We start from the raw sequence: 144,179 nt of genomic DNA on the forward strand, positions 1-144,179 counted from the left end.
AGCAACAACAGGGAAAGCCCTTCGCACAGCACTGGCAAATTTCTGCATTGGTATTTCCTAAAATGAATTCTGGAAGGCTGATCATGAGGTGTAACAAATCACTAGCATATAGGTATAGCCGCAAACTGTGAAAAAAAGTGGACAGAAGTTAACACCAAAGGCAATATAAAATAAATAAACAAATAAATAAAAACTCTTAACTATTTCAAAAATGAATATTTCTCGAAACAAAAAAATCAGCTTTTGAACTGAGACTTTTCAAGTGACACTTCCAGCAGTTTAGACATTACCATTTATGTTCAACTTGTCACAGCTTTCCAAAAAGCTCGAAACGAGAGAGTGGAGGAAAAAAAGGAAATGAAAAAGTACTACCAGAGCTTAAAAAGAACAGAGGAAAACAAAAGACAACTCACTCTGAATGCAATCCAAGCTCCATTTTTTGTCATATTTAAAGAATTTTATACAATTTCCCCATTAATCAGTTGATAAAGGGGATCCACTTTCTGACACGAAGCATAAGATAATGTCAGCATTATTTGCAAACTGCTACATTTCAGTGACAGCCTAGCGTTTATTACTGTCGAATTACTGTCATTTTATTAAAAGGACCAAAAGTGTTGGCTTTGCTAAGTACAGCTCTCAGTCTCACCAGGCTCATGAATCTGCTCTCTCTTCCCCCTTGCTATTCCCTGTGACTGGAGCGTGGTTTATCCATTAGCATGTCCCGACAGCTCTGTGAATAGGCAAGCTAATGAACAACACACAGAATTTTAAAAAGGAGAGAACCTTTTTTTTTTTTTTTAGTCTGAATCACCCTGTGTTTTCCCTCTGCCACCTTCATTTGTATTATTGATGCAGTTTGTTCTCCAAATATGTTTGTGCTGTTAGGGCCAGATTCTGCTAGACTTGCTCCATGTGAAGGAAAATTCCCTGTCATGCCAATTCTAGCTTTTGGGGAGAGAAAGGCTGTGACACTTTAGCAAAGCTATCAGGATGTCACCTTCTAGATTTTCATCCACTGGCCCCATGAACTATAACCTTCTCAGCACCTATGACAACCAATCTGGGCTAATTCTCTCCACAAGCTTGCACGTCATCAGCCAAAAATGCTTTGACCTCCTTAGCCTAACATGATTTTGAATACAGATATTGTAAAATTCAGCCTTGAAATCAGTGACAGTTTCAGAATCAGTGGAAATAGGATTGCTAAGCACTGATACAGTGCTTTGGAAAGCACTATTGCACTAGCATTTGTTGAAGGAGGAAGCGCATATGGGTCTCTCTTGATGACTGGTTATGGACACAAGCAGGGATAGGATTTCTTCTGCCACCCTCAATTTATTCATAATACTGTGGTTCAGCTGACAATTATTCATATCTTGCAATAGAACTTAGCATATCAGATTACCACTGGTAAAAGTCAGAAGGACCTTTTTTTTTGTACTGTTTTCTAATCTCAGCTATACGCATTAAAGAAAAATAAGAAAATAAACCATCAGAAATATATGCTCTATTGAGTGCCATGGTCAGTGTCTACAGAACTGAACTTCTTGGTGTGACTCTTGCTTCCAGTGTTTGCAATAAGAGCTGGCACAAATGAGAGTTAGAATGATCTTTAGAACTTTTTAGAACAAAGAAAATAAACTTTAGGTCCACCCCCCTATGCATACATGAATACATCTAAAAATATAAATTAAATAGCAAATCCTTCAGCAAAATACTTTTAATAGAGTAGATGGAAAATAAAATGCACAGAAGTAAGCTGAGTATTAAGAGCAGTTGGCTTTGGCTGTCATTGGCCAATACTGTTAAATATCCCCCAGTCCAGATAAGTGTTCAAATGAGGAACCATTCACTTATTTGAGTTTTACTAGCTGACCTCCAGATCTGAAATTGAATTTGGAGGAATTTAAAAAAGCAGAGCCAAAAAAACTTTGTTAAGCACTTGTACAGGAAAAACTCTTGCCTTCTTCTAGCATTTTGCAATTTAAATTAATTTAAAAATGTAATTAAAAATTAATGTAATTTAATTTAAAAATATAATGTAATTTAAATTCTTAAGAATTCTTAAAAAGCTAAGAATTTAGCTTCTAAAGTTAATTCTAGCATTCACTTGATAAATTTTGAAGCACAATATTTCATATGACATTTTATGTGTCCACATATGAGTGGACTGTGAAGTGGATTGAGGACTGTCTGGATGGCAGAGCCCAGAGGGTGGTGATAAATGGGGCTGAGTCTGGCTGGAGGCCTGTGGCCAGTGGTGTCCCACAAGGGTCAGTACTGGGCCCGGTGCTGTTCAACTTGTTCATCAATGACTTGGACGAGGGCACAGAGTGCATCTTGAGCAAGTTTGCAGATGACACCAAACTGGAGGAGTGGCTGACACTCGAGGGCTGTGCTGCCATTCAGAGAGACCTAGACAGGATGGAGAATTGGCCAGAGAGGAACCTCATGAGGTTCAACAGGACAAGTGCAGGGTCCTGCGCCTGGAGAGGAATAACCCCAGGCACCAATACAGATTAGGAGTTGACCTGCTGGAAAGCAGCTCTGTGGAGATGGATTTGGGAGTCCTGGTTGACACCAAGTTAACCATGAGTCAGCAATATGCACTTGTGGCCAAGAAGGCCAATGGAATCCTGGCCTGCATCAGAAGGCATGTTGCCAGCAGGTTGAGGGATGTGATCCTGCCACTCTACTCAGCTCTGGTGAAGCCGCACCTGGAGTGTTGGGTGCAGTTCTGGGCTCTCCAGTACAAGAAGGACATGGAGCTTCTAGAGAGTGCCCAGTAGAGAGCCACGAAGATGATTAAGGGACTGGAGCATTTGTCATAGGAGGAAAGCCTAAGAGAGCTGGACCTATTTAGTCTAGAGACGAGAAGGCTGAGAGGAGATTTGATTAACATGCTAAAGTACCCAAGGGGTGATTGTAGGGAGGATGGGGCCAGGCTCTTCTGGGTGGTGGCCAGTGATAGGACGAGGGGTAATCGGTGGAAGTTGAAACACAGGAAGTTCCACCTCCATATGACAAAGAACTTCTTTACTGTGAGGGTGACAGAGCCCTGGAACAGGCTGCCCAGAGAGGTTGTGGAGTCTCCTTCTCTGGAGATGTTCAAAACCTGCCTGGATGCCACCCTGTGCCATGTGCTCTGGGTGTCCCTGCTGGAACAGAGGGGTTGGACTAGATGGTCTGTAGAGGTCCCTTCCAACTTCAACCATTCCATGATTCTGTGATTCTGTGATTTTATAGCTCTTAATTAATCCATATCAAATGAATTCTTTTGATTAATTTGAATTCCTTATTTGATGTCCACCATGCAGTGAAGCACCTCATCCTTCAAGCAAGCAGCGATCTCTTACCCTCCTAATTGGGAACCAACCCTTCTCTCACAGGAGGTTTCTGCTTCACATTGTGGAGCTATTTCACGCCCCTGCTTGCAGCATTCCTGCATGCTATGAAAGTAAAACTGACAAGTTGAAGGTGGCCATGGAGATTTCAGAGCACCTGCACAGAAGAAGAGCAGTCCTGAGGGACTGGGAAATTAGCATCCTCTGGAGCTTGAAAGAGACCATTCTGAGTTGACTTTGCTCATACTAAAAAATACAAACGACTCATGACTGGATCTTTCTTAGTGCCAGGAAGGAGTAAACGGAAAATGCTCCTTGCATATCACATATGTCTAATTGGTAATGAGCTTTCTGCATCAAGGCCACATGTTCACTGACCTCATTCTGTGTTGTGTGAAACTGCCAAGATGGTGTTTCTGGTTTCCTGGGCAAGTAGGCACTTTTTCTTTTTTTAATATCTCATTTGCATCATAGATAGTTTGCTTATTATTCAATTACATCAAAACACTTAGGTCAGATCTTCTGCTGGTATAAAGTGTGGGAGTCAGCTTAAGAACTGCAGTAGAAATAAAGAGCAAACTCAATCGTAAATATAAATCATCCCAAGAAAAGACAAGATGAGCGCATCTGGTAAAATCTTAAGGATAATTCTATCAAAAGTTAATTTCAAATACAAACGACCTCCAGCACACTGAAATTTAATTGCAAACATTTAGTCTGATTTAGTAACCCTAAAAGTCTGTCTGTTCCAGGAGAGATCATTAAATTATTTTGGGGGAGCAGAGCGGGAGAGATCTAGTCATCTGTAGGGATATAAGAATTTAAGGACACATTCCTACCAATACCTAAATCATGGCTTTTAAATCTGCAGATAGGTGTGAAAAAAAGATTTTTAAGTCAAATGAGGCAGAAGAGTAAGAGCTCTTCACTCCTAGGGAATTTGCTTGCGTGAAGAGCAGAGATTGCTCTGTCTTCTTGCTGAAATGCTCTCTCTCTGGGGCAGGAATAGCAGCTGTGTAGCACCACGCAGCAGTGGCACACAGGAACTTGACAGGAAGGGAAAAATCACACGCGCCAGCACAGCGGCCTCGGAAACTTTGCTAGACAAAGTGTTCAGTCATTACCCGTTTAGATTACTGATACAGAGATGGGAATTAGTCTTCCTATACCGTGGGGTCTTTAAACATCCCTGCGTGACAAAGCTGGGAGCTTGATGTCTTATTTGAAGGCTGGCAAGAAGCAGCTTGCAGGGCCCTCTGCTCCTGTCCTGCTGCTGCAAGAGCCGTTCTCTTGTTCTCACTGTGGATACATTTTCATTGAGCAGCAGCATTTGCTTACAGAGTTTGCCCATGCTAATAACTTGGGCTGCTTCCAAAACATGGAGGAAAAAAAAATAAGTAAAGAAGAAAAAAAACAGGAAAGGCAACAATCCAAATATGAATTAAATGCTGTACAAACCATTGAGACAACAGGGACCTTGAACTGAGATAATAAACACCTGGCTCTGGATGAACATGAGAAGCCCTAGCAGTATGGTTCATGTGCTTCCTAAATGGAAAGTGTAAGGTAAGTGTAAGTGAAAAATGAATGTGGTTACCAAAAACCTAAAAGAGAAATAACTAGCTTTGCACAGGCTCAGGAGAGGATGGGTTTGCCCATAGAGGAATTTTGCCACCACTAATTAAAGCATTGGTAAAATGTAAAAGGCACCTAAAGAAGGAAACCTAAGCAGTTCTTGTGAGACTCACAAATCACTGCTATAAACAGGAGGCAGGAGATACAGTTATTGCCTTCCATGGGTTTCAGTCAGCAAAGGGTTGCCCATTTTTCACAGCTACTCTTTGCATGGCCTGTTGCTTTTTCACTAGCCTATGGGTTTCCTCAGGAAAGTAAGAGGTGTTCTACATGTCCGATAGTTCAAATCCAAAATATAGCAACATGAATTAGTGAGAGCCGCTATGCAAATGACAAAAACACCGCCAGCAACAGTGCTGGAGTCACCTGTGGTGCTTTCTTCCACCATGTACGAACCCAAGGTCTGGAAGCCTTGCACATGGAGGCATTCAAACCCCCCATGTCTGTTTTTGTGCAGTAAGTACCTCTGTCTTCCTCTATCTAGACGTCAGTATATGAGACACGAGCAGGGAGACTTATGCAGATGAACCTCATTTGGAGGTCATTAACCCTAAACTTTTGCAGCCTATTTTAGCTATCTCCTTCAAATTATGACAGCATAGTGCTATATAGAACCTAAGACTGCAGTATTCACCTTGCAGATAAGTAAAAGGAATTCATGATAGAAATTATCTCAGAGAGTTAGAGCAGAGGAATGAGAAGCCATAGTTGATTCCTTAGGCAGGGCACTAATATGAAGTCACCAGAAGGCCTTGGGATCTCTGCTATCCTGGGAATGACCCTGAAAAAATCCAGCTCTGAGGACCCTCAAAATTTGTACCAATGGGAAAAATAAAGCAAGAAAAGAAGCACAGTCGATCTCCTTTTCAAAAACTCATCTCACTTAGCAGATCTGCTGTTTTTGAATAAATAGAACAGCTCTGATTTCCAAAAGGACCCTAATAGCAAAATTTTGAACCCCAGTTGCATCGAGACTGGTACTTTTGGGTGAGCAGCTATCCACACCAAATCTGTAAATATTTTGAGAATTGTTCTATCCTAATCAAGCTACAATACATTACATCAAGGGACTTAAAATTCTGATTACTGTTCATTTGAAAAATAGTGGCGGATGAGGAGGTATGCTATAATATAGCTGAAAAATTAAAAATTTTAAAGCTATTACACAGCAGAAACAGGAACAATATATTCACAGATACATGCAATAAGGCAGCGTTGTGTTTGCCCACTAGATGTGAAATGCTCTAGTTGCTCAAAATAAAGCAAATAATAAATTGCAGTTTACTATTTTAATATTAAAAAAATCATTGAAAAAATAAATGCCTGCGTATAATTGAAAAAGTTGCCTGCTCTCTAGACGCATCTGTACTAGAACAAAAGATCTGCAGGGATGATTACTAAGTAGTGCTATTTCTCAAGCAGCCATCTGATTAACAGCCTTCCCACTTACACAATACTCCACTTGAATCTGCAGAACAGGCCATCTTAGTGAATGACACTAATGGGATTGGTGGTGGGGTAGCATAGGGAAGTCAACTCTTTCCTGCTAACACATGCTGATTATCAGGAACGTATTTATAATCAGCTCACTTGCAGTCTCTGTTTGCACAAGAGGGAAAAACAGAGAGGAGGGAGCAGGATTCACCGCTTACTGTATTTATTCATTACTAAATTAATTATATTACTATGTTAACAACTGTAATTATTTCAATAGTAGTTCATGAGGGTCAGTAAGGAAATGCCACCTAACCTCAAGCAACCAAATGAGGCTTCAAGCTTAGGAGGAAATACTTCGCAGTGCAAGGTTACTATTAAGACAGACTGAAAAAAGGCTGAGAAAAAGAGGCAAATAGAAATCTCTTTACATTCAGCAATGGGCTGAGGCATATGAGAATAGGTTGGGTTTGCTTATGCTGAAAAACACAGTTGTAAGGGAGGGTCTCATTGCTGTCTTAAAACACACGAATTAGTAAGCAAAGAATCGGTGGAGTCAGACTGTTTTCTAGGAGGTAAGAAATAAACCGATGAGAGGCAGTGTGCACAAGTTACTACTTGGGGAATTTTGAATAAATAGAAGGAAAAACAAATCCACAAAGATGGTTAAAGACGGCAAAAGAACTTCCAGAGAGGTTGTGGGATCTTTACTTATGCTTTTATATATATATATATATATATAGCTGAAGGTGTTTATTTTTCTTCTACTTTTATTTTCCTTCCAATATACTGAGGTATTAGTGAGGGCCAGATACTAATATTTTAGGCACTATGCTGAAATAGGAAATCTTTTACTTCCCAGTGTCAATGTATTAAGCTTTTATGCACGGAAATTGAACCACAACTTCTAGACTCTCTTTCCTGTAGCTGATCCCATTTAAACCTCTTTCAGCAGCAATTCTCATTTACACAGAACCATAAACATTTTCTACCTGAGACTCCTCTACATAATCCATAGATTTAGAGTGCTTATGTGCAGAGAAAAACATGCAGCCATGTTCAGAAGAATGTGGAAAAAAACATTGTGTGTGAAAGTGTCCTGATAAACATATATGCCAAGAAGGCCACATCACCGAAATCTTTGGAAGCAGAAGTCATCAGGACACAATCTACTTACCATTTAATTAGATCCAACTATCTCAGACCTCCCGACTAGAAAAGTTATATCAGAACCTAGAGAACTTCACAGAAAATGAAACTATGCAACCATAAATCTGTTAAGTCTTGATGTCCTCCGTTCCATGGCAATACAGCAGCAGTGGGAAAAAAGTACAGAGAAGAGCTAAAAAGGTGGGCAAAAGAAAAATGAGTTTCAAAAAAAGGAGCCACTAGGCACACTAGGAGTCTTCACACTGGAAGAGAAGCAGCTCACGGACTGTGATAAAAATATATGAGGATGCATAGCAGAATGAAAGTGATTTGAAGTGCAAAGGTGTTTAGAAAATACATGTGAAGAGTACCTGAGAGTCAGTTATTTGATGATATGCACATAAAATAGCTACTTATGGTTTTTTCAAAGTGCCTTGTTCCCTAACTGTTCTCTTATCTTTCTGTGTTATAAGAAGCAGAGCACAAATCTTTTATTTGCAGATGAATGGATGGATGGATCGATGGAAGGAAGGGGGGAAAGAAAGCAGGCAGTGAACATAGTTATGTGCTCATCTTCTCATCTACTCTATTGGGAATATAGATACTGCGTATTCAACCACATCTTCCATGCACCCAACACTGAGATCCGTTAATGCTGATTCTTCCAGGTGTCTGTTTATGTCAAGCCATCAACCCTTGCTGCTATCTACAAGGCATCAAGCAGAATTTGAAACACAAATATTACAGCTGGGATTCTCCACACATCACTTCAGACATCTGAAGTGAAAACACACAAGATTAACCTATAAGTTAACACCTATAAGTCAAAGAGGAAGAATCAGAGGTGAGTCATCTGATCTCACTGCATTCCTGTTGAGGATAAAGCTAGGTATTCTCTGCTGTCCTTCCCTCTGTTGAGTATAAAGGGAACCTCAACAACCAGCCTAGAGGTTGTCATCTGCTTTGTAGAGTCATAAATCAAAAGCCAAAAAAACCCCACTCCATTTCTTTTCTTCAACACAATTTACAGAGACTTTTGTTAACCTGATAGGTACATTCTGTGTGTTTTTTTTTTCCAAAGAGCATAATTTGCAAGTCATCTATAGCAATGCATAAGATTTCTACATGGTTCTTATATGAGGAACAGAGTTGTATTGGTCTGTTAATATCAGTAAATACTGGCTTACCATTTGCAAAAGCAATTAAGAGACATGTAGCATTTTTTATTTCCCCCAAATAGAGATGGAGAGTTCATGCTCATTAATAAAATGTATTTTGATTATCTTAGCCCTCACTGATTACTTTACCAGCATGCAAATCAGAAAAAAATGCTTTGTTTTTTTTTATGCTGTGGTTGTTAGAAGTTGCATACATTCACTGTTGACCCACAAATCTCAAGCTTTGATAGGGTTATTAGATCATTCAATCTAGCCTCCTACGTGGAAAAAGCCATAGAAACCAGTTCACGCAAATGCATTTCGCTGCTGTGGTTAATCGCTTCCATTTAAGCCTAATCTCTCATTTAAAATTGCAAGGCTTTTACATCCAACGTTAACTTTTCTTTATGTATTTTTTCACTACCAGATTAATTTACTACTTATTATTTTCTCCCTACATATGAAATTATAAAGCATAAATATAAACCAATTATAAACCAGAATTTAAGTATCTCACAGCAAGATATCTTCTCTGTCCTTTGAAATGTTCTTCTGAAGAGCATTTAGCAAATACATTAAATTACATGTATATGTATAGAAATATTATACAGGAGTAGGCAAAGAGACCTTTCAAAGGGGTACTCATTGTGACATTTACAAAAATCACCTGTATATACCTTTGAGGAAAGTATGTACCTCTGAAAATTAATGAGCTGCTATTCCCTCCCTGCATGAGGGAATCCAGTGCCAGGCTAGACAGATATGGGAAAACAGCACAGGGATTACAAAATGTAATTGGGACCTAGATTTGCTCCTATAGGGTAGCCCTATGATCGTGGACAAACCCACCTTTTTAACACCAAGTAGGTCTAAATGAATGGTGTTGGAATGGCACTTGTCAAAACAAACAAGCAAGCAAACAAACAAAAAACCCCCATGCCCTCAGGGAAGTTATTTTCTGGAATCTGGAAGCTTTCATCTTCCATAGTGCCATATGAATTTCAAAGTGGCTTTTAGTATCTAGATTACTTTTTAACAACCTCCTTTTTTTTTCAGTTTCCTGTTTATAATATATAGTTTTCACAAAGGAATTGTGGCAAAATTTCTTAAACTCAGTTTTTGTTCAGCCTAAGGACCATCTATGTTTCTTTACCTTATATTTCCTTAAGTCTTCTATCAATCTTTATTGGTCTCTATTTGTGAGTTAACAATAAGTTATTCTTCAACTCAATTTGAAAAGGATGTACCTGTAGCCTTAATCAAATGCTGAATACAGCCATCATTAAAAAAGTTTAACTGTTTCTCTAGCTAACTTCTTAGAGGCTCGACTGTTGTAAAAGTAATGGAGCTACTAAGTAAACAGAATAAGATTTGCTTTCTCAGTTGAATAATTCTAAACATCATCATTAAAGTTAGATGACTTCTAAAACACACAAAGGTAGCATTCATCAAAGTGTATATTTGCTCTTCTAATTTGCTTTAAAGTTTGTAATTAAATAACCTGAAGGGCCTAATGAATTTTTAAAATAATAAATATTTATATTGTGATACAAGGATGAAAAAAAAATTTAGTAAGAGCCCCAAATCAGTGAATACACATTTAACAGTGTAACTCCACAGCTGCTCTGCATGCATATGAAGTAAGAACACCTAAGTAGCTACAGATTTTGAGCTCTTCACCCATAGCTACACTAGCAGAAAAATGGGGTTTTTAAAATTCTTTTTAATTATATATTTAATGAGTGAGGTCAGCATCTTAAGAGTCTGCATATTACCTCTCTGGAAGAAAAACAAAAAGAACAGCTACCTCTACATTAAAAACAAAAAAAAAGTTAAGAACTAAGAAAATTTATGAATTAAAGAAAAAATGTGATACCTCTTTAGGAGGTGTTTAGGGGTCAGGATCTTTGCCAAGCAGATAATGGCAATAACAAGTTACCACCCACTTTTTCAATAGAAGACAATGAGCATTAGCAGGCTGCTACTGGAGAAAACCTTAACAGTTCTCTACGATCTGTGTAGGAGAAAAATGAATAAAAAAATAAAATCAGAATATAGCAGTCAGTAAAAGACTCTGTCTTCACAACAGGGCCAAAGCATTTCTTGGTGGGTAAATCCTTCCTTCTTAATCCTAAATTTCTGTAAGGGTATAAATTAAGTAAAGATCATTTATCATGGTATATCAAATAGCATTAAAAATCAGAGAAGTGTTTAGCTTCATGAAAGCAGAAAGTGAACTCTGTGGACTGATTTACATTTGATTTCACTCAGGCTAATAAAAGCAGAACATTTAGTCAGGAATTCTAGCTCAGGAGCTTGCTTTCTTGAAAGACCATGAATTATTTTGATTACTTGATATAGTAAAGATTTCTGAGAATTTTTGAGATACCTTTACTAAATCTCAATTTTAATTTCATAAACCTCAAGCACGTCTCTGACTGAAAGCAAGAGGTTTCCATTAAGCTGGCTCCCTAATTTGCTATTTTTAGTAGTAGCAACACCATTTCATGCATTCTTAATACTTTCCGATGATGAACCTAAAGAGCAGAACAGAGCAGAACAGTAAAACAGATTTATTTCTGCCCTTGGCTATAGTTTCTAAGCATTTTTAAAATACAAGTTTGCCAAGGATGTTCTCTCAACTTGCAATTCTATGAAAAGACTGCCTGAAGACAAGGGTCAACACGCTGTAAACTCATTCAAGTATCTAAGACTGCACAGACATCTATCATTTTTGCCATATGTGCTTTTACACTAAATACCTTTGATAATTTCCATTACCAGAGGGTTTTCTTCTTCCTATTGAAGAAATGCAGCTGTCTTGGACAAAGTTGTTGTGCTAATGAAAAAAAAAGTCCTTAGCCCTTTCAACTAATTCATCTTTGTCATAATCTGGAGATCAGAGATATTCTTGCTGTGCACGAGGTGAGCTGTGACAGCACCTACAAAAAGCTAAATGATGCCAAATCACTAGAACAAAGCAAGAAGTGGTGTGTGCAGAAGCAGCAGCTATCAAGGTCAATTTTGATCCTGTTTATCAGCAGACATGTGGGTGTATGTGTGTGTACAGTGTATCTATAAAAGAAATATAAAACTTCATAACTTTGTGTTTTGAGCTTTAAATCTTCAGTTCCTTTACCTGGAAGGATGAGAAGTTCACCTTGAAAAGGACATTCCACAACACCCTTTAGAAAAAAAAAAAAAATTCTAAGTCCTAGCTATAACATTATTAGGAATAGGTTAGGATTGGAATTATTCCTCTAGCTTCAGTTATAAACATGATTAAAGCTCTATGTAACAGGGAGATGAAGACCTTAGGAAGAACACCAACACTATGAGGAAACACTGTTGTGCAGATTAAATGCATTTTAGGTAGCATGCTCCAGTCCTTGCCCTAAAGTCCTTAAGCAAGGCAACATGGTGTAAAACTGATAGAACAGAGATTCAGAGCTGCTCTCTCACCAGGAAGGTTAAAGCCATCAGGGGCAGCACAGAAATAGCTCTGATACTGCCACATCAAAAAATTAGTCATATGAGCAAATCATTTTAGCATTGAGTTTAGGAAGGTCTGCTTCTGATATAATTTTATTGAATAGCAGTCCACCACCCAGGAGTGAAAAGCTGATGTTTTACTCATTAAATTGTTCTTATCACTCCTCAAATGGGACAAAATTGTATTGTCTGGTCCAAATTACAGCTAGTGAAATTGCATTGTTTATCTGAACTTCTATAGTATTTATATACAATTTTTACACCTGGTTAGCATTTAAAACATTAGTCACGATTCCATATCAGAGGTTCCTGCCTATCAGTGTGAAGGGAATCCATTATTCACTTTCTTAAATTTCACTTTTATTTCAATAATCACTATCTACTGCTGTGGAAGACATTGCAGAAATCCAGTTGTAGTACAGCAAAACATGGTGGGAAAACATTTCAGGATTATGAGAATAACTGATGAAATTGCGCCTTCAGTGTTCAAAGTTAAAAAGTAAAGACAGACCTTTTCATGCTACAAAGCTTTTTTTTTTTTTTTTTTTTTTTAAACAGCCTATTAAAAATGGTATCATATTCAAGCAAGATACTTGATAAGTGTCAAGAATAAGCCCTCAAAAAAAAATCAGAAAATATCAATGTATGTTGAAGATGTGGTATTTGGTGTGAAGAAGCCAGTAAATAATATTGCTCTTTTTCCACAATAAACATAAAGGAGAGACCCCCAATGTATGCTCTTCTGAAGACGAATGAGATTTGGTCAGATAGAAAAATACACTTGAGGTATGGGATGACACTCATGCTTGGAGAGCAGCATTTACAAAAAGAGCGCAAAGAATTAAATTATCAGAAGTTTATTTCTGTAACAAATTCTCACAGCCACGATTGATATAAAACAGAAAGCATCGAGGAAAAATGACTGTTTAATACAAGATTTATCAGAGCATAAAAGCCTCATCCAGGATTCTACCACTAGAAAATGTGTCACTGTATAATATTAGAAGAGAAAGCATTTCTATGCAAAGACCAAGTGAAAGAGAATAAGCGGCATAATACGGTCAACAGGGATTAAAATATGTTCATATTATATAACAAGTTGCTGAAGGAAATGGAAGTTGGAGTATTATTTCTAACCAGGAGGCTTGTTCTGAGAAGGCCTGTTTACATTCGGCTAGTAAGAAAAGCTTCAGCACTAATCTTAATTCTTAACTTATCCATGTGGCTCATACATTAGGCAAGCTACTTCCAAAAGCACTGCTGAACTTCAGACATGGGACTTCACACATTCTCTCTGTCTCTCTCACACACTTGCTGCATAAGGCTAAAAAGGAACATGAGGCTGCATTATTGCTTCGTACGGGAATTGACATGAAAAATTCTTTATTGAGCTCCAAACAAAACACTGTTGAGTCACTAACCAGCTACAAGTTTATATACAGTTTTTGAAGAAGTGTATAATGTTATACACTTTAAGGCTTTAGTACAAGAGATACAGAATAGGATTTTCATACTCCGAAGCCAGTCTCGTTGCCTAGGTACGCTGACAAGTACAATGCTCTAAGCAGTCCATAATTAACGTGGCAGAAGTCCCTGAAAAAGAGCAAAATGCAATTTATTTGTATACATGTGGAGATTAATGATTACTGATTCTCTGGAGACTGCCAGACTGCAAGCAGTGGGATCAGGCAATTAAGGTAATAAATGTATGTAGATTTATGGAAACCATTGCAGAAACTGTGCTGCCACTAATTCAGTGCAAACATGACCAAAAGCTGCTGTTCAATAAAGATAAATTAATGATCTGATTAATTACAATGATTATCATATTTGTTTGACCAGTAGATACACAACAGCTGACCAGCAAAAAAACCCATGATATTCTACTAGAATGGATGAGTGTTTCTAGCTAAAGTTTGTTGCAATAAAGGAAGGCCGATTTCTACACCGAGAAAAATAGCATCTTTTTAGGTTATTTTTCTCCTTCTACAAAATCTAACAAATTCCATTTCATAGGTTAATCTAAAGAGGAAACAAATAAATCCCCAAGCACAAATGCAACAACAGAACACAAGGCTAACACATGTTATTTCAGGAACTGTCAAGAGAAGTCTTGTATTGTAAATTCACAGTTTCTAAGATTATCTAAAGGCAGCTGTTAGGACTGATGTAATTCATTTTATACACACGTATAAGACAAGCACTTACATAAACTTTAAAAAAAAAGAGACATAAAAACAGATTTTTCTTAGCAGAAATAAGATGGACGAGTGTGCAGGATTTGAAGAGGGGAGACAATAGTTTTGCAATTCATACCGTGATATTACGATAAAAATGCAGGCAACTGTTTCTTATATGTATCACAGATTCTTAAATTGATTAAAATATTAGAAATCATTGGACTCGTGTTAACCTTTTGGTCAAGTTGGGCCACATTTACTAAAGGGGGCACCGCCTGGCACGCACTACGTGCAAAATCCGGAGGCTTTTTGGGACACAGCAGCAGTGAGATGGCAGAAAAACAACACTATTCAACTCCTCCCTACAGCAGGGACTATGGAAAGTTGTCATTAGGAAACAGGAGCTGGATAAACACTCTAGCAGGCTGAAGTCACTTCCAATTCAGTCATTCCTCTATTACTCATCCCTGCTACTCAGTACTTTAGATTTAAAACATTGTGCTTCCTCATATACCGTTTATGTAAAATTCTGTGTTCACCAATGAAGACTTTGTGGCTTATGTAACACTCCCTGATATTATGCAGCTTTGAAGATGTCGACAGAAAAATCCCACCAGAAAGATGTAATTTAGCATGATCTATATAATCATTTTGCTGCAGCAGCTCTAGCCTTACAATCTTATTGAAAGTCCATAGAGTCCTAGGGGAGAGTAATCTGATATGACCACTGCTAAACTTTAAAAGGTCCTTTTCTTCAAGCCTTTAATAATAGTCTCAAAATTGTTCTAAAGCCACTTTGTGCAAATGGTTTTCTGTCTGTCCATGACAGCAGCCACTGTGGTATCCATAATCAGTGCAATGTGCAACTTTCCAAAATACAGAGCGCTAAGGCACAAATTTAAAGGCACTGGATTCCTGAAATTGTCAGGAATAATTACCACTCCAAGCAGAAAAATAAAAAAAAACCTTTAGTCTGAGCACAAGCACAGCCAAATTATTTTATACTTTATGTATTAATCGGAAACAGTAAGGCAAGCTTTTCTACAGCTAATGTCTCTCGGTGGACGTGCCCTCCTTCAGTTGTGCTAAGTCCAGTCTACTTGTGCAGAAATGGTTGCATAAAATTATGTTCTACAAAATGCTTTCTTCAGCTTTGTCCGACAAGTTTACAGACAAGTTTGCTGACTGGATTAAAGTTCTCATTGAACACCACTAGCATAAAATTGCATTCATTTTCTCACCTTTAATGAAACTACCTAGTCACCTGAAATATAATCAAAGCTAAGTGTTTCTTTCCAATTTCCAATCAGGTGCAGGTAAATTGTAAGCACCAAAAAACCGCAGTGTCCACACATCAGGGTAGTTTAATGTCATATTGCTTTTTAAAGCTCCTGTAAAATCAAAGTAGTCAATTTTGATTGGTGTTGGGCTCAACACCTTTAAGAATTACGCAATTAAAGACCTGCGTGCAAAAATATTTAAGCACCTAATTGAAAGACCCTTTATCTCAATTTCAGAGATGATTAAAGATACCTACCAAAACATGAGAAGATTAAGGTTTTTGTTCTCCTGGTTCTCCAAGGAGTTGGATTTCCTGACAAGAGGAAAAACAGATTTACTAAATATGAAATACTTTCAAATAAAAACTGAAAAAAATGCAAATTAACTATAATTAAAAGAAACTTAATGATTAATAAAAAAGCATTAAATAACATTTGTAAGTTACATTTAAGTTACTAGAATTTATGGAAAAAGAATATACTACAAACTGTTGGTTATGAGGTTTTACATTTGTTTAATAGGGAATAGTTTGTCCAAATTAAACTAACTAAGCTAAGGTTTTTTAGATTACTAGCACAGATTGAACGTTTTAAAAGGAGAATTTAGGTGATCTTGAGGCCTTCCCTAAAAGCTGAAATGAAACTAAGTTGTATTCTCCCTGTTTTTATTGGTTATATAAATTGAGATTAAAATCTTATTTGATTTATTTACCTTTGCAAATGAAGACCGTTTTAAGGGTTACACATCCTCTGCCTCTGACGAAAGCGACCTCAATTAGTCAAGTCAGAAAGTCTTTAAAAGCTTTGTGTTTATTGCTTCCAGCACGGAGCGAGGTGGTCATTAACGTACCAAAATTCTCATAAAAATTCCAAAGTTGCACTATTGAAAAAACGCTCAACAAGATGAAAACTAGTCACATCTTTTTCAGAAAATTCATTAGCTATTTTTAACCATTTTTAACAAAAATATTTTGATTTAATGTGGCACTCAGTCAGATCCATACCATTTGGATACTTTAAACATCATTTAAATCTACTGTGAGTATATAAGTGTACATTTAGGTTTATACCATTTTTTAAGGTGTGCAATGTTTTAATATGAGCCTTTTATGCTGATCATTGTTAAATGGATTTCTCCCTGTTTACTACTATTTATGAAGTTTTATTATAAAAATAAAGCATAAAATTAATCTCACACACACTGTTTTTCTTTCAAAAGTTTATTTAGTATCAAGCAAGGGTAAAACTTTGCTTAACACTACAGAACATTTCAAGACTCGAGTTACAAAATACCACATTATTTGCATTTGTACTTTGCTTCCCTTTTTACGCATATTTGCAAAGAGAAATACTAGCAAATGGCTGAAAATAAAAACTAAAAACTAAACTGTTGAAAACCTTTAAAATAAAAGGTTACGCTTATGTTAAAAGAATGGACTAACATATTTAGTAAACCTAGTTTTTAACACTAGTTAATCAAAGGTTATTTTTTGATTGCCTATTTTTCAAATACAGTTTGGAAATAACAAAATTCCTTGTTTTACATATCTTTCTGTCCAAGTTGTTCTTTCAACAACATATTTTAAGTTCAGTCCATCCATTCAGATTTTTAAGCTCTTTGATTTAATAAAAAGGGATTGTTCATAGAAAAAATTACTTTGAACAGTATACAGGACTGGTGAAGATTGGATATTTCACAACATCAGACAGTACAATCAGTATCTGGCATATGGCTGGTCTCTGTAGACTCCTTTTGTTGTCCTTGCTGAAGGTGCCTTGTGTCTTGAATTGGTCCATTCTTCTTGCCCTGCAAGTAGCAAAAGCAGAGTTAGACTTCCATGTTCTTGGAGATACTCAAGTTTTTGGTCATTTAATTGTGAATTAATGTATTTACTCGCAATCTTAACTGGAAATCTGGGTATTGCAATAGAGGCCTGCATAAGCTACCCACAGAGCTCAGTGGCACAACAGTGGGCAGTGACAGCACTGACACCCTGTTTAGGTGCCTGGCATTGCGCTGGGTCTGCTTGCTGCATACAGAAAGGCCAACTATAGCAGCAGACTGACCATTAGGAGGATCTGAACCAAATACGAGTGAATGAACAATCCTCAGGCATGAATTTGAACAGAAACACTGGAACAAGACTCAGGGGAGTTTTAATTACTTACAGCCAAAATCAGAGTATCAGAGCCTTGGTAAGGAATCACAAAAAAAAAAAAAAAAAAAAAAAAAAAAAAAACCCACACTTGAAAAGTGTATGTACTTCTTGTTCTGCTATTTTTTTGGGAAAAGCAGAAGTTCTTGCTCAAGTGTCTAAGTGAATCCTGTGCAATCCAGAATAGAGGTGGAAGTGAGAAGTCCAACAACTTGATATGATCAACGAAAATGTAACATCACCTTTTCTGTTGAATAGAAAGCTAAACAAAGAACCCCCTGAACTTCTCTAAATGAGCTAAGTAACTCCCTGAGACACCTCAAATCAGGTAACAGGAACTGTACAGCAGAATAAGTTCCACAGTGAAAAGTCTGCAATTTGTCTTATATAGTACAATCTATGTTTTTGCTCTTAAATCAACCCTACCTACATGAGGTAGCTTTGAGTGCTTTTTCCTATCAATTTTCCATTAAGGAAATAATCAGATTTACACTGGCTAACATTTTATTTTAATGCTTAAGAGATTTAAGGCATATATCTACCAAGTCCAATTGAAAGTGTGACAGACAGAGGAACTTCAAGTGACCTCCTCTTTTGATGAACTGATCTGTTCCCTTTAGCAAACTGAATTAATTTAAGTAGATGACATTAAGCAACCCTCTGCATTAAATGCATTTATCAGGAGAAAAATCTCAGTTGAGATAACTTTTCCACAGGAAACACTGCAAAATGAAGTTTAAGAAATACGCCATAGAATACTTTCTTGTGGGTACAAAAAGGTCTCTGTGATATCTATTACTCAGAAGCACAACTCTCATTAGTTACTAGCAATCCTCCTGCACTGGAGGCTCTTGAGTGATCAACAATTCTGTTTCTCTGATCTCTAGCCAGAGACTTAACATTTATCCCTTAAGCAAAGGTGCCTTTTAACGTGCTTCATGCTTCTAATCCATAACACGTTTCTTTAATTAAACCTGTCACCACTGCACTTCTGTTTCAAAAAAAGTAATTTATCTCACTGGCATATGCCTTTTGCTTCATTATGTATTTGTTTTGTCTCTGTATGAGTTACCTACTGCCCTTATGTCTATTAGCGACCTAAAGTACTTTCATAACCTTTACATAATGGCTCCCTGCTTGATTTCATGAGTGCAATTTAAAAGTGAACTAATACCAAAAGAACCTGCAAGCCTAAAATGTACTCAGGTAGGCCCTGATGCAGCAGAGAACTTCAGCATGTCCTTAGCTCATACCACCAGCTGTGCCCCACTAGAAGCATTGCCTTTCATGGGTGAACAGCTCCTGAACTCAGGCCATGCATCCCTGATATTCTCTTAAGTAACACTGAATGCTGTATGAAAAGAGTACACAAGTGTACTTAAAACCCCAGGACTGCCCCACTTTCACCATTAGAGTATCTAACAGAGCACAAACACCTCTTGCTCCATTTGTCACAATAACCACAGGTGGAACAATGTGTCAGGAATCCTTGAGCAGCAGTTACCCTGCAAACTTTCTTCAGGGAGACTTTTTTGGTTATACTATTTCTTCAGAAGCCTTTCCTACTTCAGCCACACAACTCATAGCGCTACTCACCGTAGGAGTCGTACGTATCTTCACTCAGTCCATGCCCATAGTCGTAGTAATCTGCTCCACTGTAGGAGGAGAGGCAGAGGGAGTAGGAAGAGAAAATGGAACAAGATGTAACAGTTACAATTTGAAAAATAATGCTTACCATCTCCTTCCACCTTGGAAAACGATAAAACCTGAAAGACGTGGACATGTCCTGCACTGGGGAAGTCTAGCGCTCAAGCGACACAATGGCAGCCTACGACCTATTTATCTATTAACAAGAAGCAAAGCTGACTCTAGAATTATTTACACTGAGCCCCTGGTGCATAGTGCTAAATGATGCTGTGGTTTTTTTTACACTGGTGAAAACTTGGAAAATGAACATGAACTCAAAAGCCTCATACACCTCCAACAAAAAATCTTTTGGTGAAGTGCATTCAAGCTACAAAGACAAGGAAAACTCTGGACGTTTACTAAAAAGTGTTATTAAATCAAAAACACAGTTGATTTCACTCTTCCCTGAAGAGATATGAACTGTTAAATATGAACTACTTAAATGGTCTAAGTGTGCCAGTGAAGAAACAGTAGTAAGATTAGGTGTTGAATGCAATTCCTTTGCTTTGCACACTTCTCTGCTCACTACCTCTCATTGTCTAGTATTTTGCCTTTGCACCTTTCTTCATTTGGACAAGTCTATTAAAAACAGATTCACTTTTAACCACAGCAGTGAGTTCAAAAACCCATGGTAAACAAAGACAAGGGACAAGCAACATACTGATCTGAGGAAAAAACGCTGGGTCCGAGGTCTAGTCTTCAAAACAAAATGAATATGCAAAGACTATCATTTTAATAATGAAATGACAACAGGAACTTCAGAGTTTAACAAGTATCTGCAGCAGCTAGAATTCAAGAATCTATAGTAATATCATAGTCCATGCGCTAAAACAGCCTTTGAAATTCATTATGAGGCTTAGAAGGAGATGATACTCAACAACAGACTATGAAAAAACTCTTGAGGCTGCTTTTAAGTGGAAACCAATTTTGTAACTTTGACTTACTTCATAATGACATTTTTATTTATATTAAAACCACTGAATAGAAACCCCAGGACAAGCCTTATTCCACGTTACTTTTCCATCATGTTTTCATGTTTCTTATAGTAGCTGCGGACAGCCCTTATGCTACTTAATAGTCTAGGTACATCAAAGTTTATTAAACATGCTTGAAGGACATCAAAAAAAGTCTCTAAATTTGTTGTGTTTATAAAAAAAGACATAAAGATAAATGATTGTTCAATATCCCATATCCTGATCAGGGTTTATATTTTGAGAAGAAATAATCTGCAAACTGATGGTACCAAATCTTTAACTTTAGACCAAGAAGGAAATCAATTTAGCATATGATCACTAACAAGCAATTACCAACATTGACAAAATGTTCCTAACCTAAGATTGATTATTAACATGAGTTAAAAATCAGAGAGAAAAAGGAAATTTATAGTCTTAAAGTTAGCAGGTAGAACTTTTCTGTAACACAAGTAATGTCTAAATGACAATTAATCTGAACAAAATTACAAGACAGACAGATCACTTGCTTTTCAACCAACAAAAGTTTTAAATTACAGGAAATAATCCAGACTAGAAGAATGAACATCCTAGTGTCTGCACATGCACACCCAAAAATGTGAATATTTGTTATTCTTAGCATATGAACCAACATTTTAAATAAACTGAAAATAAAACCACCTAGACACTATCTATGGTTTGTCAGCCCATGCAATGCAGACTAGTAACAAGGACAAAATTTGATGAATAGAAAATAAATAATTTTGTCCTGAAGCAGCTCAGGGATAAACAATCTTTATTCAGACAGTTAAGAACTTAAAACTGACACTGACTATCATTCCACACAGTATTTGATTATTTATTTTAATGCTGTCATCTAGTTTAGAAATATATAGCAGCTGAGCCCTGTTGCTGTATCTGTCAATCCTGTCAGAATTACCTCAGCAGGATTTCATTTCATAGACCTAAAATATCTATTAAACAAAAAAGAGCTGGTTTTATGGAATGTAAACTGCAAAGCAAAAACTGGAATGGAGAAAAACATTTTGCTTACTCTGAAAGCATACCATGATCCATCTTTATTAGTGGACAGAACCTTTAGCATTAATAATCTGTCCCAAAAGTACAAATTATAATTTTACATCAGTAAAGCAAAAGGACTAGAAAGACCTAGCCTAGCAGCAGATGGAAGCACTACCTGAAAAAACATGCATGAATTACTGTATTTATTATATTCAGGTGAGTTTTAGGTGTTTTCATAACCATCAAGGAATACAAGTATAACTGACACTGGAACATCAATTCTGAAACACATCTTCTGTATACAACCCTTGTTTGTATCTACTCAAATTTAATGCCTTTTTTATTCTCATGCCAGCACAAGGTCTTTGCTCAATTTTCTTTCCCGACAGACCAAAAAGGAAAAATATTCTTCGATTCTCCCACGTCAACATAAAACCCAGGAACCTCCCAATCCACTTAGTAGTACAAAGGGATTAGAAAACAACAATAAAATATGCTGCTTCTAATTGCTGAGAGCTGGATGTTAATCCTGTAATGCTTAGAGAAAGTGTGAAGTGAGGCCTAAGTGGTTTTAATGCACCCAAGGGGAAAGAGTCTGCTCTCTCCAAGCAGCAGCTTGAGATCCAGTTGAACAAGCTCAGATTCTTGCACTGCATTGCTGAGAAAGTAAAGCCTTAGAAGAGCTGTTTTCCCCCATTAAACAGAAGACTGAGTATCTACCTGCCAATTCCTTAGGAGCATTATGCCTTGTGACAAACACTAACTTAGAGGTATTCCAGATAAGCTCTCCTAGAGTCCAACCCAACTTTCTCAAGCTTTTCTATCAAACTGATGATTTGAGAAAACCAAGAACTACTTTTAAGTCTTAACAAGAATCTCATATTCATACGCTATTAGCTTTTTTTCTATTGGGTTATCGGTGACAGATCAACAGAACAGTTGAGTTCCAAGATGCTAACGTTCGTGCAGGTGTCAGAATAATTAACTAAGCTATTTTTGGGGACAATCCTAGAATCAGCATGTCAACCGCACGTTGTTGATCTTCTGTAGTATTTGCATTAACTACATGAAGACAGACAGAATATATTGTGACTAATGAATGTGATTGACACAGCCCTCTACATCAGGAATCTTCTCATATGTATTATGCTATTTCCACATTTGACAGTAGTATGACAGGGAGCCTGACGGCTACGAGGAAACTAAAAGCTCTCTGCTGCAAGCTTGTAGTTCAATGCAAACACCCAGACTGTAGTCATCACCAAGCCTGGTTACTGGATTTCTAAGCACAAATTGAACCTGTACTCTTCCGTTCCTAGGTGTTAAAAAAAAAAAAAAAAAGTTTCTTTTCAACCACTTCTTAAATTGGTCAAAAAATACGTATTTTTCTTGGGCATACTGATATCAGAAGTAGCTTGGGAGTTGATCTCTTTAGATACAAGTCAGGGCATGTTTTCAGAGAGACCTAAGAAAGCTACTAAACAGAGAAAGGCACCCTTAAGAATAGCTACACAAGCATCATCACAAAGATATGACACAGAACAGCAGCAAGGAGCAAGAATAAATGAGTGAGGAAATTGGATCAGTCAAGGTCTGTAATAATCACATCTGAACAGAACCTTTCCACAAGGACAACACTTTTTGCTAAGTTCCTATCAGCTTTTCAGGCTCAACTGGTTCTGATTTCAAAAAAACATCTGTCAACAGTAAGAAGGAAGAAACGTGTCCCAAATGTTATTGTTAAGACACCTACTCACTATAGCAAACCTTCTCATATCCCCAAAATCTTCTGGAACTGAGTTGAATATCTGATCTTAATGCTCCAGGCAATTGTTAAAAAAACGTAGATTTAGCTCATCTTTTAGTATGGTAGCATAAAATCAGGAAATCAAGAAGAAATCCGTGCTTTCTTGCATCTTTCAGAAAAAGATATGTAATGCCCAGCTCTGCCACTTCTTGGCACAACTATACTGGGATAAGCTACCCTTATACCCCTGTGTCTAAGTTTATTCCTCAAGAAACTGAGAGACAATGATCTAAGAACAATTGAGACCTATATGGGAAAGCTTTCTAAAATACAAAAATATACTGTGGTATTTTATGCGGTTTGAGGGAGGTGATCCTGCCCCTCTACTCAGCCCTGGTGAGGCCACATCAGGAGTATTGTGTCCAGTCCTGGGCTCCACAGTACAAGAGGGATGTGGAGCTGCTGGAGAGAGTCCAGCGCAGGGCCACAAGGATGATCAGGGGCCTGGAACATCTGCCCTGTGAGGAGAGGCTGAGGGAGCTGGGCCTGTTCAGCCTGGAGAAGAGAAGGCTGAGAGGGGATCTGACCAGTGTCTATAAGTACCTCAAGGGAGGGAGTGAGGAGGATGGTGCTGGCCTCTTTTCAGTGGTGGCCACCGACAGAACTAGAGGTAACGGCTACAAATTGAAACACCAAAAGTTCCACAGGAACTTAAGGAGTTATCCAACTATCCAACTTAGCTATCATTATTTATGAACTACTTTATGGCTATAAGTTTCATTTTTGTAGAAAAAAGCCAAACATCTTCAGACACATCCGTGTTCCATCACTACCAGGTGCAGAACTATGTCCATCTATATATTTCTAGCAGAAGACTAGACTTTGTCCTCACATTAGTAGTTTTACCAGCTGAAATATCCCATTATTATTGCCTGGGAACACCACTCATGTCTCATCTTTTAGTATAAGAGGCTAATGGCAAGTACCAGCAGTGGCTCAAACACACCACATACACCAGGCTTTCTCTCAGGAGCATCAGTAGCAGGGAGCTACAGCTTTATGTTGAAACCATAAGCAGAATACAGAGAGCAATTCGTTCCCAAATATGGCAGAGGAACAAAACTTCAAACATTTTCTACAAACAAAAGAGCATCAACAAAAACAAAAAAGCAAGTCCAGGACATACATTAACTATCTGGCTTGGTTCAATAAGACCAAACTCAGGTCATCCCCACATCACATTTCTCTGATTTGCAAAGCTATTATGGGATGGGTGAACTAGATCCATGACAGAAAAAAAAAAAAAAACTAAACAAGAAGGTTTAAAATCCAGGGGTGCACCAGATGTGCTCTAACCCCTAAAATTGACACAGAAATCTGAACCAACATGAAGACTGAAGAAGGATGCTTCAACAAACAAGGCCATTCAGGACAAGGGAAGCAGCAGAGACTAACGATAATTTGACCAGTATTGGTCAAGGACTTGTAAGAGTGCCCATTGCCATATGGGAATGAGGGTGGGCAATGTATTAAATCCATGTCTTATCCAATCAACCTCTTGATTATTTCTCTCAGATCCTACATGAGATGTTAAAGATTTGAGATAACATGTTAGATTGGAACACAAGATAAAAACATGCCCTATAAAACATCATCCCCAAAACGTGCACAGAGAGTATGTCACCATTCCATCCTTAGAAGTATGACTTGGTAAGAAATACATCATGTCTTTCTAATTTAGTAAAGGAACACAGTACAGATTTCAAACTTTCAATATAAATTTGCTCTTACTCATGAGTGGGAATTTAAAAGGATTTAAGAAATTATCATTCCATCAATTCCATCAATTCCATCAATTTTATGTGATCATTCAAAATAATAAAAGTGCCATCAAATAATGCACTTGGTTAAAGACAGTGTTTAACTGCTTTTTGGGCTAAACTTAAAGTCTGTGCAGACCACAAAAGCGACACTATGTTTGAGATTGCTGCTGCCTTCCTACTGCCCCTTACAAGACACAAGCAGGGTTTGAGTCTTATCTCTCCAAGGACCATAAAGCAGGCGACTTCCACTTATGCAAAAACAGAATCTCAGTGCAGTTCACTGCCAAGACTTCAGATGTCTCCTTCTGTGGACTCCACTATTTTGTATCCGCATCTATGCTCCAAATGTATCCTGTGTTGCTCTCATCTGACATGATTATTCCACAATAAACTATATTTTCTGATGGATACTGAGTGTTTTGCACTCTTTGGCATTTGAATGATGCCAAAACGGCACATAAAGCCACAATTCCCATGTCCCAGACTTTTTTTTTTTTTCTGTTAAGAAATAAAGTAAAACTCAAGGTGAAGAAACAAAATAAATTCAAAAAGCTTTTCTGCAACTAAATCGCCCTTCTTCAGTGTTGCCCAATTAAATGCATTATTTCCTGCCCACAGTGAAAGGCAGCATATCATTTCCTCCCCAGTAAGCTTATCAAAGAGTTCAGGATAGTCTATAAAAGATAAAATTGCAATTTTCCACTACTTCTAGTGAGCAGTTGCAGTGTGTTGACTATCAAGCAGCAAAAGTGTCAAATTTTCATCAACAAAAAGGGATTCTGGCTACCTGAGCTGAGGAAACCTGATTTCTCCTGCACCGGTGCCATGCAACTGAGGCACTCGCTAAGAAAGAGCTTCCAGTGAAGTTCCTTTTGCAACCTCAAGAGCAGAGAAATAAACATGCCCTCTGCACATTTTTCAGTCTGAATTTGTGATGCTGCACTTCCTCTAATCACAGAGACTATGTAGCCTCGTCCCTATCTGTATTTCTTTTAATGATATTTGTAGAAAATTACTCATTATGACATTTGCAAAAATATTTAAGTTCATAAGAAATGAACTTCTAACATTTGGCAGCCTGATTATCTGCATGCTGTATCCAAAGACCAGTGATTATTGCTAGAGCATCCTAAATCCTAACTATTGGCCACTTACTCCAAAATGTGTCTTGTCAGGTTCTTTTTGCTACTTACTAAACCCGATTTCTCTTACCTCCATTATCAGGGCTTAAGCTACCTTTGTGAAAACATACTCCAATTAAATTGGAACCCCTCATAATTAAGATATTTTAAAACTATGACTAAAAAGTCACTATTAATCTACAATATTGTATTTGTAATCACTTTTTAATGAGTTTCTCTCCTTATTAAAAGCTTCTTAGAACAAATATCCTCTTCTTGACCTAACCTTTTCTTATGACTTCAGTTGTGTAGTCAACCAAGGAAAAATTCCTAAATCCTACCAATATTCATCCTCTAATTAGGGTAATTCAAACACACAGGTTTAAAAGGTTGCTTAACTGTTTAAGTCATTCATGTGAAAAAAGTAGAACAAAATCCTTCTTCTGCATTGCCCAAATAGTTAGAGTTTGACGTTAACTATACCTATCCTTAAATGCTTTGAAAACATGTACAAGATTCATTTAAAAATAAATTTAGATACATTTAGATACAAGAAGTGATACAGAGAATTATTCTGGAGATGTTATAGTGGTTTCCATTCATTATACTCAAATTGCCTTAAGTGTATTCCTGTTGAACAATTTTGCAGATCAGTGATTTCTGCAAATAAATTTTATTTGAATTCAAACTGGTGCGTAAATTCACAATTAAAAACATCTGTGCTGAAAGGGCAATGTTGAATACTCTATCTTGTCACAATAGGTGAAAAAGGAAAAAAAAATCAAACTTAAAAGCACTACATCTGAAGGACTGCAGGAAACCTTTTCCAATAAAACGGACACGCAAATTTCCACAGGCAGCAGGGATTTTCAAACTAATTCATTCCCAAAAATATGGAACTAACTTTCGGTTAAAAGATGCATTATTCTGTGAATGCTCAGAGGCTGGATTTGTACAGGGTTAAACACGCCAATAAGCCATGTACCAGTTGCACATAAGCAACAAACGAACGGCAAAGTTCTGGACGTGTTCACTATCACAGGGAACTACTGCGGCTCAGATTCATTTATGCACAAGTCAGAAAATGGAAAACAAACAGATACTAGCATTAAAATCCAGAGAATTACACCTTGCAAAGTGACAGCAGCAGACACTATTTTGCATATAATGCATATTTACTTGCCTTGGAAATGCATGATTACTGACAAACTTAATACATATTTAACACACTGAGCATTACAAGCAAAACGTTAGGAATTTACTTTTATACACCACTTACAATACCTCCGTGAACTAGTTTCTTATCAATATGCTCAGCACTTTATTAAAAATCATAACCTTATGAACAGTAAGCTACATATTACTAGGAGTAACACGGGTATAACTACGGGAGACGTCAGTTCTCTCCAGAATTTCAGACTATCTTGACTGGATGGCTCTAAGACTTTGGGCAACTTGCTCTAATTTCCACGTCTTTCATTTGGGTGCAACCTGAAGCAACAATGGCTATTTTTACATACACAGGAAAGTGACTGAGAAACATCGGATGCTCAAGCCAACCTTCAAGAGAAGGCTAGAGCATTAACAATCCAGTGGGGAAAACAGAACAGTGCAGAAAACAGTAGTAAATCCTAATCTTTCCCTTTTATATCACTGTCTAGATTAAATACTCAATAGCTTCCGCAACTCAGAGAAGGTGAAGTCACCCAGACTGTTTATCTAAAGCTGAAAGATACTGTGCATGAACACCCATTTCAGTTACATTACTTTTTCCTCCTGGAAAGATTCAAGGATAGAGATAAATTACAATTAAATCCCCAATGACTACATTGTCACATGAACAAATCAACATTTTTTTTTCCCCTAAACAGACGCAGGATATGTTACACACGCCATTGTGTCTATGGTTGTGACTCTACTGCAGGTAAAAAACAATGACACTAATAAAAAGCACCTTTTTCAGGAAAAAGGTTACGTCATCTAGTTGTAAATACTAGTAGAAAAGCCTGTAAAACATTCCTTGAAACTTCTGCATAGTCTAAGGCAGACAAATAGGGTCTCTTATTCTCAACATTTTGGGGGTAAAAATATTAGAGACTACGTCTTTACAGTGAACTTAAAAGCAAACAGCAAACCTTTAAAGCTGCTGGAGAGGTAACAGGCACTCCCTTTCTTAGCAACCTTGTCACATAATCTGAATTTTAGTAGCAAACCTCGTTCTCTGGCATGTTAACTCACTGCAGCATCTGTCACTGCTATGAATGGTTGATCATAAGTACCTCTGTAGTCATCTCAACGCTATTAAGCAGATGGCAGCGCTAAATCCAAATGATGTAGTACATCTCCCTAGTGGACTTTGTTTCCATACACTACCATTATTCTGCAATTCCTCCGTGATAAATCTTATGTATTCTGGAGAACATTAAACAGTGAACTGACAGGGCCAATTGATTTATTGGCACCCGTATCCCTTTGCCCTATTATTGTCTTCAAACACTTGTGTGGATCATGCAAGCAGCCTCTAAGGGACAAAAATAACTTTCTTAATTTGTATCACAGTATTTCAGAGATTTAAAATGAATAGATTTTTTCTTCATACAAAAATGTTTAAATTAATCTACAGATTTAAATTAAGACTCAATTCAATCCTCTTAGTTCCCTCCATAATATTCTTTGAACTTTCATAATAGAAATGCCCTAGTCTTAACATCAGACCATTAAGATAAATCCAAGCAAAGGATTACAGTCCAAAAGGGATCTGAGAAGTCCTTTAGGCATCAGTTAGTTTTTGTAGGTAACCACATATGCAGGTTAAAAACTGCATGCACAGAACAAATGCCAGCACCGAGTGCCACCATAGGCAACTGGTTTGGTGGCACTTCACATGCACAAGCCATGTTTTACCCCAAGATTGCAACCACAATGTCCAGCATACAACCGTACGTGTTAAACTACTGCATATATATATATACACACATATGTAGGACAGCTATCGTTAAAGAATTACTGCCTCTGCAATGCAAAACCTCAGAAAAGCCTCTCTACTGGTGCATGGTAGGATAAATTTCAGTCTTTGTGCTTCCCTTAGTTTGGTGTTCAGGGTGATTCCATGACCACAGCTTTTTAGAGTTTTCTGGACACACTATTCAGGTGAAACTGAACTGTCTGGTGGCCAATTCAAAATGACCTGCTAGACTGATTTTCAGAATTTAATATTTCATTTAAAAAAAACTTTTTAAACAAAAATACTGAACAGCTCAGTTGATCAACTATGTTAGCCAGCATTTGTAGAGTTTTCATCTATCACGTCTCTTCTAAAAAATATGGACATCACCATTCAAATTTGATCCAGATCTTAGAGATATCTTTTTAAAGTCAATTTAACATGAAAAATAATTACTTTAGAAGATATCCCCAAGCAGTATTTGGAGCTTAGTAATATAATAAAAATTAATTGTAGATTAAAAAATGTTTCAAAGTACAATTATATATATAAAGTTCATAAAGCATGCAAAGCCCGTGCACAGTATGTTAACCTTCATATCTGAGCATATCACCCTATCCCAGGCTCTCTGATTTGATAATTCTGGGGAAATATACTGGACAGAAGCCTGTGGAAAATCAAAAACAACTGGCTCCACTCTATCAGAAACATGAAAATAGTCTTGTGAATCCAAAACGAGTTTCCTGATACTGAGGAACAGGGATATTATATATAGTTAAACTAGTGTAAATAATAAATTAAGAACCATTTGTGGAGTTTCCGCATTAATAGTGAAAAGTTAACTAAACTAAAAGATATGCAAGGATTTTGATTCCTTTTTCCCCTCCCCTATGGAGGGAAATAAATTGTTTCACCTGCTAATCAATAAAGGATGCATTTTAAACATGTAAATGTCCTCTTTGCTCAAATGTGTTTTCCTTTCACACTTTGAGGGCAAAGCATCAAACTGATATATAGCTGAAATTGGAATACAATTTTCTCTCCCAGAATTTGCTTCGCAGTAAAGACGTTGTAATGCACCTAAATGTGATAAGTAACTCTCAGTGGTTCCAAATGACATTTTGCAATATGGGCTATTTGATATTCAGATTCAAAGACAGGAAAGCTGCTCTAGGTAGCTCAGATGGCTGCTTATAGTTATTACTTTTTGCCTGCCAATACAATCCTAAAATTATTTTTGCCAAGCCAGAAAAAAGAAGTGTTTGTACCATGTGAAAAGTGTACGGGTGAGTCAGTTGTGTTTCTTTTCTTTCACTTATGATTAAAAAAGCAGCAATCATTCAGGAAATAATAAATTAAAAATCTAAATAGATACACTGTGAAAATAAAATATCTGTGTTATGATATGCTTCTTTCTACATCAGGCTAGGAATACACTTTATGTATTTTTACATATAAGTAGTAAGGATGATGTACATTATGTACAATAATAAAATTTACTTCCTTGGAAAATTTGCTTTTCGCTAATTTTAGCTCAAAGGAAGAAAAAAGCCTTCTTATGAAAAAAGTAAGTATTGTTTCTAGTTTTGGCTCAGTCTCTTTGGCTTGGTAATGAAATTCAAACGTTTGCATGTAATAAACCCTTCTACCAACACTAGAAGTAGTAACACAGAAGAGAATTATCAACATAAAACTTGGTAATTTTGGGGGAAAATTAGCAGCAGCTGCTCTCTGAATGCAAAATTCTATGGAGACTCAGATATTGGAGGTCTTCTACTGCTGTTGTCTTAGCTTATATTACTGTAAGCTTCTGAAAATTGATAGACGAGGCTCAGGAGTAAAGTATCAGTAGGGAGAGTATGACTATCATTATGATCAGAAACTTCAAAGCAGTTTACAACAGTGACAATACTTCAATATTTCATTAAATTTTACCTTTTTTTAAAAAAATCAGATACTATTCAATTCCATAACAATATTTCAGTTGGGTGCATCAGCAACCAAAGCATTTCCCAATTTTGAGTCTAAAGGAATTTGTCCTCTACTGTCTTGGGAGCAGAGTTCTGTATTTTTTCAGATGAGGCTACAGTGAGAAGAGTTGTCTTAAACATGTTTAGCAGAAAGTAAGTTTTCAATGACATTACAAAAGCTACTACTGCTCAAATTATGAAGGTTTGCTCTGGGAAGGGAAAAAAAGGGAATAAATTATTGTCAAGTAAAAAGTGCACAAAAGTTTTCTTGTTTAAGGATGTGCACATTATAACTACTTCATCATGGTACCATCAGCCAAGCCACTAAAACTGTCACTTATATTTGCCATTAAGTTTTAACTATGACTTAAGACAAGGAAGTGGTTTATAATTCACTGCATCTGGTTCTTTCATCATTAAAAACTTACACAAGAATTTGCCTTGCATATCATAGAATTTAGATTCACAGACTTTTTAAAGAAAGCAAAATCTTAAGAGAATTAGACTACTTTAAAATACTGTAGGCAAAGTACAGTGGGAGAAAGACAGGTGGCAAGAGATTCAAATTCATTACCCAAGGGAGCTGAATATGTATATTTTTATAGCAAAGTAAAATATTAAGGTAAAATATTTGAATATAGCCATGTTTTGAAGGTGCGAAAATTCCACGAGCTCTGTATTTCACGTTATTTTACACTTTTTAAAAAGTGATCCTTTCTAGGCAAATGTTAGTATCTTTTTGTAATAAAGAAGCCCCTATTATCCTCCTCACCCCCAAAACAAAAACAAACAAAAATACTATCAGCCTCGATGAGAAGAAATAATAATAATAAAAAAACTATTTCCCAAATTAACTTCATGAGCTGCTAAAAACTGATTTACAATCCAAAATACAGAATTTTCGTCCTTACAAGACACCTATTCCTATTTCATCACATTTGCAACACTGTTTTGATACTGGGTTTATAAATAGCACTGGAGATCACTTATAGAAAACTCAAAATTCTTGAGGTTAAAATCATTAGCATAAGTGAAATAACTTTCTAACTGTAGATTATTTCAGGTGTAGTTAAAGCACAAACAAGTCTCAAACTTACCTTTGTGCTTGGGCGCTATAGCTGTTATCATAGGAATCGTAACTCTGTTCATCGTAAGCAGTCCCATAACCATCATCATACTCCTGAAAGGATGGAAAAGAAAGGCAATATTAACCTTAAGCACACGCTAGAAACAAGAAAACTACTTCTAAAATGGAAAAAAGAGTGCTTTTCTAAAATAGCCTTGTTCCAGAACACACAGACAATGAAGTGGCAAAATCTTAATATTATTAATACTTAACTAACTCCACCTAAAAGGCCACCTACCTTTAATATATTATGTATTTTTAGCTATTGGAAGACACATGCTTGGAAAAACAAGAGAATTTTTAAACAAACACTATCTTTTGTTTTAGTTAAGAAAACCACACTGGCTTATATAGGAAAAAACAATACAGATAACCCTACATATTTAAATTTGTAAACTTAAAGAAACTTCTTTGGGAATCAAAACACCCAAATAATATCATGACTTATGTAGCATATCCTTAATTTTGGAGATGAAATTCAATATTCACACATAGACTACAAGTGGGAAAGGCAATGAAACTGCCTAGAAATAATGTCTGTAAGAAACACATCTTTAACTTCTTTCTTCTGCCCTCTGCATACACTTAAACTTGTGGGGTTTCAGCATTCAGCACATTATCTAAGGCATTACTGAAGGACTGCAACTCAGATCTTCCCAAAATAGCACTAGATTTAAATACCTGGTTGAAATAAACCACATTAACTCCTGGAGAAAAGCTGCATAGGAATTTGAGCAAAGGTAAATACTTGACAATAAAATGTGGAAATCCAATGAACTTAACTTACAATTTGACAATGAATCTGAGTTAAGTGAGTTAAAACTAGCATTTCCTTGCTATTGATCCTTAGAAATGATATGATGAAGAGTTAGGAAACCTAATCTAAACATCTCACAGGCCTTGGTGGATATTTGGGGTATCTCATCCAGTTTCAACAAATGAGGTGAAAGTTTGGTGAAGATACTTTTCATGGAACTGGGTCTCTTTTCAAATCAGGCATCAACTTACAAATTTGTATCTGGAGCTAGAATGGTGCTTTCAGAATATGTGTATGCATCAACTCTGTCAAATTAGGATATAGTTTCACAAAAGAACAATCCCTCTCCTGCAAAAACAGGCTTCTTTAATAACTGAAAATTATAAAACTCCTGGTATCGGTAAGGCAAGGAATACCAAGCTGATGGATTACAGGGTAGAACACCATACCACCTCCAGTGATTCAAACCTGGCAACTTTCTAGATATCAGAAGGAAAGTCTTCCACAGCAGGAAGAGCCAAGGACAGCCTTGAAGCTAGAGAGATGAAGCTGCAAAATTTTTGTCTTTAGAAGTGTTTTGGAGGAGGTTGTTAGATTTTAATAGCATCTTTCCCATAACTGGAAATGGCTCTCGTGGAGGCAATTTCCTAGGCAAGTTCCCATCAATACTACCCATACCACTGCCACATCAACAGATAGGATTGTCCCAGGCAATGGTTAGCAGAAATATGTCTATGAAAGCTTTGAGGCATAAATGAGTGACAGCCCATCAGTAGGCCTACAAAAAAACAAGCTTTGATTTAAATGCTGATGAGGAAACCAAGGGAAGGTCCCATTTGAAGAGCAAAAATCATCTTTCCTTTGAATAATACATTGTCCTGAAGCTAAGAATTAGGATAGTACTTTAGCATTTTCTCTCCCATCTGATAAGGATATGGATTTTTCTTGATAAGCCACACACCAAACCCAGAACCATTGCCTCCTGGCAGTTATTATGAACAAGCACTTTATTACTTATTGATGCAATACAGAGACATCTGTTAACAGCACAGACATTGATGAACAGCAGAAGTCATCTCAGACAACTTGTTTGCTCTGTTCCAGAACATTTCCATGACATTTGGTCTCCTTTCAGCAGATCTACCAACTGTGACCCATCCATCCATCCAAAACTTAGTATACACACACATCGGTGACCAGAAGTAGAGGATGCAGATTAACCTTTTCCCTTACATTTTAGGAAAGTTTTGCACGAAGGTGTTCTTGGAGAACCAGGCAATCAATCCTTTTAATTGCAGTTATGTTAGCTGTTTTACTAAAAAAATTATCATGAAATAAAAAGAAGAAAGATTACTCTGAAGCTGTGGTATATTTGACTTCTAACAGACAAAAAAAAAAAAAAAAAAAAACAAAGGAACAACCTAAGCTTGAAATAGGAAGGGCCTTATTAGGCTAACAATGAAAGCAGCAGAATGAAAGTAAAGTATCTAAACTTTAACTAGAAAAAATATTTGGTATCTAGCTTTAATAGGTAGGATTCTTGTCACTTTGGGTTTAAGAACACCAACCTGGGCTGTTGCCATTGCCATAATCTACTAAGGTAGAATTGTCAGTTCTTCCAGTCTAAGTACAGTATTCCTGTATTTATACTTATAAAGAACAAGACTATATTAAAAAAAACTGCAGGCAAAAACAGGATGTAAAAAATAAGAGTTGCTTTCAATGACTTGTTCCACTAAGAGTTAAATGATCCAAATTCCAGAGCATTTGCTACTATGAACAAATCCCTTAAAATAACAATTATGCAGAGGCTGCTCAAGCAGCTTCAGAGCTTTAACTCAGTATGGTCTGACATACTAGTTTCTCTCCATCATACAGCATTTGAAAACTTTCCCTTTCAAAAGGTTGCAATAAGGTAAACCAAGGTATTTTACACATTTGATGGTTTCCATGAATGTTTTCTCCAACCTTACTTGGTATCTATGCAAAATATTGCTCCATTATCTGAAACATAATGATATAAAATACTGTGCTAATCTGAATGAAAATAACTTTTTTGCCATTTACTTACAAACATAATGGAAGCTACAGAAGAAAACTTTGTTATGGAAGAGCTGAGCACACTTAAGTATAATCACTGACAGGCACGGTTATAGTAATTTCCTTCTATAGCATACACAAATTGCACCTCCACAGTTTTTTCTCTGCTGAGTTTCCAGGACATGTTCTAGACATTTATTTAGACTTCCAAAGTATTTAGTTTTTTACTTAAAATCATTTTTTTTCATAAAGTTATACCTACCACACGCAATATACCTGCCTCCTGTCCTCTCAAAGTAGTTAGTAATTAATAAATGGTAAGTAGTGAAGTTACATTTGCTCTCCTAGCTCAAAAGAAATCCCTAAATCATTTAACTTATGGAGGGAATAATTTTATTTCCATTACTCACTATTCAACTACTTAGGACAACCCCAGAAAATTCTCTCATGAGATTTAGTCAAATATGCTTTAAAGCTTACATTTACAATACATAAAGGAAAAAATGCATATACTGGTCTGAAAATGCCACAGTACTCTTAAAATAGCATGGCTTTCCCACAGAACATTCAAAACACCAATAAATACTGCATTGACTTCTGCTCATTTCAATTATAATAATTCCTCCAAAATAACAAAACAGGCAGAGAGATCTTCTGGACGGTATATGGAAGGGATATAGCTTGTAAAACAGCTCCAACCTGGCTCACATAGCCTTTGCTAAGCCAAACTGCAGGAATCAAACCACCTCAGAGAAAGTTTGGGCCTACAGTTGTCCCAGGGATGCTGCCTGCAATGGATTTAAATCTCAGAAGTGGAGACGAGCCCTGGTACCCGGAATCATTCAGTGCGAAGGGTGAAAATTTTTCATCAACAAAACTAAAAGCAATGTGTAAATATGCACACTTCAAATGTATTAAAGGCTAAATTACTATCACAGCTCAAAAGCTAATGAAAGTAACGACAGAAGTTTTAGACCAAACTTCTACAACTAGCCAACACATAAATCATGGCAAGTCTTGCTCGTCTGGATTTCTTTCTAATAATTAAGTACTTAAAGTATACTCTTGTTCATGGAGAATAGGAAATGGTGGCTTTAAATTATAACCTGCTGGCAGTGACAATGACAGACTAGTATTTGGTCCTTCTTTAGGTGGAATTAACAATGTTTCAAAGAGGACAAGACAAAAGCAGGTAGAAAAGAGAGGGTAAAAAGTTCCTTTTAACAAAAAGACTATTTGCAGTGCTGAGGAAGAAAAAGGCAAATCAATAAGAAATCAGTTTCCCAGTTCTCCTCAGCCAAGTAAATTTACCCAAAAGAATAAAAATGAAGGCTGTTATCACTACCACTAGCAGGGTATTTTTTTTTCTTCATCATTCTCTGAAATTAATACTTAGAACAGTAGCTTACCACAGAACACTGGTGGAATGCCTTCTGCTAAAATAAACTACCATATCCAAAAAAATGAGAGAGTGTACAGAGACTGAGTAAACAGAGTACACAGACTGACGGGGGGAGAATGAATGAGACTACATCAGCACAGCACAATAAAGAATATTTTCAGTCCATTACTATTTTAAAGCGAAGGAATAGCCGTTCTGGTGTGCAGAAGAAACCTCTTCCATCACTCAAATCACCGGGAATACAGGGCAATCAGAACTAATACCCTCTAAAGTCTGAGTGATAATAATAAGGATTTTGACCAAAAATATGCACAGACTAAGCTCTTATTTCATAAATTTTCATCTAGTTTCATTTAGGAGCCTGATGCACTTTCAGTCAGAATAAATAAGGTAAGTAGAACAAGAGAAGCACCGGTGTATTTTATCCTCATTCAGTTTTGGGGAAGATAAGTAGCAGCTAATGAATACAGGCAATGAAACTTAAACCAGGACAAAAAGTCTTTAAAAAAAAAAAAATGGTAGGAAAGAAGTGTCAGAATGACCAGCTAAAACTACCAGTTTAAATAACCTGCAATAAATAGAGAATAAATAAAAATACAGATAAGGTACGTTTGAACTTCAAAGTAGATGGGAAAGAAAAAAACAACAAAACACGCAACACTTTCACGTTGCCTTTGACAAAAGCTTTCTGTTGTTTTCACAGCCACAAAGGTCCCTGAGAAAATGAGATTCTTCAACTCCCCCCACTCTTCCCTCAAACAGGAAGGAAAATGTAGAAAAGTTTGAAACGAAACTAAACAAGTTGAAGGACCATTTAACTTCAAAATATTTTATTCTGAATTATTTTTGTTTATGTCACTCAGCTAGAAAATTTAATGAAAATATTGCTTTCCTTTCCCATTTTAAACAAATATAATAACCAAATTTACCTCAAATTAAAGAACAGTATTAACCCTTCTAATATGCTAAGTTTCACTATCTCCATTAAAAAAAAACCCCACACAGCAGATCTAATCAGGAACCCACATTTTCCATGGAGTCACTGAAAAATAGCATTGTTCCTTCAGCTCCTAGAGAATGGAGGTAGCTCAAACCCTTCTTTAGGAACAAAATAACTCCACAGTCAAGGCAACTAAGTGACATCTGAAATCGACTTGTTGCAAGGTAATAAAATTCTTACAAGGTATTGGGAATTCTTGAAATAATCAGAAGACAACAGTAAGTTAAAAGATGGTGCAGATCTCTTGCAAAATGAGATATTTATACTAGAACTCAATCCAGTTTTGAGCTTTTTCAAAGTCTTGTGACCTCTGTATTGGCCCTCCCTTCGCATAATTCCCTTTCCCCCTCTTCCTTTTTCCCCCACTGAGAAAGGATCATCAGCAAATAAAAAGCTTTCCTCCACCCCATACAGTATTCTTTTTTGTACAGATCTTCCTTATTCAGCCAAGAACAAGGAATGAGCAAATGAATGAGATACAAATGAGAAAAAAATAGTCTACTTTATAAACATTACCCTGTGAAATCAACATCCTCTTAATAGCTCCAAAGAAGTGCTTCAGGAGTACTTTATCCTAATTTTCAGCTTTTTCAGTATCTACAGTTGATCTCCACGAAGAGATAAAAAAGGATCCTGATGAGTCAGAATGGTGTCTTAAAGGGGTTCTCTAAAGCATCAAATTTAAGGTCAACTAAAATAGACCTCAGAGATTGCAAATGCCTACAAACTAACATTAATTGGGAGAATAAATGAAAAAGCACTTTAGTGCCTCAAACAGCAGCTCTTTAGGTCCTGAAAATTCCTTTACTCAAAATTCCTCAGACTAAACTCACCCACAGAGTGTGGCATTTTCTGACAGAAAAGGAGATATAGTTTCTACTTCTGGCCAATACCCAGCAGCTGCAGAACTGAGCCTGAATGCTTGAGACGAAAGTGAATTACTTTTCCATGATAATTTGAACCAGCTTTGGAGGAAGACACATTAAACGGGCTATAGGTTATTCAGTGGAATGGCTTGTAAATAAAAGACTCTTGGGCTTCAGTCTTTATATTAATGGATGCATTTGTATTTTATGAACAGACATGGGAGCATGAACCAGAGTCTGAATTTATATCTTTTCTCATTCACCACATGCACCACTGTGAGCATCACCCACTGCTGCTTCCTTCAGTTCTCCCCACTACATCTGTAAAACAAATGACCAAAACTCACTCCTCCTGAGGAGTTCTCAGCTTTACGAGGACACTCATTGGCCTGGTGGCCAGCACACACGTTGCAGAGCTGAACTTTCGTTAGGAGGACATACATGCAGCATCACTTCTGCTGCTTGTTTGGATATCACAAGCTATTAGAGTTATTTCTTTCATGTTCTTTCCCATGAGACGCAGGGATAGATTTAGCATTAAAAATTACAATAGGCTGAATTGTGAAGCACTGCTTTGTCCACCAATATTTCTGTAAATATAGTTCCTGAAGTGTGTTACTGGATGAGTATTTAGAACTTCACAATTTCTAAGTTTTAGGATCTTCCAAAATCAAACTGTAACTAAACATAGATTTTTAAAGATTAGATGAAGGTTGTTATCAGCATATGTTGTACATGCAAGCATTCTATGCACCTCTACTCAAATCTGTATCTTAACTTCAAAAAATGCTGGTTTATAACTGGAAATGTACATATTGTTCTTTTTCAAGTTACAATCTTAACATTAGAAAGGATTCCTGGGACTCATTGGTAGACCTTTCATCTTAATTTCTTATTACAAAAAGCAATCTCACACTGTAATTGAAATATAAACTGTTAGATATCATACACGCAGTCATTGCATTACGAAATTTTGCTAAGGTAACCCTTGTCTGAACACTACAACAAAACATCACTAAGGTGGCCAAACAAAACTAAAGCTCTGTCATCGTTTTTTCCCCCACACTAAGAGAGGGAAACTTGCTACTTTGCTGACCTTTATTTTTACTGTGGACATTCTCCACAGTGCCACAACAATGTGTTTCAAAACCAGGTTTAAACATCTATCCTTAACGCTATCTAAAACCTGAAGTTCAGCTTGGATAAATCCAAAAATGTTTAACATATTCACTTGACATGGAATCTATGTACACATATTCAAAACAAAAAAAATCAAATATGTACAGAATATTACCTTTATGAAATGAAAGTGTAAGATAAAAATCTAATCTTAGAATTAAACTTCAAAAACACTGCTGTAAATTAGAAAAAGGTTTGAAAGGTTTGAAGCTGTTGGAGGAGAGTAGCAAAAGGCAGAAAACCTCAGCAAGACAGTAATTTAGAATGAAATCTTAAGTTCTAATTTATGTTTGACTCGATACTGGTTAAGCAATAGGCACTATAGAGAAAAGTGAGATACCGATACTAAATTTTCTGCTTCTTGGAGGAAAACATTCTCTTAATTAAGAAAAAAAAAATCCTAGACTGTCTGCAAATGTCTCAATACATCAGGGGTAATGTGTTTTCCCTTATCCAGGTGTTATAAAAATAATTGTGGTCATGATGTGTGTGTTCTACGAAGCTTTCTCCTAACCTGAGCAGTTCAAGGACACAAGCAGAAGAAAAATCAGCAGATACAAATGAAAATCAGGAATTTTAAATACACAGCACAAGAATAAGTAATTCTAAAGGTGGCTGGTCATAGATGCCTGCTTTTTTCATATTATCTAAGCTGATCCTAAAGCTGTTAAAAAACAACATTCACAAAAAAAAAAAAAAATGCTAACTGTGGTTTAGTGACCTTAAAAAGGTTGCCATGGGACTAGCAGCAAAATGAGATCCACGCAGAATAGGTCCTGTGGCTAAAGGATGCACATAAGCAAGACTAGCAATAGACTGGGAAAACAAGACATGTTACTGAGCTAGAAAAAACATGCAGGTGTTGCTGCTACTCTAATATGCCGAGTCACTTTGGGAAGGAAGCCCGTATCATCTTGGAATTTGGATCAGTGTCACATATATATAGGAAAGCTGAGGGATTACAGTGGTAGTCCACCACTGTAGACCTTTCTGTAAAAGACAAGTTCTGAACAAGTGTCCTATAGCTTCCAAACACTGGATAGCAAAGAACATCGATTTCTGTTGATCCTGTGCCCAAGTCAAAAAGTTTCTAAAATCAACTGAACATGGTTTTTTACCCATTGCACAATTTTCCTTGGATAAGTCACTGTCCCCAAGCTTAACCCTTATAATTTTTCAGGATGCAGCAGGTATTTTTGAAGGAACAATCAGGATGTTGATCATATGTATTAAAGATCATTTCCTAAGCTCTAGAAAAACTGAGAGGAGATAGATTGGGATAGGGTAGATTATTTTTAAATATTAAGCATTCATTGGTCTGACATACTTGGAACTAAATAAGGCTATCTAAAAGGAGTAAGAAAAGGAGAAAAAGAAAGAAAAGGAGTAAGAAAGGAGTAAGAGAAAAATAAGTCTGTTCACATTGTTCTGACATCCTCATTTTCTATCATAAGGTCTAAGGACTATGCCACAGAAGAAAACAGAAAGAACTTAATGCACTGAAACACCTGCTGCAGATATTTACAGAATTACAGGAGCGAAAGATAGAAGGTTTCTATCCAAATTCAGTTGTGACCTCACTTGCTTCCTTCTGATACTGCACATATTTTATGGAGTACAGAGCAGAGCACTGTAAGCCTAAGGCAATGAAAAGCTGCATGAATCCTTCCTTGCAGAATTTCTAATCCTTGGTGGGAAAGTTCTAGCAGTTGCTCTGTAAACTTGCTGGATATGCCTGTCTGCAGCTCTGAAACCATATGCTATAAAATAATCATGATCCTCACAACCTCATTAAAGGTTTCATTCTATAGACATTTCTCAAATTGTGATACTACCCTCTTCAAATATTCAGATTTGGAAATTTGTGCTTAACACTTACATATTGCTAAACACCTATTAGGAAAGAACATACAAACATTATGGATGACTATTGCCACATGACCATAATTCATAAGATAAATGGTTAGGGCACTTTGATAATGTACAACCAGAAACCTGCGAGAAATAGGATGCCTTCTATTTAACATTGGGCAACCATGCAGTAGTGTTTCCTGTTCTAGCAAACTTTTATTGTAATAAAGCTCCGCTTCAGAGATTCAGAAAATAAGGTAATCTTAAAAACAGATCAACTGGCATTATTGTATCAATTAGTTTTAAATCTAACCCAGTTTAAATTATGGAATGCAGAATCATTTTCTAATAATTCTCTCTGAGGTTAAGATTATATGATTTAATCAGTTATGAACCATTACCATGCCATAAACCTGGCATAGTATAAACCTAAATTCCAGTACAGATTAGGGATTGACTTGCTGGAAAGCAGCTCTGTGGAGAGGGATTTGGGAGTCCTGGTTGACAACAGGTTACCCATGAGGCAGCAGTGCGCCCTCGTGGCCAAGAAGGCCAATGGGATCCTGGCCTGCATCAAGAAGAGCGTCTCCAGCAGGTTGAGGGAGGTGATCCTGCCCCTCTACTCAGCCCTAGTGAGGCCGCACCTGGAGTATCGTGTCCAGTTCTGGGCTCCACAGTACAAAAGGGACATGGAGCTTCTAGAGAGGGTCCAGCATAGGGCCACAAAGATCATTAAGGGACTGGAGCATCTATTGTATGAGGAAAGACTAAACGAGCTGGGCCTGTTTAGCCTGGAGAAGACAAGACAGAGAAGATCTGATCAACATGTATAAGTACCTGAGGGAAGAATGTGGGGAGGATGGGGCCAAACTCTTCTCGGTGGTGCCCAGTGACAGGACAAGGGGTAATGGGTACAAGCTGAAGCACAGGGAGTTCCACCTCCATATGAGGAAGAATGTTTCCTGTGAGGGTGACAGAGCCCTGGAACAGGCTGCCCAGAGGGTTGTGGAGTCTCCTTCTCTGGAGATCTTCAAAACCCACCTGGATGCCACCATGTGCCACGTGCTCTGGGTGTCCCTGCTGGAGCAGGGGGGTTGGACTAGATGGTCTCAAGAGTGGCCTTCCTCCCTCTTCTGTCATTCTATGAAACCTCTATATACCTGATATCTATAAAATGAATATAACCAGAAATCACTGAAACAAGTTTATTTTCTACCACATTGCCATTTATGTTGTAGGCCTTTAGAAGGCTTATGGAAGCCAAATGCTTTGAGACACAATAGCCACCTAATTCCAATGTCCACCTCACCAGTCAGTCCAATATCAGCAAGGGATATTTAGATATTTTTCAAGTTTGAATTCTCCTGAGATTGAAACCACGTCGGTTTCTTATGAACACATATATATGTACATGCACACACACTCCCCTGACTAATTCAGGCTTGTGACATTAGCCTTATTTCTCTATAAACCTATAAACATTATGTAGAAACTTGAGATTTCTAATCAAAAAGAAAGTGGTTGGTACTTTATTTAGGGTGAATATGAGCACAGGAAGAGAGGAGAGAGATTAGGAAAGGTTTCAAGAGAAAAGCAGAAGTCTGATTAACAAAAGGCATTTCCTTGAAAAGGAATTCCTCCTTTGCTGGGTCGAATAATGAATGCTAAGTCCTGAAAACAGCCTTGGTTGTAAAGTTTTAAGACTGAAACAAGAACATTGCATTCTAAGTTATTTTTCTTTAAGATTAAATCCATTTTTACGGATAGTTTTGATTTTGCAAGTTGTTTTTTTCACTCCACTGCCCTACAAGTTTTATGTTAAAAATCAAAATAGATATGCAAGGCTTATTGAGAGATAGCTATATGATTTTTAAAGCTTTAAGGATTACGTTCTGAAGCTTTGATTAAAAAAAGATTTTTAAATTGCTGAAGAGTTATTTGACCATAAATATGAGTCTAGAAAGAATATAATTTTCCCAGCTCTAATTAAGAACTGAGAGTTTACTTTTTTTGTAAAGCAAAATCTAACATTGTACACTAGGAGGTAGACAACTATTTTGCTTAGTGCACTGCAAATGTCTTTGTATGTTAGTGTATACAGGCTTTATTTTTATTAATACCAAATAGTTCAAGTGTGAAGAGATGGCAAGAGATAGCCATGTCCTCTGTAGGTTCAGGAGAAGACTTATATTAACACACTAAACAGACGCTACCAAAATCTAAAGCGATAGTTGGCATCATCCCTTCAACAATCAGCAGGTCTCGGCAGGTCAGTGGCTGAGCGGAGCTCCACTTACGTATTCGCCGTAGGTCTCCTGCGCGGGCGGCGGTGGCAGGGGCCGGTACCCCGCGGGGGGAGGGACTCCTCTTGTGCGGGTGGCCAGAAGCCCTCGGCTCCGACTGACGGCCCCTCTGCTGGGTGGCACCCCCCGCGGCGCCGGTGCCCCCCTGGGTACTCCTGCTGGCGGCGGCGGGACTCCCCCACGTCCCCTGCAAAGAAATCCATTAATTACACCCAGATATCACGCGCTGGATCTCCCCTTCAACAGATCCCTCCCCCACATCACAACATTCTGTTTCACTACAACGAGACGAAAACTCTGTGAAAGGGTCGGTTTACAGTTTGGCATTTGTCTGTACACTTTAACACAATTATATTGCGTTATGCAATAAATACTGAAAGATACAAATTAGGTGTATATGACTTTTAGCAGTGAAGTTATTAGCTTGAGCCATTGTTTTTGCTAATTGCATAGACAGAGACACCAAAGCCAATTTGCTGTGATAAGTCAGCTTCACTACAGCTTAATTTATAGTATGCAAAATCCCAATCAAAGATTATCAGGTTAATTTGAAGCTGTCAGGCTATATTGTACTCAAATTCTGCACAGAGAAATCAGCTGCATCTCCCTTCTGATCCCATGTAGGTTTCTGAATGCAATCCGAAGATCACTTTGCATGCAAGAGACCAAATGGGTCAGAACATATGTATATATTTTCTTATTCTGAAAAAGAGAGAAGACTTCCACTTGTGCAGCTGTATTGTTGCAAGAAATATTCAAAGATGTATAAAATGTACAGGGTGCTTATAGGATATCATCTGACATTCTATGTGCACTTAAGAAAATAACAGCACTATATAGGCTTATATATTTATGCAAGCATACATTCATTTTTAAGTCCTGAAAGAGTGATAAGGACTATGCTGCATTCTCTTACTTTGGATACTTCACATAAGATCTGAAACCTAAACTGTGGTAATTCTCAAAAAGATTATCAATTCAAAGGTGAAGTCCCTTTTTATACCTTTAACATCTACATTTGAGCTAGTCCCTTCACTGTCTCCATAATGTCCCAAGATGAGACCACAAGGCATAATCAAGTGTTAAATTCAGTTACTCCTCTTTTAAACAGGCTGTTTAAAATATGACTAATTCTCCTCTTATAATCAATATTGAAGGGAGAAATGATTTAAACTGAGTTTAAATGGCTGATGTGTGTACATATACACTTGTTCACATGAAACACCACCCTTAATGTCTACCCTAACACTACAGAATTTGGAACACTCCTGTTCTACCTGCTCTCATCCATCAATCCATTTTTCTACTTAATCTCAAGAGTAGTATAGTGAAAATATTTTGTCCTGATATCAGTACAAACTCCTGACTCAGCCAATGCTGTAAGGCCCAGACATGCTCTTGAGATTGTTTCAAGTAAATCATACCATATCTCATCAGTTAACTTAGAGAAACAAAATTATCATATCACAACTAATTTGTATTTGAAAACCTTCATCAGGGGATGAAAAAGATCAGAAATGCAAACCCTGACTATATAATCAGGATACGTCTAATTACTCCTAATAACTGATCAAAAACAGAGTCACAGAGCAGAATATTTTAAACAAGCCTAGACAGTAAGCGATTAAAACTGTGCTTATTACTTGGTTTTGGCTAATCTGTAGAATGCCTCCTCAGCACAGGGTACCAGCTGCTTATTTGACTTCATTGTAGTGGGGGCAGGGGTGAGCAGTGAGCTTCCCAGACACAGCCTGCTGAAGCAATATAAAGAAATAGCAAATGTGACATTTTCCAAGTCAAAGAAAGGGAAATGAACCTATTGGCAGAGACAACTGTCAATACCACAAGTTTAAAAAAAAAAAGAAAAAAAAAAGGCAGAAAAGAAAAGTCAGACTCAAGGTAGACTAAGAACCACTACATTTTCTTCACAGCATTCTTCACATTCTTCAGATAAGGGAAATAAGCAGGAAATGGGACATGCTGAATTATCATGGAAAAACATTTGAGGGAGGAAAAAAGCAAGAACAGTTTTTAGATCTAACATAGGCTTATTCTTGAAGAGCTATTACAATATGAGATCCACATGATGAAAAGAGGCTATTCTTGCCTTTTGATAAAAAGAGTAAATAGGGCTCAGGTGGTGACAGTGCAAAATCATATTTCTCCTTTATTAGAAGACTACTCGCATACCCTCCTTGGTAGTTCCTGTACCAAGGAGAAGTGTAGTTCTGGGTTACACCACTCAGTGGTTACTGCACCAGGCTGGAGACAACTAGAAAGGTGCAGATGTTGAAAACCTAGTAGCACAAGAGCTCAGTTACCACCACACAGACTGAGTTAACGTCAGGGTATGATGTTAAGACTGTAGATTATTATTTTAGTAAAAAAATTACCAGGGAAGTAAAGAAACAAAATCCTGACATGAATAAGGAACAAACTGACTCCATGCTGAAGAACTACTTGAATAGGAATCATTGAATAGACAGGTAAAACCAACAGATCAGTTACAATATTGCTTAACTGAAAAGAAAAGGGTGTTAAAGATTTATAAGGGACAGCTAAAACAATAGGTACATAAGCAACATGGGAAGACATTTGGAAAAAAAAAGGAAGTTAAATACACAACAATTGTCAAGGGATGACTCAAGACAGGGCAAAAAAAATCACTACAAATCAGAATACAGAAGAAAATCATCTTAACACAAAGGATCTCTAAACACAAATGATTTAAAAACTCTGATAAAGTAAAATTGAAATAGCCAGAAAAGCAAGTTAGAGATAGAGTTTGAAGAATAATTTGTAAAAATATGCAAACAAAAATATTAAAATATTTTTGTAAACAGTCTGGAGTCAGGAAGCCTGCTAGAGCCCAAGGCCAAATTACCCATGAAGCATATTTGAAGACAACATGTACATATACATTTACACTCACACATATATTAGAGATATATGTGTCTATATACATATGCATATAAGACATTTAGTTTTTTTTTTTTTGCTATATAATTATGACTGGACAAGATACTGGTGCTGGAGCCTTTCCTTATGGGCAATGCATTGGGTAGAGCATCCAACTAATCTATCTAGGCAGATTACTGAACAAGAGTAGACAGTAAAAGTAACTCTATAAATTACAGTGGAAGTGCCTAACTCTTCATTCCAGAACAGAATCCATCCTGAATGACAAGGAAAAGAAAACTGTAAACAAAATTTCAAGGAGTGACCAGAAGTACACATGGAAGTTAAAATAAAAACACATTCCTAACAGTATACAAAATGACAAGCTTTTGTCTATTACTACCAATAAAGTGTCTACAACTCCAAGATTGGCCCAGTGGTTAACACAGGGGAAAAATAATCCAATTTAAAATTTAGAAAACATAGGAACAGATCACAGAAAACACTGCACTGCTGCGTATGTTTATGGTACACCTGTGCTTTGAGAATTATTACAATTCTGTTTCCTCATTTGAAAAAGCATAAAAGAACTAGAAGACCATCAGAAATAATGTCAGAGAATCAACAGTATGGAATAGCTCATACATAAATGATAAAAAACGAAGGCTCTGCAGACTGAGACAGCTGAGGCTAATGCAACAGTTCTATAAACATGAATGGAAAAAAGTACATAAAAAATGATTCGTCAGTCTTGCCCAATATAAGATGCAGCTGATGTGAAATCAGAGAGCCTGCTCACTAAATGGGGTACTGGTTCTAGGCCTGAGCCACTACCACTGCTCTCACGAACAGCAACAAGTCCCCAAAGACATCTTGTACTTGTGTCCTAGAGCAACTAGGACAGAACTGAAAGCACCATGCCAGTTGATTCCCTCCATGCACACATCCTTTTCACCATCTTTTCTTGCTCATCCTTCCACTTACCTCAGTTTTGCTCTGTCCTGACTGCTCCTGCTACTCATTTACTAACTTCATAATTTATGCACTTCCCCTGGTCTTTTGTCTTCTACCCAAGGCTTCTTTAATACGCACCATATTAGAAAGCACTCACTGGGTATCTAATGATCTGTTTTCAGCTACATTCTCATGTTTCTTCCACACATTCTGTGTGCGGTCTACCATTGCTGATCCAGTCTCCTTTGTTGCAAAATTTTATTTTTCTGAGCTTTCCCTCCCACTAATAACCTGCTCTTCAGAGGGATCTATCACCTGCTTCAACTCTGCACAAAGACAGTAGAAACTTTCTTCTGTGCCCCTTTTCTACTATAATCATCTCATCCACAAATTCAAGCACCTTTGTGTATCTCAACACTTACAGGCATCCCTCTACACCCAAACTAAAAACAAAAAACGGCAACAAAAAACCCCACCTCTTTTCTATCAGCTTCATACTGATACCTTCCCATTGACTCAAATCCAACACAGCTTAGTCCCTCCAAGTCTTCCTTTACTTGCTTGTTTCCACGACAACATCATCCTGCAGGCCAGATTTCAGCTGTCATCACCAACTCTCCTGGTCTTCAAACACATCCTACATTCACACTATGCTTTTTATTTTAATATGAACAGTATTAAAAATATGGCCTTTCTTTCAGTTCGCACAAAACACTATTTGGCATGGAGAGCTTAGATGTCATCAAGAGTTTAAGACAAGGAAAGGATTCCCCACCACCACTCATCATCAGACATTCTTTCATATAAATCTAGGGTTTATAAAAGTAGATATTGGAATTTTCCGAAGTGCTAGCGATTAGATTATTTTCATGAAAATTGTTGTATTTGTACAAGTAACTATGAAACATTGCTATGACCCACAAATTAGGTTCAAAAATGCAATCTATGTTTTCACTACAAGCAGCACTGTCCCTGGAAACATTTTCTTTCAACTAAGAACACTGTTGCTACATCAATATTCATTTACGTAGTTTTTCAATCTGAAATTTCATTCTAATATATTGCCTTGTCTGTTAGCCCCCTCTTTAATCCTCCCACAAGCTCTTTGTTCCCAATTTCCAAAGGCCACAAAACACTATCCCCAAAGCTTACACATTGTCCATTGGCAAAATATTAATTCTCCATCAGACAGTGATGCCAACCTCTATCTGCTTATTTTCAAGTAAAAGGGCCTTTTTTGCCCTTTTGTGTTCCTTAACTACTGTGCTATCTCATCATCCTTCTGAACGTCCTCTTTGCCCCAAGGCACTTAGGTACATCATTACAACAGACTTGCAATACACAAGCTACTGTGTAGGCTCCAAGTACCTGCCTTCAGGCTTCCATATACTTTGACTGTTAGCACTTTGAAACATGATTTAGCAAGTAAAATGGTAAATGGTCCTTATCTGTGGTCCCTCGGGTGTGATACATAAAATGCACATACGCATGCATCTCCATCTACAAAGCATATCTATCTGTTAAGCATCACAGGAGGCACTGTTTTGTTTTTGCTACATTTATGAGAAAAAGACATCCAGAATTTTAGATCAATATGCTATATAGAACCTCACAGAATTTCTCTGGGTGAGATAAATCCTGTTCTTGAAGGACTTACTTGTTTATATTTCACTCGGACTGTAGCAGATAGTAATTAAACATGGATTCCTAGTTTTTCCCAGGTACTATTGCCACCACCTCCACCCATGTTTTAAAGACAAAATGATGGTATTACATAATTAGGACCACTCTCTGACCTAGTCTCAAAGAAACAATTTACTGTCCTAAAACAGATTAGAAACTTTCAACTGATTATTTATTTCATCATCAGTTTGGGTTCTATTTCTTAGCAACAATACCCCCCTTGATTTTTGCTACAGAGTGTAGCAGAGGAAAGTGTATGGGGGAAATATGTCATACAGCATCCCTTGAAGGTAATGTCAAGAAAACTATTTTTGTTAGAAAATGAAGCTTCTTTTAATGCTGTTTTATTTTTATACTTGTGATCTGGTGTGAGAAAGCGAGGGGAAAAGAAGCAGTAGAAGCTTCAAAGGACTTAATTTCTATAAAGCAATCTTCTTGATCTACCATAAATACTCTAAAAACAGGAGAACACACTTTTCACAAACAGTTAAAACATGTCCAGTGTGATTTTTAAAGACAGTAATTACAAGAAAAATTTTATTTCACAAATCCCTTAACAAGAACACCTTACTTCAGTACCATTAAGAAAAAAATTAAACAGTTTTATAACGCATCAATTCCTAGGCATTTGCATAAAGACTTTGACATGAGGAAAACATTCTGAAAATCTAATACCTCTCAGCAACATTGTACAATTTGTTAGTCTGGGAACACATTCCTGAACATTTTAAGTTCACAGATAAGAGGCTTTTTGATTGCCAATGATGCAGTATTTTACCAGCTTCCTTACAGAAGTACTTAAACACTTCTTTGGCATTAACTTGTAATTTTACCATACCTAATTTTTATTAGGCCATATATTATTTCTGCAATTTATCTGCCAAAAACTAAGTTATTGTCCACAATCATGTAGACACCATAGCTTCTCAGCTGATACTCCCTACCAGCTTGCCTGAACAACAATTCTACTTCCTTACCTGTCATCGATCACAACTTCTCTCTTCTGTTATGCATTCTTATTTCAAGTTTCTCCTTTCACTGCACAATTGAATGTGTTAGTAAAGTATTCTGAAAACACTTTTTTTTTTTAAAAAAGAGTATTCGCATAGCTAGTTCACCGCTTTAAGTTATGTGGAAGAACAATGCAAATAAATTTAATTCACACACTATTATGCTCTTTTCTCACTATGTCCCTCTAGAAGGGAAAGTACTTTAAAATAAATACTTCTCAAATTTAGGGCCAAAACCCTAGCACCTTGTTATTTAATCAGTGAGGAAGTATTTTGAATTAATTTTATCATTCATAATTCCTGTCTCTGCAGAGACTTAAACTGGGGAGTGAACTCAATCCATTTTTTTTGTTTTGTGTTGTTTTTAGTTAAGCACAACTGTTTGGGTCCAAATTATTTCACATTAATGAGCTAAACGAAGCTAAAAAACATGCTGAATGCCAACAGCAATTCTCAGCTATTAATGACACTCATTGCTCTCCCCCTCACCCCACTGATTTATCCATACCTTCAGTTTCATCACTGCCATCCCCCAATTCTGCTCTTCCAATGCATTTAAGATTAAATTCCATTTTTACTTAATCATAAATTCAGAACTGTAAGTTGTAGAGAGGAAATGCTATTTTTATAGCTGCAAAGTGTCCTCAGAGGCATATACTAACATGTGTAAACACATGCCTGTTTATGGACTCTAGTTAATCAGATGATTCTGTTCACATTTAAATTGTAGCTCTCATTTATACAGCACTGACTCTGGATGGGAATTCAGAAGCATTAAAAAAAACGTTCCAGAGGAGATGTGAGTAGCTAGAAAATGTAGCAGCCTCACAGTAAACAAAACGATATTCTAAGCTTGCTAGCCCAATAATTTAAAGACCATAATCCTTTATTTTATACATTTCTCTCAAGCGATTTAAGAACGAACCATTTTAGAGTTTAAATTAGAAGAGTCTTCAAGAAATGAAAAATGGACTTGCACCAGAGCAAACTTTTGTTCCTCCTCCTCCTACATAGGATAGACAGGTGATACCTAAAAAGGGTAGGTATTTGGCACAAATTCAGGTCATTCATAGCATTCCTACCTTGAAGGTCATCATTGACTGTATTGAACGGAATGAACAAAAAGAAATAGTGCAGAGGAAGGCAGGAAAACAGCTCTAAAGCCAAGATCAATGATAAGAGGAGAAAAGCTTCAAGATGACCCTTCTATTCAGTAATAAGTCATTAATTTCCAACTTCAATATAGAAATCTTACTTGTCAAAATCTTAGAAATCTTACTAGTCAAAAAACTATCTAGAAATAGCAGAAAAAATATTGTCAAATCACATTAGGAAACTACCATACACAGGAGAAACTGTGCATAAGCTAGAATTTCATATGCAAGTAGAAAAATGTCTTTCAGAAAGTAAAACTTTTATACAAAGCTAAACAAACAGCTAACCAATGTTGGAGAAACAAGATCTTAAAGGAAGGCACTTGAGTTATTTTGAGTCTCAACATGTCTGATAAGTAAAAAGGCATAAGTTAGTATTTATTAAATAGAACTATTCAGGAATAGCATGCTATATAAAGGCTTAAAAAATAGCAACTTTAACACAATAATGTATCACATTTTCAACAAGATGATCTGAGTGTGAAGACTGGTATCCTAAAAACATTTTACTGATTAAACACGTAGAATTGAGTTAAAGACCTTTTTATATTTCATTTTACAAGTCTTCTCAGACTTTTGAAGATACACAAAAGTATCATTTACAAACTACTTTGCTGCAAAATCTTGGGGGTCTCTGGGATGCCTGTTATTCAAACTGTTTTATTTAACAGAGTAAGGCACAGCCTTCCATCAATGGAAGCATTACTCAAGTCAACTGGTGCTAAAAAAAATAATCAGTATTACATAGTTTGAGATCTTTAACAAAATGGCTTTTGTATCTCAGCAGCTATAAGTATCACTCAAAAAGTATTTCAGCCGAAAAGATAACTTCATTTTCTTTAGACCATACATGAAAAGAGAGGACAAAACAATTTCCTTTTGTATTTACAGAATCATCTCAAATTCAAATGCTATTACCCAATTTACGCAGAAGATTCTTCGATAGTTGTATAGTAATAGGATGAACTACAAAAGACAGTGAGCCACAGAGCAGCATGGCTTTCATTAAAGGCTAGTTTAGATAAAAAGAATAAATACCCAAATCCACAGAAGATGAAAGAAAGTTTTAAAGCTATTAAGAACAAAGCCTATCTGCAAGCAAGTGACATTCACAGAAAACAGTTTATCACTATATTAAATATGAAAGAAAAAGAACTAAATCTTACTTTCTATTTTACTATATGGACTACCTTACTATATGGACTAATGGAAAATAAAATCCAAAATGGAAATGATGATCTCTTGAAGGAGTTGGATATTACATACGCAGAGACATATATCTGTAGATAATGCATCAAATTTACAATAACAATTCAGATACCTTTACCAAAGTAACTTGAGTAAATGCACACAGCTTCACAGCAGATCTTCATGGCAAAAAAAACTACGGATCAATACCAAAGGAACCATTTTCAGTGTGTCTCAGTGTGAACAGAAACTTTCTAGTGGAGGTGCAAATCCTTTTATATCAAAAATATGTACTATTACTCCTTCTTGGAATGTGACTGCCACCCAAACCATTGAAGTTACTAAAAAACGTGTCATTAGAGGAAAGCAAGACAGACGTCTACTGTAATTTGCCAGAACTGAGGGATGGTTCACTACAGTGCTAAAGAAAGTTAACCTCAGTATTTAATTAGCATCATTTTGAATAACATTAAAATTAAGAAAAGCAGCAGAACATAAGCAGTGCACAGTAAGTTACTTAGCTAATAATGGGAGAACAAAAATTTGTGTAATTAGAAGTCCCTATACTTTCATAGGAATTTTATAGAACCAACGCTAACAAACTCTCCAAATTAAGGCTCATTCCCCACTGTATTATTAACATAAATCAGGATACACATAAGGAGATCTTCCTAAACACTAAAGCCTCAGCAATTTTTCCTTAACACACTTAATCCGAATTAAATTACACCTCAGAATATTGTCTTGAACTGATTTTAAATGTTCAAACATAACTTGTATTAATGAGAATCATTGAAAAAGTATCAAAGGAAAATATATCCTATATCAGAAAAAACATCCTATATCAGAAGTACAGCAGAAGTCAACAGCAAATTTGTCTCTTCACAAAGTGCCTTTTTGCACGATAAAAGTGCAGTATCACTTAAGTGATCTTAAATCCAAATTCCACCTCCTGAACACTTCCATGCTGCTACATTTTCATCACGTTATGAAAACTCAGTCACAGTCAATATCCACAAACAATAAAAAATAGTGTATTCTATAAGTTAGAGAAAGCATTCTGCATTTCAGATGACACTCACTGCAGGAGACATTTGGTTTGTCAAAGTCAATCCTTCAATATTTAAACGCTCCTAATGCACAACTGCTTCAGCTAAGGAGTGGCAGAGGTTCCTACACAGCAGAGCTGAGCATCTATGACGAACAATATCTACATTAAGAAACAACACACAAGTTCCACAACCCACTATCGGCTCAGTTCGTAACACAAACTAATAGACTATCTTTAAAGAATCAAGATTATTTCTCTTACCTTCTGTTCTTTAGTGGTCCTTATTTGCTTTGCATATTTTACTTTATAGATTTTTGAAGGAAAGCCTAAAACACACACATTGAAATCAAAATGTCCTACAGTTTAGCTGCTTACCTGGACAAAGCAGGAACTGGCACTCCTCTTGCCCGAATAGATGGCTTTCCTCGAACAACTGGAACTTCTGCATTTTCTGAACCACCATTCAAATATGTTAATTCTTGAAGCTGTGCCTGTCTGATTTCATCATTGTAGTCCTAAAACAGAGGAGGAGTAGGGGGAAGAAAACTATTCAGCCACCACACTGGGCTAGTACCAGCAAACATCCCTTCTAAATGCAGGTCAACCTATCACTGGAAGTGTAGTAATAACTAGAACAATATTGTAAGTGCATCATTTGGACAAAAAACTCCAAAAGAATTGCATATCGGTTGCAATTTTTACTCAGGTCACATTTTTCATTTGCACTGCATATTACCTTCTAGATAGCTTTGAAAATTAAAATACAAACATTTAAATGCTGTAGATGACTTGGGGCAGAGGGAGGAGGGTAAAGGGGGGAGATGAAAGTTCCCACATTCTGAGACAACATCTGCTTTTTTGTTTGTTCTTGGCTAGAGAACAATAGTCCATTAAAACCAGTGAAAATCCCACTGATCGGTGTTGCAATGCAGTGCAGAAGAAATACACTGCTGAGAGCAATCCTCATGAGCATGGAATAATCAGGAGCTCACCCTTTTAAAAGGGAGATAGAAAGAGAAGAAGAAATTTTTGTTGACTACAAATGCACACTATTATCTAACAAGAAAGCGTTCCAAGATCTGCTTTCCTTCAATATGCAAAGGTGAACAAGCTGGAGACACATGATTTGTTATTCTGCACAGATCTTCTCTCAAGGTCTACAGAAATGAAAGCTGACGTTATTTACATGGAATAAACACAGTACTTCTCAAATACACAAGAGTCTTTTCAAGGACCTTGAGTCAACCTCAAAAGCTGGCGCATTAAACAGGAATAACACAAATATCACAATGAACTCTTTAGAACTGAATATATTTCCAATCATTTTCCCTGCTTAAAATAAGCCAAGGAATGCATTTTTAGCAGAGGAAACAACAACAAAAAAGTTGTTACAGCATGTACAGCATGTAAATGTACACATTAAGCACTTGAAAATGTCGACAGGCCTTCTAATAAGAGTGCAGAATTGACATAAATTGCTCTTATCTTCCACCATTTAAAAACTGTCCCACAAGAGCTCCCATTTTAAAGAATGTTAGTTCAAATCTTGCCAATTTTATAAACTATTTAAGAAACAATCTTTATCTCTTATTTCAAGTCTGATTTTGTATTTATTTATTAGATAACTACCAAAAGAACGTCAAGTAGTTTTGCACCAGACAGCTCACCCAAGCATTAACTCTGCATTACAAGATGAACACCAGTATGAAATCCGTGTTCCTCATTTATTCTTGAACTCTTCTGCTGCCCAGAGACTTGCATGAATAAAAATTTTATGCCATTCCTAAATACTGTTACTAGTGTTAAAAGCATGTGACGCTATAAAGACATTTGACTGATCCACTGACTTTTGAATAGGTTCTAAAAGCTAATTCCCAGCTTCCCATTTAAGATCATGCTTCATTTAGACAACAGCAGAAATCAAGAAGCAAAATTAGTCTTTTCACACTATGATGGTCTCAGTCTCTGACAGTTTTCCAAGGACAAAGAGGTTTGGAACATCAGATCAGACTGTTTCAACAAACTGAATATTTAAAGCTTTTCAGAAAGATATTCAATGGGGCTGGACCATTACACAACTAAACTACCACAGTCAAACTAGAAGCATCTGGACCAACTATCATACAGAAACTCCATTTTGTTTCCTGCTTCTGGACCTAACATTTGGAAACCCTGTATGGACACAGTTGGTTACAAATGCAAAATTTTACATAAACTACAGAATGAAGCATCTTAAAGTATAATGTTAGTGTATCATTAAGACTGGCCTGCAAACACAGAATACTTTGGTCACAAAGTTCTGACACAGCCTATGGCAGCACTGTCCCTCATAACTTTTCCACAACACATCCTCCTCAGAATTAAGCTCCCAAAAATTCCATTCATCAGCAGGTATACAGCATGCTAGCTTCATTTATTATTTTTTATTTTTTAAAACAAGATGCATTTGGATTGCCACTGTGCATACTGGATCCTCTTCCTTCCCAGTTTCACCTCTTTTTCTTGCAGGTCACCACTGCAGTACCTGGTGGCCTTACCCACAGCAAGGACTCTACAGTGCAGAGGCACAGAAAAGATAGATGGTCCTTATCACAAAGGCTAGAGGGAAGATATCAAGTGATAGGCCAGTACAGGGAAACAATAAAAGTAGGCATGATAAGTAGTGTTGTAGAATCCATTTCAGAGCATAATGGATTAACAATTAAAACTAACAGATGGTCAATTTATGACTATCCAGTGCTGGAAAACAGTGCATTTCAAGTCAAATTCAGTAGACTACCCAATCTTTCGTCTTCCCCTAGAGGCAAAGGCATGCAAACCTGGACTACACATCTCTAGACAATTTAGGAAGGGGAGACACTGACATTTCAGTTAAGCATCTCTGATGAACTGAAATGTGAACAAAATTACTGTTGCACTTTGTGAATGTGGCTCCATCCTGACTATTGAACACAGAGGATGTTTTCTTCTAGGGGAAGACTTTTACAAGGGATAGTTCCTTCCAACATATACTGCAGTAGCACTTAGCAAACAAGGCTCTCTGTCATCTATACCTGAGATCATATTTTGATTTTGATTGCCAAAACTGTAATATGCAGAACGGTGTAATGCATCTTTCTATCCTGACAGGTAAGCATACAACATTTACATGCATTTTTTCCCCAGAGAGACATTTCAGACATTAGATAGAAACTTTAGTTTCTCTGACCTTCCAAAAAGTATGCAATAGTTTCAGAAAAACAATCACCAGCCCTTCCAGACACCATTAGGAGCCATTTCATCACCGGATTTTACAGACACTGAATGTGCAGGCAGCAAGACAGAATACAAGAAAAATGTGAAAGTTTTGCTTGCATGATGCAAGTGTACCAGTATATATTTTTTCCTCAAATTTATTTGTATACATTTCTTTAGGACAAGAAAATTCAAATAATCAATAACCTAAAATAGAATAATAGTGTAGCTGTCAAAGCAACTACCACTACTTAAAAATCTTGATAAGAGTCTGGCAAAAGATTCCTCCCTTCCTAATTTAAAGGAATGGAAAATATAACCTAAGCCAGAAACAACAATTCTGCCTGGAAAAAAAAAAGGGGGTTCGAATCAGGTTAGCTTCATAAGCACTTTTGACCAGAATAAACTTCAGGGCATCTTTTTATGCCTTGGTTTCTGGCCAGAAGTATACCATTGTAGATACTCAAGACTGAACATAAGTGTAAAGTCGCTTGTTCATGGATCTGGAAGATGTGATCAGAGAAACTAAAGGTTATCCACTTACTTGAAGAATAATTTGTATTTTACATTCTAGCAAACCTAATTTCCAAGACTGGACAAAAAACACCCATTTCTACAATATTCATAAATTAAGTTCAACATTTAATGTTATTGGAAGGCATAGCTAGGTTATGCTATAAAGAAGTGCTAAGAACCTGATAGTAGATAGTAGTTGTCTTCTTGAAAGACAATTGATGGCTTGCCAAGAAAGCTCTACTACACTTTATAGATAACATTGTGTTTGCAACAGTTAACCCAATAGCAATTTTAGGAGAGGAAAAGCTGTTACAGCCTCCTGGAGTTTCACCCAGCAGGAGTCAGGAGGAAATAGGCTATTTAAAACCATTATGAGACTACCATTGAAGAGCCAAAGGGAAATTATGGCAGCACTGACTTGATCCCCTGTTTTAGAAGGGACCACACATCTTTATTGTGCTGAGCTAAGCTGATGTTGCAAGGATCAAAGAAATGAGTAGTAAAGCATAAAAACAGATGGACTTGTTCTTGCTAACTACTGTATTTAATTTATTTATTGGTTTAACAGCAATACACTAGTCACTACGTTTTAATAAAAGTTTTAAGTCTGATGAATTATGCCGAACGAAGAAAAATTAAGATCTTGAATGCAGAGGCGGAGGGATTCACATATCCTCTTTTCCAGGGCACAGAGAAAATATTTATAATTTCAAAGCACAAATATATTTTTCAGTAAGAGATTATGGAATTAAAGTCTTCACATTTAATCCTAGGATGCATAATGTAAATACAACAACCTTTCATGCCATGACAGTGTGGTATTCCTATAAGGATTTCGTTGGGTGTATGAAACAAGTTACAATTTCATCTCTTCAAAGAGAAAGCAGTTTAGAAACTCCAAAGTTATGATCCAGGGGTCACTTATTTGCATTGAACATAATGCTCAGGGCATTCCTTTGGACTTCAAGTATCTTAAGTGCATTCACATTAATATACTTTAGCTTGCATGACAATGTTCTAAATGAACACCAACGTATCTCCACTTACTGTGCTTTGGTTCAGACTGTGGAATAATGGTGGACCATACATAAACTAGTTCCCATTCGAAAAAAGCAAAAACAGAAGAAACTGTCTGCAGCTCATGACTAGCTCTAGTCACTCCAGGAATACCAGGTTCACATACATGGACCAAAGTAAAACCCTCAAAACACAGCAGCAGCAATGTCATGTCATCAGCACAAACTGTTTCACCCAAGAAACCTCAGTTCTAAGTGCCTGTATCCCCTGCTAACACAGTCATGTAAGCTTTCCAACCTGTCCTTAACAGTTATGTGTCAATAGCCTAGTAATTTGTGTCCTATTGTCATGCAGAAATACATATTTTAGTTATGTTTCCTTACCTAGATCTTCTGTGTTTCAAAGATCTGATACTAACCATCACTTGAACAATAAATAACAGCAGGAATAAGTAGTAAATTAGATTTCAATAATGAATACTGATCTTGAGCATGCTTCCTATATTTAGTCATCTGATAACCAAAACAGATGAATGTACACTGCAGAACTTAAGCAATCACTGATTTCACACCCAGCAATATTATTTCTAGTGTCTGAACCGTACTTAATAGCTTAGATTCTTGCAAATTAACACTACAAAGTAGTCACGGTTGCTCCTTACGAGAAACAAGTCTCCTATGGAAGACTTGGTATGAGGAATACAAACTAATTTGGAATACAAATACTGGATATACTTCCTCTTATGCATCCAAACATGAATTTCACATCCAAACTGTACAGTTACTCATACATTTGAAAGTACTATGAGAGCACAACCTGGTTCTAAATTACTGTAGTTAGAGAAACTGTTAACACATTTTCCATTTATTGACATTAAATTTTTCCAAAATCAAAACACTGGTCCAACCACTCGTCTTGTACATTGCATATCGATTACTTTTTTTTTCAGGAAAAAAGATTACTCCAGACTTGGAAAAACATTTATTTTGTTTATATATAATTTTAAACTACCCATGTACAATATCAGAGCTCCCTCTTATCTGGACAAGCATACTTGAAATACCTTCCAGTCTCATGAGTTACTACTGTCTACCCAGAAATCTACTTTTGACTACAAAAGCCTAAGCAGGGTAAAAGCACTGGCTCCAGAACTGCCAGTTCTGCTCAAGTATGCATCAGAACCAGGTAAGAATGACATACCTAAACTATCATCACTAGCTTTATGAAAGAAAAAGAGAGAATATGAGGTTGTCTCGATTCCCAGCACTGATTACTCCGAGGACTAAGTGGCAGAGCAATATTACCATTGCAAATGTACCTCCTCTTAGTAAGACAGAAAATGATACTGATGTTTTAATGTTTGTGGGTGAGGACGGAGAAAAACTTGTCTTTGATAAAGGTTATTTTCCCAAATTATTAGATCTTTTCAATCATTTACAAGCCTAAATACTTTCCATTTGACCAGTTTAGTAAGGATAAATTAGCTCTCTGAAAGTCACACTATGAGATGAGAGCACATGTGGACAGTCATGCATTGACCCAGTAATATGTAAAGATCAAGCAGCATGACCTGACCAGTATTTCAGAGTAATTTAGAGATAAAACTGAAATTCGGGTGTCAACTTTTAAGTTCAGTGCCCTTTCTACTAAGAAATATTGCACTACACAAACTAAAAGCATTTGTTTCCACACTGCATAAGGACTTGAATGAGCATCAAGGACAAACACATTCTGTGAATTGTTTATTATTCTGCAAATTTGTTACCATATTCAAAGGCTGATAAAGGAACACAGGAAAAAAATACTGTTATTCAATGAAGAAAGAAAAGAAAAATACTAACAGGGATGAGGAACTTCTTGATTTCTTCCAACGCATGTCCCATTCTGGCATATGCTTCTGCTGGTGGAGCAAAGACTTCAATTAAAACATGGAGGTCATCATTTAGGTGGAAGTATTTTGCCTCACCACTTTTTCTCAATTCTTCTTCCTAGGAGAAGGAAAAAGGTTTGTTTTGTTGTTACTGCTGCTTCTCTGCCCCCTCCCTCCCATTTTAAACATGGTATGTACAACCCAAGCATTCATTACAGTAGTTTTGGAGCCTTTATATACGCTATTTATACTTAGATGTCAACAGTTGAAAACTGTATCTTACTGCTACATTTCAAACCATGATCATGATATTAAGATATTAGAAGAGTACCAGTTTGCCATATTACATGCCTGGTAACACTCAAAGCAGGACATAAGACCAATCTCTGCTGACATACAGCAAGAGTACCACAAGGAAGTTCATGTTTTCTGAGTGCCCCTGTGCATATAACATGTAACAGAGGGAAACTGCAAAACAGAATGTCTTCAGAAGCAGATTTGACCTAATATTCCATCACACATCAAGCATTTAATCTGAGTTCATTTCACTCTCCTCTTATTGTACTAAGGTCCTAAGTTTCTCATTGACATTTTTACCCCACAACAACTACCTGATTCACAGAACAGTGTATGCTGCCTGCATATGAAAGTAACATTTTGTGGTATTTTAGGAAGAGGGTAGGGAAGACATTGCTAAATGCCTTTTTCAAAACTTGTTTTTTATTCTGCTTCATCCAACCCACTTCAAGACATCTGCAGAAACTATGCCTTCAATGTAGAGTTCAGTTCTCTGAAATTTGCGTTCACATGCAAATTCCTCACAAACCCAAGGGACAATGTGCTAGTTTCAAAGATATATAGCAAATGTCACCCCTATCATGTGTGTTATCTGAGTATTTTGTAAATATTTGGTATGTGATACAGAACTATCACATTATACTAATAAAGTATGTATTCACAATGAAAACATCACAAGAATAACAAGTACTTCAGCAATTTTTTGTGCAATGTATTGTCTATGTGCTACACTAGATAGCAGACCTAGGAAGTCATTTTAATGGTAGCATTGTATTAAAAGTCACTCTTTTCTGCTGTTTTTTATGCTCTTTGCTATTTAGCAAGCATCAGGTAAGTACATTTATTTAAAAATTTGTTTTGATGAAAATTGAAATTTCCTCATTATAGTTATGGGTTAGAGTTAGTGACAAGAAGGTTTTTCTCACAGCTAACATTCTTGTCAGAGTATTTAAAAAAAGATTGTTCTGCTTTGCTTTAACTATCTGATTAGCTCTTAAAAGTACTTGGAGCAAGAAAATTAACAGGCCAGGGTCAATAGACTTAAGACTTTGTCAACACAACCATTATCTTGTCAATAAAAATTAGAAAGATCTTAGGAAATAAACTCCAGTATTATGATTACTGCTATTAAATATGTATATTTTGAAATAGCAAGCATTTCTCACTTAAACGGTTACTTCAAGCACTTATTCAGGCTCTAAGAACCATCAACTAGCCCTGCAAGCACTTATGCTTTCTTCAGTTGAGCTCCTTACATATTTACTATATGCATGCGATCAAGCATTATCCCTCCCTCTTTTTTTTTAAGGCAAGGATAACTAAGCAGCTAGATGTGCCGGAAATTCAAAAAAAGTAAAATGGTCTTTCTTGGGCTTTCTACACAACTGTTCCCCTCGGGCATAGGAGAATCTCCTTCAGTATCAAACTACTTGCACACACTGTAAAGCACCATTAACTGTCTCCAGTTGTTAACTTTAGCTCAACACTGTTGCTCTAACTAGCTGTCACAGTTAAATTTTCAGCTTAACGTGGGGAAGTTTGATAGCTCTAAACTGTACAACCCTCTACTCCAATAGCTTAAACAAATGAAAATTTCAGGCAGCTAATTTGTTTCAGAAAGTTGGGGCATCCAAAAGAACTAGAACAAATTGCAACAGCAGGAAGAAAATGAGAAAAACAAACATAAAAACAAATTCAGCTGGCATCAGCTAGTTTTTGAACAAGCCTCACTCAAGAAACAGAAGCCATTAATTATTCAAGAGTGAAAAAAAAGATAGAGATACAATAAACTTGCACTGCAAACACAGCAAGGAATAGAAAAGTCAATTCATGCGTAGTTGTTGGTGCAAGTTTTTCAATAAGCAATTTTAACAAAACATACATGATGATTTAAATTAAAGCTGTTCAAAAACTATTTCCATAGGTAAAGTTTATCTTTCTTGCCTTGCTTTTTGGCATCATTTAAGTAACTTGTTTTGCATTCACTAACATAGCTTGGCAATACAGTGGGTAGCTCTTAGCAGCACCATACAAATGGGAGCTGGATGGTCAGTAAATAAAACATATTTCCTCTCAGCTGCAACAAAAGCAAGTATCTTTGAGACAGAAGCAGCCCCACTTGCAGCTGCTTTAAAGTTTGTCAAAAGGACAAAATTGAACTAAGGATGGCAAGACCACAGCCTTTCATGTTTTTAAAGAAAATCTGGACTTTCAGCCTCAGCTCCTAATACTGAGATGGAAATCCCTTTCCATCTCTTAATACATGATTTAAACTACAGCATGGAGTGTCAAGACCACTCCGCTTTCTGGGGGCCCTCAGGACAGTTTATTATAGACTCAAAATATTCATATTGAAGGCAGACTCCATGAAGAAAACAATTCCACAGGACCCAACCATTATTAGGAAATCCAGTACTTGAATATTTGCATCCATCTTTCTGACAGAGTTTGTTCTCCTCCCTAGAGTTAAAGGGGAAGTCAAGAAAAGCAGATTTCACTCTTCACTAACAGTGTTAGGTTTTTTACCTTTGTCTTGTCCCTCATAGAACCTTTTCCCAAAATAGACATTTTGGTCAGCGTTTCTTCCTGTAAGCGCTTTAGAGAATTGCCACGTGGACCCAAAAGTTTTCCCACAAAGTTGAACTGTAAGGAAAAAAGACACATTAGCTCATTTTTGATTAAAAGCCCAACATAAAGTCAGCAAAGGGCAAATATTTTGCTGAGCAACTTATTGGAGTAGGTGCAGTGCGATCAGACCATAAATTTCATAGCCATTAAACACAGACAAGTAGGACAGATATCACTTTAGTGGCTCTTCCAGATACCAGCAGAAACCTAAAATATCTAGCCCAAAGAATTATCAATCAGCATAAGAGGAACTCACATTCATCGCATTCAAAATTGAGAACAGAGATATCTGAACTACAATTTAGCTTTTTCAATAGCTGTTAGAAGTAAATAAGCATAAGAACAAAACTGGCTTTTAAGATGAAAAACAAGCAAGGAGTTGCTTCAGGAGTTGCTCAGGATTTATGAAATATAGTAACCCATGTAATGTACCCTATGGCATCCCAGAAACAGAAAAGGAACATAATTCTACTTGGGACTGGATTTAACGCTTAAGTTTTGTCACATGCCACCCAACCCCTATTATTCTTCAAGCTTATCAATATCAGTTGGAGTTCATAATCTTAATATTCCTCTCCTTAAACTACACTATTGGTAGCCTGCCCCAAAAAGGAAAGAGGCATAGGACTTAAAGAAAACACAATCATTCCTATTCACAGAAAAATACTGAAGCAGAGGCTGCTTGTGAATGCCTGAGGCTTTCAGCTCAGAAGTTGCTTTAGATGATGAGGAGGCTAAAGCAGACAGAAATCCAAGAATTCCATAGGAAAGGGGGGAAAAAGAGTCTGCCTACTGCTACTTGCAGGGACACAAATTTGGGCTTAGAGGAGCCAGGAGGCATGAATGTCCCCATCAGAGCTGCTCCATAAGGCATATATTCCCAGTCACAGCCCTTTGGAGCATCTGTGTAGTCCTCTGCTTCTGTACATCAGAGATGAATCTAGTTCTGGAAGGTTTATGATATTTGAAGGATAGTTACAGAAGAGAGATTTTCTTAAAGGATACATCACACATCCACTTCATTTTTCCTAAATACTAATAAAAGTAAACCACTGAAAATCGTACAGAATGTTGTAATATAGGATTACTTATTAATAAAATGCTATTCAAAATACTTACCAAATAAAGCTTTATAAAACCAGCAGCTATTCAGACTGTTATAACAAAGATCAACCATGCCAACAAAAAGTCCTAGACATAAAATATCTTTGCTGTACACAATTATATTTAAAGTACTTGTTTTTGTGACCTCAAGCTTATGAAATTGTTTGTAGATCATCTTTGACTGTTCATTTAATGAGTCATTAAAGAATCAAGATAAAAGAATAGGGAAATCAAGTCTAACTACCAGAACCCACTTTGACAGTCACACAGCAGCAATAACTGCTCCTGTTTGAGCTGCTACCAAAACACTCACAAAAAAAGACTGAGGCACATCAGGTACCCTACAAGGGAAGTACACAACTCCTGTTTCTTTACTTAAGCTTTAAAGTCAGTAAGTGAAAAACCCTAATTGCTATGCTTTGGTTCTTGCAAAACTGATTCTCATTGTGAGCAGCGCACAGGAATTTGAGGTCTTTCGTAAAGCAGGTTTTTCTTAAACTGTATTAGTTCAAGCATCAAAAATCTTCAGATGACTTCTTAGTGTTTTGCAACAATGTTTTTATAGCTCCTAAACTACCATCAAGAATGATGTATACTAGAAATAAGTTGCCCAGAGAGGTAGAATCTCCCTTGTTAGAAATACTCAGGATAGCTTCAGGGCCTTTTATAATATAGTATAAGACTATGATTTCAACAGAGGATTGAATCAACATTCTCCAGAGGCCCATTTCAACTCAGACATCTGACTGATTACTACAGATCTATCTACAAGGAAAAGTTTCAAAATAATTAAAAGAATAAGTAAATATAGAACTTAACTATAGAACAAATAATCAATGATGTCAAAAGTTCCCCCAACTGAAGGATTATTTCTTAAGAACAGTAACTTTATAAACTCAAGAGTGGTCTATGTAATGAAAAAAATCATATCAACATTTCAAACACTACTTAAGTTACCTTAAGTTTATTAAAAGCTATTTTTATATTTTAATTTTATATTCAATGATTATATAATAGGTATGTTTGCATTTTTAAAGTAGCTTAAGCAATAAGGAATATCTATTTACATAACTTTTCCTAATGTTCCTAAATGAGAGTTTGATTTACCATATTCAGATCTATTGCAGAATGTTGCATCTCCAATCTGATATAGGCCACATTTCCAGGCAGCTGCTAATATATTCAGATCTAATGTTACTCAAAACAATTTGACAATGACTTGACATTTAAATGACTGACAATTAAAAAACAGTTCTAAAACTTGCCCTACAGATCTCCACTAGCATGACAGGTTTTCTCCTCAAAAGCAAAATATTCCTGATGTGGAAGCTAGAGATTATAGTGGCTGTACAAGTAGTTGCACACATGTTCTAGACAACACATATAGTGAACATGAAAATGTGTTAGCTGTATCTTGAGATAAAGCAAACTATTCTCTCCTGTGCACTGAGGCTCAAAATATTAGATTCAGCAAGTCTGAAGCATGAAAAATCTGTGCTGCAAATCTGACAAACCCTACTGATTTGAGGTCATAAGACCTCTAGATATAGCCTAAAATCACAGGAATATTAGTAAAAAAGCAGTTTACAAAGCCATCCTAAAGGCTTTGCTCACAAATAACAGAACTAAAGAGGCAATGGCACATTTCAGAGTTTATCTATTACTCCATAAATGGAATCTATTTATTGACAGAACTGAATAAATCCTTCAAGCACAAAAAAATGAAAGAAGTTATTATGAATAGGTAATAAATTTGCTTTGAACTAGTGTTTTCTTTTTCACTTCACAGAGGATATGCAAGCACTTAAAGTGCTATCAGCCACTAAATTACTACTATTATTTAAATACTATCAAGTTCACTACCCCTAGTATTAAGGAATACAAAAACTCAAATCTTAAGGTTTAAAAACATGTAACTGAAGATAGAAAATACAGAAGATCTTATTAAGAAATTAACAAATACAGCCCAGATATGATGAAGTAGAAGCAAAATAATCCTGGTGGCCTCAATTCAATTCTTACCCAGCTTGCTCACTTGCTTTACAGGCACTTCCATTTCCCATCTTAGATATCAGACCTTGAGAGTCTGTCCCTCATGTCCCTCCAGACAACTCTGAGGGAATGCCAACCGTAACAGTTATTCTATAAGATAGATGGATCTACATTAAAAATTCTCTAAGTCAATGCAGGCTCTGATTTCTTCAGTTAGAATTATGAACTTATTTCAGTTGATGGTATAGAAACATGACAATAATTCCATATCTCAAAGCTGCTTCTGGACCTGCTCCAAAGGATACTACAAATACAGGTAGGCTGAGGAAACTGAAGACCACAGCTATAAATTTAAGCTACCTTTGCAATAACAGCATCAAGATCCACAGCAGAACTGGGGAAAAGGATTAGCAGGGATAAAAAGTTTGTTACATTGTTCAAGGCAAACAGCAGTCTGGTAGCCATGAGTCTTGTCTACTGAAATCTGTCAGAATATCAAAATATCACTAGCCACACATTAGTTGGATCAAAAAGATGCAAGATTCAGAAGAAAATACTCCTCTATCTCCTAAAAGTTCTATCTTGTTTCACCGAAAATACATTGCCTTCCACCTCTGGTTTAATCTGTGATTTAAGTTAGACCATGGAGTGTCACCAACACCTTGTGTCTTCAGACACCAGCATCCTAATTGCTCAAACATGCACAGCTCTTGGCCATGGTGTCCTCTAGCCTACAAATACAGTAGATTATATATATATAGCCTTTTTTTGCAGACTAGTACAAGGGAGTTTAGGGAGACCGCTGCTTAAAAACTTATTTCCCTCAGGACTTCGGTTTACCAAAATATGCCTATAGCAGTAATCTGGAGATACTTTCTTACCAGCATTTCCCTGAAATTATTCTGCAAGAACAATTCTCAAGACTGACACAAAGGAATACACAAATGAAACATTATTTGTGAGCATCTGATCTATTGTACAAATTTCAGCAAAAAAAAAAAAAGATGCCAATGCCAGCACTACAGCGTGTTTAAACATAAGCATTACTGAAATGGAGATATAACAGAAAGAGTAATCCTTGTTTATCCGCATCAAGACAAGTCTGCTGGGAATGCTTCATCCAGCTTAAAATATTTTGTGAAAGAATAAATGCTTGACCAAATGTTTCAGCCAATGTCAAATCCAAAGGAATCTTCTTTTGTCATATTAGCTTTCTCTAACAGTTCCTCAGTGATAGCGACCTTTTAATATTCAAGAGCACTTTCCCTTAGAGCAAGCTGAAACCAGAACCACCTCAGGATTTTCCTTAATCATTTCAATAGCCAAAAGGTTTCCAGAAAGACAAGCGCTTCAAGCATCTACCACATGAAATTACTGTCTTCTTCACACAACTCTCATGATAACAGATCACATATATTCAATGTGAAGCTTTGTCAGTTTTTGTAAAGCAATTCAGTTTTCTGGTAATACAGCTGGTTCTTCCATGCCAACTATGCCTTTATAATTTCTTGTTCCCATTCCTAACCCAAAAACTTGCCTAACCCAAGAAAAGCACACCGAACTAAGCTGTTGTATAAAACTGATTTCTAACTAGTAACATGATTAAAGTATTTTCTCCACAATTTCTCACAGTAACTGTAGACACATTCTATAGGATAATGTATTTTTTAATAGATACTTTCTCTCAAAAAAATTAACTAATGTTTAAATGACCTGGACTGAAGTACCCAGCTGGCCAAATATTAATGTCTATCCTCATTAGATCTCATTCTGCTAACTTTGGAAGTTAAGCATTCAGCATCCATGTGGACTTTGACATTTTACATGAATAACTTAATCTGGAACTGAGTCCTGCCTCAAGAAGTTGGCCTTTTTTGCCTATCAGATTGCATAAAACCCACTCACCTTCCTTCCATTTAATCCTAGCACAAGTCCTAGTTATAACAGGATTCTAAACAGTTATATGAAAGTATATCCAGATGCCCCCTAAAGATTTTGGGGTGCAATTCCCATATCCCAGCCATTTCTCAAAGCAGTCAGCAGAGGTAGATCAACCAGACCATGATCGCACACAATCTGATTTGTAAGTGCTTTTTTATGTATACATATTGAGTTTGGAAAAAGACTTGACCCCCTTGCAATCTATACAGTTTCCATATGATGACAAAGTATTACTTGGCAAGGCAAGCATGCCAAGACACAGTACTTTATGTTCTTCATAATACATTGCACATTACAGTTACTTCAAATACACAATTAACTTTGTGTAGAAACCAAGCATGACTTCCAAGACTACCTTGTCAAATTGCTTCACAGAGCAGACAATTTAGGTTGTTCAGATTTAGCATGAGATATTAAGCTTGTTAATACTGTCAAGATTTTAGCAAGACGAAAGGTCTCTGAAAGAAAGCAGGTAACAGAGAAGCAATTAAAGCCTGTTAGGTAGGAGACAAGGTTAACATATCCATATGAGACTGTGGAAACTCTCTTTGAAAACTGAGCAGTTGAATCCATTTGTTTATCTGTTTTCCCGTGGGAACAAAGGTGCTCATAAAAAGTGAAAAATCTTTTTTTGAATGAGGCCCATCAGATTCCTTTCAAAGAAAAGCAGGAAATCTGAGCTTCAGTTGAACAGCTTTCTGCTGCGTAACCTAGTCACCTGCTAGGGCTGCCAGAGGTAACGATGTCAAGTATGCAGAGGACCTGGCTCTGATCCTGCCAGAGTGTGACAAGACAGGTAATGTGACTGGCCATGGCAACGAGAGGTTGACCAGATCAGAGCTAGAACTGTCAGATCTCTGCTGAGGCTGTTATGATTTATTCAAAGAGTCAAAGAGGAAGTTCTAGGAAGAAAAGGGTCAAAGAAACACTAAAAGGAAGCTTTCATTGAAGCAGTTAACTGCATTGGTCTAAGTCCATCTGACTGAGCAGCGAATTGATGGAAAACATAATAACTTTTGCTAACAAAAGCACTTCACTTGTAATTCTCTAAATATTAAACCAAAAGGTTAATCAGTTTTTCAACCTGATGTAAGTTAAACAATGCAGCTGTTTTCATTTTGGAAGAGAGGTTGTCATTTCTGAAGTTGAAGCAAGCTCAGCTTTTCCTTCTCACTTCCTTGATGCCCAGGTTTGCCAAATTCAACCCAAACGTATTACCTCAGTGCTAGTTTGATAGGTTTATCAGTTACTGAATTTGGTTAAATCTAAACAGAAGATCCCTTAACACCGAAAGGACTCTATCCCCTAGACAGGAAGAATCTTTCCATCCAGGACCTTGTACCCATCACTCAAGCTTTAGCAAGGGCTGTTTGCATGTAGAAAGCAAGAGGACAAGTCCCTTGCTAGAAGTATGCCTTCAGATTCAGCATTTATACACAGACAAGTATTTGCATCCTTAGATATCCTAACACTAACCCCTCTTTCAGGCAGAACAGGTGAGGCCTGACAAACCACCCGGGCACAGAAAACCATGGCCTAGAGGCAGAATTTGTTCACATGAAGTGTAATTTCAGGTTTTACACTGTACAATACCTTTTACTTCAGTTCTGCAGACTGAATATAATATATGCACACTAAAATGCAGCTCTGACTCCTGAGTGCCTGCAATAGTTTCATATCTACCATTTACAGACTGAACACTCCTAATCTGAGTCCTTCTCTAAACCTGACAGCAAAAAGATCACTATTTACAGCAAATTTTAGCATACAAAAGGCTTTCAGATCTCCTATATACAGGCAATTCAAGACAGACATCACTCAACAGCCTATATGGTAATCTAGGATAAGGCAATCCATTTGCTATGTTGAAGTTGCATCACTTGGTCTTAACTTTCCTTCTCTAAGATTCTGCACATATAATGTTTGGATATTATTCTTTATAGTCACGAAGATGGAAATGTGAATTTGAAGCCAAACAGATGCCCTCATATAAGCACACAAGCTCACAGAAACTCATGGAAGCAACTCTTCCAGAAAATTTGAAGCTCGTTTGAAAAGCAACCCCTCCAAGTTATCCAACACAGCCTAGGTGGAAAACATAGACAGCATGAAGAAACTTATTTAGAAGAGATCCAGTGAAAGGCAACAAATAACTGAGTTTCTTGGCTCCATAAAGAGAGACAAGAGCAGCCCTGAAATTTCCAGTAGGAAAAGCAAGCCATTCAAACAAACAAAAAAGATTATTCTGATTGTATAGGATTATCTCTTCATAAAATTTGGTTAGAGTTCCGCAGTCTATTGAATGTTGAATAAATGCTTCCATGTAGCAATTCTTTATTCCCAAATAACAGCTGGCAGAAAAGAAACATTAAGGATTCACAATGGCCAAAAATATTAACAAAGCAGTCCCTATTTTTTCTACAATAGACTACATAATTGAGTAATACAGGTAAACCTAATTCAACATTGCAACACAGGCTAATCTTTCAAAGGACTGAAAGGAGAAAAAATTATAATGAACTCATTTTCTAGTGGTGCACTTTTAAACTGTACTTTTTCCTACAATAAAGTGTCAAAGCACAGCACTTCAGGCAACTCAAATATAATTCAACTCTCGCTATTATGAAGATCCTCATTTTGGAGGAGAACTTATTTTTAGCTATCTGAAAAATATGACTTATCTCTGTTCTCAAAATACTTTCTGTATGACTGGGAATACTCTCCTGCTCATTTATTGTAATGAGAAGTTTTCCTACTACAGAGTTCACTTGTGTCATGCCAAAAGGAAATGTTACCAAATACTACTTTGAGGGGAGAACCAGGCAGTTCCCTCTAACCTCTGAGAAGGGAGAATAACCCGTCTGAACGGCCCAATATTAAACGTAAATCAAAACTTTATCTACAAAGTGGAGAGAAGAAATGCCAGCTTTCTAAGTAACACAAAATTTAACATCATACATCGAGAAAAAAGGCATTTGAGACATGTAGGCTCAGATTGCAAACAGTATTTAGGCATTATTCTCATTTTAAGCTGTAATTCTTAAAAAGGACTTCAAGATGGATGATTCTTGGAACATATTTTCAACACAGTCATTTAACTTTTATTATATAAAATAGAAAAATGATATTTCTTTGAGGACAACTGATAGAATATTGCTTGCAACAGTTTACGTTAGTAAGTATGCAATAATACTTAGGTTCAATTTTGGATTTTTTTGTAAAGACGGTTCCATAAGAATTTGTATGGAACAGACCGAAGGATAACATTAATACTCCTAAATGTAAGGAACTCCTCTAGTAACCTAACTAGATAACTATCCCTTGAAAGTATTTAGATATATAAAGTATAAAAGGTAGACTTACCTTAGGAAACTGTTTTACTGGAATCAAAACTTTTTGTCCCAACTTCATATTTTTATTGATGACTACATCAATATATTTTTCTTCTTCCTTCCCTTCTCCCTTTTGGAATTTTTCAATTTCTGTCCAAGAAAAAGAAAAGCCTGTTACTTTCTCAGTTTAAGACCACAATCTAAAAGCTGTATCTCCAAAAACAACTGGGTGATTAAAAAAAAAAAATCACTTTTAAATTAACGCATTACAGCATAACAGCATTAGATAGAGGTCCAAGGAGTAAGCCATGCTTACTGTACACTTAGGAGCAAATGTCAATTCAATCTCTCTCAAAATATCACAAACACTATTAAGCACATAAATCATATCCCAAAATCTGGGATTAGTGCTGTAGCACTGATCACATCATTAGGAGTGATATTTAAGAAGTCCCAACCTAGACCTCAGGATACTACACATTCCCATGTGCACACACACAAAACGCATTTTCATTATAGCTGTCTCCTGTGCTAATGAAAATAGTGCAGACTGCAGTTCACAGGTGGTGGAAGGCAAGGAGCTCACAAGGAGACTGAAAATGAAGCATCTGTTGAACTATTCTACATCTGACTGTGGTACATTAAACACATGTTATCACAGGACTATCAAAATAGAACCATGTACAGAATTGCTACAAAAGGTCTTTTAGACTAAAAGATTTGTCCCTCCCTCAGTCATCTTAAGAGCTTGCTCGTGAAATTTAACTTAAAAAATCAAAAACATACAAAATAGCCCTGGAGCTTCATTTCTTGATCAGGAAAAGTTAGTGATACTTACAAAAATTTTATTTAACACAGAAAAGAAAGCATCCTCTAGGTAACTTTTTACAAGGGAAATTAGTTGGAAATAATCTTTCTTCACTAATGAAAAACAGAAGGAACTATGACTGGTAAAACAATATATTTCTTCCTATAATAAATGCAACACTGAGTTTAGCTTAATGAATATTAGTTCCTTCACCCATATGACCACAAAAAAAGGACAGGACTAACATCCTTATAGCTGAAACTCGAGTCTCCTTTCTCCTTACGCTCTCATCTTACTAGCATGGAATAGGAAATATTTTTAGCCAAGTTAATGCCTTAGAACTGAAAAACTAAAGTAGTAAAGCTGAACTCACCAACTAACCTGAATACTTCTGGAAGAACGGTCTTCTGCACTTATGCTTTCAAATGATTTTAAGTTCCTAGAAAGTTTTGGGGTGGTATGGATTCTATGAATAGAGAAGTCTAGAAATAAAACCTGCAAGATTCATGTTCTTTAAGGCAACTTTTTCTTAAAGCATCTGTTATGCTCTAGCATGCTCAGAAAAAGGCATAAACTGCTCAGTCCAAAGACCCATACACTGAAGACAGCTATTTCAGAAATGTTATTTTAACACATAAATACTAGTGAAGCATAATGAACTTTTTTATGTAGATGCAACTTATGTACCAGTGTCACAGTCAACTAGACAGATAAAATTTTGAAATTCCTTAACAGATGAAATAAAGATAAAGTTTTTCCTGCTCTGGAAACTGCATCTGAAAGCACTATTCAAAAATTGATTGCAGTAACCTGAAACATCCTGCTAATATCCCTGCACCCTGGTAAGGGTGGTCAGGAACCTGGGTTTCTTATGGAATATAAGGCTGGATACTTAAGGTGTGAGATTTATGAGAAAACACAGAAATTATACATATTTTTAATGTTATGTTTATGCACATTTTGAAGTCAATTCATCTGCATAATTTAAATGATTGAGATCCATTCTTAGCATTTTTAAGAAAACTTTTATCCCAAACTATATAATATATTAAAATCATAATAAAAATGCATCCTACTTTAATAAACAATTGCAGTTACAACAATTTAAGTTACTTCATTTAGTATTTGCCTAATATATGTTAGTATTAGAATTCACTCAGAAAAGCAGAAATATCCAGCATAGTTTGGCTCAATTCAGGAAGATTTATATAACTCAAGACTCAAGTGAAACTAAGCATTGATATTCTGGTAGTTAGAGTGACATAAGTTTGACTGATAAGTTACTTCATAGTAATTTTAATTACTGTAATTTAATAATTGCTGCTATAGTAAAGACTAACTTTTCAAAGCATACAACAGATCATCTAGATTTAGAAAATAAGAGTATCTTTGACAAAAAAGTTCACCTTTTTTGTCAAAGGTAAAACTAAAAAAATTGTTTCTCCCACTAAGGCATGTGCTATATTACACTAAGTACCATGTGCACACAGTGATGCCCAAGAGTATCCAAGAGATCTCCATGTCATACTTATAACTATATATTAAAAATGCAAAACTGATTTTTAAAAAACTGGAGGCTTTTAAAGGAATATGAAATAAAACTAGGCACTAAACAGAAGAATGGCAAACTATCTGATATTTATCTCAGGTACATCAAGGTTAGGTAATTAGGGAAAAAAATCACACCAGACCACTCAAACCCAATCAGATATTCAAGGTCAAGTGAATAGGAAGATTTGCCTTTTCCTAATCCTTAGATTACGCTCCATACTGCTTAGCTATATAAAGTGATGACATTTCCTAGATCACAAATAGGAAACGAACATACGATTAAAGCTTCACATAATGCTAGGGATTAAAATCTCATGTTCTCCAACTAAGGATGCAGCTACTGCTGTAGTGCAGGAATTTAGCTCAATGAAGTAATAATTGCATGGATTTTTTTTTGTTTGAATTTAATCATAGCAGAGAGGTCTAAGCGATGATTATTTCTCAGTTAATCCACCAAATAATGTTGGTAGATGCATCAGAATGACAAAGTAGAATTGTTTCACTTTAATCTCAAGGTAGAATTAATCTTCCTATGGCAGAATGACATGCCAGGAACCCCAAACACCTCTGCTAAAACAGTATAAATACTTGTGTTTATCCAGAATTAAGCAATGCTCCATGCTCATCATTGTAAATCGATATAATCTGTGCAGAAGCAAACACACACTTCAAATGAACAAAAATGTTTATTGTATTTGTCATTTAGGAGCTCCTTTACCAAGTATTTCATAAAACTACCACCAATGTTTTCCAGCAAGTAACATTTATAAAACAAGATCCAAAACAAGTCAGGTATGTTTTTGTCCACAAGCTGCTGAGAACATTTTTACCATTTCTTCTTAGATTCAGTAACTTCATCAGAAAATCTTCTGAATTAACATAAAACAAAATGATCAGTTTTAGGTCATACATTTTTCTACTTCAGATGGAATAGTAAATGAAGAAGCTAAGGCTGCACTTCTGAGACATCCACACAACTGTGGCTTCAGAAAGAGAGGACCTCATTGGGTTCATTAGAAGCTTCATTAGAAGTTGGAATAATTTCAACATTCATTTTGGAAGAATGTTGTCCTTCATGAATGTTCCTAAATGCTCCCAAATAAGAAACTATAAAGTTATCACTGAAGGGATTTGGGGGACAGCTAACATCATAAAATAGCAGCAATATATAGTGTCTTTTATTAGATAATTAAGAGAAGTAAAAGTTAAACGGAATTATAATTTAACCTTAAGAAGTTAAGGTTTCAGCACTTTCTTATAACATAGTAATCAACTTACATCACAATCAACTTACTATGTTATAAGAAAGTGTTGAAATATGGCCCAGTTACAGGAGCATTTGTGAGTAAATTCTCAAGACTTCACAGCATTATTAGATATAAGTGTCTTCCATTCAGAATGTCAAATTAAACGCCGAAGTATCTTTAAATGCTTTCCCTGTCCTTATATTTCTCAAAAATATCTGTTCCAAGCCACTGCAAAAGATATAATACTGAGCTAGATGGGTATCTGCTCCCAGCAGATACAGCCATTTCTTATATCCCCCATGTTTAAAAAAATACAGAAATTCTAAAAAATTCTACTGAAGTTCTACAAGGACCTAGGAAACACACCCAAGCTCTGAAAAGTTCCAAAAGGTTAAAAAAGGATTTTGCTCAGAGCAGAAAAGCATTTTGTAGAACGCAGGAAAAAAATGTCCTTAATGGAGAGAGGGGAAAAAAACAAGAACAATACATGGGCTGTTCAGTCTCCTCAAAACTGAGGGTGTTTCCAATTCCAGGCACCAATAACTACCTGCAGGCATCTTGGGAACCAAAATCCTTGGTAGAAATATTGCTATTTTACAATACGCAGACTTGCATGAGGAAGTTCAGGATGAATCTAGACGTGACCATCCCCTACGTGCTGAAAGAGTACGAGTCACTCAAATGCAATGAAACTTTCAGTCTTTAAAGCAGCTGCTCTACTACTACATCTATCCACATGCCTCTGTAATAAACTTTAGTAAACTCCACCTTCCCTCAGCCACCCTTTGCACAATTTAAAAATAGGCAGTAACCATAAGTCTGCGCTCTACTGTAAATCCTAATATTGAACTGTAAAAAGGAATACAGCAAGAACATAAATTGCTTTTGAGCAGAGTAATTTAACAAATGCATCCTGTTACACATGTTGGATTCAAACTGTTCTCTGCTACCTTTAATACTGTAAGAATACCCAACTATTAACCTGATTTGAATTTACAAAATGAGGAGTTCATGCTAGAACTGTGCTGCAAAACACAGCATACTAACACCACATCCCTGTTGCAAGACTTACCAGTGCAACTCACATCAAGATCAGGGCAAATTCTATTTTACAGTCCAACTGCTGGTCTGAAAATTCAGACACCAATATGGCAAATATTTTCAATAACCTTTAAACAACTCAAAACTAATTGAACACCTGTTATGTTCAAACTAAGAATAACACCACCAAAATCTCTTTAGACTAATATCAGAAACAAAACAGAGCAATACAGCAGGAATTGTCAGAACAGAAATAACAGGTATATACAGATGTTCAGGTACATGCAAAAAAACACCTACTTTTAAAAGAAGCCCCAAGATACCCACCCTATTCCACTGTACAGAGACAGTTTTGAACTCCTATTTATGTAAAAGTGCCTCACCTTCCCATATGCTTTAGCAACTGTTAACAATTTTCTTTAAATATACATTTTTAAATAGTAAGTTTAGGATCATGTCAATTGCAAAAAGACAGCTAGTTTGTTTCATGTCTTGAAAAAGCAAGTTTTCAACTTGAATGTTGAATTGGGATAGACAGTACTTGATGTTTCACACTAAAAATATTCCAAAACTTGGATGCGGCATCTTCTAAGGAGGGAAAGAGTCACTGGATTTATGCTCCTTGCCGCTTTAAAAACATCTAATCCTGTCACCTGCAATACTGGAAAGACAGTGTTGGTTTTTGTAGATTAATAGTCTATAGCTCTGCTTTGAGCAGGGGATTGGACCTCCTGAGGTTCCTTCTCTACCATCCTGTGAGCCTTCTCCCGAAGTGGAAGGTATTTGATAAATTCAAGACAGCAGGGGGGCTGTTGTCAGCTGTGTAATATAGATAGAGCAGTTATCTCTTTGCAGACACTTTTTGGTGTTGTTACGTAGCAGCATAAGTAGTCAATTAATGGCGAAGGACAAAATTCAAAAATTCAACAACTATTTATTCTCTATTATTTGATAAACACAGTAACCTTTGTAGTTGCATGAGAGATTTCTAGGGCTGGACACCTACACCTTACTGTTTTAGCTTCATAAAGCAGCAGCAAATATATTTCTCTACAAGTCAACCTTCAAGGAGTGGTAAGTGTCTTTATAAGTGCGCTGTGGATATGAAATAAAAGCACAGAGAAAGGAACAAACTGCACTACGCTACATTAGTGAGAAGGGACATCACTTTTCCATTAGTTTGTGAGGTTTAATTTGCTTTATTCAATTCCCATCACAATACACATTAAAGACAGCATGGTATATCTCAAACTGACATATTAAGCAATTTTTAAGCTAAACAAAGGTACAGGCTTGTGTTGCACCAAAATAGATACTACACAAATATTCTTTGCTAGCTTAGCTGTAACTCCCTTTAGTACTACCCACTAAGTGGTTACTATAGCAACCAGTATATTCTAGTAGTTACTAGTATAGTAACTACAGTCTACAATAGCAGAAATGACATTAAAAACATACAAAAGTAAAAAAAAAAACTAGGATAGCTTCATGTAAAAAAGATCAGACAAGCGGATGACAGTTTTCACCTCATGAATTAACAGTAGCCCTATGTGAGGCTGTGCTCTAGAATGGAGGCAGGTTGTAACAAAACAGATTCCAGAGTTACCTTACTAAAACTAAATTGTGAATTCAAGGTTTCATCAATACAAGTATTAGGTCAGCTACATTACAGCACAGAGTGATATTTACAAGTTTGAGTCAGAGCAAAAATATGCAAAGCAGGATACATAATGAAGAGTTTAAAAACAGCAAGACCATCCCCTTTCCAAAAATATACCACAAAAGCATCACTGAAATTCATACACTAACAGTCCTGAACACAAGGCTAGATTAGGGCCTAAGGATTAAGTTCTTTAATCTAAAGAAATGTAACTACTTAGATACCCTGCAGGTATCTCACACAGGTATCTAACTCCGGAGAACACAAACTACATCTTCACCAACTTGAACTAAGACTTGAGTTGGGTGAAGTAATAACCCAAAAAAAGGAGTTTTGTTCAGATTACTCTTATGAAACCTACTTTTGGTATAAAGATTCATCATCTCCTATTTATCCTGCTGGCATCACACAGATAGTATGACTGCACAGTGACTGAGACATTACGATTTACCCTTTCCATAAAGAGTGCAAAAGAGTGCAAAATATTAATTCAGTATTTTTTCACTAGATGTAGAAATAGACCAAATCACATTTTTCCCTATGGGGCAACTGAAAGAAAGTTACAGAACTTGCACTAAAACAAGGAGAGCCCGATTGAATTAAATATTTAATGCAACTTCCTAGATTCCAGTTTTCAGACTGGTTTGCTACATAGGTTTTGCTTGATAGTCAGTACGACATACTTAAAGTTCCTCCCTCAAATAAAAGTGTAAGTGTCCTATACTGTAGGTAGTATCAAAGATACAGATGGACACTTCAAACTCATTCCTAATGTTTTCACATTTGGCAGGCCAGTGACATTAGACACTGGTTCTTAACCCAAACCAACTACTTCCAGACTAAAGTCATTTTTAATTGCTGCAGGAAGCAAGGTCCAATGAAGAAAACTGTCCAGCAAGACTAGACTGCAAGAGCAAAAGGGAAGAGCCCAGGTTAGGTCATCTTTATTTTTAGGATATTTGTCCTCCTCCTCTTCCTTTCATAAGTCATAGATTTGAACAGCTAAAGCTAGAGACTAATTTCATTGAAGTTATTTTACCGCCACTCTGTTTTCTACATCAGAGCATTTCAAACATGCCGTTTTCAGTACTATCAAATCTTCTGAAGTATTAAGTCATACTGCATTGGGAAAGCAAGGAAAAACAGAATATAATCAACATACCCAAACGCAGGCAGAAGCTTATACAGCAAAGTTGTATAAACTGTTCTGATACAACTTCTAAAGCTGCTTTAAACATCAGCCTAAAGTAAATCCACAAAAAAGCAGCATGGGCAAGCATGATAATTGGCTATAAAGCAATTTCAGATACATAACGAAAATGTAGATCCATAACTATTTTCACTTTCAAAGGGGTTTCATTTTATATAAGGCTTAGACAAAATGAACTTAATACTTTGCATCAAGGGCCTTTACAAAGAGTGTTTTTTCTGCCTTGCCCCATCACAACCATCACATTTTATTCAAGCTTTTCAATAATGAGTCAGTGCACATATCTTTTCCTGATTCAAAGCATATAGCACTATGTATACCATAAACTTAGTGAGATGGTTTTGTAACAGACTGGAGCAGAATTACAAGTCAATTATTTTATGTTGCTCAGTGTATTGGCAAAGGCTTCATAAGCTGGGCTATGGGTTCAAATAAATATCATGCACAATACTGGAACAAAATACCTATATTACCAAAACACACCTTACTGGGATTTCCATGAAGTACAAACATTATGAGTGATTCTACAGAACTAAACACATCTGAAATTTGAAGATTCTCTGTTCAGATTGAAGTACTTTATCACACATTTTATTACAGAAACACAGAATGGTTGAGGTTCACATCACATGCATACTTCATCAAAACTGATCAAGACTAATACTAAATAATGTATGAGGAAGGCATGACATTATTATCAAAATATGTTCTTTTGCTTTCAGAGTACACAATCACAAGATGCCAAGTAGCAAATGTTATACATCACTCCTTTAACCATTCCAGATGCTCACCCCGCTGTTCAGCCCTGGTGAGACGTATCTGGAGTGCTGGATCCAGTCCTGGCCTGGGAGAAATGGACCTGGTGGAGAGAATCCAGCAATGGAACACAAAGAAAATTAAGGGACTGGAGCATCTCTTATACAAGAAGAGGCATCTTAGCCTCAGGAAGAGAAGGCTCAGAGGGATCTTATCAATATGCAGAAATAACTGATGGTTTGGATGGAAGTGTAGATGATGGAGGTAGATGGATGGATAGGCACCTTCACAGAAGTGCTCAGTGAAAACAGAAGAGAAAATAGAAAAAAAAAAAAAGAAATAAATCACAGGATGGTTAAGGTTGGAAGGGACCTTTAGAGATCATCTAGTCCAACCCCCTGCTCCAGTAGGGACACCCAGAGCACATCGCACAGGGTGGCATCCAGGTGGGTTTGGAAGATCTCCAGAGAAGGAGACTCCACAACCTCTCTGGGCAGCCTGTTCCAGGGCTCTGTCACCCTCACAGGAAAAGTTCTTCCCCACATGGAGGTGGAACTTCCTGTGTTTCAACTTGCACCCATTACCCCTCATCCTATCACTGGCCACCACCAAGAAGAGTTTGGTCCCATTCTCCCTACATTCCCAACTCAGGTACTTGTGCATGTTGAGCAGATCTCCTCTCCATCTACTATAGTTGTCTAATTTCTTGAATTTGATTCAACTTTCCTCCATCTTACAAAATTAAGAAGTGCTATTTTACATGTATAAAGTCAAGTTAACATGACACACAAGTAAGAAGTGGCTTATTAAGGCACTCATATTCAACTTCTATCATAAAAGTATGGATAATTATCAAATATGATAGGATACAGGACACATGTATATGAAATTCCAGCTAAATAAAGCTGTCACCCTTGTGTGAGGCAGGAGTTAGTGTGCTTTCAGTGCACTGAAATCATCTTTTGCAAGTACAAATAAGTTAAGCATTGTTTCTATAGCAACTTGCAAGAATTTGACCGTAGGGGCCTCATTTTCCTCTTCTGGCTATAGAAGAGAGAAAACCTCTGGAACATATTTGATGCCCATGTCTGGGAAGTTAACTTGAGATTTTCTTCATTCTAAAATAGCTCTTTGAAAAAACATTTTCAGCAGTATTATAATTAACATCTCCATCCTTGGAGATATTCAAAACCCAGAAATTCTGAGCAACCTGCTCTTGACTCTGCCCTGAGCAGGAAGGTTTAGATTAGGCAATTTCTACAGATGTTGTCCAACTTCAATCATTCTGCGATTCTGCAGAGAAGTACTCATTCACATCACTACCTACAAGGGTAAAGTCCTCCAAATGAAAACAGAAACAAATTGCTTATAACTGTCAAAGTAAGCAACCACAAACAAGCAACCATCACATACTGGCACAGCACTCATTTCCTGTCTGAGAATTGACTTAATTTTGCAGGAGTTTGAAAAGAATTTTTTAAAGAAAGATTTATGTTACATTATTTTCTTTTGATAAAACTAGTTTTACCAAATTCCATTCTGCCACCACCTCAAGAATTATTTCTCATAACATCTCACCATTAAGTTAACAGCAATGCACTTTTTTGAAGTGCTAGCTAAACAGTTACTAGTGGACAAGAATGCACCTTGAGAGAAACAAAAACAGCATCCACTAAATCTTACATATCGATTACCTGCAAGCATAATAGCCAATACATTGAGTTTGCTTATCATTTGCCATCTCAAACATTTCATTTTAGTTATAGTTAATCCTGTATTGAACATTTCACCCAACAAGATGTTCATCTTACCACCTTGAGAAACCTACTCCAATGCTTGACTGAAGGATGATTCATAACTCAAGAATGTGCTATACAGATTTCCTTGTGTTAACAAAAACACTTATGAAGTGATACAAGCATTTCAGAAGGCATTATAAATGCTAAGCTTGTTTACAAGATTGTGTTAGCTTCCATAGATAGTGGAAAGTGAGAGATGCTACACACATCTAGCAGTCCAGTTCCACTAATGCCTCAGCCTTTAAGTCCTTTATTTACATGTGTCCTGAAAAAGCAAATAAATAGGTTACATTATTAAATTGTAATGTACCAAACTATTTTAATTTTAGTGTGCATTAGATGAGTGTACAGTGAGGTGGACTGAAAATTGGCTGAGTTGCCGAACTTGGAGGGTTGTATCAGTCAGATCCCAGAGTCCCAGCAGAACCCAGTAGGCTGAGCAGGTATGGATGGTATGAACCATCCATATGGTATGAACAAGCCTGGATCCAGGCTTGTTCAACGTGTTCATCAATGACTTGGATGCAGGGACAGAGTGCACCCTCAGCAAGGTTATTGATTATAAAAAAACCTGGGAGGAGTGGCTGATACACCAGAGGACTGTGCTGCCATTCACAGGGACCTGGACAGGCTGGAGAGTTGGGCAGGAAGCTCATGAGTTTCAACAAAGGCAAGCACAGGGTCCTGCACCTAGGGAAGAACAGCCCCAGGCACCAGGACAGGCTGGGTGCTGAGCTGTTGGAAAGCAGCTCTGCAGAGGAGGTCCTGAGCATCCTTCTGGTGAAGAAGTTGAACAGGAGCCAAGACAAATGGTCTCCAGGGTGCACTAGGAAGAGCTACAAAGATGATCAGGGGCTGGAACTTCTGTCCTATGAAGAGAGGCTGGGGCTATTCAGCCTAAAATAAGAGAAGGCTGAAAAATCATTTTATCAATGAGTATAAATACCTTAAGGGAAGGGGTCAAGATAATAGGCCTCAGACTTCAGTGGTGGCCATGGATAGGACAAGTGACAACTGCCACAAACTAAAGCACAAACATAAACCTCTTGACTGTGAAGGTGACAGCACTGGCACAGGTTGCCCAGGGAGACTGTGGAGTTTCCTTCTTTGGAGATATTCAAATCTGGTCATGATCCTGGGCCACGTGATCTGGGGGACACTGCTTGTGCAGAGGCTTGAGCTAAATGATCTCCAAAGGTTGGTCTGTTCCAGCCTCAGCCATTCTGTAGAATAGTTCAACCAGTGAGGCGCACCTACACCAAAACTAAGAGCAAAAAAAGTTCACCACTGACTTGAGATGTCGCCAGTGCCGGGACAAACACAGCAGCTATCATCAACTACACACCCCTACCTGACTATCTCAGCTACCTTCTGAATCACATATATTCTGATGTTTCAGAGTATCTTTCCTGCTGAGGCACAAAGAAAGAAGTGCAAACACCAAGAACCTGAGAGGTCAATATGTCTGGCTTCAGTAATGTTTATATTTGCTTTTAGATGGGAACATTTGATTCTTTCTTTTCCCAAAACATAGAATAAGGAAAAAAGCTAAGTTATCTTCTAGATGTGGCAACAGGGGAAGGGGTTGCATTTATAAAAACACCTAGGGAGCTGCTCTGAAAGGATAGAGTTGTGGGCCCAGAGGATAAAGAAACAAGAAGTAAAAACTGCTTAAGGAAGTGATTATTATTGCACCACTCCTAAGCTTCACATCTCACTTTCCTACCTTGATTTGACTAAATTTTACAGTAAGTGCCGGAATGACTTCATCTAGTTCAAAAAGAGAATAACTACTAAAATGCTTGAGTGTGTGCTGCTTAATACAAACTTAAGAAATGCAGATACTTAACAGAAACTGACTGTCCATTTAATATTAAAACTGGAAAGAACATCAAACGAGGAAAGTTAGCAAATTATCTGTTCATTTTTACCTCGATGGCTTGCGGAAAAGACTAGCAGGTTTCTGACATGCAGGTTTAAAGGCAGTGGTCACAGTGCATTTCATACAGCAAGAAAACAAGTGCTATGCCAGGAGACTTCATCACTGAATGGAGGAACTTCATTTTCAGAATTGCTTTCCGCTACTGGCCATTTTTGAAACAAACTGGATCTTCTTTAACAGCTTATTATTCCTATTTACTATAGCTATATCTTAAACTAAAATATAACCACTGCACCTACATTATCAGAAGGACCAAGCATAGAGTGTATGTTCTCCTATTTTTCATTAAATTCATATAGCTGCTACTTTACCTTTCTTGCATAATAACGAGCAATTGGCAGTACCTCTTGACAAGAGGCAAGGGATTAACTATGTAGCAGGCCAGAAGCATCTATTCTCTTTAATCTATTTTTCTGAAGGAGCCATCTGCTCTCATTTCTTCATGTTGTACTCCAGCTTAAAATGACTTTCACCATTCTGCTCGTATTTCAATTAGTTGCACATAATTTTTCCCTATCTCAGGATAACTGTCTTGAGGATAAAATGCTGTAAGGTGAAGAAGGAAAGGGGTTATTACCAAAATCCGATTGACTATAATTTTTACAGCTCAAATAGCTAATTAGCCATCAATAAAATGAAAAGAAAATAACCTACTCTAGCTTTTGTTTTATTACAACACAGCTTGACACTTATTACTGACAAGTACACAGCCACGTTTTAAGGTGTTGAATCAGAATGGAAAATGGACTATACTTTTTTGTAATCTCAGCATTTGGCACTTTTCAGATGGCTGCATAAAAAAGCATCAAATCTCTTCTTTGATAACAGCCCCAAAAACCTTCCAAATCAAGAGCTCAAAAGATCTCAGACAAATGTTGACAAGAGAACTACATTAGGGCCATTTGCACAGACTCATGAATAATGAATAGTTATTTCTGAAAAAAAGTTTGTTCAACTACAAACTACAGACCGGTTTTCTAGCCAAATATTACTAGCACAATATTGTCAGAGCAAGGAAAGGATTCTGAAAGACTAGATAAAGTGAGGCTAATTTAGCTCAATTATATCCATCCATTTCAGTTTTCCCAACACAAAGACCAAGCAGGAAACTCCCCATCAAGTTTCTGGATCAGTAGATCAGCTAACTTCCATACCTTCAAGAAAGCCAACGTATTAGATGACCTTTAGCCTAGGCAATCGGCCACAGAGGAGTCAAGTCTTGGCCATTGCTTTGAGCACACTGACCAAAATTAGTGTGCATTTCCTTAAGGACCTACTAGTTTCTCACAGGCAGGAAATATGCTGTTAGCATAATGCTGAACATGCCACTAAATTAAGTCTAAAGTATGACCTACAGGCCTCTTTCCATGCAGTAATTAATAGCATGTTTTGAGTTCTTCATAAATATCTTCGATGCACAGTCACCTACTCACCACTTACAGAAGGACTTTAACTCTACATCCAACTAAAACATTTACTGTTTCAAACGGCACCTGTTACTTCAGAAGACCTGTTTACAGATGCACCTACAGAATTCAGAAGTGAGCCAATAGGCAAATGGGAAGTGCAGGGAATCTTCCCTAATATTAATTATCTGATAAAACACAAGATTAAGACAGCTTAGCATTTTGGAGTTTTTTTTTTTTTTTTTTTTTAATTTGATGAAGTTTTTTTTAAAAAAAGATTTATTTACTGCTCAAAGTGGACTGACAGCCTTATTTATTTTATTAAAGTACACATCCAGAGAACAGAATAGGCAGACATTGCTCCATTTCAACATACCTCTACCCTACTCAAGCCTGTACTCCAAAGATAAAGTAGTTCTATTAAAACTTTGGTCCATATTCCAGCCTAAGCAAGCAGTCAAGGTACAAGGTACAGACACAATCCTGTGATGCAGCAGAGGCGCAGGCAGACCCAATTCCAAATAGGCAGTTACCAATTTAAACCTTTACAGTTGCAGCAGCAACTTTTCATATTCACACAGTTCAGCTACAAGTAGCATTTAAGAAAAAAGTCTGTAAATACTGAAGTCTTGAGATTATCCATTTCTATCTATTTTCTTCAAGAGGGATGTTAGCTCCAAAAATTATGGTGCTGACCAAGCACCAGCAACCGCAGGAGTCCCACACGGTTCCTGCAAGAGCAGCTCCCTGGTTCCCTGGCACGGGGTGAACCTCAGGGCCCTGCAGTTTCCTCTCTGCAGGCTGCATCCTCAGACCACAGTGACCAGCGCTGCTCTCCGAGTCCAGCAGATGATTTTTACGCTGAATACCGGCTCCCCCTGCTGGAGCATTTTCAGTATTAGTCGAGGGGCTGTGGATCCACCCAAAGGCTTTATTTTTTAATAAAGCATTCAAAAAACTCACGCAGAAAGCACTTCAGAAAAATGAAAGCAAAAGACATGGTGATATATCTAACATTTCTTGGCAGAGATAAAGATAATATTCAAAAAGCACTCTTGGTAAGCTAAGTATCTAAAAAGTCAGCATTAAGATTCTATTGCTATCCTGCAAGAAATGTCACAGTGAAAAGAGTTATGTCCTTTCCAAGGCATACTCAAGATTACCATTTAATAATTACTATAGATCTCCAGACTAGCTCGCAAAACAAAATAAGTCTGGAAGAAATCTTAAAAGGGTATCTTATTTAACCCCTTCTTGAGAGATTACTATAGTTGCCATTCCTGACATTTTCTTTACATTGTCTTAACAGACTTCTGAGGATATCAAATGGGATAGTCTGCAGAAGATAAAATAGCTTAAACTTTAAAAACATAATTCTGCTGCATTCCACTATGAAGCAGGCTAATAAAAACCTAATCATTTTTCCCTATCATGGATGCAGCGTAACACAAAGGTCAAGGATTTTTGATAAATGAAGAGAATCTGTAAGACCAAGCTGTATTACAACTGTGCTGGAAAACAAACTGGATCACCTAATTCCTTCCTAAGCTTAAAATCTAGTGCTGAGGAGTCACATTTGACCTTCCAGGTTCATACTAAAATTTAATTAAGACAATCCTAGGAAAGTGTTAACCAGGGCTAAATGCATAACTAACATATCTGGTATAGACCATCTTAAGAAACACAGATGAGCAAAAATTTTCATACACCACAGTCTTTAAAATAGCTCTGCTACCTACCTCTGAAATTTTGTAAAACATCATATAAAGGCAGAAAAACTCAAAACAACTGTTACAATCCTGCTCAAATTAGGGCATCTTACTCCCAGAATGAAGGCAGGATGAAATAGCGATCATGAGAGTCAGATAATTAGTGCACTGAAAATCATTAAGGTTTCTGAGCTGCCAAGGCTATACAGATGGATTAATAACACTTTACCCAATAAGAGAAAAACATGATTTGAACAACCAAAATTAGGGATATATAAAGCAATTAAACATAACAAAGTGATGACAACCAAGTTCCAAGATAATGTTCTCAATATTTTCACTTTTCACAAATTCTACCATTTGACATGATTAGATTGAAGGAGAGTACAACAGAGAAAGGTGAATTAAAATACATTTGTCCACTTCACTAGTTTACTCCATAGAGCTGTATCACTTAAGCCTGCATGTGAGGTAATGTATCTCCCCCATCCTTCTTCTAAGAAGGTGAAGACATGAGTGAAAACTAGACATGAACACAGAGATACTCAGTGTCTGGTGGTTAAGGAGCTTGGCAAGCTGGAACTGGGCTGCTGCCACCAGAAACGCATCACCCTGATGTGGATGTCAGTCTGAGCTCTCACTGCAGAGAGCATCTACATCCTCCTTCAGCATCCACATCTCTCCAACACCACCACCGTTATTCCTAGGCAGCAGAAACACGGTCTGAAAATACCTAAAACTTGATTCCTAGAGAAGTGTTGGTGCAGCTGGATGATCAGAGGTAGACACTGCAGGTGTATCTACTCTCCAAGCACATAACAGTGAATGTAGCAGGACATCCAGCATCAGATCAACTACCGCAGCCTCCCGTCTCAGCTTCATTCTTGATCTTTACTTGCCACGTGCATTAAAATATATTTTAGCAAAGTTCAATAATTTCTAGGTAATTGAAACTTCACACAAACACACACAAATTGAAAAATCCTGTCACTACATTGTGCCTAGATCTGCACAGTGGAAGTTATAATCCAAGAGAACATTTGTTATTCAGGGAAAGAACAGCAAGGTTTACCAAAAATTTCTGATCATTGAGACTAAGTATTTTGAGATTAAATTCCTCCCTCTCCCAAAACAATCTGCCTATAAAGAATCCTTCTATGCAGGAGTTATTTACCAGCAATTAGCATTAAGCTGGCATGTTTGTTGCCTTGCAACTTTGTTCCTGTCAAGCTGCTAGCCAAAGCCAAAAGCCTGATAATCAAATAAGAAATAGAAGGCAGGGAACAGTACAACAGCAACTGGAAATGGAGAATAGGAAGGAAGGAAATTCATTTAACTTCCCTGTGTCTTTTTAATTTTTACTTGACAAAGATGAGATGATATGATAAAAGATGACAACACCAGAACAGACTAAACAGGAGAACAATAAGGGATAAATATGAGAAAGCTGAGTTCTAGCAAAGGAATATTTTCAGATGGGATGAATACAAAAGTAAAGGAGGCACTGTGTAGCTGTCAAGACACTCAGAATACCGTCTTAGCTGATGACACAAAATGTTGCTTCCTTCCACCTCTCCAGCTGCTGCTCTTCAATTTGCTCCTTGTACTGAAAATACAATCTGCACCTACTGTGCACCCCAATGCATTGACAGCTTCCTGTAAAGAGCCTAGCAATCTTTTGGTCAAGATCAGGCGTTCAGAAATGCATCTCATTTTGAGTCAAACATGTCAAGAAACTGAAGACCTGCCTCCCATATTTGTGTCAACAGTTAGTCATCCATAGCTGAAGTACTGTGCTTTATTTTTCATCTACACTTGGTCATTGCTTCTTGCTATGCATTTCACCAGTGAAGTGGTCTCCTAGTACCTTTTCATTTTTTATATTCAAATCTCACATTAGTGATCACTATTTTCAAGCAAAGCAGACTAGCAATAGGCTTACAGATGTTCTCATGCTTGTATTTTGCTCTCTCAAAGATTGATGTACTCTGAACTCTGCATGCAGAATATAACAAGAAAATAAAATTCCCTACTCCTGTTCCAAACACCCTTAATCCTGTTTGCAAATAACCCAATTTTTATCAAGATGCTCAACTTGTCCAACGTTACTGTCATGCCCTTGTTTACCATCTTCTATTTGTAAGGCAGTACAAATAATGTAAACATTAAGCTTACATTAAGCCCCTGTAGAGCTCCACTAAGAACCATCAGCTAATTCACCATAAAACATTAGGTATGTCAGTTACCAGCTAATCCATTTAAATACACTTTTTACTGAAATTGCTTAGTACTAATTAAAGAGTCATGCAGTACCACATTAAATAGCTTACAAAGGCTGCTCAACCCCGAACTTTGATACCTAATTCTTTCAAATCAAAAGGGTATTCAAAACTCTTGTTTCTCAGTTGTTCCTGAAGTTAGAGCCAGAGGAGAGGCAACCCAGTGCACAGAGGTCACATATGTAGATTTTAACTTCATCTAAGTAAAGTCAAACAAGCCCAGGGCCAGGAGTGCAGCCTCTCAGCACTGTGACCTTGCTGCTGCTTTCTCCAGTAAATAAGTGCTTGGAAGGTTACAGTTTTAATTTGCATGGCTGGTGTCGAAGAGGATTGAAAGTGACAAACCATGTCAGTTTAAATTTGAAACCTTTAAATTCGATCTCTCTCATTGACTGCCAAAGTAAGTGTGCAAGTAAATTAGAAGTCAGTCTCAGACTAAATGTGATCACTGGCAATTGGCTGCAGGCTAGAGTCATGCTTCAGAGCAGATAAGCCTAGGGTGAAGTATGTATGATTATCTTAAGCTGCGTTTTGCAGCGTCCCTGTTAACATGAGCAGAATGCTTGATAAATCACTTCCCTCTCCTTTCAACAACTACAGATTTGAGCCTTTACAAGTCTTAAGGGCTTTCATGACTTCCCCAATACAGTTTTGTTGGAGTAAACGCAAAGAGCGATTACAAACACATCAGCTTCTGGTGCAAGCGTGCGAGGGAACACAAAATACAGGCAGGCTGAGACAATCAATCCAAATATTGCTGCTTCTCTCAGATCTGAGCACTCACTTATCTCTTCAGTGCTGTGCACAGTATTTTAAACTAGACAGGAACAGCCTAGCTCACTCTGCCTTGGTTTCATGGGGCTGCCAGCAAACCATATCTATGCATAGTACTATCACTATTAATTTTCTCCTGTGCTTAAGAGTCAGCCAAATAACTTGCTTCCCTCTGCCCTCCAAGTTTGCACAGGCTTTATTTCTATAAAAATCTCATTACTAGAAGGTAATAGAAGTTATATTATTTTCTGGTTAGCCTCTAAGGTAACTCAAAGTGACTGAAGTCTCAGGAACACACATACCTAGCTCACAAAACTTGAGTACCTTCCTTGAGATTATCTGGAGCATCCTATTAATTTAGCACCCTAGTTTTCTTTCTCTAGATTTCTATTGCAAAATAGTTGACCTGCATAAATGTTGACAGCCTTGGAAAGCAGGACACTTGAAATTAGTGTTGCTCCTTCCTCACTCATAAGAGCAGCTGCAATGACAAGTGAAGGACAGCAAGGTTAAACAGTAGTTGGGTACACACAAGACCATAACAGGCTGAGAACAGACAACAACAACACGCAGGTCTACTCCATATTGCACAACACATCCTCATCCTTAGGGAAAAAGGAGTCAAGGATATACTAGCAGAATTGTGAAAGTTAGAATAGGTGAAAAATTAAAGAAAATATTTGCTACCTGCACAGCAGCTCTTGCATTCCAAGGGAGTTTTACTCTGAATCCATATTGACTATGGAAACTTAAGTTCCTACTTTTACAATGCTATTCCCTACTCATTAAATAGAAAAAAACGACAGCTAATAACCTGCATCGTGCAGAAAACTGGTACACATTTACACTCATTCCTCCTCAAAAGGGGAGGAATCCAGGATGTCTAAAATACTACATTTAGGGGATTCCTATGTTTTTCCCACTACTGCCGGAGGTTAGCACAAGAACCAGCAAATCTTTAATGGTCATTACGAGCTGCCCGAATCACTAAGTGATTTGATGTACAGCTAGTATGTACAGCCATCTACTGTTGGGAAAACTCATTATTCCCATATATCGTGTTGTCACAGTAAAGGGTAGACTCTCCAATTTAAGTCATCGCTGCAAATTCCACAGTAACTAAAACAAGGTTGGAGGGAAGAGTTCCTCAAGCATAAACACAGAAGGAAAAGTCTTTCAGCAATAGCATCAAGATTCATTAGCTTTTGAAATGAAGATTCTAGCTGTCCAAACTTTGATTACAGAGATCTCTACACCTACACACTTAACATTATACAAAATAAACAAGTGCCAGACACTGGTTTAATTTCTCCCTTTGTTGCAAAACATGTCTGGTACCAGCATGCTTTATTTACAGCTAGCTTCTTCAATCTGAAGCTTCATATATTTCCCAACATCCACAAAATATTTGCTGTAAGAGTCCATTATACACAGATCTGGAAAGATAATGAAATTAAGGTAGCTAACTCTTCTTACTGATTTTTTCTACTTTGCTTATGTTTGTTTATTGTTTAGTTTATGACTGGTGCTATAAATAACAGTATACTTGAATATTTACAAACAGCTTATGTCCAATCCATAGGGCAAACAGCCTTACAAACAAAACCTTGTTTGGAAGGGGGAGACATGAAAATACATCAGGGAAGTTGACAGCAAGCCATGAGAGGTTCAGCACACCTAGAGCCAGACAAGATGCTTGGCTCACTTTCTCCAGTCCTTTGGCACTTAATTGAAATTCTCCTGCTTTTAAAAGGTAGGTTTGTTGCCAGATACAGAAGTAAGCTCTCCCTTACTTCAAAGATGCCTCTTTTCCCATATTAAAAAATTACTTTCAGCCAGGACTACACCATAGTTGTAGATTTCAAATAAAACTGTTCACATATACAATGTATATATAGCATATTAAAGCTATTTATCAAGTCAAAAAACTTGCCACTTTGCTAGTATATATTTTTAAAGGTTTCTTGCAACATAGCAGCAAGATCTCAAAGATGACTGAAAAGTAAAACTAGCCATATAACCTTCCAATGATAAACACAGAATTAGTACAATTTCAGAAAAAGCACCCCTTTTATGCACAAAAAAAAATAACTTTTGCATGTAAAGATGTGGCATCTGACAACTCAAAATAGGCACAATGCAAAAATACTGATCTGCTGCTGCTTCATAGAGTACCTTATTTTCTGAGATTTTTCACCCACAGAAGCTTAAGAGACTAATTGCAGTGCAGTTGCCACTATTTGCTGCCAGCTGCAGATTAACCTTATAGCATGGCCCTTTTCCTATATAATAGGAGCCAGTTTGTTTTGCATCTATATATTTAGAAATTTTATCTGTAAACTTTAGGGCTTAATTGTCCTCAAGTGTACAAGAAAAAAATCTGCTTCTAAGACAAAAAGAACATATTCTAGTCTCCCAAAAAAGATTCTCATTTTCTAAAATTTAAGCAGTCATTGACTATTTCAACACTTGTTAAAAGCACAACTATAAAGATGCCTTTCTTATTTGCTTCCCCAAAAAATTCCTAGTGACTTCAACAGAATTTAACATGAACATTGAAACTTCTATGTGCTACGCTGCAAAATAGGAGTCACTGGTACAGACTAAAGTGCTATCAAATGACCAAAAACAAGGTTTTAAAGGGTATAGTGAGGTGGTGGACTTCAATTCTGAAAAAGGATTAGCAATACTGTGTTCTCCCAACTTCCCAGGCATCTCTAACATTGTTTTTCTGAAAGGCTATGCTGGAACTCTGAAGAAATCACTTGAACTCTTTTCCTAGCATCTTCTGCCATTATATAATTTGTGTGTCCAATTTATAATTGCAAATTATAAACATAAAATGCACAAATGTGTCCACTTCCATTTGAGAACAGTAATTAGCAGATTTTGAAAGTCTAGATGCAAAACCACTTCTGCCTAGAAGCCAAATTTCAACATGGGCAGAGATTTATTAGTGATTTTGTTCTTTTGTCTAAGCAGGGCACGCACATCATTCCTTCCAGACAGTTTCTGAATTCAACTGTATTTCTTACAAATCAATACTAAGTTTCTGAAAAAAGTTGGCTTACCTACAGTATTTCAGTTTAAGTATGCGATAAATGCAATAGTAATAGGACAGATAGACATCAAAGCAGCAATACATAATTAGGCTAATTATTTTAAGCAATTACAACTTGTCATGAAGAAATTCACAAATACTAGGGCGAAATCAAACTGAAATAGTTTTTCCATTCTAAAATAGAATGGACAAAGACATAAATAAGTTTAAGAAATTACATTAGCCATTTTATATGAACTATTATAGAAAGAAAGGAAAGGATCTGACTTACAAAGTCTTAGCCACAGTACTTGCAGATGCCTTTCTAATAATTATCACATAACCACAAATAATTGTTAAGATTTAGAACAGTAAAATAATGAACTAGTCACTTTTGAACTTAGCATCATGATGGAATGGGATAGGTTTATAAAGCATCTTTTCTTAAAGTGGGAAATTTCCCACTATTGCACAGATGTTTCACCTTATTTGGCTCCTTGGTGACACACAACTGCCAAAAAGTTATTTTACATGGAAAGGACAAATGTACACATCCACAGATCACTGTGGTACACTTTTGAAAACTTGTCTGTAGTAGGTGACATACTCAAATGAGACTTTTTAAGCACAAGATCGCACTTTCACAGTAATCAAAAGATCCAGACATAGTAGAATGAGGTCACATCCATGTATTTATGAATGTATCACTATTTTTGGTGCTGAAAGTGTACATGCAGGTATCAAACACTGCAGGATTAAGAAAATAAGCAAAAGTTTTATATTCCTGCTATTTCTACTCATCTCAGGGATGACACTCCAAAACACTACTAAAGTTCCCAAAAATGTCACAAGTATGTACAAGCACACTTCCACTAAAACAAGAATTCGCATGATTTTCTAACTTCCTTTAAGTCACACACAGGGAAAAGTCATTGAGAAATAATTCTTCCCTCAATAGTTTCAGAGGAGCTTCCCTAATCTACAACCATAAAAGCCTCAGCCATCAAGCTAAAAGTGTTAAACGAGTTTGTTTACAGCATGTAATACAAGACTCTTTCCCCTCCAACACCATCAACAGTGCCACTCAGTCAAAAACACTAGTGCAGGCAATAGTATTTTTACAAATCCATTGCTTAGGGCTAGAAAGTTAGCAGAAAAACATGCAAGACATCCAAGGACATGCAGCCACAAATTACAGGGCACACACCCTGCCCAGCCAGCACCAACAGCTGCCTAAAACAGCATTCAGGAAAACAGCCAACTCCTTCGGATTTGGAAATCAGCGTTTTGTAGCCCGTTACACCAAAGATTATGTGAAACCACTGAAAGGAATCACGGAACTGAAGCATCTCTGCATTATTGTGGAATACACTAGTATAGCTCCACAATCACTTTCAGGAATGATACCGGAGTCGTTTGTCATTTTAAGTCATAACTTGCAACACTTGACCATGCAAAGCACCATCAGGGAAGTCACCTTCCCATCACGCAATGCTCCGAATTTGCAGTAAGCCATGGGATTACGATCATACTCCGCATGGTCTCGGTTAAACAAAGAACTAGCATTTAAAGTGAAACATGAAATGTTTTAAAGTATATATGCGTTGTGGGGGAAGATACAGGAATAAAAATTGATAATTTTGAGTTACATAACTGGAAAAAAAAAAAGCTTTAGCTATTGCAAAGATTCAGCAAGATGTGGCTCTGATGCCTTCACAGAGTCATGAGCTTCCAGGAAAAGGCTTAGTTTGCAAGCCCCTATAACAAAAAGAAATAAATAAGAAAAGGAGGCACAGAGCATCCCTGAGCTGCTGTGTCTAAATAGCCAGGGCAGAAGCACCCAGGAGAAGAGGGAGTCGCTCCGAACAGGGCAGCGCTGCCCGGGGAGCGGGTAAGGAGGGTTCGAGATGCTGGAGACCCAGTTGCTCTTTTTTTATTTTTAAGGGAGGAAGCAAAAATAAATAAAAGCACAACAACAGCAAAAAAAAAGGGAGGGAGGGAGAAAAGGAGGGGAAAATAAACAAGCAGGAGGAGTCGGGGGCGCAAAATGCATGGCGGCTCCGCGCGCGGCTCCGCGCTGGGGGTGCCCGGGCGGCGCGGGCCGCTGCCCCGCCGCGCTCACCTTGGCTGACGAGGCGCAGCGCGTGTGTGAAGGACGGGTCGAGCGAGTCCTTCTCCGCCATGAGCTCGGGCAGGTACTTCTCGTCCATGGCGCCGGGCGGCGGTAAATCCTGCGAGGCGGCGCTCCCCCCCGGCCGCCTCCCGCCCGCGGCGGCGGGGACGCAGCCAGAGGGAAGCGCCGCGAGCCCCCGGCCCAGAGCGGGCGGCGCCGGGCAGCGCGGAGCGGGGCGCAGGCCGCCCGCCCTCACTGCCGCCCTCCCGCCGGACCTGGGGGGCTCCCTGCGCGGAGGCCACGGGGAGGCAGCGCCGCGACAGCCGCTCGGCCGGGCCGGCCGCCCCGCGCCTGCCTCGCACACCCGCGCGCGCGGAATAAAGGGAACGGGGGGGAATAAACACGAGCGGCTGCGGGCAGAGCTGCTGCCCCCGCCGCGGCGCTGCGCCGACTGCACGGGCGAGTCCCCCGGCGCCGCGCTTAAATAGCGCCGGGCGAGCCGCGCCCGCAGCCGGCCCCTCCCATTGGGCGGTGCTGGCACCGCCCCTCTCTCACGCGGCCCCGCCTGCTCAGGCGGCGCTTCCTATTGGACAGGTTGGGATGTCCGTCAGCGTCCCGACGCGGTCTGGGATTGGTGGGTCGCGTGTCGCCCCGCCCCCCGTCCCGGCGGCGGGGGGTTGTCGCTCGCGCCCGGCGGCGGCCGCGGAGCCCTGGGGGAGGCGGCGGGAAGGGGCAGCTCGCGGCTTCTCTCCCATTCGCCGCTGTTTTCGCAGCGGATGGTTAAAATAACCTCTAAATAGTAATAAAACGCGCTCTGGGCTGTGGGGACACTAATCCGCCTCGAGGTGCGGGACTGAACCGAGGCGGAGGGACAAGGTGGCAGCCCTGGCAGCCGCCTGGGCCAAGGGTCTCACCGTCCTCTTATGTATATCTATAATAAATACACATATACACGCACTTAGTGTATTAGATCATTATTCGCTTTGATCCTTAGGTTCGAGACTTTTCAGACTAACGTAAGAAATCGCTTGCTCAAAGCTTAACAAAACTAAGGCTCCCTCCCAGGAACTATGTGCGCGATTTCATCCTTAAAACAGAAGGATTAAATCATACCCGTTAAACAAAATAATTGATTTGCATTCCATATACAACCCCTTCAAATATATATGACACCACATTAATAATGATAAGTGTACATGTTTGTTTGTTTTTTTTTAACAACAGCTGTGTGACATCAAATTTAAGGATACAACTTAAGCGATTGGGGAAAAAAAAAAAAAAAAAAAGCTGGGTTACCATGAAGGTTTCATTTCAACCTTCTGTATACGTTACCCACAACTACTGAAGTGCAGCCATCTGTTGTGAAGAAGTGAGACACAGGCAAATTTGCCCCAGAACAACCTGTAGGAGGCTAATCCTTACAGAGTGACCTCGGGGAAAATAATCCCTATCTTTGCTAGTAAAGCTGAAAAGGCATTTAAAGCCCCTCTACACTACGCAGAATCTCAGGAAGGTGGCTTTATTATATAAATGGTATAAAACCTGATGCACATTTCCTGGGGGGGGGGGGGGGGGGGAAATATATATTCTCTCTGATAACTGAATAAATACTTGTTTCAAGAAATCACAATATTTTTCCCAAAGTAAACCGTTTTTCTCTGGCTTACAAAATGGAAAGATATATTGAATGTCTGTAGACTTGCCTCTACCCAGATATATAATAATGCAGCAATTATGGAATTATCCACATTATAGCCAACTATTCAAACCCATATCTGTGTGTAACTCGTAGAGTACATTGCTTTCTCAAGCAAAACTCACTGTGATATAATAAAAGCATAGAGCTGAACAGAAAAGATACAAAATTATGAGCTACTACTGTAGAAACTTTCCTAGGATGTGATGATATAGAAAAAGACTGCTGAGCATCACCCTTTTCTTTAGGGTGCCCCAAATCCCTAAGGACTCATTACTTTCAATATAGATTATTGAAATCTATACAAACCTTGAAAAACTTGCTTTACTGAGGAAATGCCCAGTAAATAGCAGACTTACTATTAACACAATCTTAAAAAATGTGAATCCGAACTTCTGCAACTCGGGACTTGTGATGGTTCCCTTATTGGCTAAGGGATTATAACTGCATCTAAATATTATTTTTCCTAATGTACTGTCAGCTCACACTTACTTCACATGACTTTTATTCCTTGATCATTCTGAGCTACTACTGACTATTCGGACTTTGCAGGGGTTTAATGTAGTTCTGTGTTTTTGGTTTAGTATTTTTTTACCTCGTGGTCCCCATTTAAAACTCCAAGACTCTTATGAAACTATTATTTATTTGAGACTTAAGCTCATTAAAATGCGTGCAGCCGAAGACCTATAGAAGCAGAGTCTATTTTGGGAAAGAGTTTGTCACAAATACCACATCTAGTGAATATGTCCTTGATGTGACTCACCATAGTTCTGATTAGCATGTTTCTAAGTAGGTGCTGGCTCCCTTAGTATTCCAATATATCACTTGCCAATTCCTATTAGGCATATTGATATTATCTCTGCACTTCTTTCTCCAATATTTCTATGACCTTTTTCTTTCTTTTTTTATTTGCACATGTGTGGAAGTATAGACAAGAATGTCCTATCATATCAAGACATCCCTTTTTTACCATCTCTGGATGCTTTTGTCTAAAAATCATGGCTTTGTTTTACCAGAATTTGCCCCATAGTTCAAAGTTAAGGCTGTTTTCATCCTAAATGAATATTGTTCCAGTAGCAGCCATGCTGATGTTGTTTCTTTTAAAAGATTTGTGACCTTGTTTTCGTATTTCATTCATTCGTTCTTATAAATATACTTCTAAGAGAAACAAGGGTTGAAAAGCCAAATATGATGAGTTTCAGAGATGCATCTAGAAAACTTTTTTCTTTTTCCTAAGCTAATTGCCACATTATTCATGACCACTGTAACATGCATAGTTTGACATGCACTTCTCCATCCAGGTCTTCCATTTCTTTTTTACCTTGTTTCATGATATTGCACAGAAGATACGCCAATCAAGCTTTCTTATTTATTTAGTTGGCATTTTTGAGGAACAAACACTTTTGTTGAACTGTAATTTTGCATATCACATTATAGAGTCAGTGCTGAATAAACCAAACATTTATCAAGGTTGTTCTATGAGATTTTCTCATGAGTTTCAACTGTTCCTGGGCAGTGCTATGTGTAATGGAAAAATAAAAATAAAGGAGAAAAAAAGGAATTGATGTGTAGTATCCACAGTTCCTTTTCTAATAAGCATAATTTTACATTATTCAAGAGATCATAGAATCATAGAATGCTTAGGGTTGGAAGGGACCTCTAGAGACCATCTGGTCCAACCCCCCTGCACACGCAGGGTCACCTAGAGCACGTGGCACAGGACTGCGTCCAAGCGGGTTTTGAAGATCTCCAGAGAAGAAGACTCCACAACCCCTCTGGGCAGCCTGTTCCAGGGCTCTGTCACCCTCACTGTCAAGAAATTTTTCCTTAAGTTCCTGTGGAACTTTTGGTGCTTCAGTTTACGGCCATTGCCTCTAGTCCTATCGGTGGCCACCACTGAAAAGAGGCCAGCACCATCCTCCTCACTCCCTCCCTTGAGGTACTTAAATACACTGATCAGATCCCCTCTCAGCCTTCTCTTCTCCAGGCTGAACAGGCCCAGCTCCCTCAGGGTTCCAGGCCCCTGATCATCCTTGTGGCCCTGTGCTGGACTCTCTCCAGCAGCTCCACATCCCTCTTGTACTGTGGAGCCCAGAACTGGACACAATACTCCAGATGCGGCGTCACTAGGTGCATTTTACTTATTAGGTAGCAGCCTATAGTGTGTTTCGGTGAGTGATGAGAATAAGTAAATGACAGTCCTTCATGTTGTGATCATCTGTGATACCATCCAGACTGTGATCCCAATATCATGTTCTTCCTTCTCTTCACACATACTCTAGATTTCTGCCAGCCTTAGTCATCATCCTTGTTATGATTTTCAGATCTTAAAGCGAGAAAATATTTAACTACTTCAACCACTCACTCTGGAGAGAGTTTTCTGCCTCCCTCTTCTTAGATACAACCGACATGATTCACTCGATCACACCAGTTTTCCATTCATTGCAACTGAAGTTTAGAAGGCATCTCTTCTACCTTTTGCCTATAGTCATTAGGATTTTGGCACAGCCTTTTTTGTTATTTCAATGTACTAGGATAACGTTAGCAATGAGTAATTGCTAGGAGTTCTGGTATTTCATTGAGCTTTCCTTAAAGATCTCTTGTGCAACAGCTATCCCAAAACATATTTCCTTGAACTGACATCTTCCAGGGAGCTAAAGAGTGGTCTTTAGGTCTATTAATGTAAAAGATACCTGTAGCATCATGATGATTTTTTTTTGTGTGTGTGTATTATTTTTCTTTTGTCGTATTTGCATTTCTTCTGTAGGTACTAAAATGGATAAAAATATATCCTCGTTTCTTCTTTCATGCTACCCATTTCTTGAGCTTGTGGCTATAAAACAATACTATATTACTGCTGAATTCCTCTGCTAGGAACTTATGCCAAATTGTGTGCACTTACCTTTTCTATTCTGTTGTGTGGATTGCTTATAAAATGATTTGCTTTGTGCACTTTGTTACGGTCTTCTCTGGAGCTGGGCAGTCAACGTGTGCTGCAGACCTTGATGCATCTGCTTCTCCCACATACCTCTTTTATCACTCTGTATGTGGGTGATGCCAAATCCGTTGCACCTTTATCTCTGTAACACACATCGTCTTCCTGGTTGTAACTCTTTTAGCACATTAGGTTTTGTGCTATGAATGTTTTCTTTGTTCACCACTTTTTTTTTTTTATTTTCAATACGAGATCGTTTGTTACTACTTTTTCTCTCCAAGCCAATGCTCTCTCTCACACAGACTCTTTCCCATCTATGAAAGCCTTATCAGTCACAACTTAGCAACTGTCTTACTAAGACCTTGAAATGCCTCAGGACACTTTTCCTTGTATGCTGATGTTTTCCTTTAAAAAGAAACTGGACTCAAATAGTTCGTAATGATGAACCTGTGTTTTCATGTCTGCAAATTTACTGGAGAGCTGAGGTTTGAAAATATCTCGACCCTTTTTCTTGTTACCTTGTGGAAAGAATGAAGAATATTATCCGCTCTAAGCTCTGAAAGGATTAATTTGAACCCTGTTCATTAGTATCTTCTGTCCACCACTATCTTCTGCAATACTTCAAATCCATTTCTTTTTGTTATTCTGCATGAAAATCGTATTTAAATTCTTTTTCTCTGACAGTACACCAGAATAAATCATTGCTCAGACCCCCAAAGAGTTAGACACGTATTTTACAATAAAGGCTGTCTAGTGACGGTGCTTTATTACATTTGCTTTAAAAGATGGTTAATTCAGATGTAATTATCATGAAATAGCTCTTGAGCTTCTGATAAGGAGGGAGGGATAATAGTTGAATGGCAATTTTTCTTTAGGAAAAAAAAGATCTTTTTTTTAGTCCAGGTGCTCACTGACAGCAACTGGTCTTACTTGTGCTAGAATGAAGTGTTAGTACAAGGCACAAAAACTCTTCAGAGTATGACAAGAACAAAATACACACAGGAAGAATGAGGTTTGTAAGTGACCTTCGAGGGTCTGCGTATCTGAACTGAGACTGCGAAGCAAAACGGCAGAGGTAGGAGAGCCCCAAAGGAAACACTGGAAAGTAAAGTGCTGTTCTGAACCAGGCAGCAAATGAGGAGGGATGAACTCGCCACGAAAGACAGCATGACACAAAGCACGCAGGCAAATCCGCAAGCAAAACACCAGTTTTATAGGCATTTCCACTCTGATAGGCTTATGTGCCACAAGTGAGGGATCAGGCAACGCAAACTGTTCTTGGCGTCTAGTGTTCTTGGTATCTTTTGTGTTTCAGAGAGATAAAGGACAAAAACAGACGCATCAAACAGTTGCCATAAGAGATATTCCCAGCTCACTCACAGTTACTGAGCAGGCTAACATATTTCTATGCCTAGCTCCAAATAATGGCATTTGCACTTTCAACGCATCTCTATCACATTGTGCTCTGAGGCCACCTATCAATATCAGCTCCTCAAGGAAATGTTTATTTGAGCATTAATTATGAGTAACTTGTATCACAAAGTAACCAGACAATAAGTATATATTTAAAAAAAAATAAAAAGGTTTCACTTGTGTATATCTTGTTAATTATTAGTAATAGAAATAGAAAGAACCTGGACAGTGGTTGAAGCAGGGTTGTATCAGACCACAATGTTTGTCTCACAAGCAAATTGATCATGAAATCAATTATATAATGTTTATATTTAGCAACATATATAGTGTTGCTATAGTGCAACTTTTAATCATAACGTTCTGTTTTGGTCTTACATTTTGAAATAGAAGATTTCTTTGCTGAAATTTAATTGTCTCTATTTATTTATTTATTTATTTTTGCATGAAATGGAGTCCTATCTCATGACTTGTCACGTTTCTTCTTGTAGACATTATATAGACCAGCCAAGTTTCATTTCGGGGACAGTCTGATTTTATTTCTGGGTTTATTTTAATCTTAGATGTGAATTGAAATTTAAGGTGTATGCTCAGCAACATGGATTTTACATAGGAATAATCAGTCTTGAATTCTTTGACATATTTCCACATTTTATGGCTATATAACATACGTAATTTTATACTACATATTTACTTCTCTTTTTAAGAAAAGTTAGTTTGAACGTAAGCAGGACTTTAAATTCTTTGCAAGGATTTATTCTCCATTGAGAAGTCTCCATTAATTGGAGACTGTAAGAGGAGGAAAATTATTTGCATCTTGCAATTTTCAGGTGTTGAGTGGTCACAATATGACACGGGTAAAGAGGGTGGGGAAAAGGGAGTAGTTACTACAGTTACCAAACCTTTCTGTTTAGTTTTACAATTATAATGTGCTCTCACCAGCTGTCCTGCATGTCCTTCACTGTATGCAATCTTCCGAGTGTTTAAGCAATGAATCCAACATTTCAAGGGATGAAAAGCAGTATTAACTGCCTAGTTAAAAAAAAAATCCAGGAGAATGTATACTTTAAAAGAGTGTATTGGGATTTTCATGGTATAAATGAAAAGAAATTCTACAAAAGTGTAAAATCTAGTTACATTTCAAAAAGTCTCAGAGCACTAACAGAACTCATGGGAAGGCACCCTGGGAGTGTAGTCTGGCAGTTATATGTTAGCAGATTGGCCTTTGGGACTTAAAGAGCAATTTGAAGAAGTTGTCCCAGTTTTGAGAGTCCTGAAAGCATCAGGGAAACAAGACAAAACACCCAGAGCAGAACAAGGTAAGAAGACTTGAACGAGCTGTTGCTTTGGGGCTAGCGAAAGGAAATGTGTGTGCAAGAATTCAATGTAAATAATAATAGTAATAACAAGAACAACATGTTTCTACAAAGTACGGCTGAGAAATCAGTGGGTGACAATGACCTGATTTTAGATTTTAATGTAGAACTCAATTGGGAAACAATAGTTCAGACCATATGTTCACAAATATCACGGTACTTCTGTAAACATACTAAGTTTTTGCAAAATGAGGGAACCTAAGAAACAGGACTGTTCCATCATACTTCAGTGTATAAAGTAAAATGTCAAGACAAAAAATATGTCTTCGCTTTCCTGCTCAAAAGATCTTGAGTGCAAGTAACTCACCTGCACCCAGTCATTTCCCTTAATAATTTTGGCTAACACCACCATTACGTGAATTGAACTGGGATATAATTTCTGTGAAAAGAAAAACAAGTTACTAAAAATGAATAGTTTGGATTTTACTAGTGCAGTGACTTACTATATTATCTGTGAACATTCAGGAACATAAATTTGAGCAAGAAGTGCTTAGAAAGCGTTTAAAAAGCTTCAAATCTGTCCAAGCAAAGATTTCTTTAAAAAATATACACCAATGAGCTAGTATTTCTGGGTATAACCCACAAAACTCTAGATAGTAGGGTTTTTTGGTGTTTTTGTTTTGTTTTGTTTTTAATTAGCAGAGAATTAGAACATAATACTTTCCACGGAAACAGCCTGTTTTCTTAAGGAAGCTGTTAAGTTTTATTGACTTTGGAAGAGTTTACCTCTTACACAGTTCAAATAAAAGTGCAACGCTTGACAAAATGGGATATAAATGGGTCTTTTAAATTACCTTGAGAAGCTAAGGATATCTTTATAGCATTAGTAGTTAGTAATTGATGCATTCATCCTAAATCTCAACTTTGCTGTTGCAGCAAGTCCCCCAAATTAACATTGCAATCCCAAAGAACAAATGGCTCCCTAGCTGTAGTTTTCTCTGCTGCTTATTTTTTCGTTCATACTGTGATTATTTTTTTCCTCATGCTTTGCCACAGATATTTTCTTCAAATGATATAATGTGCAGTTAAAATTACCTCATTTTACATCTTTTTTTTTTTTTCTCCAATAAGCAATAACCTTATTTTTGGTCATGCTATAAAGCAAATAACAATGCTCTAAATGGCACATTTAATTTGAGATTTTTTGAGTGTGTGTGTTTGTGTGTGATATTAATTGTTGTATGCTGATTTTGCTTCGTGTTTGTCTATATTATAGCTATAAGGATAATAACATGATCTCATCTTATGAACTGCATAAGATTTCCACGGCAGATTAGGAAGCAATTCTACAAATACCAAAACCTAAATATAGCCAGATACATTTCTATTTCATGTTTTTCACAGCATGTAAATCAAACGGCTATACTTTTATACCACTAATGGATCTAATTTAAGTAGAAACACTTCAGGTAGGCTGGGACAAATTAAAGCATAAAAGTGGGAATGTGTGAAAGAAACATTTTTTCATTTTAAGATTTGCAGTATTTAGCTATTGCATTGCTAAAGTCCTGCTTGCCTTTTTTTTTTTTTTTAAGTTCACTGAAACAAAAAAAGAACATTAAAGTTTCCTTAACACGGCAGGCTAACAGTCAGCTACAGCTTTCCAAAAGAATATTTTAGCAGTTGTTGTTTTCTTCCACATGCATGAAAAAAAAAGGAAAAAAAGGCCTTTTTTTTAATTCTTTTTTTTTTTTCCTCCAAGTAAGAGCCATTACTTGTACCTACCAACATCCCCTTTGATTAAAGTGAGGTGTTACAAGGATACAAGTGCTCCGGGATGAGACTACCACAGGACTTGACCTCATGCTCTGAGGCTGTTATACAACATATATAATATTTACCTCACCTGCTCTGCCTGCAGAGGTGGCTTATTCCTCTCCCATCTGGTCATTGATATCCACCTATCCCTTAAGAATATTAAAAACTGCATTATGCTCTAAGAACAGGTGTCTGTACAAGTACCTAGGGTTTGTTATTACTTTATATAAAGCGCATTAGATAGACACCTAACTTTGCCACTCCAAATGTTATACCGTCTTCCATGGTATAAATCCTTTTTCAAGTTAGCTCCGTGCTCATAGGAGATGCCTAATCGTCCAGACCACATCTATTTATACCTAGCTTGGGTACATTGCACACGGGAAGACAGCAGTTACTTTCCACATTGCTCTGCTAATAGATGTCACTCTTCACAAGCATAGTTACCAGAATAATACTTGTGACAGTCCCAATTAAACACCTTTTAAATTTAGCTTAGGAAATTAATTCATCTCTTCCTTACTTAAAACCTACAGCAATAAAACTGCTGCAGACTAATGCCCTTCTCTGCCCTAGTCTATGTCAGGGCCAGAGGACTGGACTTGGGAGAGATTAACAAAGTTACGGGCTTTTGAAGAATAAATCCTGACCAAATTCTTCGTAATTAAAATAGTAACATATCAGTCCTTTTAGATTGATAAGCACTGCACTAGGAGATGGTTGATATTCAATGGTCAATCTTAAAATTGTTCCAGATGAAAAGGACTCAGGAAAAAAAAATCAGTTTTAAAGCAGGCATGGAGAGCACTACTACTAACAACAGCAGTAAGACAGCAGATCTCACATCCATGCAGTGGAAGAGATGGAAGGAAATCAAGAGAAGGGCACTCATATGTTTTCTTTTCTTTTGTCAACGTGCAAAAACTTAAAGGAATTTGATGTCAAAGAAAAGCAAATTCCTGTAATTCGAGGAACAAATGGGCCCCTTCCTTCTAAAGAGGGGGACCCAAGCCTGTTCACTATCTGTGGCCCTAATAATGACAGATGACTCCTCCCTATCAACTAGCTAACACGGTCTGGACTCATGGCAGGCCCTCCCTGTGGCAGTCCTGTGACAGCAAGCACCAATATTTGCATCCTTAAGGTGAAGGAAGGTTTCAACTATTTAAGCTTTGGCTAATAAAAGTGAGAAAATTTTATCCACAACTTAATTTCAAAGACATAAGATTGCATTCAACATGCATTTCCACAATAGCATATGAGGCACAGGAAGAAAAAAGAACTAAATTATAAACCAATTTAACATTCCTATAATCTTTATTGCAGCAAGCTTTTTCTTCCTTAGACTGAGTGCTCAGCTTTTCTTAGAGTTGTTTTTTTTTTCCTAATTAAAGAAAAGAAAACCCATACATCATTTTGTACAGACTACTTTTACCCATATCTGCTGATACAGCAGAAGTCTTTATTAGAGTAACTTCCCACCTGCCTTTTTCAAAAAAAAAAAAAAAAACACAAAGCCATCAACCTCAACCCTCAGAAAACACAATCCCTTAAAGACTCACACTGTTAGTGATATTTGTCACATGTTTCTCTACCCAAATTAACTGAGGGAAAAATAATAATTAAAAAAAAAAGGTCTAGAATAGTAAATCCCTTTCTGAGCCTTCATAATCTTGCAACGAATGCACCAAGAAATCTGTAATGACTCCAAATTAGAAACAAAGAGATGTTCAAATGCATTTAAAAAAGAAAGAATATCAGCTAATGGTAAAAAATCCAATGTGTATTTCCAAGAATGGTAGTTAGATGAGCACACAGATGCAAGAGTAACTTAAACTGAGATAAGGTAAGGTATATATATAAGAAATACTATTTGGTCTTTGCAATGACCTGCAAAGCTGAGAACAAGCCTGCAATGCTTACAGATCGGTGATACACCTGCAGAATTCTGTGTGGGTCTTAAAACCCTGATAAATGTTGAAGAAAGTTTCCTGCTGGGTGAATGGGATCCATGTAAAATTACTGCTGTGCAAAACAGGCTGGGAAACGTAGTTCTGCAAGTGGCTCTTTGGGCAATTAACACTTGTTAGTGCTAGGAGAAAGGGGGATGAAGAGCTGGGGATGCTTTACCCAACTGTATCTTACAGGTAAAGAGAACATGGCTCTGTGAACCAAGAGGTAGTAGTACTCTTCAGTACTCTTCAAGAGGTAGGAGTAGGTACTCTTGTTTGTGCTCTTCTCGTTTTAGGTTATCAGATGGTTTTTGAGCCTGTTTTGTGAGTCTGTTCTGGGAAGAAGCCAGATGCTTTTTAGGAATATAACGTAGGACAGTTTGCTTTTATGTTATATGTTTCCTTAAAAGGATCTGTGACCAACAAGCAATAAATCACCTGTTGAAACCCATTAAGATACTTTTTGTAGTATCTGGAAGCCTGAGTTTTATTGCACAATTGCAATATTCAGAAAGGGGATGGTAGAGCTGTTGCTTGTGGGTTTTTTTTCCCTCTGGATCTTGAAGTTCTTCATCAAGTTTTTCATGGCCTGGCAATATTTAATGACATTAGGGTGCCTTAGCAACCTCTTTAAAGTACAGAAAACAAGCTTGCATGAGAGCAGATGGAAACAACTACCAATATAACTACTAATTACTGTGACCCCATTAAGCCAAAGCTTGTGCAGGTGCTTAACTTCAAACAGACATAGAGGCCATGCTATTATGGCCTCTAATTAATACATTTATAATGGAGTCAGAGAGTTGCAGAAATAATGGCCTAAATGAGCCTTCTGCATCTTCTCACCTTTTCCTGACTCTGTAAGTCTGCAGGGTATTAAAGCCTGCTTCTGTGGGCAAAGATATCCTGCAAGAGCAGTGTCTCTGTTAGGCTGTTTCCAATGCCAATACTTCATTGAGGAAGAACCTGTTCAGTACTGGCAACTTAAAATGCCTCACATCCAGCCTAAGGACAGACAAATAAGGAACTTTGTTTTGTTTTGTTTGCACCGCAAAATAGTTATTTTTAGGTGGACGCTCCTGCATGTGGGAAGCAAACCCCACCACGTACAACAGCACATACAACAGTAATTTCTGCAAGGGAGATGCTACCTGGCCTGCGGAGCCCAAACTCATTCCTGACAGTGAATGCCTAAGCTGAAAGAATGAAAAAGCCTCTTTGAAAAAGAAGCATATAATGCCCTTCTTTTACAAAATGACCTGCAGGTTGCAACACTTAGCCAAAAACCCCGTTGCACCCTAGTGCCCAACACACCGAGTTAAGAGCGAGGAGTCCTGGAGTGTCTCCCGTGTCCTCAGGGCTGTTATTGTATCCACTGGCCCTTGAATGCACAATGTGGTGCCTATGGGCATGTCCAGCGTGTTCCCCTGTGCTCAGAGGGATGAAGGATTAACGCGGGCAGCAGGAGGGAGCATGGGAAAGTGTAAATCGCTACCCGGCCGGAGCAGCTTCCGGGAGAGGGGCCTCTTCCCAAAGCACACGGGCTGCTTCCCAGCAATTCCTGGGCAAGTGTTGCAACCACTGGGCTGTTACAGAGGCCCATGCTTGGCCTTTATTTATTTATTTTTTATAAAGAAGCTGTAAGCGCATGTTGGCAGCATTTTTCCTAGTGAGTATATGCCGCTGTTGGGAGACTAGCTGGAGTTAGGCAGTGTTCTGCCTAGATCCTGGATCTTGCACACCTGCATCCTGGCGGAGTTCATGCTTCATGCTCCTGGAAAAGAGGGCAGAACTGCACCTGCTTGAAAAACGTTGCCATGTCCATGCACAGGAAGGAGTTGCCGTAACTCCCTCGGGTTGTCTGGGAAAAAGCCCTTTTTTTCTTCTTTAATTCTGCATGAATATTTGTAAATCCTTCAGCCAATTTAGTAATAAAAAGCCTTACTACCCATAGAATCCACTCTGTAAGTATATAAAGAACATGACAAATCTTGCAATAAGTCTTGGATGACTGTCATTATCTTCCATTTCTGCAGGCATGATTCCATAAGTCTGGGAACCTCTGGAATAGAAAGACACAGGATATATCTCAATTTCTGCAAATATTTAATATATCTTTTTTTTTTTTTTAGGGTGGAGAGGTGATAGAGGGAAGACAGTAAAATGATAGGGTTTAGATAAACATTTTTATTTTTAAATAAGGATAAATAGGCAAAGCACTTGGTGAACTCCTCAGAGCCCCAGTTGTTGCAGCAGAAAGTCCACAGCATGCAAATTGACATCTCTGTGCATAATTCATTTTATGTGGAGGAATGCATGAGTAAAAAGCCATGTACTCCAACATCCTTCTGTTTTTGCAAAACTCAGGGAACCCCCTGGGATGCCTTTCCCCATTTATCAATTTGCTGAGAGATGCAAGCAAGAGCTCCGTAAGTCTGTCTGCGTGCATTGCAGGAGTGCCCATAGGAGAAAGGAGTATCATCGTATCAGGGTTTAGAATCGACTGCACTTCTTCATCATTCCTGTGTTGTCCTTCCTCCCTTAAAAATTGTCATCTGCATGATTTATAGCACAAAACCACGTAGAAGGTCTAGTTACACGCTCCAGTCTTCATCATAGCTTTTTTTTTTCCCTGTTGCCCTTTTCTATAAAAAGCATATAAATCCAGCAACTCTCCAGAGAGTGGGTTTTGTAACAAATGTGCTCCAAGCCCATCATTTGGTTCCACGGTTCCCACATTAGCAAAACTGCAAAAAAAAAAAAAAAAAAGACAAAAAATCCAGACTGCAAAGATAAGCAAGCGATATTTTCTCATCTTACATTTATATGGAAATAATTGTATTTCTGTACCTTGGTAAAAGCAAGAGAAGCTTTGGTCAATTTTAGTTTGAGTTAAATTTAATCAATTTTAGCTTAAGTTAAATTTAGTTGATTTTGGTCAGGAACTATGCATCTGTTTTTTCCTTCTTTATAGGTGCAAGCCAGAAACAAAACTTCTCTGCCAATGAAATGAGATTGATGCCAGTTAAATAGATGAGGGCAAGTACTTCATGCTTATCTCAAAAAAAAATATATCCAAAATGAGGATTATAATTAATTCATAATAATGAAATGAAATTTATAAAAATGAAAGCTTCTATGAGGTCATAACATTTTACAAAGTGTTCCTCAGTTATGAGTTACTTTTATCATGCAGTACAGCTGCCTGAGGATCATAATTTCCAATGAGCCAACAGCAGATTATAGTACTCCCCTCCCACCAACTTTAGGAGAAGCAATATTGTGCTCTGGGCCAAAAAAAGAGCCGAGGATACTCGTAGTCCTGTATAAATTCATGTTCCCAGTAATGAGGGCAGGTGTTTCGTTAGGTCACACTCCGGGTTGCTCTGAACTTTGCATTTGCTTTTCTCTCTCTTCAATACAGCTGATGGATTGCTCTTTGTTCTCTTTGTCCAGGGGTATTTTATTATATAAACTAAATAAATAACCTAAAGGAACAGGGTTATTTTCCTCTTCCTGAAGCTGCTTGGGATGCGGAGCCCAGAAAATTGGCTGAAGAAGGAGAGCTCTGGCAGAGCAGCCAGTCGGGATTTGGTTGTCTAGCAAACAGCCCCGAGAGGATGGATGGGCTCTAATTTTGCATATTTCCCGATTTATTCTGTTGAGAGCTAAATAATTCAAGGAGTAGTGTGCCTTAAAATGGGGCGCCTTTACACTGTGAATTTTTCTCTCCTTCCCGCTATGAGCAAGTCCATGTGGGATAATTGTTGGACAGTCAAGGAAGGTGAAAAACAGCAAATTTCCTGAAAGTGAAGAGTCTGATAGCAGATAAAAAGGAAATTATTATAGGCATGGCCAGTGTCAAGGATCTCATATGTATTTGGACCAATAGAGGTCACAAAGCACTGTTTGAAGTAATAGTTTTCATATGTGATTTTCATTATGTAGTAACAAAAGTGCTAAATATGTTTTTGTTTGTCTTCAAATATACAGCAGCTTTTAAAATGGACTGTATACATAGACAAGAAAAACAGGTAAAGTCTGTTCTGGCTGTGGCACTATATAAGCAAGAGTCAAATTTTTTGATCAGACGCCTTTAAATTATATAACATAGGAATGAAAAACACCAATGAGGCTCTTCAAGCTGCAGAAGAATTATTTAGCATGTGACAAAAATCACTTTTACTTTGGTGTATCTGGAGACAAAAGTTGGACTTTGTGAATTTGATACTGCAATGAGACACACTATAAGAATAGCATGTTTCCTAGACTCCCCTGGTTTCCTATTTTCATCTCTCAAATATTCCTCACTTTCCTCCTTCTTGCAAAGTTATAATCAAAGGGGTTGGTACAGCGGAAAATTAATAACACAAAAATTTAAGGGCTGTTGTCATCCGAGAGAGGAGCCACATTCAATTGCCGCTTTCAGTTTCTTTCTTCGCATTGTAGTTTGCAGCTTCGAAAGAGGAGTGTTGACTCCGTAGGAACGCGATAATTTTTGGTGCACAAAGCAGCTCTTTTTTAGGCACCTAAAGTCTTGGTTTGCTATAAAAAATAAAAAAGAACTTCACTCTTGGTTAACAAAAGTGTTTCGTTGCTTTTTGTTGCAAATGTTTGCAGTGCTGTTCAGGCTAGGCACAAACGCATCAGCCTGTAAGCGTCCCTACGTGATGCATTTTCTGCTCTTGGACGCTCGCGTTCGAGTGCTGAGCTGCACATCACGCTGTCCCACTGCGCTGCTCGTTGTTACGGACCCAGGGCCTGGAGCCGAAGGGAAAGGGCTTTGGTAACGCACTGCAAAGCGACAACACTGCCTCCCGGTGGCATCCTGTCTCCTTTGTTCCGGGCTCCTGCAAATTTTAAAGCTGCTTTTTTAACGGTGATAAATTACGTGGTTGCTTTTGTGCTGAGTGCCAAAGGGACACAAGAAATCACCCTCCTTCTGAGCATGTAATCATATGTTGTAATACTCCTACGTGCACCAGAAAGGTGCTTTTTCTGCCTTTTTCTCCTGATTATTTTACTGCAGTTGCAGCAATTTTAACTGTGAAAGAAAAGCCCCACTATGTTGTTTTGTTTTCTGTGTTACCTGGCAAGATTTTTAGGAAAACACACAAAGCCCTATAGTCCCTCAATCAAGTATTGGTCTGGAATAATTCCCTTTGTGGCGTACTGGGGAATGTAATTGCTAACAACTCGTTTCTGCAGAACATAAGCTTTCTTTGTGCTTTAATGAGCTGCATCCAAAATGTTTGTGTCCTTCAGCTTAATGCTACGCATTAGCCTTTTTGCGGTGCTTTCTGAGAACACCCAGGTCCATCTGACCTCTCTGCACAAAACCGACCCCAGTGGCACTCAGACCTCAGAAATAGCTCTAGATTTTCCAAAGCCCAAAGTCACTGCTATCAAGAGTAACAAAAAGTCTTGGGAGAAAGTCCTGGGCCCTCCAGCAGCTCCTGCTGTCATGTTGGTAACCAGCTTCTTTTTTTTAACCTAATATTTAATGTACTAAGTAGTTGAAAAACTTAAAATGTGATGAAATTATACATGTGTTAATTTACATATATACGCATGTATATATAAATATATATATAGTATATATATATAGTGTAAATGGAAGTTTGAATATGCACAAGATGTTGTCAGCTGTACATGGTGTACTTTGGGTGAGGAAATGCTGTATGATACTGGAGTCTCTGCTGACCGTTGCTACCTAAGCTGGGTTTGGGAGGGAGGAGAAAGGGATCTTAAAAAAATTGAATGTGCAAGAATTTCTTCCTTTTTAGTATTTCACTTAAAAACAATTCTATTTTGGCAAGCGATAGCCACCGACTGTGAGGGCCTGCTGGGTTAGTTCTAACAGCAGAATAAAAGGAGTCGAGATGGATATGCCCCTCTCCATGTTTCCATTTTATTCAATGACTTGTGATTTGCAAAGCCTAATTAAAGCTCGATTTTACTGAATGTGAAACAATTCCCCTTTTCTGAAAAGGAAAATAAATAAGAAAACCAAATCAACCATGTAAATTTAGCATTATGGCTGTAAAATTGTTTTTTTTTTTTTAAACTAACATTTTAACTTCCCTGTTGAAACCACATTATGTTTGAGTTTGGGAAATAAATGGGAGCTAGTAGGAGGATGTAGCAGCTATAACTGTGGTGCAAGGTACCAGTTACTGGTGTACGGGAGACCTCATCTAACTTCTGTGCGCTATCTTGTCTCTCCAGCAGGTACGACTGTGCCGAAGCTCCGGGGTAGCCAGGCAGTGTTACCCTGTATCAGCTTATACACAGTGCATAGCATGTGCAAGATGTGTTAGCATTACCTAGGACAACTATTTGTTGCATTTACTTCAGTGAAGAAGTCCCTCTACCGCTTTGACACACTATTAAATTCACACAGTTGCTAATAATATTTGTTTCATGCTCTTAAGCATAAGGGTGCAGGCCAGGAGGCCTGATTTTCAACCACTTTGTGCACCACTTGGTGCTTGCTCTGTGCAATTAGTATGGTGTCAGTGTAAAACAAGACAGTGAGAGCTCATATTTCCAAATCCGAGAAGTTTGTCATCGGTTGGGCAATAAGAACAACTAGCTCCCCTGTTTTCAGATTACCACTGAATCACCATTTACTTAAAAAGTTACAAATTGTTGTGCCCATCAGTCTCTTTCTAGATCTCTATTTCATGTGATGCCCTAGAACTTCATTTCCTGTTGTAGGAAGAAGCACCTTGGGAGAGGATCAGCGATGCCTTTCGTGTACCAACTTCATCGCTGTTGTCATCTCCCTTGCACGTTCAATTCACTAGTGCCCTGCAGGAAAGAACACGCTGCCTGACGAGACAGTGCCTTAGTGAGTGGTTGAATCTTACTTGTGTCCTGATAACTTAGCTCCAAGGGAGGAGGAAGAAGGATATTAAAAGCTTTCATTTGCAGACACGTGCTCAGAGGACCATCTTGGTGCTGTACCTTGCTAGCCTACAAAGGTTAAGTACAAGAGGGATTTTGTGCTTTAGTGATGACACAGTTCTGTTTGTCAGTGCAGGGAAACATTGTACACCTCCCGATAATCCTTCTCAGGCATGTCTATGTAGCTCTTCTTTTTTTCACAAGCTTTTCATGTACAGCAGGGGACTTGCATCACAAGAGCGGTCAGGTAAATAGGGAGTTTTTCCACCTTAGCACATCTGAGCCTCCAAGGCAGTGTGGGGTTCAGTCTTCTCCCCCAGGCTCAAAAAAACCTTGGCAGAATGGCTGTTACCAGTTTGCTGCTCTGTGCTGCTCCATTTGAACAGCAGGTACGTTCCAGCCCGCTCTTCTGGACCGAGGATGGCTCTGCATTCGCGATGGCTCTGACACACTGTCTGAAGTACAGCTTCTTGCAAGCATATTGGGATGCCGTTTGTATGAGAGATACGTGCAGTAACTACAGCAACATCCCGCTGAAGAGGCTCACCATAAGTAAGAACCTTGCACGCTAAAAGTCTTCCTCCTTAAGCAGTTCCAAATTAATTTATGACACTGAGATGGTCTGCAAGTACTTGCTCTGGCTTTCAAGTAGCTGGCTGCTCACATGATTTACTCTTTTTTTTTCCTTTGACTGCTTTTCCATGTGTCTCTGTTCTTTGCACAAACGACAGCTCAGAGACGTGCAAAAGAGCCCGACTGGCGAGAAGGGAACCCGGCTGCCCCTGGCTAGAGCAGCCACCCCGTTCAAGCAAGAGGAGAAGAAGATGCTCTGCAGCTCTGAAAATGCTGCTCTTGGGGTTGTTGCTTTCCAGGAAAAAAAAGAGACATTGTGTGTGCAGAAGAGGAATGCAAGGAGGGATTGCAAGGAGGCAAACATGCAGTGTGAGACAAGAACATTAGGCAACATGGAAGTGAACAGGAGAAAGAGACAGGGTGGGATGCATATTTGGAGAAACAGGGAAAGAGGGAAGAAATGAACAGATGGACACGGAAGCATCTCTTGCACAGAAAAGGGAAGCAAGTGCTAGCAGTTCATTAAAGATCTAGCTATGAATGTGTATATATACACATGCATATCCATATATTTATATGCAAAATACACACATTTTCTTAATACTGTCTATATGGCTGTTGCTGCCAGAGTCTGAAATGATTCTTGCATTCCTGGCTCATAGCCTGTTGCCCACCCTTGCTAAGGAAGACAAGATATTTTCTGTACCTTTCTGCACAGTGAATGGTCTGTACATTTTGCTACTATTACCTTATTGCAGTTCATCTGTAATTCTATGAAGCGGAGATAGAGACTTGTATAATTCAAGTATATGAGTTAATAAATTACAGTTAGAGTGTACCCAGTTACCATAATAGCTCTTAAATAATTAAACCATGCAGTCTTAAATAGGCCAGTGCTACACGGCACTAACTAGAAAGGTGTCATCTGAGTTACTAAAAACCTATTCCTAAAGGTCCCATTCCACTACGTGTGTATGGTGCAGTTGACTGCTGCTTTGTGTGTCTAGAGAAATTCAGTATAAATCAAAGGAGGTACTACTCTTTTAATGCTTTTTGGGAAAGGAGTGGAAGATAATGATGCAAATTACAAGGGTTATAGAGAATATGGTTCAGTCACTGCTGTTCGTCTCTTCAGTATTGCATGACATAGAACCTTGCTGCAACTTCATTTACGCCTCTTCAGGATACGACCCTCTTTCCAATCATTGCAAGTAAAAATATTTAAAGATGATATATAAATCTGTTTGTACAAATTATAATGTTCTTTCACACTCTGCAAAGGGGACACTACTATTTTAGCAGCATCATATAGTATTCTGAGTATACAAGACTGTAACCAAGGTGTTAGTGGTGTATACAGACCACGATTCAATCAGGCTCTGAAGTCCCAAAATGACCGGAAAACTCTTAGCTTGCAATTGGTTCAACTAACATTTTTTTTTTATGATATATTTTTAATACTCTCATCAAATTCTCATGCACACGGAGAGTGATCAGTGAGGTCAGAATAGTTCTATTCCATGGAGGTGTGGTCTGCATAAAAGGACTCAGAGATGTGGTCTAGACACAGAGCCAGTGACATGGAGCGTGCCACCAAAAGCCCCCCGTGGTAGAAGTGACCCAAAGACTTTTTATGACCCGTGGGATTTCAGATGTTCTCGCAGCAGGTGGGCCGTATATCGTGCCACTTGCTTTGAGCGATGGCAGGAGAGCAGCTGCTGATACACAAGGTGTCATCCAGCACTTGTGGCGTGTACAGTAAAGCAAAGCAGGGGTGCAGGTTTCTGTGATTTACTGATGAACAGCTGAGCCACACACCTCTCAGCAGGGGCAGCTCACTCCGTCTTCTTTTAGTCCTCATACCTAAGATTTATACCATGCCTTTCATCTGCCAGAGATCCCAAAGCATTTTGCAGACTCTTTCAAACACTCCCTTTGAGAGGAAATGCAAGTCTTGGGGAAAAAAATGTTGACTCCTGCCTAGGCAAAAAACAATCATCTGGCAAAATATGCAATACAGTTTGAGATGGGAAGTGAAGGACAAAAGTGTCAGAAAAGAATGGCAGAAAGAATTTAATTAAATGTATTAAAAATAAATCAAATCTAGCCAGGTCTCCTGGAACTGGAGCTGGGCCGTTATACTGCAGGGACTTCCTTTCCCTTAGGAGAGACGTTTGAATTTTTTTTAACCTATAATGTGAAATCAATCCAATGCAGAGTGCTGAAATACTTCCTCATGTGTGCAGCTGTAAGGAGAATACATTTTTACTACTGGAAGATACACACTACTGTGGTTTCCAAAGTATATCACGTGCCTCGAAACTTCTAGCCTCGAAACTTAAGAGGAAAAAAAAGTGTAAAAAGGACAAGAAAAAAGAAATCTACAAAATAAAGGAATAGAAGACACGTGTTTTTACAGTCAGATGGGGTCCAGATTGGATTTAACTTGCATATCGTGTAAACCAGCTAGGCTCCAGGAGCAGGAAAGCCTTTGACTCATTTTGTTTGTTTGTTTGTTTAATAAATGTTATGAATGCATTGGAGCAGGCTGGGATACTTCTCAAGTCCTTTCCTTGCCCTTTTCTGAAGGGGATGCCTCCGGGAATCATTTATTTGCAGGCAAGTGGAGAGAGGTTTATTGAGTAGTGAAAATATCATCTTATTTTGTTGCTGTGTTTTCCACTTTTATTCAGAGATTAACCTGTACCAGAGAAGCACTTTAATGGAATATAACTGCTCCATGAAGAGGGCCTGAAGAGATACCTATGCACTATTTATATGCTGTCTCAATTACAGCTGCAAAATAGTCTGATGACTCAGCAAGGGGAGCTAACGGCATCTTCAATAACTCTTTCCCATTTAGGTCTCTGAAGAGGAACCAAATCTATACTATTGCTTGGTCTTTCTTCTCCTGTAGGTCACACGTTTTGATGCAGAAAGCACGGATGCCATCTCCTGCGAGCAGGAAACACAGATGTCTTGGGAAGCACGGCTGAGCTGAGCAGAAAAAAAGAGGTTTCGTGATGGCACAAGCTGCTCTCCAAGACTTCTCTGAGTACAAAATACTTGGAGGTACACATGGTTGGTTTCCCATAATGTTAAAAAAGCATGTTGGGGTTATATCCCTTATGATAACGCACACCATAATGAAGGAAGTGTTTTACATGAGATTGCTTGCCCGCTGTCAGTGCAAAGCAGAGGTATAATTTTTTACTGTCTCCAAAGGCAAAAGGAGTCAAGACTAGTAAAGAAACCAAGAGCCAAAGTTGGAAGAGCTGATGCATTGCGGAAGATGCCATAAAGAGGGATTTTTTCAGAAAACGCACTGGGGAGTTGGCAGCAAGCGTCCGTACACAGGCGTGCTCGAAGAACCGCTTCTAAGAATATTGTGACAAGTTATATAGAGCACCGAGGGATGCTCCTGACTTTATCAAGAGTGAAGCAATCATTCCCACAGCCATAAAAGTATCTTGACAGGCTAAGGCTATAAATGTAATAAAAGGCAGGGAAGGGGGGGAATGTTGTCGATGCTCATAAAAGGCAACGGTGATGGTGTAGTTGTAGTCCTCCATAAAGTCTTTCAAGTTAGGAGGGGATGAAATTGGGTTAAAATACTTGTACAAAGCAACCTATAATGTTTTGCTGGAAGCCTACAGGGTGGAAGAGGAAAAATGTCATTGGATCCTTAGTCTGATTTTATCTCTTTCCTATAAACATCTGCAACTGGTCACTGTTGGAGACAGGGCAGCGAGACACATCTTTCCTCTAATTCAGCGTTGATATTTTAACATCTTTAGCTAAAATAAAGTATGGTAGTAAAACTAAGAGCAGCAGAATAATTGTATTAATTCAATACAGTTTTTTTTTCTTTTTTTTTTTACACAAAGTCTTAGACAAAGAACCACAAAGGGAGAGCTTTGAATAAGATGAGAATTCATTGCTGTGTTTTGGGTGTTCTTTGTTTTGTTCTTGCTTTTTGCCTTCTGGAAAAAAAGAACTACTTTTCTAGATAAGACTAAATAAACATCTATTTTTGCATAAAAATAGTTTTCATGATTACAGGTTTTCTTCTGGTATAAATGATAACATTCATATCTAGCAAATGAACAGTATTGATTAGATCACTAGCAATTATTGACAAAAAATAAAGTTCTGTCAGTTCCGAATAGATCTATCATTACAAAATCCTTTACCTTCTCATTATCTTGAAGAAATTATTGAAGAAATTTTTGAGACTAAAATATTAAGTTCAACACATTTGGTATGTGTCCTAACAGTAGCTTAAGCAATTCTGAAAGTCTTGTGGATTACCCTGATTTATTCAGGCTTCATTCTGATTCTTTAAGAGAACAAGATTTAAGAGAACAAGACGTAATAACAGGTAAAAATTCAGACTTTAAAATACATTCCTTTGGTAAAGGAGGTTTGCTTCACTTGTTTAGATATACTGGTTAATGAGAACTGTGATAGCTCCCAGGAGATGCATAAAAGACTCTTAATGACTGTTTCATTTATAAGTGATGAAGATCTCTCCAGATCAAAGTCCTTCAAAAAATATCAAAAGTATCAAAATCACCTTTAAATGGATGGCCTTGGACTTGCCAAGATCTGCACAGAAGTACGTTGTCACTGGCGTACACTACCCCATTGATGAGATTTAAGGCTCAACTTATTGGTATCCCAATATTCCATTTGCAGTGCCTTCTCAGCGATTTCATTTATCCTCCTCAACCCTCAATTTTACAGTTTACGGTTACTACATGCCTATGTTTCCCCAGTGCAAATCTTTATTTCAAAGGTTATTTTCTTCGGGATTAATGATAACCAAATGCTTCATTCATTATGTAGAGCCTTAAACTTGGAGCCCAGGCTTGAACAGACCTTCCCCCTAAGCATTTAGCCGAATCAGTGGGAGCTTTGGACAAGAAACATAGGCCTGTTTGTAAAGTACTTTCATAAGTTGTATATAAAATCTGTTCTATAAATGCAGTTTTACTACCACTTAATTCCCTAACAGAATACGGAATGCAATTGTGGAAAAGAAATCTCCATGTATTATTCTTTGCATGTAGTTCTCTCTTGCCCTGGTGAGATGAAAGGCAAGACTCCCATTAATGCTGGCAATTGACAGTCAAACCCATGAGTTGAAGCAGAGCTGAAATTACAGCAGACAGCATCAGTGCTTCAGTAGCTGGGGAAGCAGACGTCAGTTCATGACCTGCAAAGTACCAAGTGTCTGCAACTTCCATGCAAGTCAAATTGTAGATGCTTGACACCTTGCTGAGTTTGTCCTGCTATCGGAAAAGTAGATTGTGGATTCTGAAAAGTCCAGGAGAGAAAAAAACAGGTGAGCAGGAGGATTTCTTTAGGGTTAAGTAATCAGAAAAAAAGGATGGAGCAGATATCTTTGTACCAAATCTAGAATTTTTATACACATGACTATTTATATAAATATATGTTACATACCACATTATATATGAAAATATGTATTTATATGCATGTATTTTCACATATGCATTTGTATATACAACATATATGTACATATATACACATATGTGTACATGTGTGTAGGTATGTGCGTATATATATACACACACACAGATGAAGAACATTTTTACCACTATACAATAATAGTAATATTTATATATTACTGCCATCTGATAGTAGTTAGCCCATGAGGTGTTGTAATTACCACCATTGATTAATTCTAAATGATTCACAATAATGACTGCCACTGAAATAATAAATTATTTTCAAAGTCCTCTCCTCATACATTTTCTATTTCTGCTTCTTCATTTCACTCAGCTTTTCAGTTGTAGTTAGTGCATTTATGAGGGCAAAGATTAACTCATCTCTTCTGGCCTGTCCATTAGGAATTACCTTCACGAAAGTAACAACTACCATTTAATTTATATTTATGCAGCAAAAGGGAATTCCAGCCTGAGTTAGTAGTAATGATACAAAAGTAAGTAAGAACTGGATTAATAATAGTGGAAACATTATTAATAACAAAAATTAAAATGGTAGATATTTGAGCACAAAATGTTAAATAATTCATTGCAATTTCTCTTTTTGTGCAGTCAGGCACCATTTTGTTTATTCTAAATGCATGCCGAAACCTGTTTTTAAATTGATGGTGCTAATAGTTTTTACTTAAGCAGTACAAACCATTTCTTCTGGGGTTCCTGCAGTGTTTACACAGGCTCAGAAGTATTGTACTCTCAGTTTTACAGACTACTTTTGAGTGGTGAAGAAAAAGGGAAATTAACTCATCTAGTGTGTCACCAGAACAGTGTGACAGAGCTCAGATTTGTTGACTTGGGCCTTGACCGCTAGTTACTGGGCCCTGAGATTTCTTTTTTTTTTTTTTTCAATAGTAGCCTATTGAATGTTATTGAATGAATTCAAGAAAAGACTGAAGTAGCTGATAGTAGTTCAGCTGTAGACTGAACTCCCTGGTGCCCAGGGTGCACATCCAGATCTCAGAGGTTTGGACTTCTACCAGGAGTTAGGCAGAAAAGGTGAGTTCACAAAGTGCACTTTGAGGGTGAAGTGTCATGAAAATGGTTAAGCTGAATCAGGAGCAGTTCTGTTGCCCATCTGCCCTCATTGTTCTCCCCCCCTATGCTAGAGAAGACTTTCTCAGGAAGAAAGAGCCAAGTTTCTGTTGGATTAGTGATGTGCAAGCTAAGCGTAAGTGTAAGACACAGTGGAACGATGATTAAGCAGGGCCATTTCTCTGACTGTAGCAAAGTGAAGTTGTGGTCAAATTTCGGTAATAAGAATCGCTGTTCTTCCTAGTACCAGAAGTTACTCCAGCATCCAAAGACACTTTTTAAAGAACCTATGAGTAGGATTTCTTAAGAGTGATAGAAGTTATACTAATAGATTGAAAATCCGCTATTTGATTATTGAGAAAAAAAATCAGAGGTTCTAATCCAGAACATGAGTTATTTAGAGGGAATAAATAACATATGATTCAGCTGACTTGAAAGCTTGGGGCAATAATCCTCTTTCAGATTTGAAATACTAAGGAGTCGACTAAAATGCTTCCCTTTCAGATGTTATTCAAAAGATGATTTCCTAGTGCTGTAAGTTTCAAGCGCATGCAGTAAGTAGGACTGCAGATGTGACCATATTCCTGACATGACGAGCTTGATGAATTAAGGGATTTAGCAACTTTCTTCTTGCAGCCTGTGGTCAAAAATGAGTGCAGTGATCTAAGGCCCATTTCTAGTAGCCTGATAACCACTTAGCCACCCTAATTGTTGGCCTTCACAGTTGTTTCAGACGACAAGATGATGACTTACTTGTTCCAGAGGCATATATGTAGAGTAAATAACCTTAATAACAACCCATCACCTTCTCTGAGAAATATATTCTGTTTTAAAGTAAAAAGTTATTATCCAGTGTGAGTTAGTCAATATCAGTGTTTGACATTTTATCACTGCAAGGAAAAGGTGGAAAAGATTTTTTTTTCTTCTTCTTTTCAGAACTCTCTTTCCTGTGTGTGTAAGAGCGCCTTCATAAGCATAGTGTCTTCACTGAGTCAAGCTCTCTCCACCGCCCAAACCTCATGAAACTTCACCAAGACAACCAGTTCTGCCAGAAAATTCTCCTGGAGCAGGGAAATCTTCCTTCAAATTCTTTGTGGCCTTTGACACAATTGAAGCAGAACAGTAAAATTTCTTTTACTCGTTGTACCTGTTGGATCCATCATTTCTGGAATTTTCTTTAACCTAGTTACCATACTATTCTTTTAGAGTCCATGATGGCTGTGGGAAATTACTTTTGGGGTAATCAAGCTGTTTATACCTGTTTTGTGGGTAATACAGGGAGATTATGGGAAGAGAGGAGAAGTGACCATTAAAACTCCCTGGCTAAATTTGACCTCCTGTCTCATGTTAACTCAATTGTTGTCGAAGTATATCAGAGTTTCTGACAAATTAAGTTTAGAATCATAGCACAGAGGAGCACAGGAATACTTCTCCTGTCTCACAGTCATGTTATTCTCCTTACAGGCTTCAGAAGGCCAGGAGGACGCTCCTGTGTGCCGGCTTTGAAGGCGAGCTGCTTTATGTAAGCTCCCTGCAGTGCTGTGCTGCTGAAGCCAACAGCTTTAAAATTGGAGCTACACTTTTCATCACCTTTCTTTTAAGTGACTTTTGGGGGTAAACACAGCTCAAGCCATTTCTTGAGCTATATCTAAAACACAAAAGGTGCCGAGACTGAGCTGTGTTTCCCAGCTTCTCTATGCAGTGTCAGGCCCCACTCTACATTTGACTTCATGTCCATATAAGACCAAACTCTTCTTCCTCCCCAGGGAGGACAACTGAGCTTGTTGCATGTTCCCTAAGATTCCCAGATGGGCAGTCAGGAATGAGAATTCTTGCATGTTTGGTGCCTAGGGATGTACTGTAATATGGAGTAGGCAGAGAGAACACCATCTTTCATTACTTATAATACTTGGCTGTGTTTGAATCCTCTGGTCTGATGATAGCTTCAGACTGTATTTAAAGTTTATGAAAAAAATATAAATAAACCTTTTGTTGCAGGAGAATGATGGCTTTGCAATTTCTAAGCATTCTTATATATCAATTTTGAAATGATATAGGAGTACAACACATTTTAGAATTGCTTTTGATGCAAGATCCTGTGCAATGGCATTTGTGGATATACGTTAGTAATATACTTACTAATTTAATGTGAGAAAGTACTGCTTTGGAAATGCTGACTTACAATAACCATGTAAAAATGAATTGGTGTAAATTGTTTCATAGTATTCTCTGTATTGTCTCAATTGAACAATGTTAAACCAGGTATTTTGTATCTTCACTTCCTCCAGAAAATTGCCATGAACTCGTAGAGGTTTATCCAAAGTCCATTCAAATCAATGGGATATAAAAAGTCTTTCAACACTGAATTATTATTTTTTCTGGTGACTTAAATGGCTTTAGGTAAAAGGTACAAGTTAAGTAACGTAAATTATCATTATCCTAAAGTGTCATTCTACTATTATTAGTTTTATTACAATTTCCAGATGGTTTTTGATATCGATTACTCTGGTATGAATACAGGTAACTATTGACTTTGAACCTTTACTAACACTGTAGATCAAACTCTGGACCAATTGCCCGTCTTGGGTATGACTTAAAGTGAAGGTATCCTTTTCTAGTTTTCCACCTGGTATTTTTGGCACACTCCACAATAGTAAAACACAGTATTCTTTATCAAATTCATTCTTGTTGCCAGGCATGGTGGTTTTTTTTTTCCTTTTATCATAATGCATTCTTTCTTCAGAGAACAAAAAGTGATGTAGTTACATAGTTAATAACTTCTTACCTTACTACTGATTTCAGTCCTCATTTTTTAAGAAGTTATTTTAAAAGAATCACGGCTTTCCTCTAGCTTCTTTAAAAAGGTACCTGTAAAAAAAAAAAAGAAAAAAAAAACCTACCCATCTGGAAAGTCAATATTTCAATGTCTGTTTCCCTAAAAAATAAATTCTAGGGAAAGTTTTATTTCTCCTGCATATCCCTGTCTATGCATAAATAACAGGGTTTATAAACAAGTACCCCCATCCATATGGTCACCCAGCTGGTGGTGAAAGATCCCAAGGGAGATGCCAATTAATGGGAACACAAACATAAAGTTAGGAAAAGCTGTTAAGACAATGTTATTTGTATAGCCTGCAAGTGCTCATAGACCTTGTTATCAGAGTGATAGCTAATACATTGCTGTAGTGTCTTTCATCTTGAACAACCCTGATGGCACTTTCCAAAGAAGACTTATTATAAACATAATTAGGTGATGAATCCTTGATATATGGTGGAATTAAAAATAAAAGATATTTCTGTGGAAAAGTGCAGCTCTTAAAGGCTAGATCCGCTACGTGACTCTGCTGTTAAGACTCTTGACTAAAATTCAGAGCTCTGACCTGAGCACACAGAGCACCCTTGTCATGATGCAGCACCTCCTTTGAGACGTGCTGGCTTTGCTTCCCTGTTGCTTTAAACCTTGCTAGCTTGCAATCAGCACGAGCACACGCCGCAGAAACACACACGCATCTTCACTGAGCAATCTTGAGTATGAAAACGCTTGGATTTGGCATGTTCTTTGCCGTACGTCTGTGATAGTTGCCAGTGTGGCCTGGAACAGTCAGTAGATGCAGCCTGACAGCTTGTCTTGAGCCTGTCCGTTCCTATACCCAGATTATCTTTGGAGGCTGAGCTTTCCTGAAAAGGAAGCAAATTGTGCAGGGAGTAGCAGAGGTGTTTACAAACTGCTTTTCAACAGTGTCCAGAGTTATCCCATCAATGTGAGCTCTCAAAAGCTTGCTGCTCTGCCATGGGTCTCATTTTGTGGTGGGCTATTCTCCTGCTTCCTAGGAACCCAGGAACTTAGTTAAGTTTTGGACATTACCTTGATGAAATCAGACCTCTAAATATCATATATTAGCTTCCAGACATGTGTTTCTCTTATTGCATCCATCTTAGGAAGGGAAAAGTACATTTAGGGAAATAAGTATCTTTGGTGAGGAAATATTCATGTATTTTTCAATGGCTACTGCAACTAATCATTCCTGCCGATTTTTATTACTCAGATGCTATTTGAATGTGATTTGGGGGAATTAGCTAACTAAAAGACCCTCTACTGAATATTTTGAAGCACAGAATGATTAATTTCCCAGCAAGATCTGAAAGAATTTCTGATGCATAGAGTGTTTTGATTGGTAGTCAGGGGGGATATTTTCAAAGGTCAGGAGAGAAGAGGAATGCAGAATTTATCAAGGGAAAGATTGGTGTTTGTTACATAAGCAGGGTAAATTTACATCAAATCTAAGGAGAGATTGATGCTATTTAAATTTCCAGTGCTGAAAAAACAAATGAGTGCAATGTATACAGTTCCACCACAGTGGTGCAGTACACATGCAATAAGGATTAGGAAGTGCAGGTTATTATTGTAGGTATGCACAGTTATTGAAAACCTTTGGATCAGAAGTTCGATTTAGGGGAGGATTTCTGGTTGCAGTTTGCTTATTTCATGCAGATACCTGCATTAAAAGCATAGCAAAAGATAAACCTGTAGCAAATAACACTTCTCTTATGATCAGTGAATATGGGAACTGCAACACATCATTCACCTGCACGGTGTTTCAGGGGCTCTGAGTCAAAAATCTGATCACTTTACCAGTAATCACAAAGCATGTGTGCTTGTTTCTTTTTGTTAGCTGTCGGCTTGGGGGATGGCCAACTGTGTTATTCTCTGTTTGCACTTTATTGCCAGCAGTAACCATTCTGCAATACCTCTGCAACCTTATTGCATTTGCTTGCCCCTTCATTGCACTAAGACAAAATCACACTTCAGAAAACGCCTTCTTTAGGGAAAGAAATTAGCATCATGTGGAGACGGTGGGACATCATCTGAAGACAGTGTGCATCAAACCATGACACCACCTTCATGACCATTAGTGATATTAAAGAAAAAAGCACCTGAGATGTGTATTCTGTGGGTCCAGAGCTATCAGTGGTCCCCAGGAGATGTGTTCAGGGGCAGGAATGAGGTGGACATGTCCATGCGTCTTCATGCTACAGAAAGCACCAGCTCTGGTGAGCACAAGCCAGACAAGGGTCAGCATGTGTGAAGCTGGAAGCAGCGAAGAAACCAATCCTCAGCTTTTAACCTGAGCCGTTTTTGATATGAAAATTACTGACATGCAATGCTTATGGAGCCTCATAATCACTCTGAAGAGCAGAAGCACACTGTAAATAGCTATTGAAGGCAATTTACAGGACTAAAATTATCTACAGAAAGAATAGGTGTAATAAGGTACTGAACAATGACAACAACAAAAAAATCGCTGCTTGCATTGTCAATTGTGGGCAGGATGAAGAATATGACTAACATACACACACACACACACACACACACATATACTAGCACATTGCATTAGGTCTAGGGCAGACAGGGAATGGGCTGGGCAGTTGCCTGTGGATTGGTGTTGGGGGGCCAAGGAACAAGAAGGATGAGGAAGGCCTAGGGGACGAGCACCGACAGGGAGGGCTGTTATTTCCCTCTGGGTCCAGACAGTCCCTCATAATTTACCTAAAGATGTCAAATATAAGACATAGAGCTATCATCTTTATGGAGTCGAGATGTGGTTGAGGAACAAGGAGGAGATCTTAGTGGCATTCAGACTGGCTAGTGAGGCACATTGAGGAAGGAGTCTTCATCAGGCAAGAGGGGCTTCCTGAGCTGGACATTGCTTACCTGTCACACAGGTCACTTCGGTGGGGTTTTTGCTAAATGATAATGAAGAGGCTGCTATTGCTGCCTCCCAAGAAAGTGTCAGGAAAACCAAACCAAATTGGGGAGGAGGTGACTAACACCAAACCGCAGCCTGCACTGCTGGAGTAAGGGACTGAGAGCCATAGGAGAGCACTCGACCTGCATGTTCCTTAAAAGAGACAGATATGTCCTAAAGGCAGTCTCTGAGCCTGAGTGGATTTAAATGAGGGAGCAGTGTCTGGTTAGGTCATCAGTGTAAGAGACACTGAGGGCCATGATTAATCTGAATGCTTGGTGATGAAGGAGGGAAATAACTTCTAAATTAATGTACGTTCCTAAATTCAGAGGTTGTACTCATTATCTCATTCCAAAAAAAAAAAGTCTTTTTGTTTTAAATTGTGAGTCTCACTCCTTTATGTACTGCAGCTGGCTCTTCTCTGCCTTGAAAAGTGATCAGAACTTTACTTCCTACCCATCTTCAGCCCAAAATCTTGGATTAGTAATCCTTTGGCAATAACAATCTTCAAGAAGAAAGCAGAATGCTCACGATTTGGGCTGTCTGATTTCATAAAGATGAGATTACATTTTCTGGCGGCAGAAACCCTTAACCAGGTTGGAGAAGTGTCCAAGCAGAAGCTTCTTTTCTCTCTCCATGTCTCTCCGATTCTCGTCTGAGGATTTCTAGTCATGAGAGAGGACAAGAGAAAAGAGATGCCTCCATCCTCAGCCCGAGGAAGTTGCTTTACACTGACAGGCTTGTGCTTGGACTCTGCCATGTTATAGTCTCACCTGTGCCTGCCCACAGGCCCTCGCTTATCTAGATCCCAAGAATGTTGAGCTTTTATGCACAAGGAAACAGAGGAATTTGGCAGAAGTCTAGAATAGTGCATCTGGTTTTGGAACTCCAAATGCAAGAAAAACATCAACAAATTTAGAGCTAGTTCATCGGGGACTGGCATAAACTGAAATAAGAAGCGTTCAGACTGGATGTAAGGAGAAACTTTTTCCCACAGAGACAGACAGGTAGAGGAGCAGGTTGCCTGTGGAGGTCATGTATCTCCATCCTTGGAGTTCTCAAGAGTCAAATATATATAAGGAAAAATTTCTTAACAGGATGACAGAGCACTGGAACAGGCTGCCCAGAGAGGTTGTGGAGTCTCCTTCTCTGGAGATCTTCAAAACCCACTTGGACGCAGTCCTGTGCCACGTGCTCTAGGTGATCCTGCGTGTGCAGGGGGGTTGGCCTAGATGACCTCTAGAGGTCCCTTCCAACCTTAAGCATTCTATTATTCTATGATTCTATGATATAAAGACCCAAGGAACTTGGGCTAGACACCTCCTGAGGTTCCTTCCAATCTGATTTATTGCAGGAGTCCATCATCCTAAGTTACTATTAATCAAAAATTTTTGTAATGAGAGCAACCAAGAACGGATCTGTGCTAAAGAGAGCCCAGCACAAGCACAGCATGACAGACAGTTACTCTTAGATTGTCTGCTTTATTGCTTGACCTCACCTTGGCTTCTCTTGTGCTCTGATGGAATATTATATTTCTCAGATATGGAATACTCCTATCATAATAGCACATGAGAAGCATAGTATATGTATCTTTAAAAATAAAATTACTTATTGAAATCTTATTGAAAATAAACCACTTGCAACCTATTATGTGGCTGATCATATATTATTTCTGTAGGACTATTGCCTTTATGCTGTCCAGTGCAGTGTTCCGTTCATCTGAAAAGTGGTATTTGTTTAATGGACCAAAAATATAGTTTGTGTGTGTAATGTATACAATGAGACAAGTCCTTACCAGCATAAATCAGTGTGCATGCGTGTGTATTAGCATGTCAGAAAATGATGCAACCATTACATACCATCTTTGCATATATATGTTAGACCAGATTCCAACTTGGCCACCTACAAGATCTCATTTATGGCCTCATTGCACTGAGGTATTTTAATAGTTACCAAAATTTAAGTATGTCATTCTGTCGACAGTAAAAAGATTTATCTGGTCTTTAATTATGCTGCTGAATCATGACCTTAGAATAAAGAAAACAAGTATGGGAGGCAACAAAGATAGTTTTAAATAGCAGAATCTGCCTAACGGCATACTGGAATGTTTTGAAATGCATATGCTCCTTTTTTATCATAAAAACAAAGAACAAAGGAAAAAAAAAAGAGCATAACTTCTCGGCGGGGTCTCTGGTAAAGGATCTGAAGAGTCAGCGAATTCCTTTAGCGCTTGCTTTGCCGTGCGGCACCTTCGCATCGCAGTTTCACTGTAACGTAGACCTGTTCTTTGTTGCTTGACCTCCTCTGTCTCTCCCTGTTCAAACCGCTCTTTTTAGTAAAGCCCTTCTGCTCAGAAGATTGTCAAGAGCTGTGGTTTCTATTTTTGGATGGCAGTTAAAAGCTCTTTGTGATTTTCACAATCCACCCTTCTTTCACACGACTTTACTCACTTCACAAAGGATACCTTATTCGCGTTGCAAGAATCCTGGTAGAAACACTCATAGATTAGGCAATTTGAACATAAGAAAAAAATCCAGCCATGTCTCAGATTGCATTTGTATTAATATGCCTGAGGAAATAAGGAGCAAAAATATGCTGGATATGCTTAAAAAACAAGCATGGGGGCAGCTTGCTAGAAGGAGTTTATTTAATAGACTCATGTGCCCAGCAAGCTCACTGATGTCCCATCAGCAGTTCTTGCTCTGTCGCCTCGGTTGGTCATTCAGGTTTGACACCACAGAACTGTTGGGATTTGTCCTCCAAATATGTCTCAGCAAAACTTCAAACTACAGATGCTTCCCAGCTTCTGTGTTATTAAAGGACCACACTCATTCCATCGTTCTTCCAAATAATAATTATTACAAATGTTTTTGCTCTCTGAATAGGCACAAATATGCACATATGGAGACGAAGCTGCAAACTGATCCATCTTCCCTGCAAGCTACTCTTTAGAGTAGGCAGGAATCCACTAAACAGTTTTTCTGACTTAGGATCTCCATTCATTATTAAAGATGTCACAAGCCAATATTGCATAGATGGAAATTTGAAAGCTCTAGGTGCAGCTCTTGGTTCAGTATGAAAACTTTGTTTAAGCTCCTTGGTTTCTTTCCACCGTACTTTAGAAATGGGTGATAAACAGTCCTTTCCACTCCTCTTCTGTTTTGTTTATTGCTGTTACATCTTTATTTTTTCAGTAAATCTATACATGAGCTCAAGCAATGAGTTCTGGTCTTCATTGCATCACACTTTGCAGATGAGGGTAATAATCTAATAATTGTTCATTGCCTTTTATAGACCAAGAAAAATAAGTGGGAAATGATAATTTATCACTTGGAACCAGAGCGCAACCATAAGAAGATATTTTCAGAGGCACTGCTATTAATGTTATTGTCTCCCCTCCTGACGACCATTTTTACCTACTAACATTTTTACATGATGTCAGCACTTCAGCAACAAAGCACACGAAAAGAATATTTATTCTTTGCTACATCATCTCTTTCCCAGTTAGAGCAGATGTGTTTGATTCCCTCCTCAAAGCAAAGGTGTGTGAGCACAGGTTCAAGTTGGGCTCACGGCTCGGTACAGTTCTCTTGAACAAATTGCTCTTCTTGCTGACAATGGTAGCTGCTAGTGAGTGCATGTAAGAATAAAATTGGTATTAAGATTACAAGATTTATGGGGCAGGGAAGATGTCTTTTTCATCAGCTAGAACATGTGTCTGAATCAAATGGCTCTGTTCACTCACAAGGCCGTAATAAGAGCAGTCAGGAAGCTCAGCGACTACTTAGTGGCAGGCACGATGGTTAGAAGAGATGTGATTTTTTCCTCTTACCGTTGCAAAGCAGGCTGATTTTTTTTTCTGAAATTGTATCAATTGAAAAGAAAAAAAAAAGCACAGGGAAAATATTTTGAAACAGGAAAAATGAGGATCTGGATTTTGGGGAAAAGCTTTGAAACTTACTCTGAAAGTTGGTGTCAGAATTTTTAGTTTACTATTTTGCACTTTTTGGCTTATTATTTTTATGTTGTTTGTTGAGAAATGAGAAAAAAAAAAGAACAGTAGTCATTTCTATAGCCAGATACACTATTTTTACTGGGGATGTGGCAGAGTGTACAGTCTTGAATGGTCTTGTGACTAAAGACTCCGTAAAGTGTATTGACCAGGGAAAGTTCCTGCTGGCTTTTGTTACCATGAAACCTATAGATAGTTTGTAAGTCAAAATTCATTTTGACTCATGATGAACACCTACTCCAAAATGTAAATATTTTGACAAAGACAAAATATTAATTTTCCACTCAAATAGAAATCATGAAGTAAACTTCAGGATGTCAATGCCCTCTTTGACCAAATCATTTCGCTCCATCTAGTGGAGATGGGACATTTGAATCTGGTCTACTGAAAGCCAACAAACTCTACTTCCTGCCTCTGCATAAGAAGAGGTGATGCTTTTGAGGGAGATGCATGTCTGCTGGAGGAAGATTATTCCTCTGTTCAAAAAGAATTATAAACTTATCAAAATAAGACATCTGGCTATTTCACCTCCTTGGCAAATTCCTCTGGAAATGATTGATGGATCATACTCCTGTACAAATATGCAGGTCTGCCAGTGCTGTAAATTGCTCTGTTGTCTATACATCTTCAGTGCTGTTACCACTGCCAGTGAGCTAATAGCAGGCTCGGTGCCTTGGCAAGAACATCAAACCCACTGATATAAACTAAATTTGCTTAAATAAATTAGATGCATGGCACTGCTAACTTGAGGGCTATCAGAGAATATAAAGAAAGGAAAAAGTATGGTCTTGATGGCTGGGAAAAAAAAATAGAAAAAGGGGGAGAAAAAGAAAAACATAGGATTTAAGGGGAGAATCAATGGAAAAAAAAGGCCTTATAAATATAGTGTGTATATGCCATGAGCGCTTGATATTTATAAGATATAATCTGGATTTGCTCTTGTTTGGAGGGAAGATCTGCACTAGATGAAAACAGAAAGAAATAGAAATAGAATAGATTTAAGCATGCAATAGAGGGGAGAAAATGCCCTTCATTTTTTTTTTCTTCTTTTTTTTTTTAATAATACAAGTCTGAGAAACTCAAAATGACTGAGAAGGTCTCAGAAGGAAAATGTGCAGTAATTACCTAGGCCTTGAGATTCCACAGAGGTTTTCTGCTGTGCCAAGTTCTCCTATTTCGCTGTTGTAATTGAAAGTGGAATTTATCCCTAAATATTAGCATTCCCAGAGTGGCAGGCACTATATTTCCTAAACATGCTGTCATTAACGAGAGACAGAAAATGCCCTTGGAAACCACCTTAGCTTGGACTGATCCTGAAGGTGTTTCTCAGGAACAGAAATCCAAATGGATTATGATTTTTCTGCTCGTTCTACTGTTTCTGACTGCTTCTGCAGCTCTTATTTTTCTGCCAGGGGATCGCGTCCTGCCTTGTAGAGTGGAAAGAGAAGTGACCCATGTTCCTGATTCCTTGGACACTTCTGCATGAGAAGAGCAATTTGCAGAAAGCTCTATCTCTGGGCTATGGGGTTTCCAATTTCTCCTGCCTGATCTCTGGCCATCCTACAGCTGGAATTATGCTGCCTCCAAGAGGGCTCATTCCCCTTTCATAGAAGGGGACCATAGACAAGCTACAGAGATTCAAGTTGGATTAGTAATGTCCCATTTTTTACCTAAGACTGGAGGCTGATGGTTTCTTTACAAAACTTATTACATTTCCCCTCCTCTGCTCAGATTTCCTTTTTCACCCCAACCTGCTTCTAAGGTTACCTCAGATCAACCTGATTCGAATTTTTTTCCCTAGATCTGAACCACAGTGAGATAAAAAAAAAAAAAAAGTCAATAGAAACCCACAATTTTGTTCCTCTGCCTGACACTAACTCTGTGAGGCTGTTAGCACTGGCGGTTCACCACTTTTAGTGGTGGCTATATGCGACATATTTGTGAAAACATTCACTTGTAATTTGTTTGGAAGGATATTGTGACATACAGCTCTCCTCCTAGTTTTACAGAGTGCTGAAGTGGAAAAATATGAAATCTATATTTAATGAATTAAAATTTCACTCAGGCTAAGCAATTGCATCTCTAATACAGCTAGATCTTGCCAAGTTTTACAATAAAACAGTAGCTCTCACCTGACATTTATTTCTCCAATAAAGCCATCCTAGAGATCATTATGTTTTCATGCTGAGATTCTTAGCAATCTTACGATCGACGGCAAAGCCTGGCCTTTCCAGCAGGACTGCAACATAGAATTTATTAACGAGAGGAAGATAGGAGAAAAAAAAAAAAAAAGATTGGTACGTGTATTCCTTTAAATTAAGAGGATTACTGTAATGGGACATCTGGTCCTTTAATGTGCAGATTGCAAAGTCGCTATGCTCTATCACTTTAATCCCCGTAAGTAAACGCTCCCTTCTAGCTTCCCTTCCTATGGCAGCTCTATGGCTGCTTGCTGCCCTTGCGCGTGGGACGAATGAATCCAAGGACAAGATGTTGAGAAACAGTTTGATGTTGCATACGCTTTGTCAGCCGCTATCTCCAGAACCTCTCTGGATGGGGGAGAGGAGTCAGGCAATGTTGCACGGCTCAGTCTCATGCTTTAGCATCTCAGCTTCGGCAAGACACGACATGGCTTTAGGCAGACCCAGGATTTCATATGTGAGCAGTTAAATAACTGTGAACAACCAAAGCAGAGCAGAAGCAAATCAGGCAGTGAAGGGTACATGCCTACGGGCAGCCCAGATCTGCAGCAGGAGGAAAACTGCAAAGCACAGCAAAAGAAATGGACTTCTAATGAAGGCTCACTACATTTATACTGGTTTTGGATAGGTGATAACAGTGATTGCTATTGTAATCCTGAGTAATTCCTCAGGTTAATTATCACTCTCGCCAAAATTTATTGTGCACATGTTAGTTGGAGATTTGTGAAGTGTGGATAGCTGTTAGCCTCCGCACTAGGATAACATACCACTTATTTTTCATTTTATTAATGCTTTATTTCAAGCAGTGGATTATTTCCTTTTCTAGTTTTAAAGGAGACTCTTCAGAACAGATGATACTGCACCGATAACTGGTATCTCTGTTTGTTTGAAAAAAATGTTTTGCAGCTTTTTCGCAAAAACAAAATCATATTTATAATATCTTTTAATATATTTTTTTCTAAAATGCTTTCTGTTGAACATGCGTTTCCTGTTTAAGACCACCATGTCTTTCATTAAATAGATGAAAAGCATTTAGTGATAATGATTTCATTAAACAAACGATAGTGAGCACTGCATTTTCTATGGGATTATTACTTTCGATGCACAAGAATTATCACAAACTAGCACTGGAATCAAACATTTTGCAATCAGGCAATTGTTCCCACACCATATCATTTCTTTTGTCAATTCAGATTAATGTAGAAAAGCAGAGTGCAAATCTTAAGTCTAATTCTTTGCTATCGGTCACCAGTGCATGAGCCTGCCTTCAATGCAAGGATCATCCTCTTCTTCCTTGGTGACATACACTTCTCCAGATCCCAGAACTCCAGCGCATGTTCATGTCTCCCAACTTTGCTTCAGCGGCAAATTCCAAACGGCTTTTCATGACAGTAACTAAAATACTGAGCAAGTCTGAGAGAACATATAACCTTTCTCAGGGATCCATAGCACCCTATGACAGAGCTGCTCGTTATCAGCTCCCCTTAGCTGAGACTCTGCCCCTCTTACAGATGTCACATTGATTCTTCATTTTTCTGCCTTACTGGTATTTTGGCACAGTGTCTAACACTGTAGCTAAATTCAGATAGATCTGAATCTACTGCATTTTCTTCATGCAGGTAATCGGTTATGCTATCAGGGGAGATATCTGGTTATTCTGGCGTTGTCAACCCCTGGTTTGCTATTTTGCATTTGCCTCATGTCACTAAGCTGTTTTTCTTCAACTTTTTTTTTTTTTTTAATTTTCCTAAAATGAAAGTCAGAGCATTGGTGTGTAATTTATTCTGCTCATTTCATTTTCTCTCAGTTGAAAGCAAATTATTTTCTGGGTATATTGATACACTCCTTTGCTTGCTGTCCTGTGCATCTCCATGTCATCCAGAAACCAGGAACAGTGACAGTCCAGTCTGCCTAACTTTCGACTTTTGCTTCCACCTCAGAGATGGAGTTTACCATTTCCATAACCTCTCATTATCTAATCTTCCAAATTTTCATAATCTTCCCTTTATACTATGCTCAGTGTCCTCTCCCCTCCAAAAAAGTCTTCCTAGATGGCAACAACGAGCTCAGAGAAAGCTGATATCCAGCCTCACCACACACTCTTTGAGAGAGCTCTTTTTTGCTATTATTATTTATGGCAATCTCTGTAGCTACGGAGAAACATTGTGCTGTTTTTCTTTCTGTAAACAGGCCGTTCTTTGCACTCAGCCAAAGCAATCACAGGCTGCATTTGGACTCTGAAAGCACAGAGGACTTCCTGGGCTTAGATGAAAGTCGTTAGCTGAGGTTTATATAATTCGTGTTTGAATTCATTATACATGCACGGATACATGAATCTTTCAAGAACTGTTCTAACTATGTATTTTGGCGCCTAAGGAATACCATTCTGCAGAGATAAAAGCCTAAATCCAGCAGACCCCTGTATCAGAAATCCTTATCTAATTTTCAACATTTATAGAAGTATAATTACCTTCCTCCTCTCACTCCCCACTGCTTGAAAAAGGGGTTGTATAAACTTGCTTCAATTGCAGAGGAGGTATAAAACACTTGAGATCCAGTTAACCCTGACTTGTAATTCCATTTCCTTCACCGAGTTGTAGCTGGGTTCTCACTGGTAGTTGCATCTATGTTTTCAGGGACCTTCATCCAGCCTATTTGGCTTCAGATTTTATTTCTGAATATCTACCTTGAGAAACGAAGAATCTGACTTCAATGGAATATATTCCTGTTACTGGAAGGTCAAAAAGAAGGAGCCAGTGGACACCAGGCCACCAATGCATGCCCAGAGTGGGATTCTTTGGTGTACACATGCAGAAAATGACACCTGTGACAGAAGAGAGGCATTGAGCCATTGTCTAGAGCATGACAGCTTACCATGTTTTCAAAGAACAGATGAATGGAGGAAAGATATGAGAATAATAACTCAGCAGGAGCCTGAATCAATCCATCTACCAGACCTGGAAACATTTGACTCTTGCAAATAATCTTTAATCAGATATTAAACTCAATGGCCTCTTCTGTGAATAAGGATTACTCAGTAGGCTAAACATTTGTGGAACTGATTTCTAAGTCTTAAAATGATCAGAGAAAGCACATTCTTGTTGCTGTACCTCACGATTTACTACAGAATGAAATTTTAGTGCTAGTTGTCATTTATGAAAAAAATTAAAAAGAGAGAAAGAGGGAAGGATGAGCAGGACCCATATGGCATTGTGCTTTATGCATAATTGCAAAATACTTATGTTGCAGGCAATTTTCATTATGTACTAATCAAACTTGTGTAATCCTGTCACTGCACTGTCAGTATGATTATCACATTTGCTTAACAAAAAGTTGAATAACAATCATAAAGTAAAACAGACAAATTAATAGTTGTCTCAATAGAGCTGACAAAGTGAAAAGAGGTCCTATGGCAGACAGAGATCTGACCATACAAGAAGTCAGGATAGATGGCAACATCAGTGTGAAACACTCCGGAGAAAAGCAAATGATATGACAAAAATCAGACAAGATCATAGGAGCAGTGAAGCCAGCTGGTGAAGACTTTACCACATCACTTGTGAACATCTGAAAGTAAAACTCAGAACTAATCCTGTTTCCATTCCTTGCTATACAGAAAATGATACAACCAGAGAACATCTTTACTATATATGTTGTGGTTATGTAGGATTTCTGGGACATAGGGAAAAAAATCAAAATATAACAGGAACAGTAAAAGACAAGCAGTGTGTTCTCGCATGATCCTAGAAAAAGACTTCAGAAATTTAGCATCATGGGTTGTGCAGGAAGCAGACTAACAATTTAAACCTTGAAATAGCTGCATAAATAGGCACTGAGACTGCAAAGTGCTGCTTTAGAATTAGCAAGGTAATAGTTACAACTGCCACATAAAACCCATATGATGACCCTCAAATCATACAGAAAAAATGGGTGATTGCAGCCTGTAAAAGTCTGCATGAAGACGTTGACTTGGATCTTTTTCACAGACTGTGAACTATAGTGACTGGCAGCTGACCGGAGTGACTGCTTGTGACTTCACTTGCATCAGGTGATTTTGTAACAGCCGGGCAGAACAGCCTGCAGCTTCAAACTTTCAGTTTTCAACCTGTTTGGAGTGAGGTGACAGCCCTGGGCGGGGGGATTCCCTACATGTTCCTGTGATTTTTGGCTTCAAGGAGCTGGGGAAGTGCAGGTCCTCAGAGCCCCTCAGAGCAGCCAGTGTAATGGTAGCCAGTGTAATGGCGAAGAGATCTGGTGCCCCAACACAACTACAGAAGCAAATGAGAAGACTCTCTTCTGATTCCCCTGACCTTGCCAGTGAATAGAACCTCCCTCAGAGCACCAGTTATGGCTGGAACTCATAATATTCTCATCACTCCTTTGTGAACCAGCAGCTTTCAAAAGTGGTCTACCTGACCCGTGTGAGCCTAATAAGGCACTGAAGTCTAGGTAGACTTAAAGCTCCAGCCTATCTTTTTAAGCATTCAGGATCAAACTTAGCTGTTGTATAATCCTCAAGGCTTTTAAATTCTCCCTGTTGACATTCACATGCTGCTTAGGTATGTAGTTCTAGAGGAAACCCTGAATATGGTTTTGAGAGGCTTTTTCTTCTGAGCAGAGCTGAGATCTTACAGAGGAAACACCTGGAGCCCAGCTAACATCAGTTTTTTATTGTGGTCATGGCACTGATTTATGATGATGGAGGAGTGGATTCAGGCTTTTATTCTACAGAGACTTTTTAGCCCATACTCTTAAGTGCATTACCACCAGGCTGCAGGATACTTTAGTGCTAATTTCTTGTCTTTTGAGTCCGAGCCATTCTACATTTTTAGGCAAGAATAATTTTGTATTCCAGTTGGAGACCTCATCTTTGGCATCTATATTTGGGGTTTCTCATTTTATGGACCATGAAAGGTGTTAGTTTTGGAAGTAAGAAAAAAAAAAGAGAGAGTAGAAAACTCCACTAACTTCACATTGAGAATTTCCAATAAGCTTCTGTGATCATTTATTGATCTTTATATAAACTTTACCGTAGCCAATGGCTTATTGTTCACATCCCTTTAAAATACATGAACATGAAGACCTAAGCTAAGACAATCTGAACTCTGATAAAATCCATGTATCAACTTATCCCATATTTCCCCAAGAAAATCTCAGATCTGAATATTGTTAATGCTTGAACTTGTTGAAATCTGGGTATAGAAGGAGAGTTTGGCAGTATGCAGAGGTATAAAAAAATCTCAATCCAAGAACCTGAGCAAAATCTACAGACTATGAATTCTACATAAGGAAGTTATAAATAAAGTCACAAAGGAATACCATGGAAACGAAGAAAGAAAAGACATCAAACTATTCATTATAAAGGACAAATCATATGCATCTTTGTTGCAAGTTTTATCATCTCTCTTTCTGCTATCTCCTACACAACATACCATGGAATTTGGGTTAAAACACTTTAGAATTGCTATTTTCCCTCCAATATAAAAGCCATTGTCTTTCAGGGGAATTTCACTGAGAAAAAGAATTCTGTGTGTAAGCAAAATTAAAAGTATTGCTTTTAAAACAGGGACTTTGATACATAAAAAAACAAACAGCATGAAATGCATAACCAGACATAAAATGAACACTTGAAGCTAGGAAGCATATTGGCAAAGCAGAAGAAAATCTGCAGAGTTCAGTAGCATTGAAGAAATAGGAGAAATGACACAAATTACTTGCACCTTCCTCTAAACCTATTTCTTCTATTTTTTGACTTGTCTCTGGAGCTACAGTCATGTGCTAATGCTTATGTATCAGGCACCCCCAGTTTATTGTGTTTTACTTAGAGCTACTGGCCACCTTAGAAGACTTATTGCTTTTTTGCTCTTGTAAAGATGGATACTGTTGGAGTCTTCTTCCACTTTATATCTCTGCTTTAAACAGTTCCTAAAAGTGATCCATCCTCATCAAGTGCAAGTGATCCTCCTCATTTTGGGCAGAGAGGAACCTCATGAGGTTCAACAAGAAGTGCAGGGTCCTGCACCTGGGGAGGAATAACCCCAAGCACCAGTACAGATTAGGGGTTGACCTCCTGGAAAGCAGCTCCGCGGAGAGGGATTTGGGAGTCCTGATGGACAACAAGTTAACCATGAGTCAGCAAAGGCCAATGGGATCCTGAACTGCATCAGGAGGAGCGTTGTCAGCAGGTCAAGCGAGGGGATCCTGCCCCTCTGCTCAGCTCTGGTGAGGCCGCACCTGGAGTACTGTGTGCAGTTCTGGGCTCTCCAGTACAAGAGGGACATGGAGCTTCTACAGAGGGTCCAGTGTAAAGCCATGAAGCTGATGACTCCAAAAGACTGCAGACTTTCCTCTTATAAGGAAAGACTGAGCAAGCTAGGCCCGTTTAGCCTGGAGAAGACTGAGAGGGGATCTGATCAATACGCATCAATACCTGAGGGGAGATGTAAAGAGGATGGGGCCAAACTCTTCTTGGTGGTGGCCAGTGACAGGAAAAGGGGTAATGAGTTCACAGTTCACAGGAAGAACTTCTTTCCTGTGAGGGTGACAGAGGTGCCCAGAGAGGCTGTGGAGACTCCTTCTCTCTCTCTCTGGAGATATTCAAAACCTGCCTGGATGCAACCCTATGCCACATACTCTAGGTGTCCCTGCTTGGGCAGGAGAGTTGTACTAGATGATCTCTAGAGGTCCTTTCCATCTTCAGCCCATCTGTGATTCGGTGATTCTGTGATCACATTTCCAGTCCTACTCAGTCTGCAATGCCACATTGCAACATATGATCCATACATACGGTTCCTATTAGCAAAGTTTTCCAGGTAAATTATCTTAGGATATCTTATCTGATCTGTAGATTATATCCATGAGGATATAAGTATCGCAAGGGTTCTGTGACATATATGTTACTTGTTGCCCTATAAGTTTCCTGTCGGAGATAGATGTGTAGGATGTACATGTCAAGATGTGTAATCGATATCTATTTTTAGGTGGCACCTTGTCCACCTAATCTGAAGTAGCAATAATGCTGGTATCTAAATTTAAGATAAGATTTAATTAGAGATAGTGACCTTGCTTGAGCAGGGGGAGTTGGACTAGAGGATACCTAGAAATCCCTTCTAATCTCAATCACTTTGTGACTGTTATTCTGTGACTGTGAAACGTTTTTTTCATTTTTAAATAATTATTTTGATTAATTTTACCCCTATGATATGATTTTTTTTTTTCTTGGAGAACTAATTTTGAGTTTAAAAAATACAGTTGTTGGTAGGGCAATGAATGTGTCTGTTTATTAGGTTTTTTTTTTCTCTAGAAACTATAACTCCAGAACTTTAAACACTACATAAAACTCCAACATTACTCTGAAATGGTGTAATAATACTACATAAACCATAATGCCACTCTAAATTAAAATCTACATCTATTCCTGCCTCTATATGCTAGGCCATTTTTAAACCACTTGCAATATTTGTTTTTCTGAGGCTAAAAAATAGGACACTTGTGGAAGGGCATTTTATATTCCTACAGGCTGATAAATAGGTAGTATTTAACGAGAGAAAAGGAATTCAGATCTTGTCATATAAATAAATAATAAAAATAATCTTAGGGAAAACACAAGGTCAGTTTATTTCCTTACATTGGTCAAAGTGATCATATCTTTCATCTTTTTCACTATAGAAGGATTTTTTTTGCCTAATCCTGTCATATTATGAGAATTTCTATAAGATCATAAGTTCTCTGTATATTATGTGAAAATCAGTACTTCTTAGGATTCATGCCTACATGCATGGGTTAAAAAGCCACCTTTTATTTAAAAAAAAAAAAATATAGTCTGCTCATTATGTTATTTTCTACTGTTCATATTGTAAGAGTATTGGGACCTTCCAATTAGGATCATTCCTCTGTTCAAAGTGCTATTCCTTAGAATTTACCATACTAACAAAGTCTTATTTTTGGAAAACGGAACAGCTAAGTGCCGCAGTCAATAGAAAAGCACAGGAAAGGGAGAACAGCAGATCAGGAAAAAAAAGTGTATGTTCAGAAAGATCAACTTTACATGCAGCTATATGAATTTAGTAAGTTACTGTTAGCTCTAAGGAAGAGAGACACAAATATTAAAAGATTTTTCTTAGCAAATATCAACTGGCAAATATCAACTTTGTTACATGAAGCACAGAAGGAGGAAATTCTTGAAGAAACTTTGAAGAGGGGTTTGAAAGAGGATGGGGCCTTACAGACTGTTTATGAGTTGCAAATCTCATCAAAGATCATACAAGGGATTCTGCAGGAGATGGAATGAACAGGAGACAGAGGAGAAGGAGGGCATGGTAAAGCAGATGGACAAATTGGACTATTTGCATGTAAATAACAATGCACAGGCATCCTGCATTTGAATCTCGCGATTCATGGAGGGCTTATGAAGGGGCTCAAGAAAATGGATGTAGTGCTAATGTGTAGTCTAGTGTAGCTAAAAGCTAAAAGTGTTTCAGAGATCCGACTCAAGAGTAGGATAGCAATCAGGAAATTGGAGGCAACATCTAGGGTAGTATTCCTTCTGCAATGAGTGCAGAAAGGATGGCTTGGTTAGGGGCCAAAGAATCCCATTTGGTCTCAGCAATGTTTAGTTGCTAGCAAGAAAACAAGTACCACAGATAAGAATTTGGCTGGAGAGACACAGTAAGGATGGAAACACATGTCTGTGGGCACTAACCAAAATCAGATGAGTGAAATCAGAAGGTTAGTGCAGAGGCTCAGCTTCCAAGGATTATGTAGAGGAGAGAAGGTGGAAAACAAAAACCTTACAAAATGGAATGATTAGAAGCATGAACAGAAAAGAGGAAGGAGGAACTTAAAGTTACAGGTCATCCACTTACAGGGAACTGGAAGAAGTATGTTTTTAGGGAAGAATGTGGCTGACTGCCTGACATATCTGAGAGCTCAAGATAGATGAGAAGAAATTAAAGAAAATAGACACTTGAATTTCATTATGGTCAAGAGCTCTCTGAAGACCTTGAATAGCAGACCATAAAGAAAGAATCACAGACAATCAAAAATAGTCCAGAATGGAGAAGGAGGGCAGCACCTCTTATAAATATAAATAGTTCTGCCTATCTCAAATTTCATTTATCCCATGGAGTCTTATAGCATGAGAACAGTATTTCAAAAGTAGTTGTTCCATGACTGAGGGCTTTAGTCAGAGAATACAGCCAGCCTCCATGACATTTATAGGAGGTGTCCCAAGGTCATTTATAACACTTGGAAACTGGGCAATTTAAGTCTCTGTCTTTTGACTTCAACTCTTGCTTCATTGACATCCCCTGTTGGTTTGGGTAATGGTAAGTGGCAGGCTGGCCAGGAGCTCCTTCCTCGCTCCACGCAGGGAATTTGGGATGCTTTGTCTAATTACATGTTGGGGACCGTTACGTTGTCCCTTGAAGTGTGCGTAAATCAGAAGTCAATTGTCCGTTTTAATCAGATTTGGGCAGAATATATCCTACATGAAGTTTCAAGTGCCTAGAATTAGTTCGCACACAGTAAACATTTCAGGTCTAATCTGATCATTTTAAGTGAATACTAGTGAGCATTAACTACAGGAAAGAGAAAGCCACATAATAATCAATAAAAAAGGAACGATCTGAAAAAGGGGACCAGCATGTCTGATTAATCATCCTACCAGCTGATCAGATTTACAATATGAATCAAATTAATCACTTGCTTTAAAAAAGAATGGGGTTATAATACACAAACTTTAACCACAGACTCTACCGTGGTAATGTCATTTGTGATGATTTCCTCTGAGACTGCACTGGGATTCATTTACAGCTGAAACATATACAAATATTCATCATTCTTTTATAACAGCTATAGTATTAATTTCTCCCTGAGCCTTTTTCTCCAAGGTTAGTCTCTCCTGGCTCAGAGATACATCCTCTTTCTCAATGTTCACACATGAGTGAGAAGACACTTCACTGGAATTTAATTTTCCAACACAAAATGTGTTCTTATAATAATAACAAAATCGAGTTTTGCTTTCAGGTTAATTTCATTTTTCTTTTCTGTTTTTATACCAGTTTTCCTGTATGCAGTTTTTAGAAATACTTTTGCACAGGTATTGATTTGTTTATTATATACAGTGTCAATTTTTATGGTATAACCCTGTCCTCTTTTCCCTTGTTGTAATGACATTTTCAGGGAAGGAGGAAAGAGGAAATGCCCATTCCTAATACATTCTGGGCTTTTGGGTTTGTCGTTTCTCGATTTTTTAAAAAGTCTGATGTGTGGAGACCCTATTAAAGATCTTTTAGTGTTTGTTGCTTTTTTTTTTTCATGCATTGAGCTCAGTATTTGACTTCACAAAGCAGGGACAAAGCTTTATTCTGCTCAAGAGTACAAGCTGGCAATCCAAGTCCAGTTTACCTAGATGCTATGCATTTCGCAAAGAGAATGTCTTACTCTAACTTTTCAGTAAACCCATAAGCAAATCCTTGATGGGAATCAAGTGGCAAAAGCTCTGTGATATGCTGGCAACAGAGTGGCTCTTCATGTTAATGTTTGGATAAGAAGAACCTTTTTTTTTTTTTTTTCCTTAACTAAACAATGTAAGTTAATAAGGCAGGGAGGGAAAAAAAGAGGTCAAGGAACTGAGCAATTTGTTCCTTATATATAAACACGTCCCATTTTCTGCATTTTCCCACACAGGCACTTCTGGCTTGCACTTAGTATCAACATTTTGCTACGTTATTCAGACAGAGTGAAAGTCATCAAACTCTCTCCCCCCAGATGCCCTGTAACAAACTAAAAAACAAACTGATAAAGAGATAAAGCAGTTTGGATGCCTTTCAGAGACTTCTAAAGTTCATGGCAGAGACAAGCTGCTTGAGCTTCTGTCCTTCACTGCTGGGACAGCCGCTTGGGACAGGGATGTATTAGCCTGGTACTGGCTTAGTGGCCCTGGTATTGCACTCCTGCAAGCCGCTTCCTTACAGACATGATGCAAACCTGGTGATAAAGGTTGGTTCTCAAAGTGGCTGTTTTCTGTTTTCTCTGGTTAGCAACTCTTTTTTTTTTTCTCATCTATAAACTGCTTTAGATTTGTTAATCTCTCTTTAAAGTTACTAATGTTTAGCAGTGCGGTTAAAGTTCCAATTTGATATAAGGTCAGTACTAACTGATGAATAAACCATGAGCAAAACACTCTCTGCAATAAAGAAATATCTCCTCACAACAACAACAGCAGCACCAACACTAACACAAACAACAACATCATCAACAACAAAATATTATTATCCTTCTATTCTAGGGCAGGAGCTGAAGCCCAGGCAGAGGCAGATTAAGGGGTCTGTGCAAGATCTCACCAGGCTGCTGTGTGACAGCCATAGAATGAACCAAAGAGGCCGTATACCATGGTCCAGGACTGAAACCATTTTTCCTTTCTTCACTGGCAATCAAGCCCAGCCATGCTTTGGTTCCATTACAGTGCATTCCCTTATCCCCTTTACTTATGTGTGTTTTCTTACCTATCCATATTCGTCTATATCTACTCAAAAAATTGTTGAAAAAATTACTTTCCTGATGTCGCTTTTTTTGTCCATGTCATTTTTCTTCTTTTTCTTTTCTTGAACTTCTCCATCACATCAAACATATCTTCTTTCTCGAATCTGAGACGTTTCAGCACCCAGATTTTTTCCACATGCTATCAAGCTAACCTCTCCCCCTGCCATGAGGAGGCTGTCCAGACATATGCTTGGGAATGCATCTCTCCCAAAAGTCCTCAAAGCTTCTCATTTTCCTCTTTCAAATCCCACCTCAAAATCTCTCTGCCCTCTGGTGCTTATGACAAACTTGGCATTGCTGGACCTCTGTCATGTCACGACCAGCATTTACTATACAGACTAGTACCAGTGCACTGGTTCCTTCTGCTCTCCATCTGCCTACACCTAAGCTCTCTGGGCACAGACCCTACTTCTGATAAATCACCTTGACCAAGACAGCCATTATTTCTAAAGCAAAACAATAATAATAATGATAGTAATAATAGTAATAATAGTAAAAAATCAGTGTTGAGACTAGGGATGAATTTGATCAGTAGCCCCAGAACCAAATACAATAAGTCACTGCCACTGAGACCTAACAGAAGCAATGATAGAGAAGTATTTACCGAACCTTTTTAGTAGGTTGCACCTCCATCAGTTCAACCCAGTGCAGGTTCTGCCTTTTTGTGACAGCGTTGTAGTATTGGCC

At 37.9% G+C, this 144,179-nt stretch overlaps 1 protein-coding gene across 4 annotated transcripts; it reads right to left on the reverse strand.

Annotated features, from left to right (window-relative positions):
• Window positions 1–13,580: 13,580 nt before the first annotated feature.
• On the reverse strand, window positions 13,581–95,069 carry KHDRBS3 (KH RNA binding domain containing, signal transduction associated 3). 4 transcript variants are annotated; one of them, XR_015913947.1, is made up of 12 exons: window positions 94,832–95,069; window positions 71,519–71,637; window positions 63,017–63,133; window positions 60,165–60,311; window positions 53,932–54,071; window positions 45,262–45,372; window positions 43,613–43,805; window positions 32,192–32,274; window positions 19,427–19,485; window positions 17,332–17,481; window positions 15,932–15,988; window positions 13,581–13,807 (listed from the first exon to the last, which is right to left on the reverse strand). XR_015913947.1 is itself a non-coding variant. In XM_088535142.1 (10 exons), exons 1-10 carry the CDS (start codon window positions 94,917–94,919, stop codon window positions 17,390–17,392), a joined length of 1,146 nt encoding a protein of 381 aa, XP_088391268.1. In that variant the 5' UTR covers window positions 94,920–95,069; the 3' UTR covers window positions 16,879–17,389. The 4 variants fall into 4 exon arrangements, 3 of the variants coding, with proteins under 3 accessions (XP_088391268.1, XP_088391257.1, XP_088391276.1); XM_088535142.1 differs by lacking the exons at window positions 13,581–13,807; window positions 15,932–15,988 and having other exon boundaries at window positions 16,879–17,481; window positions 45,262–45,369; XM_088535131.1 differs by lacking the exons at window positions 13,581–13,807; window positions 15,932–15,988 and having other exon boundaries at window positions 16,879–17,481.
• Between the last annotated feature and the right edge of the window lie 49,110 nt (window positions 95,070–144,179).

This window comes from Tinamus guttatus, unplaced genomic scaffold (assembly GCF_059628265.1).
Source record: "Tinamus guttatus ecotype Peru unplaced genomic scaffold, ASM5962826v1 Tinamus_guttatus_pri_ptg000038l, whole genome shotgun sequence".
Classification (NCBI taxonomy): domain Eukaryota; kingdom Metazoa; phylum Chordata; class Aves; order Tinamiformes; family Tinamidae; genus Tinamus; species Tinamus guttatus.

What these genes read in the sequence shown, in the direction of transcription:
- KHDRBS3 (XM_088535131.1), bottom strand. Translation starts at nt 94,919, where the DNA reads ATGGACGAGAAGTACCTGCCCGAGCTCATGGCGGAGAAGGACTCGCTC. An exon ending in TATAGCGCCCAAGCACAAAG is followed by an intron (nt 19,486 to 32,191) that starts GTAAGTTTGAGA and finishes CTCCTCCTACAG; the next exon opens with TGGAGCAGATTACTACGACT. An exon ending in AGATACGTACGACTCCTACG is followed by an intron (nt 17,482 to 19,426) that starts GTGAGTAGCGCT and finishes TGCTACTTGCAG; the next exon opens with GGCAAGAAGAATGGACCAAT.